The sequence below is a fragment of the Palaemon carinicauda genome, chromosome 23 (genome assembly GCF_036898095.1).
Source record: "Palaemon carinicauda isolate YSFRI2023 chromosome 23, ASM3689809v2, whole genome shotgun sequence".
NCBI lineage: Eukaryota > Metazoa > Arthropoda > Malacostraca > Decapoda > Palaemonidae > Palaemon > Palaemon carinicauda.
Genome location: NC_090747.1, coordinates 60,982,109 through 61,126,287, shown reverse-complemented (window position 1 = coordinate 61,126,287; position 144,179 = coordinate 60,982,109). Strand labels below are relative to the sequence as shown.

Sequence of the window (144,179 nt, the reverse complement as noted above, 5' to 3'; positions counted from 1 at the left end):
ATTTCTATTAAATTGTCATTAGAAATACATGTCAACTGTATTCGCCATTTGTGCAGACAGACGCATTGATATTACAGGTGCGTTTAGATCTCTCGGTCCGTAGGGGATCGTACAATGCAGGCCACAGTCGGTAATGCCGTTTATACTATAGCGACCCTGTAGGAAATTCTGAATAGGGGTGTCATGTTGTCTCTTAGCTCTTGTTTTTGCTATGTCACTAGATTGGTGGATTTCCAGATAATCTGGGGGTCTAGGAAACATTGTTGGATGAATTATAGGGATTGCTATGTCTGTTCTATGGAGCCCAAAGAAGATTTAAATCCTGTGGTTTGTATTTTTGTTCCAGGACGTTCTGGATATTTTGGCTTGTCTTCTCTAGTTGTTGTGTAAAACCTCTCTTTCCATATTCTGCTGGTGTTTATGGTGCTATCTGTTGCACTTGGAGAATGATTGGTAATGTGCTGCCATACTTTTGGAAGATTTTTGTTGATATTTCAAAGAAAAGACTCTCTAGTCCTTCATCTTGGCAAGCTATATGTCAAGAGGAAAACAAAGTTGCCTAGATATAAATTAAGACAAAAGAATAGGTTAGGAAGGCTGATGAAAACAACTAGAAAACTTAACATATTTTGAATATAGAATAAGCGGGTTTGGCAAGTGTTCAGACAAGTTTAGTGCAAATTTTTTTGTACTTTATATAGTGCGTACTTTTTCATATTTTGAATAATTACAACTAATGTAAGTTTGGAGAGAGAAAATAGATAACATAAAATGCATATGCAAGTTGTGCAGTTTCCACATCAAGAATCTTAGTTCTTCGTGACTATTAGTTCACTATTTGGCAATTAGCCTTAGATACATGTCTCTATCCCCAGATACTGTCTTAAGGAAATTTCCACAATAACCATTCTTTCAATAAATTTATTTTGGTGCTGAATGTCCTAAATGGTAAAGGCCAGAATTTTACCGTTCCAGTCAAATCTATTTCATTCCGTGAAATAAACCATGACCATATGTAAAGGTCCTTCTATTTCCTTCCACAGTGTTTGATTCAGTAGGATTTGTCCTTAAGAATATTGGGTAAGCACTGGAACAACGTAGAGTTAGAGCAGTTACTTAGCCAGGTAGGAAGAGGCAAAGACAACTAGAGAAAAAAAGCATAAGGCCTTTCAAAATGGATGGTTTATATTTAACCTTCAAAGAGCCTTAAGTACTGAGAACTATGGAAAAAGAAGTAAGCATCATGTACTCTATTGGAAGACCATCTCTCATATTCCTAGAAGAGCAAATAGTGGTCTTCAATTTTCAGTCCGCTGATCATTTTCAAGTAATGAGCTAATGGACTCTTAAAAACTGACAGATTTTAAATCTAGTTGAAAGGATGTAAACAAAAGTTTATGAAGATGATAATTGCAATATTTGCAACTATGAGTTCTGAAAAGTTTGACGAAATATGTAGGCAAAAATACTTGGAGATTATGCGGACATTTTCTGGAAACTCGTGGGAATGTCATCTCCTGTGGTTAACGTGAATAAGTCTGACTGGATTTTGAGGACTGTTTCTAGATATAAATGAATAAGAAAATAAGGGAGAAATATTAGGACAGTTTCTCTATACTGATAAAATACAAATCCTCTTACTGTACATGCCAAGCTCCAAAATTCCCCAATAATTTGTATGGAAGTTGCTATTTTGAAACATATGTTCTGATGATTCGCATCCAGACTGAGGCAGTTGATCCTAGATTTGGGCCCTGTCGGATTTAGAGTCTGTAACTACTGTTCTGTAAATGATGACCCAGAACAGTTGGTACCATGTTTTTTGAGAGCTCTGAGGAGTTCTTAAACAAACTACAGGAACTCACCAACATGTCACCAAATGATTAGTGAGTACGGGTGTGAACAAGAGAGTCACCAAGAATACGATCTCCTCTTGGATTCGCCAAGTCATACATTGGGTCTTGAATCCAGACCACCCTCCACAGTTCATAGACCCAGAGCTCATGATGTTAGGGGTATAAGTATGTCCCTTTCATTAAAAAAGAACTACTCTGTGGCGTAGGTATTTCAAGCGGTGTTCGGAAGCATCAGACGACCTTCACAGCCCACTACCTGCAAGACGTAACCCACAGGAATTTTCTTAGATTATTGATCGGTGATAAGGATGCTTAGTTTTTCACATAGATTTAATTTTTGAACTGAAGTTATTCTGAATTTTCATACAGGACAAGGATTCAAAATAAGCACAAAGTTTCATGGAGCACACTTTTGATGCTTTCCTTTAAGTTGGGATTTTTCCTTAGCAAAATTACACATCCCATTCTGGGATTAGTTACTGGTTCATGTCCACCATCTCAATCCTCTGTAATGTTTTCCTTGCTTGTTTCTCCTGTTTCCTGTGACGGCCCATCACTAACGATACAAGTGCACCGTGTGGAATTCTCTTCTGGTTTTCCCAAAGAGGTAGAAAGGTCTGTCTCATCTTTCATGGTTAAGTTCCATCAACCGTTCTTTCTTTCTTTTCCTCTTTTGTTGGGGTTGAGCTAGATAAAGCCTTTGAATTTAGTAAAAATATGTTTCTGGTAAAGCCCCAAAAATATTTTTCCTTTCATTCTTTTTTGTCACAAGACCAAATTGCATTTTACAGCAATTTGATTGTTTTTATCTTGAATCCAACTTCATATATCTTGTTGGGAACTGTTGTTGAAACCTGTCAACACAAGAATCGAAGATTTGTGTGTAACTTTTCAAACTGTAAAGAGGAATTAGTCCTGTTGAAAGAGAGAAAGCAAAAATTTTGATCTATTGTGATTCCTTTTTACAATCGCTTGAGAAAAGCTAAAAAGTTCTTCCTCTGCGATTTCAAAAAGATTTCCGAGAAGCTCATTGGTCATCTTTGAGAAAGGAAGTAAATTAAACATACATCTTAAGGTGACTGAATATGACATGAGCATCTCTCTCTCTCTCTCTCTCTCTCTCTCTCTCTCTCTCTCTCTCTCTCTCTCTCTCTCTCTCTCTCTCTCTCTCTCGTTATCAACATAGCAATAGTATGTTGCAAGTGTTGAATCAGTCTTTAGTGTTTAAACAAGTCACTATGTAACTGATGTTGATAAGCTATTGCTTATCAACTAAACCTCTCTATTATTACCTGAACATTGTTTTCAAGGACCTAAGAATAGAAAGAGGTGACCACCTACCTTCTAGTTACATTTTAAATTTAAAGATCTGCAAAATTGTGTACCCTTGTAAGTACAAAAAATCCTGATCATAACTAGACATTCCTTTCTTGGAACAAACTATAAAAGGTCTTAAAATTAGTGGACAAACTTTCCAGAGATTACATACCTGTTTGTTGGAAAAAAATGCAAAAACATTGAATATAAAAAATCCAGAGGAACCAACCAACCAACAAATAGAAATGAACTGTTGATTTTGAAATGTAACTATAAACTCAGAGGAAAAACAATGTAGTTCTTTGTGAATAAATTCTACTTAACAATTTAATTACATGTATTTGAAGGCATCTTCTCATGCTACAATACTACCACACAGTCTGTAATATAGATTTATTTTGCAAGCTTCTCATGAAAGCTTCCTAAGGTCCGTTATTTTCAGAAAAGTTTTCCCCGCCCTGTCTGACATATTCAAAGAAATCATCTTAAGATTTGCCATACCACCAATCATTTTCTTTTTTATAGTACAGGTTTCAAGTTTAAGAAATCTTGAACAAGTACTTTGAGCTAGACTTTTTCCAGTCAGCTTTGAAAAATGCTTCATAGTTAAAGCTAAGCCTAAAATGCTGAAAGTGTTCTTTCCTAAGAAAATTTTGCTCCTCTATTTTTGTGAAGAATCTATTATGATCCATTTTGTGTTATGGTGTGCTACTGGAAACATTCCCGCCTGGGGATCACCCGACTGGGGTTCGAGTCCCACTTAAGCTCATTAGTTTCTTGTAATGTTTGTAACCTCACCATCCTTGTGAGCTAAGGATACCGTAGGTTATTTAGGGGAGCTTATAGGTCTCCCCCCTGCTGATTCATAAGCAGCCATTGCTGAGCACTCCCTGGTTCTAGCTTGCGTGGAGATGGGGCTTGGGCCTTGGTCATATGTATATATGGTCAGTCTCTAGGGCATTGTCACTGTCCCTTGTCTCTGCCATACATGAGTAGCCTTTAAACTAAGGATATCCAACATTATTCCTTTAGCAGCTATGTATCCATTTGAATAAGGTTAAAAACTACATACATTTTATATTGATATTCACAGGTGGTTTTCTGCCTTGATGCTAATTTGAAATAGAATTAAGTGATGATCATCTTCCTATTTCACTATTTCAAGTTTGTTTTCTGAACAGATCTTGTCTGCCTTGTTTAGTTGAAGTTGATTATAAAGGCCTTCCGTTTGACCATTACTGTATTGCTATTGTAAAATAGTTGGTTTGACTCTCAAGTTAGATCCACGCTTTCTGTAAGAGAGAAAAGATTAGACATCAGATCGTCATGTGCGAGTAGAGCAAAAATTGAAAGTAAAATAGAAACTCATTTATTGAGGAAATTTTACTCGACTGTTTGAGTTGCTCTGTTCTTTGTAGGGAATTCTTGGTACTTTTGGAAATGGATTCTACTGATAGGTGCAGCTTTTTATGTTGCATTTTAGACAATATCTTTATTGTCATCTTCCTTTAGAAATGAAATTTTAGTCTCATTTCTTGCTTTTCTTAAATGGTCACAAACAATGATGCTGGTTATGGTGTTGTTGAAAGAATTATGTCTCTGTAGGTCTTGTTGGTCCTAAAGTAAATGTCAGTTGTCTTCCACTTAAATGAAACCTTGCTGAAGGTCCATCCATCTACCAAGGCACTTCCCCCAATTTTGGGGGGTAGCCGACATCCAAAAAAACGACAAAAGGGGACATTTCCTCTCTTAGCTCCTCCAAGCTGAAGGTGAATTTGAAAAACCAGATATCGTTGGTCATCATCTGACCTAAATCTGTATTGAAATCTTAAATATGGATGAGGTCAACCACATCCTTCAGAAATCTTTGATGGTCACATGTCCCTTTGCTATACACCCGAAGCTTTAAGAAAGCCAAATGCTACATAGGTCATAAACTGGATAATTTTGGTGGTATATTTTGAGTCCATTTAGTTTGTGGTAATCTATCAAGGTGATAGAGGGGACATTTATCTTTTCATGTTGGTGGAGTCATTTTCATGAGGGGAAGATGTGTTCAACTTCATCATCATTTCAATTACCTAATTTAGATTTTTCTTTAGTATTTATAAAACGGGAGATTCTTAGCATCCCGTTACGCCTGGGATTTGGGGCCATTCGGTCATCTTCTCTTTCCGTGACTGACTAAATCCATTGAGGATTCATTTGCTAGATACATCAAAGGATAGCCAGTTCCTTGTGATGCGCAGTGCCTCTCTAACTGAGGCAAGTGACCCCTTCCGGTCCATACTGCTTTTTATTGAAGTTCAACTTGAATTGTAGTGGAAAACATTTATAGGTCCTTTCTGGCTTTGGGTTAACCTGAGCCATAGATTCAATTCTATGGCATATTTAGCCAAGTAGATTGTGTTTTGACCTACTGTAGGCAAAGAAAAAAAAACTTTCATTTTGTTTTGGTGTTTAAGAAATGAATAATTGTTCTTCTTTTGCAGTACTTGGCAGTTCTTCTTATAGTGATTTCTTAATATATGTTCAGGAGGTGAATTTTTATGGTCATTTGTTGAATTATGGCACCAAGAAAGTGTTACCTTTTCATACTGTTTCAAGTTTCATCTTGCGGGTTAATTCAAGTGACTCCTCTATCTCACATTGAGAAACCTCATTAGTACTGTATTGTTATTTATCTTCCTTTGGGATGTTGCTCTCTTCTTTGGGATCCAACTCGAGCCTCTGTTTCTTGATTGTGAAATTACAGATATTCAAAACAGGACCCTCGTTGTATGTAGTGCAATCTCATTATTAATATTGCTACATAATAAACTTTCTTTTATTTCTGTGAAGACTTATTTCCAACATAGCATCAAGTTCCTATAGTGAACATATGATCTACTGTACTTTACTTTAATTTTATGATGATTTCTATTACAGTATCAAGTTCATATCCTGAACACTTGATGTGTAGCCAGTTCATTGCAACCTAGATATGGCCATAGTGTATAGAAGTTTGTGGTTTGATCCCATGTTTTCCATTAAAATTATTGGAAGATCACCTGTGGTAGCCCTTTGGAAACGTCCTTGCCTGACGATCTGTTGGACAGGGTTCGAGACTTGCTAAACCTCAATAGTTTCTTGTAGTGTCAGCAACCTAATCATCCTTGTGAACTAAGGATGTGGAGTGTTTTGGGAAGCCTAGAGTTCTACTTGCTGAATCATTAGAAGCCATTGCCTGGAGAGGGGGCTTTGGGCACTGATCTTATTGTACTGCATATATGGTCAGCCTCTATGGCTTTGTCACTCTCTTGCCTCTGCCATTCATTAGTGACCATTAAATCAAAGAAATTTGATTTGGTTTGTCCTAAATTCAATCAAATCTTTAACTGAAACTATAGCTTGTCGACTTCTGAGCTGGAATTTATATGTCCTTCCTCATTTAAATGGTATGATTATCACAAACAACTATAACAGTGACCAAGCATCATAGTCTCCTTATCCTAAAAAAAAATATTTTGTCTGGGGCTTGAGTTATAAATCAACTGCTATATCTCCGATATATTACTTTCATGGGGACTATCTGATCTTAAGTTTTAGACTTTAACGTTTTCTTGTAGCCTCTATTGATTCTTGAGGCTATTTTTGTTTTTGTGAAATTGGGAAGTCTTATTTTTTATACTTCTCTGCGAGTTTCTAATTTAGGTATTTTATGGATCTGTACCTTACAAGTTGTGTGCATTGCTGTACAGTTACTGTTTCTCTAATGGGAGTCGATGTCAGGATAACAGAAAACTCAAAATCAATCAATCAATTCCCAGTGGGAGGTTGATGTTCTGATGGTGGTGCATTTAGCTGAAGATCAAAAGCAAATTTGAGTTATTTGTCACGAGTTAGTTTGGTGCATTGATACTCATAAGTGTTTTTATGGTTGGTTTAGATACAAGGCATTGGTTCTATTCAGGTAACTCTGATGTAATGGTTCTTTGCCTACAGTATTCCATATTCAGTCAATAATGTTTTTCCTTGCATAACACTGACAAGTGCTTTGGGATACCATGGTTCTTCTATTCAGGATTTGTTACAAGTCTAGTGTAAGAGGTTCGCATAGGATTCGGTTAATTACAGGCTGTGGGTTTCATTGGAAAATTGTCTTGGCTCAAGAGATGGAAGCGTGTGACCTATGAGGTATTATGTGTCTTTGTCTGCACACTTTGGTGGCTATGGTTTTCATGCACTTTTTAATGTAATTTATTTAGAAATATTTCCGCAATTATTGCAAATGCAAGTGATTTAAGGATCTTTTGATACCATTTTATATAATGACTTTTCTTTGCATTTGACTGGAATGATATTTTAAATATAAATTTGTGTATCTTGTCTCTTCTGATTATATTGTGCCATTTTAAGAGCCAAAGAAATTTTTGTGACTAAAGTACAATTAGTGAATTTAAAAAATGTAATTTGTAGAGTTCAAAAGTTTCTTAAAAGTTGATCAACCAGAGACATTTGAGGTTAGAATGTAAGCAGTAAAATTAGTATTTTTTATCTTTTTATTTTAGGTAAATTTGTACATGAAAATAAAACGAAAAAATAAAAAAAGATGAAAAGAGAAAATGAAAACATTCAAGGACCTAGTAACATCTGTTTTAAATATAAAAACTGCTTTAATCATTCGTTACTAGGTGGGACTTGGGGAGGGCCTTGGTTGGGGTTTCATTTTCTCTTTTCATTATAAAATAATCTTGCTCAGTTATGGAGATAGTGCATTTACGTTCCTTCGTGAAGCAAGGATGAATTTCAATATTTTCTTATCCACTTAAAGTCAAAAGTGTTATTTTCTCATACAAATATATATCCAATAATGTGTCAAGTGTTTCAGTAACCATTATTTCTATATCTGCCATTGAACAAAATACAGGAAGACTATCACAGTTTAAAGCTTACGAAATAATCATTTGGAAACTTATCTACTAAATTAAGTGGATCAAAATAACCTATTTGAGAAACTGGTGGATGATTTCTAAGAAATGCAATGTTTATTTCACCCTCATTTTCATTTATGAAGAACATGACAAAAGTCCTTTTTAGAGGTAAAGCCACTAAACCTACTGGCTCGACCTATTCAAGGGTCACTCTCAAACACCATGTTCTAACTACCCAATTCAACAGTCTAACGAGGCAATGCAGAGGGTCATTATATTCCAGACCAAAAGTTACAAAACTGAATATCTGTATGAAACTGGCTGGGACAGAGGCTTGAGGAAGTGATACTATGGGGAAAGAATTTGGGGGACTTTGTTACCAAAGAAAATGGTTAGGGAGAGAGAGAGCAGGGAGGGGGGGAGTGGAAAAGAAGTGTCTGGGATCTCATACCTCCTCCCCATCAACTCTTCCTCTTTTTTTACTTTTCCTTCTCTTCAGGTTGGTGGCAGACTGCAATTACTGCCTCATGCAACCCTTATAGGGGGCCATTACATAATTTTGTTTTTAAACTTTGTATTGCAATTTTGGTTAATAAAATGAAGTTATATTACTGTCCTTTTTATTGTATTCTCCTTATATAATTTAAATATATTCTCATACAATTCAAATAGTCTTGAAGTACTCTATTTCTGACTTTCCTTTAAGTATATGGACTTGCAAAGCTTTTGTACAAATGTATTTACCTACACGTCATTTAGTAATAGTCATGCTTTCTCTTAAAATTAACAGGCCCTCCAAAAAAATTACATTAAAGGTTATGCATTTCTATAAACTCCTTCAATAAGCCAGATGAGAGTTTTACACTTTCTCATATAAATAAACTCCTTTATTAAGCTATATTACATTACCCTTGCAGTTTTAACTTTCTCATAAATCACTTGTACAGTATAACATCATTATGATCAAACAAATAAGTCAATTCTAGTCCAATTAATATGATTCACACAAGAGGCTATATGCAACGTTGGTCCACGCACCAAAATGGTGAAGCCAAATTTGACCTAATCTTAAAATGTGAAGAAAATTTAGTAATACCTACAAGAAGCATTAATGTGGAAATTCATATCACTATTTGATATACACAATTTGTGCAACATGGCATAGCAAGAAAGAAATAATTTCTGAGCAAACGGGGGGAATCCTCCACTTTCCAAATAGGACAAGTTGATGAATTGCACAAGGCATCTCAATTCCTGGACAATGAATCAAAGATAGGGTAAATAAATAAAAGAAACACTTTCAAAAGTCCAGTGCAACACAAAGCACAATTCCAACACCTCCCTACTGGATCAAGTCGAGTGGGAACAGGAGTACTAAAGACCACTTCGGCAATGCCTAAAACAACAAAGCCTTACGTTGTGAAAAGTGGTTGGAGAGAGTACATCTGGAACCTTATATAATGCCACTATAGAATTCTATGTTAATGGGATGTTTAAGTTGTGAAATACCAACTAAAGGAGGCCAAAATCAACTACAACTTCAGACATCTTTGAAAGCCAACATGGTGCTACTTTAATTTCTCAAAAGTGCTTTAGTTGTACGAAATAAAGTTAGCTGATGTTGAAGTGCAGGATGGAATAAAAATGTAATGAAATTGAAGCCAAGTACCAAAAGAACATTTTATGAGATAGTCTACATATAGAGAATTAAACTATTCAAAATACACCATGCCTTGAAAGGGACCAAACCAGGATAAATCACAAATGTCATTTGGTTCTCAATCATATCTGCCTGTTGATAATAAAACCTTACAGATTTTTGGGGACATCAGGCATAAGTGAGGGAGGCCAATTGCACTATAAAGATTGGACAGAAAGTAGGAATGACTCATTTAGACAAGCAGAAGGCAGCAGTAGTATAGCAAGGAGCAACCATGGGAGGTCTAGCCGACCTACCAAAGATGGAATATCTAGGCCTTCTTAGTTTTGAGATTAATCTAATTTAAACCAGGAAGTAATGCATGTATGACAACACTGCAGCGATTACCACGGGGCAATTAAATAAAATGATGGACTTCGGGATATAATCCCTTAAAGAAAGCCATGTGGAATATCGAAACTCAGCCAGCACCTCGGTCAAAGGAAAGACATGCCCTTAAAGTCACCACGGCCCCAGGAAAAATATATGCTCTTAAAAACAAAGCCAGAAAGAGACAGTTCTACCAGTAGTAAGGAAGAGACGGTGACATTCTGCCACGAGATGTAAAGTCCTCTCCAGATATTACAATAGCATCTCTTCAATAACCACCCACTCACTTAGAGTAAAAATCCCAGGACTTCAAAATCATCAGCATGGGTCAATACAGTAACTTTCCTCCTCTCCTTGCCAATGTCAAGACTCAGACAATGGTGTGTGTCTGATGACCTTCCCAAAGGCTCATATGGGGACAATAACAGCCTTGAGAACATGGGGTCAACACAAACTCTTCCACAATGAGGTCTCGGGGTATGAAAAACTCATTTGAAGCTCCTCACTAGCATAAACAAAACCCGAGGGAAAGTTTAGGCTATTTAGTAAGAAGACTGTACTTAAGGCTGAGTGGCCAGCTTCTTGAAGCTTAAGTTGCCAGCATTTAACCTTTTCTTTGACACCAATTGCAGATACCCACTTGCATGGTAGACATCCACGGTCAAAAGTAGGAACAGTGAAGGAGAGTGCCCGTGCTCTTCCATTACACGGCTGGCAGAAGGTGGCATAAGCCATGCACTCCCCCCAGCAGAACCATGGCAAAGTCCCAGCCTTGTCCATGCCAGGGGTGCATGATACCGAGGACAACAGTACTGAGGACAACAGGTGTCGTTCACCTCCCCTTGAAAGAGTTGGGCTCCTGTCAAGAGCCCTTTTCTGGCTGCTACAACTGGACTCATAACAAAGCCAGATTACAATGAAGATGAAGAGGACTATGAAGAATAGTTGATAGTAAGGAGAACGAACTAGTTTTTTTTGCTAAACTTTATTCCTGGCCTCTGCAAGCGAAGTAAGAGGTCCACGAAACAATTGAAGATGAAGTTCCTCAAAGTGGAAAAAATACACAGGTGGACACCACCAGGAAAGACAAGGGAAGCAGAAAATGTATTCATTGACTCTAACACAGAGCCAGAAATTAATGGAGCCATAGGCTGAAGGGAATGGCACTTTAGCTAATTAAGAGATGAGCACTGAAAACTTGCATAAAGGTTTACCACTCACAAATCCTTTGGCCCTTCTGGTCTCAACACTTTCTTCGACAGGGGGTGGAAACAGCTTGAGCCCCACTGCAGAGATCAGACAGATAAAAGTAGCTTCAGCGAACAGCAACCTCAGACATCGAAGGCCTACCTGCTGTGATCAGTGGTCAGGAGGGAAGAACTTCCAACATGTACTGCAGTGCACCAATTACCTTACATACCACCAACCCTGAAATACTTTCCTGATGTAGATAATTTTCCTGCTCATGAACCATACACTCTGAAGCAATCCTAGGGCATATACAGTACCAAGCGGAATTACCGTAAGGATAGAGTGCAAACAGCTAAAAAGCATGCTGTAAACGATGTTGTTGAAAACTTAGCCTTCCTGCTCCTCTAAGGAAATGCCCACCTAGTGGGAGGCCACAATCTACTGTAGAAAGGGATATTTGCAAATAATTATGACCCTAGTCACAGGGAGAGTGATTCTATTGCAGATTTAGTCAGAATCCAATGCATTGTCTAATAAACTCGCAGTCCCGCTTTGTTTCATTATCAACACGAAGGCGAAATCAACCACTCATACTGAAAAGTTTGAGATAAATATGAAACAGTCATGGGATGTGAAAGTACTTGTTGCAGGCGAATACCAAAGTGGGACGTCTACAACAGGAGAGAGGGCAGGGCTACAGACCTGCACTCATCCCGCTGTCACTATTTAAATACCGTAAAAGCTCAGCTGAAGACGTTCCCTAATTCTAAAGGATAAAAGGTTTGTATACACGTAGGAACAAATAGATTGTTGTTTAAAGTTATAAGGTATAGTATATATATAAAAAGCCTTCCGACACATTTTTGTATATTGGAGTTTTCCTTCCTAAAGATGATTAAAGGCAAATTTTTTTATAAATAAGCCTCACTTCTGCTATGTGAATATGCTAACAAACATTTCTAGACAAAACACAAATTATTTCAGAAAACCATGAAATAATACCTACATAACTCAAAAGCTGACAAATTTAATAAACTGAATTGCCTCTCAACAGTTTTCTAGTGCACAAGGATGGAAAATGCCCTATCAATACACTGCTAATGAACTTACAAAAATGTTTACAAAACAGTTACTTTTGATCCCCCACACTAAGAGGTACTATACTATATTTTAACTAACGTTGCTTTTGGGCTAAAAGATGTGTCGGCCCTGTAATGATGATTAAGGGAAATCAATTATGAAGCTATAATTTTCCAAGCCAGAAATATCTGTTTGTGAGAAAAATTTGAACACTTGTGAGAAGGTAAAGGAAAACAGGGGGATAAAGATCTGGTATCTACACGAGTTCATGAAGATGAAATGCAAGTTTATAATGATAAAATATATTAAAGCCAATTCCTGAATCTGGGAAATACACTGGAGTTTGTGGTTATTCAGTGTGCAAGGACAACTGGGAAAGTACTGTACAATGCAATTATTGCACTGCGCAGTAAAAGTTTAAGAGGTTGGACAGCAAGATGGAAGAAAGCAAGCAGGAACATAAAAAATAGAATACTAACAAATCAGAAAAGAGGTATTAGTACATGAAAACATCTTGGTTATAATTTTCAAGCCTCATATGGATTATCAATACATGTAGTTGGAAGATACTGGAAAGAGCTGGACCAATGATAATGAGTATTGAATTAAAACGCAATCATAAATATCATGATACACTCATCGACAAAAATGCAATACAACGTACAAACAGAGTGAAAATTTTGCAAGTGTAATTGCATGAGTATTGGGAAGATTACATTAAAAAGGGGAGTCCCCCAAAGATAAATATGGTTTGAACCCATAAGAATAGAGAGGTGATAGTCTGACAAAGATTAATAGGAAAACCCTGAAAATCATGATAATAAAGTTTAGAAGAATAAGTCAGGAACTACTTTGTGGAAATCATTTATGCAATCAGTTGTGCCACAAAGGACCTTGCAGGAGATGTGATGAAGTTGACATGAAATGAGAAGAGATGAACAGTATATTGGGAGGAGGGTGATGGAAATGGTGGTACAGGGAACGAGAAGGAGAGGGAGACCAAAGCGAAGGTGGATGGACTGTATCAAGGATGACCTTCGATCAAAGATATTAACCGGTGATCAAGTGTGGGACAGAGGTAGATGGAGAAAGCTGGTCAGAAACATCTACCCCACATAAAAGTGGGAAAAGATGCAGACAATGCAGAAGAAAGTTTATTAGAATAAACAAACCAAATGGGTATGAAAACAAGACCACCCGTTTCACATAACCCACCTACGACCAGACAAGGAAACCTACCAAATCAAGGAATATGATGAATAGCACTCAATATATCAAATGACAGCTCATGTTATACTTTTCTAGTCTGGTGAAATTTCTGAGAAAATGGCTGCTTGCAATATTCTTAAATATAATTTATATACTATACAGTAGAGTATTCCAATTTATAACTTTGGCAAGAAATGTAGAGAATAATTTTGCAATTAATTTTTCTAATATAAACTAAATACTTTAATCAAAGACTGAAAAAAACAAATCAGACTATGGCTAGGTCAATTAAAATTTGGAAACCAAGTTGCCTGAAATTACATAGAAAAATCCAGCTATATATAAATTTAGTGGGATCAGTGTTACTATATGGACACGAGTCATGGTATGACAATGAAACAGTCTCCAACAGATTATGTAGATTTGAGAACAAACCCCTTGGGATAATATTGCAAGTTAAATGGCAGGACAGGATTAGAAATGAAACTATAAGAGAGATTACATGAGTGCCATATGTGAATGAGATCATGGTGAGAGGCTAGATGGAGATGGTTTGGGCATGCTCTTCACGTTCAAGAGAGATTAGTTCACCAAATGTTTAACTGGGCTCCACAAGGCACTAGAAGAGTTGGAAGACCCAGGACTACATGGCTGAGGACTATAAGAGGTGAAGTAGACAATGAATGCAGAAGTATTTAATTAAAAGTTCAAGACAGAGATGACTGGTAAAATCTAACCGAGGCTCTTTGTGTCAACAGGCGGAGGAGGAGATGATGATGATGAAACTAGATATGAAACAAAAATTGTAAAAAAAATCTATCTAAAATCTGGGGTTTCTATGAGAAATTTTAAAATAACACTATCATTAGATATTCATTTAACAAAGTTTACACAAAACAAACTTATTTTGTAAAGAAAAAAAAAAGAAAAATTTTTGCCTACAATGTATTTCAATTTAACAGATACTTTTCATGGCCCACAAGATTAAGACATTCAGAATTTAATCCTACAAGTTCTACATACCTATAACCTAACAATAAAAATTTGTACATTCAAGTAAACATGAATCAGAAACAGACTCATTCCTGCCAATAAAAAAAAAAAATATGCACAACAGAGGTTAATGAATATAAGAACCAACTTTTATTTACATCAAAAGCACAGTACTGTATGATTTAGCTTCATATATTTTCCTATACAAATATGTGAGAAATGCTAACAAAATTCTAGGCATTACAAATGTTATAAGTCCTTTTAAAATCATTTAATAAAGTATTTTTACGGAAAACTCATTTTCGTTGTATGGGATTCCGTTCTGGACTTTTACAAGGAAGTCCTTGGATGCCATATAGCACATCAAAATCCCTAAAAAAAACTTTGATTACTCTAAAACTTTAATACTGTATGTGAATATCAGCTGAATTTTAGGTTCAGGTAAAGTGGCTGGTCTAATTAAACTGTTCTAACAACAATAATTGTTTAAATATAAACCAAGTTTTGTTTGAAGATGTCAACTTTTTTAAGTTTCAGATTTTATCAACCTTGCATTTCTTTTAATATTGAAAGTGTTTTTAAGTTTTTCATTATATTACAGAACAGTATACGAGTTTGAGCTTGACCAAATCTCCGTTCTTTCGTGAAGATTGGCCAATCTATCAAAAAAACCATAACCGAGGTTTTAGATAATGTAAATGAATATCAGCTGATTTTCTAAGTTCTTTTGAAGATGTAACAGCCAGTTTTATTTTTAGTTTAGGATTTTATTAACCTTTATACTATATTATTATTATTATTATTATTACTTACTAAGCTACAACCCTAGTTGGAAAAGCAGTATGCTATAAGCCCAGGGGCTCCAACAGGGAAAATAGCTCAGTGCGGAAAGGAAAAAGGGAAAATAAAATATTCTAAGAAGAGTAACAACAATAAATATCTCCTATATAAACTATAAAAACTTTAACAAAACAAGAGGAAGAGAAATAAGATAGGAGAGTGTGCTCGAGTGTACCCTCAAGCAAGAGAACTCTAACCCAAGACAGTGAAAGGCCATGGTACAGAGGCTATGGCACTACCCAAGACTAGAGAACAGTGGTTTGATTTTGGAGTGTCCTTCTCCTAGAAGAGCTGCTTACCATAGCTAAAGAGTCTCTTCTACCCTTACCAAGAGGAAAGTGGCACTGAACAATTACAGTGCAGTAACCCCTTGGGTGATGAAGAATTGTTTGGTAATCTGTGTTGTCAGGTGTATGAGGATAGAGGAGAATATGTAAAGAATATGCCAGACTATTCAGTGTGTATGTAGGCAAAGGGAAAATGAACCGTAACCAGAGAGGAGGATCCAATGTAGTACTGTCTGGCCAGTCAAAAGACCCCATAACTCTCTAGCGGTAGTATCTCAACGTTATCTTAATTAACAAAGTGTTTAGAGAACACTTTCTAATTATTAATCATATTATACGAGTGCTTCACCAGACCCAACTTTTCGTGAAGATTGCAGAATTTGTTTCCAAAAGATAAGACATCTGGGAAAAGCTGAGAAAGTGGTTTAAAATAAGAAGGAAATTAATTCCGCTGTTTAGTACCTAAATATACTTCTGCAAAAAATCTCGACTTAAAATATCTAAAATTTTCACTGAAAATAAACAATTGCCGATAAAATTACTCGACGAGATTAAACAATTAAAATTAAATCTTCTTTGGCAAACCTTTGAAATTTGTAAAAACTCAATTGACAAATATAAAGTAAAATAGAAAATCAACTACTGAACAATATTCCAATGCAGTTGAATAGTTTCTTTCAAAAAAAAAAAAAGGAAAAAATCTTTTTATATAATTTGTATTTTTTTGAAACTATATCAACTGGAGTTCCTTAATAGAAGTATACTTTCTGCTTGGCTAGAACTCAACTGTTAAAACTTATGACACATCGGTAGTTACTATCGAGTGGCGGGGAAGCCTTGGCCCACAGCACGTTCACTGAGTAGCAACTCTGACCTTTTTCACCTAGGGCTCACAGGGTGGATGAGGCAGGAAGTGAAACTAACTATAGTTAGGAAAATATACGAATTACTTAAAATTTGTGATTTGTTCCTACATTAGTAGGAAAGTTTGTCCTTTAATAGGAACCTATTCTCAGGCAGAAGGAAGCACCTATAACCATAATGCATGGTTTAATATCCGCAGATGTCAAGGAAGATACTTTCCTTAACTAACGTGTATAAAGTTACTTGATATGAAAAATAACCAGCATCGCCGTTCGATCTAGCAAATGACGGAACGACCATTGCACGCCAAGGTAAAGAGGAAAAGGGTCAGACACTCCACCTCTTATCCTAGACTAATTGCGACTTATCTTACTTGAGGTGCTTCTTATACCATAAGGTTTTAAGGCTACTCATGAATGGCAGAGGCAAGGGACAGTGACAATATCCTAGAAACTGATTTTGATGTCAATAGAGAAGTCGAAGGGAATAACGTTCGCTGCCACATTTAGCTGTCGATCTATTACCATTGCCTCAGTGTCACTCGAGATAACTAAGTTTGGTTTAAGGAGCCCCGTTTACGGAGCCCATGTATGGTTGATATGTGCGGTTCATTCAACATCATTTAACCTGATTCTGTTGCCTTCTTTTTCATGAAGCATTTATTATTATTATACCTCTTTATCCTCCATGGCTGTACGGATGGGCAGTTCTGCAAGATGTGGTGCAGGGTTCCTGGGGTATTGCAGCCAAAATTGCATTGGCTGTTCAGTGGTCTGCCTCTCACACTTTGAGCCGGTATTGTTAATAGTCAAAATTTAAGTTTGACAGCATTAAAATTGGTTCCTCCTTTCATCATACGAGTCCCAGCGTCCAGCAATCTCAGCCGAAGGTCGAAGGGCGTCTCCCTCGGATCGCAGCCGTCTAGTGTTAAATACAGAAGAGATTCCCAGTGAATGTTGGCGGGTGCCCAATGTTGTTGAGCCAATCTAGCAGCTATTCCTGCCACCAGAGGGTTCGGAGATCTGGCCAGTCGTCCGTAACATTTATGCATGGCTCTAGGTATACCCTTGGTAAACTTGAAAATACCAAGCCCACCCGTTGCCATCCCCACATAGAATGCTACTAGGGGATTATCGCCATGCAGGTGTAGACGACACCTGATAAACTTCCTTACTCCATTATCTATACCTTTGAGGTGATATTTCTTTAAGTTTTCATATATGGCTACATGCTTCAGCTGTGGTACCAGAAAATTCTTGAGACCAAAACTTCTACTGGGCTTCAACAGCACTACTTAAAGAGTTTCCCCAGTTCCATCTTGGCCTTTGCAATTAATTTAGCCATGTTCATGTTGGTCACATGCCCAACATCAACCCAAAGATATTCATAAAATCTGAGGGGACTTATGGCTGGGATATTGTCCACTCTGTAAGTGAAGGGGCAGGTATCAACATACCAGGTCTTCCTGCTTCGATCACCAAAGGCCCCGGGTGTAGCAAACTTCCGGAGGCCAGGTTCGAGGCGAGAGAATAAGCAGCAACAAAAATGCTGCTAAACAGGAACAGATAAAAGTATATACTGTACAGTATTGGCGTGCTACACAGAGGACTGTCAGTCAGCTACAGATACTTAGATTAAAAACTTTCTTCATTCCTGATTTCCATCACACAATGAAGTAATATTGAATTTAAAATTTAGGCCTTAGGCCAAGCACTGGGGTATCAAAGGCAATTCAGAGCTGTGCAATGCAAATTAACCAACCATACCTGTACTCTCACAACCTTTGCTATCATTTTAACTTTTAAAACCTTCATACAATATCTAATTGCAATATAAAGAGGGACTAAAAGAAAATAAATTAATAAAATCAATAAAAGCTTATGATATATAAACCAAATAGTTAACCTTCTCTACACACACACACACACACACACAATCAAAATCCTTTCCGGCAGCTGAAAACCAAGTGGCTACTCAGTCTACTGGCTGAATAGTGGGGCTTCCTCGCCACCCGCCAGGAACTAGCAACACCTAGTTATATATTAAATTATAAACTTTGAAAGCAGAGTTATAGCCAAGCACATTCCTATTATAAACCGAGGATTTTCCATGTACGAACAACTACTTACTCTCTTACACCTCATGAGATTTGAATGAAGTCCAATATTACCAGACAATTATTCAAAGTATTAATTTTTACTATACAACTGCTCATATTTAGTACTGTACATTTATATTTACATCACATATTATTAAAAATAGTTTCTCCAGGATTGGATTCATGGTTTTAGGCTACGTGGCCTAGTACTGGGGTCTGTTAGAACATCCAATGCATTTCTCCGATAATTTCATTTGACCAAAATTTTTAAAAAAAAATTAAAACATATAGCATTGTACTACAAACTACTATGCATATCAGACCCTATGACATACTGTTTTTCGCAAATATCTTTGAAACGAAAACTCGGATCAGCATGGTGCTTTGGCAAAGATTGTTTCACACACTCCGCTAATTTTTGACACTACTGTGCATTGTCAAATGCTGCTAATTATGGCGTTTACTCTTGACCGTGAAGTCAAAAATCTGCGTGAGCCATTTACACATTCGAACAGGTGAGGCGTGACGTAGTAGTGACGTCCATTCATCCACTAACTCCGCCCCAGCCTTTCCCCTACTACCACCATCCCTCCTTCCTACCCTACTCCTACTCCCTATTCCCGCCCTCTTTCACCTCCATACCTCCCTTTCTTCTCCCTCAATCCCCCTTCTCTCTCTCTCTCTCTCTCTCTCTCTCTCTCTCTCTCTCTCTCTCTCTCTCTCTCTCTCTCTCTCTCTCTCTCTCTCTTGCACACGAAGAAATGAAGCTATGCACACATATGACTTATTTATAATGGCGGATAACTCGAATGTATATATGTTAAGTATGGTAGGGTGTTTTATGTATGACCCTGATTCCTGTTCCAGCGCAACTTGTTGTTGCTTAATTATTGTATGAGGTTTGTTTGACAATTATACAACCATTGAAACTTATACGAGTATGCGACCCTAATACCCATAGGTTATGTTGAACGTATGATGGGATGAAGGTTGTAGCTGACGCTTGGTCATTTATAAGAAATTGTGTAAGAGATGGAAAGGAAAAGGGTGGAACTGAAGTAGGAATCCGATGCAGAGTAAAAACTTAAAACGAAATTGAAGTGATAAATATATGAATAATTTATTCTAATATTAGGAAAAGGCTGCCATATGTTAAGAAGTCATTGCAGACATAAATAGACAGCGAGTATATGATGGCTGGATTAACACTATAAATAACTGACCACATATTTTACTTTTAATATTCATCACTCTCGACAAACAGGTCATCTTCCTCATCACTGTTACCTTCTGCACTTACCAAATACGGTATAACCGTCAAAGAAGCAAGAACATCGATTACGATTGTTTGCATAAACGATCAAACTTTACTCGGCATATAATTTTTATTAATCTGTCATTAATTCGTCATACTAGTGTCTGGCTTCATATACCATGTAGCCGAGAGAGAGAGAGAGAGAGAGAGAGAGAGAGAGAGAGAGAGAGAGAAGCAGCCATTCCCTTATGAGAGAGAGAGAGAGAGGTAACAGCCATTCCCTTATGAGAGAGAGAGAGAGAGAGAGAGAGAGAGAGAGAGATGGGGGATGAGAGAGAGAGAGAGAGTGAGAGGAAGGGGTAAGGGAGGTATGGGAGGGGGATAAGGAGGGGGTTAAGAGGGGAGGAAAGGGAGTAGGGGAAGCCAGGAGTGGAGGTAGTGGGTGGATAGACGTCACAAATACGTCACGCCTCACCTGTTCGAATGTGTAGTAGCTCACGCAGGTTTTTGACTTCACAGTCAAGAGTAAACGCCATAATTAACCACATTTAACAGTGTACAACAGTGTTAAAAATTAGCGGGGTGTGTGAAACACTCTGTGCTAAAGCATCATGTTGATCCGAGTCTTCGTTTCAAAGATATTTGCGAAAAACAGTATGTCATAGGGTCTGATATGCATAGTAGATATTTACATATCAAATAAAATGGCTCAACTGAAACCTAGATACTGTATCTATAATAAAATAAATTAAAATTACTTCATATTTTAATCCCTCACTAATATCTTAGTCCTTTCTAAAAGAAAAATAAGTGGATGAAGACCAAAAGACTAATAGAGAGAGAGAGATGGCTTGGTATGCGAAGCGGATTCTGACCACGAAATATTTGCAAATCTTCCAATTGTGCTGGGGACATAACATGATTTCTTGAGGCAGCTGACAGGGAAGAAATTGTACCTGAAAGAAATAGAAAAATTATTACAATTGTACAAAGTAAATGATTTTACATATTAACAATGACAGCATTATGATACAAAAGTCCCTGTGATACTAGTTTTCAAAATGTGCATAACATATGACATTGTTGTTATTGTTATCATTATTTTTAATAGCTAGGATACAACCATAGTTGAAAAAGCAAGATGCTATAAGCCCAAGGGCTCCAAAAGGGAAAATAGCCCAATGAGGAAAAACAAGAAAACAAAAGATAGTGTACCCGAGTGTACCATAGAGCAAGAGAATTCTAACCCAAGATAGTGGAAGACCATGGTAAGAGGCTATGGCACTACCCAAGAGTAGAAAACAATGGTTTGATTTAGGAGTGTCCTTCTAGAAGAGCAGCTACAATCTTTTCTACCCTTACCAAGAAGAAATTAGCCAATGAACAATTAAAGAAGAGTAATTATCCCCTTGAGTGAAGACTTGTGTAGTTAGCTTAGTGTTGTCAGGTGTATAATGAAAGAGGAGAATGCATAAAGAATAGGCCACACTAATTGGTGTACGTGTAGGTAAAGGAAAAATTATTTGTAACCACAGATAGGGATCCAATAGAGTACTTTCTGGCCAGTCAAAGAACACAACTACTCTCTGGAGGTAGTATCTCAATGGGTGGCTGGTGCAGTGGCCAACCTACTACCTTTAACTGGTGTTGGGTTACTTCTTGCCCAATAAGATTTTACCTTAATGAGCCGCGAAAACAAAAGCAATGTAAAGGATATGGACAGATCAGGAGGAGATATCAAATTATACAGATGAAAATCTCTTTACTTTACAAAAAAACCATATAAGTAAAAATGCATTCAGCTTGATTTTGTCTTACACTTGAAGTTCCAATGCATTTTCATATATAATACAGTATGTCTAGAACAGAGACCAGCCATGCTAATAATTTCTCTCATGCAGGTAAACTTTGTAAAGTACACAAGTCTATATATATAAGAGAGAGAGAGAGAGAGAGAGAGAGAGAGAGAGAGAGAGAGAGAGAGAGAGAGAGAGAGAGAGAGAGAGATAAAATATTTTAGAACTTTTGGCATACAAACACATACCAAACAAGAAAAGAGTAATCAGATCACCCACATACTGTACCACTTGACAAAGGAAACAAAACTGCATCAGTGGCTGTACCTTTCTAATGTGCTAATTTTACGCCCGTAAAATTAGCACATTAAAAAGGCACAACTACTGATGCAAACAGTTAAAATTTTGCAATATGTAGAATTCTGCATTATTACCATTCTTCTTCAGGTGTGTGTTAGTGTATAAATAGGATGAGATGATAAAGGGAACAGAAAATATTTTATTTTCAATAGTTGATCAATTTTCAAGAGGGAATACTTTAGAAATCTGAACAATGTCTCTATGAAATTTAAAATTTCCTTGAAATATTTATTCATCTTGGTCTTCTACTGATAGAAATTAAGCTCCTATAGCCTTTTCTACTCAATAGAAAACTCTCTTAAAGAATCTAAAACCTTCATGTACTCAAGTTCGTACATTTGAAAATTATCAAGTCAAATGTTACTTTAAGGAGACTCGCTGTGTCATAGTGGTAGGAGAGAAATTTCTATAATTATAACCAATGCTTTTCATAGCAATTTGTATATAGATCTTTCTGTTATCAACCAAGGTTGAAGAACAAGACTCCATTGGTTGAAATTTTGGATCAAGCTTATCAAAGGAACACCTATAAAATCATCAAAAGGATTTGAGATTCAAAGTCCCTAGAGATAATCCAATTACTGTACATGGTGTCTGGGTGTATAATGCTTCTTAAGAAATCCAGCTTCTAACCCTTGATACAAACTGATATGCTAAAAATCAGTCAAAACATTACAACTAATATGGGATTTTGACGAAGGGAAAATCTATTTCTGGGGAGAGACCTGTGACGCCCGGTGAAAAGGGTCCTTCTTTACACTTTTCTAATATAAATCTTCCAAATATACTAGAGAAAGATAAAAGCAGGGAATGCAGAGGTTACAACCCTCGCGCGAACACCTTGTTGGTGTCGTGTATTTAACAAGGGCGTGTGTAAACCACTATTCACAGGCTGTCTTCCATTTAGATACTGTAATCCCTTCATCAAAGGGGAGGGCCGTGACAGGCCCTAGAGAATACAGTTGGACTACCCCACCGACACCTACTACTCGCGCTCTCCAGGTCATCCTTCTGTTTTGGACTTGCCCGCTAAGTCGTTATTTATTTTGTTAGGTGTGTTTCGTACTTTTTCTTAATTACATAAACCTTGAGGTCTTTATTAAGGTATATTTGTCCATCTTGCTTGAAAAATAGCCATAAAACTTTAAATGAGGTATAACAACCCACTGCTAGTTACTAAGACTTAGACCAGCTATCCCGCTCATACATTCACCTATTGTATCACGCCACTTTCTCATTGCAGCCAGGACTTACAGGGGGACAAGAGCTTGCAGGGAAAGTATGAGTAAAAAGCTCAAGGTTTGCATAGCTAGGAAAAATACAAATTACTTTTAAATTTGTCATTTGTTCCAACACAAATACAAACCCTTTTGCTCTTTACTAGGAGACACCCTTAGGTGGGTGGAAGTGCTAACCCAACTGGCTGGGAGTTTGACCTGACATACAACTCCGAGCTCAGGCGAACATGAGAGGGGTACCCTTGATGCCTCGCAAACAATCGGTCTGATAAGGTAGAGCCCCGACAGCCTGGGTAATCACGGTGAATGAGTGAAAACTAGTCTTGCCCATATAAGAATATTGGATTGAAAGCACTCCTATTAACCTGGGTAGATAATAACGAAAAACTTTAATAAGAGTAAGTCATGAACTGAGGACTGATTAGCGGTATGAAAAGTGCTCCTTTACAGGAGCATAGTACAAGAACTACTCTCTGAGGAGGTACCTAACTTCTAACTGGGGGCCAGTAAGCTCAACACTGTATCAAGAGAACTCCATCGAGGAGGAAATGTTAACACTGTTCAATCTAAAGACAAGGCTCAAGGCCGAGCGGTAGCCTTTCCGTGTCGAGACTGAGCAGGGTCTTCCCTCCCTGAGGTACAGAGCTTCACTGTCCCGGGGAAAGGGATATTGAGATCAAGTGAAAGGCCAACTCCCATCTGAGAGCCAGAGGGCGCCGAGAGGTTGCTCAACGGCAAATCTTGCCAGTTAATCGCTGTCATGTGATCTGTTGCAACCAACTGTTTCTGGAAGGGGAGGATGAAACGATAGGGTCCAACTGCACTAGCTAGGATGAGAGTTGTTTGCGAATGTCGGCCCACGGACTGGTAACCACAGGAGTAACCAGCTATCTCTAACGAATATCAGTATTAAAGCAAACCTCCTTAGCTGATGGCTGTCGCGCAGACGTTCTGTTGCAAGCAACTTCTTCCAAAAGACAAGGCTGAAACGTATCTTTATTCACATTTGTCAGAAAGTCAGTTGTGTGTGCAAGTCCGGTCACAGATCAATAAACATAAGACAGAAAAATCTACTTCTGAAGATGGTATGTGCTCCAGCGTTCAAGAAAACTGTCCGTGACGCAAGTGATCACGGGCAGACCAAGTCCCATGAACTTGCTTCACTCAACTTTGATGGCCGCTTTTCCGGTCCCCGCTCTCTACAAGACCTCCACTGTCGTTTTACCTTGTTCGTTCAGAGTATTTAATGTTTCCTATTGCGTATTGTTCATTTACTGTTAACTCGTCACTGTCAAAGGACCCATGAAATAAGAAAGTCTTCAGTTTCCTCTTGAAAACCTTAATGTCTTCAATCATTCAAATGTTTCATGGGAGCTTGTTACATAGTCTCGGGGCCGCATATTTAAAGGTTCTAGAGCCTAAAGTAGACATAAATCTAGGTTCAAACAGTTTGAAGCCATCTGTAACTATTCTTGTATCGACACGATTTCTATATATTCAAAGCTTGTTACACTAATTCTTTTCAATGTTTCGGGATTTGAGTAACTTTTATAAAGAAAGTCAATTTCAGAAGCCCAGTCTTACGGTAGGGATGCCCTGTGATGGGTCCTCTGGGGCACACCAATCTAGGTGCAGTACTAAAATAAAGAGACAAATTATGTACTGATTTGCGGACAATGACCAGACGTAGCACGCAGACTGCCTAGTGTCCAAATGCCGACCACACCCCAACTTTTCATTACAGCACTAATAGTTTGTTACGCCTGAACTCGCTCGGTGAACATCGATAAATGTTCGTGAACAAGACCACCTCCTTCCTGGAGACAAGTATCTCTTAGATAATAGGCGAGTACCATCTCAGATCTCTCCGTTCTTGACTGGATTAACTGGGATAAACTCCAATTGTTCCCCAGACTTGCTTGGCAAATATCAGAGTCCAAGTACCTTTGATATAGTACTTATAAGTATAATCCAAAAATTTTAGGGAAGATCTGAGGGATGAAGGTGATCACTTGAGGGAAGACCTTCTATGTCGGGGATCTACAGGGAGGTAATGGCTCTCTGGAGAACTAGGTTTCCCCCAAGTGATACGACCATCAGCTGAGAAAGAGCCACTGATGCATTGGTACATGGTTCAAACTTGCCTGATTATTATTATTATTAATTGCTAAGCTACAACCCCAATTGGAAAAGCAGGATGCTATAAGCCCAAGGGCTCCAACAGGGAAAATAGCCCAGTGAGGGAAGGAAAAAAGGAGAATAAAATATTCTAAAAAGAGTAACATTAAAATAAATATCTCCTATATAAATTATAAAAACTTTAACCAAACAAGAGGAAAAGAAATAAAAATGATATTTTAATTATAAAATAAATTTTTGAATATACTTACCCGGTGAATATATAATAGCTGCTGCTCAGCGGCTCGACAGAAAACACACACAAAAACTCGCGAGCGATCGCTATGAAGGTTGCGGGTGTGCCCACCAGCGCCAACTATCGGCCAGATACCACACATGCATGTAAACAAGCCTTCAATTCTTCTCGTCCCGCTGCGTCTCTATTGGGGAGGAAGGGAGGGCCTTTAATTTATATATTCACCGGGTAAGTATATTCAAAAATTTATTTTATAATTAAAATATCATTTTTAAATATTTAACTTAGCCGGTGAATATATAATAGCTGATTCACACCCAAGGCGGTGGGTAGAGACCAGAGTTAATTAAGTTTACAGCGTATATGCTTAGAGTTTTTGACAGTTATCAATATAACAAAACCCAAATATATAGGTACCTGGTAAGGAAGTTGACTTAGACGATTACTCTGCCTTGTAAGTCTGTCTTCCTCACGAAGCCCAGCGATCCCATACCAACAGGACCTCATCAAACCCCTAATCTGGGCGCTCTCAAGAAATGACTTTGACCACCCGCCAAATCAACCAGGATGCGAAAGGCTTCTTAGCTTTCCGTACAACCCAAAAAAACAATATTAAAAAACATTTCAAGAGACAGATTAAAAAGGATATTGGAATTAGGGAAGTGTAGTGGTAGAACCCTCACCCACTACTGCACTCGCTGCAACGAATGGACCCAGTGTGTAGCAGTCCTCGTAAAGAGTCTGGACATCTTTTAAGTAAAATGACGCGAACACTGACTTGCTTCTCCAAAAAGTCGCGTCCATAATACTTTGCAGAGATCTATTATGCTTGAAGGCCACGGAGGCTGCTATAGCTCTAACTTCGTACGTCTTAACCTTAAGCAAACATCGGTCTTTCTCATTCAAGTGGGAATGAGCTTCTCGTATTAAAAATCTGATAAAATATGACAAAGCATTCTTTGACATAGGCAATGATGGTTTCTTAACTGAGCACCATAACGCCTCAGATTTACCTCGTAATGACTTAGTACGAGCTAAATAGAACTTAAGAGCTCTAACAGGACATAATCCTCTTTCCAGTTCGTTGCCTACGATCTCTGATAAGCAAGGAATATCAAAAGATTTAGGCCAAGGACGAGAAGGCAGTTCATTTTTGGCCAGGAAACCAAGTTGAAGAGAACAAGTGGCTTTTTCTGTATAAAAGCCGATGTTCTTACTGAAGGCATGAAGTTCACCGACTCTTTTAGCCGAGGCCAAGCACACTAGGAAAAGTGTCTTGAGAGTGAGATCCTTCAGGGAGGCTGAATGTAATGGCTCAAACCTGTCTGACATGAGGAACCTTAGGACCACGTCTAAGTTCCATCCAGGAGTTGCCAAACGACGTTCCTTAGAGGTTTCAAAAGACTTAAGAAGATCTTGTAGATCTTTATTGTTGGAAAGATCTAAGCCTCTATGCCGAAAGACCGAAGCCAACATGCTCCTGTAGCCCTTGATCGTGGTAGCTGAAAGGGAGCGAACCTTTCTCAGATGTAAGAGAAAATCAGCGATTTGGGCTACAGAGGTACTGGACGAGGACACAGATGCTGACTTGCACCAGTCTCGAAAGACTTCCCACTTCGACTGGTATACTCTAATGGTAGAAGCTCTCCTCGCTCTTGCAATCGCACTGGCTGCCTCCTTCGAAAAGCCTCGAGCTCTAGAGAGTCTTTCGATAGTCTGAAGGAAGTCAGACGAAGAGCGGGGAGGCTTTGGTGTACATTCTTTACGTGGGGCTGACGTAACAGATCTACCCTTAGAGGAAGACTCCTTGGAAAGTCTACCAGCCATCGAAGTACCTCGGTGAACCATTCTCTCGCGGGCCAGAGGGGAGCAACCAACGTCAACCTTGTCCCTTCGTGAGAGGCGAACTTCTGCAGTACCTTGTTGACAATCTTGAATGGTGGGAATGCATATAGGTCCAGATGAGACCAATCTAGTAGAAATGCGTCTATGTGTATTGCTGCTGGGTCTGGGACTGGAGAGCAATAGATTGGAAGTCTCTTGGTCATCGAGGTTGCAAAGAGGTCTATGGTGGGTTGACCCCAAGTCGCCCAAAGACTCTTGCACACGTCCTTGTGGAGGGTCCATTCCGTAGGAATTACTTGACCCCTCCGACTGAGGCAGTCTGCTAAGACGTTCAAGTCGCCCTGGATAAACCTCGTTAACAGGGCGATGCCTCGATCTCTTGACCAAATGAGCAGGTCCATTGCGATCTCGTACAGCGTGAGGGAGTGGGTGCCTCCTTGCTTGGAAATGTATGCCAAGGCTGTGGTATTGTCGGAGTTGATCTCTACCACTTTGTTTCGAAGGAGAGACTCGAATTTCATCAAGGCCAGGTGGACTGCCAAAAGCTCCTTGCCGTTGATGTGCATGCTCCTCTGACTTGAGGTCCACAGACCTGAGCATTCCCGACCGTCCAGGGTCGCAACCCAACCCAAATCCGACGCGTCTGAGAATAGTACGTGGTTTGGGTTCTGAACTGCTAGGGAAAGTCCCTCTCTCAGACTGATATTGTCGTTCCACCAATTCAGGCATGCCTTTACTGGTTCGGAGACCGGGATTGAGACCGTCTCTAATGTCTTGTCCTTTTTCCAGTGAAAGGCTAGATGGAACTGGAGAGGTCGAAGGTGTAGCCTTCCTAGCGAGACAAACTGCTCCAGGGATGATAGAGTTCCTACTAGACTCATCCAATTCCTGACTGAGCACCGTTCTCTCTTCAACATCAGTTGGACTTTGAGCAGGGCTTGCTCTATTCGGGTGGCAGACGGAAAAGCCCGAAAAACTGGACTGCGAATCTCCATCCCTAAATACAGTATAGTTTGGGATGGAATCAGCTGGGACTTTTCTAGGTTGACCAAAAGTCCCAATTCCTTGGTCAGATCCAATGTCCAATGAAGATCCTGCAGACAGCGATGACTGGACGAGGCTCTGAGAAGCCAGTCGTCCAAGTACAGGGAGGCTCGGATTCCCGATAAATGGAGGAATTTTGCTATATTCCTCATAAGCCTCGTAAACACGAGAGGAGCAGGACTTAGGCCAAAGGACAGGGCCCGAAACTGGTATACCACATTGTTGAAAACAAACCTCAGAAAAGGTTGGGAATCTGGGTGTATGGGGATGTGGAAGTACGCGTCTTAGGTCGAGAGAGACCATCCAGTCTCCCTTTCTGACCGCTGCTAAGACTGATTTCGTGGTCTCCATGGTGAACTTTGTCTTCGTAACAAAGACGTTGAGTGCACTGACTTCTAGCACCGGTCTCTAACCTCCTGTCTTCTTCGGTACTAGGAAGAGACGGTTGTAAAACCCCGGTGATTGAAGGTCCGAGAATTTCACCACCGCTCCCTTCTCTAGCAATAGAGACACTTCTAGGTTTAGGGCTTGTCTCTTACTCCTCTCGGTACCTGGGAGAGAGGTCGATGGGGGAAGTCGCTAGAGGAGGTTTGCGTACAAATGGAATTTTGTACCCCTCTCTGAGCAACCGAACAGATTGTTGGTCTGCGCCCCTCTTCTCCCAGGCCTGCCAGAAGTTCTTCAATCTGGCTCCTACTGCTGTCTGAGGCTGTGGGCAGTCAGACTCTGCCACGTGAGGACTTGGCTCCTCTCTTTCCCTCGGCACGAGTACTTCCCCTGCTGGGAGCTCTGCCACGAAAGGGCGGAATAAATCTGGACGCCGGAGTGTCGATCCTAGGTCTAGCAGAAAAGGATGTACAAGGAGTCCCTTTGCGAGCAGAGGACGCCACCAAGTCATGGGTGTCCTTCTGCACGAGTGAAGAAGCTATGTCCTTAACCAATTGTTGCGGGAACAAAAACTTTGATAAGGGAGCAAAGAGCAGTTCAGATCTCTGACAGGGAGTAACTCCTGCCGAAAGAAAAGAGCAAAGGGACTCTCGCTTCTTTAAGACTCCCGACGTAAAAGAGGAGGAGAGCTCATTGGAACCATCGCGGATGGCTTTATCCATACAGGACATAATTAGTAAGGAGACAACTCTATCAGCCGATGAGATTTTCCTACTTAAGGCTCCCAAAGACCAGTCAAGGAAGTTGAAAACTTCAAAGGCTCTGTATATGCCTTTCAGCAGATGGTCAAGGTCCGAGGAGGACCAACTAATCTTCGAGCGTCTCATGGCTAGGCGGCGGGGAGAGTCTACGAGGCTTGAGAAGTCACCCTGGGCAGAGGCAAGGACTCCCAAGCCGAGAACTTCTCCCGTAGCATACCAGACGCTCGATCTAGACGAGAGCTTTGACGGAGGGAAGGCAAAGGCCATCTTCCCCAAACTCCTCTTGGTTTCCAACCAGTCGCCTAAAAGTCGTAAAGCTCTCTTGGAAGAGCGAGAGAGCACAAGCTTTGTAAAGGCTGACATGTTAGCAGGTAAGCCTAGAGCAAACTCAGACGGTGGCGAACGAGGAGCAACAGCGACGAAGTGATCGGGAAAAAGCTCCTTGAAAATTAACATGACTTTCTTAAAGTCCATTGATGGAGGAACTGTTCTAGGTTCGTCTACATCCGAAGGATGATCATCATGATGAGGGTCAGCAATGTCCTCATCTGAAGGATCCTCATCTGACAACTGCTGAGTAACAAGCAAAGGGGTTGGCAATGCTTGACACGCAGAGTCCACACGCACTGGTGCATTAGTAGCAGTCCAGGACGCAACGTCATGTAACTGCTTAACAGCCTGTGAACTGTCAACAACAACAGGAGCGGGAGGACGCTCGACGTCAACTCGAGACTGTTTTGACTGCCTAGACTGAGCAGTCAAAACAACTCTAGACTGCGGTGGTTGACGCTCAGCGTCAAAACAAGTCAACTCCGCTGGTTGGCGAACGTCCTGAACGTCAACACGTGACTGTATCGAGTGAGGCTCTACATAGCGTGACTGACGTGACTTAGCTACGCCAACGTCAACAGGACGAGCAAAGGCTCGTTTGGACGGCTGAAGGCCAGGATCTCGATGAGATAAACGGCGAAGATCAACGTGAACCTTATCGGCAGAATAGTCTTCCATAAGGGAGGCGAGCTTAGTCTGCATGTCTTGCAGTATAACCCATTTAGGATCAACGGGAATGGGTGCGGTAAACGACGGGGTTAACGTCTGAGACGGCACAACCTTGCCTACACCAAGACTCTCTGAGCCTGTGTAACGTTGTTGCTTAGGCGGCGAGCAGTCTTCCGATGACTGCAACGGGTCAGAGCTGTCCCAATGACTACAGCCAGGACGCTGGACCTGTCCTGAAGGGACCGACTTTCGCTTAAGGGGCCTAGAAACCTTGCTCCATGGTTTCTTATGCGAAAAGCCTTCGGATGACGAGGAGAAAATGGGCTCTCTCGTCTTATGGTAGGGGCGATCTTGGTGAGACACGCCTGATACCATAGAGGGAACGTCTGTTCGCTGATCAAGGCCTCTCAAACCCATAAGTCGTACGACATTACTTCTCCCCTGGGCTTGGGAGCTTGCAAGAGGTCTCGGACTAGGTGAACGACAGGCACGAACAGACGAACCCTCGGTCGCAACACTGTTCACAACACTTTGCGCACTAATCATTTTCCCACTATTTTCCGCTGTGGCACTCTGACACTTAAGCTCTTTAACGTCAGCCATGAGTTGATTACGATCAGTTGCTAACGCTTCAACTCTTTCACCCAAGGCATGAATGGCACGTAACATGTCTTGCATTGATGGTTCCTGAGTGCCAGAAGGGGGGTTAGGCACAACCACTACAGGGGAAGGATTAGGATCAGGGGCATGTGGAGAGGAAAAATCTACTGACCTAGAGGAACTCCTCCTTACCCTATCTCTCTCTAGCTTACGAGAATACTTGTCGTATTCGAGCCAATCGAATTCCGAAAGGCCCACGCATTCCTCACACCGATCTCCTAATTGACAGGTTTTACCCCGACAATTAGAACACACAGTATGTGGGTCGAGAGAGGCCTTTGGAAGACGCCTATTACATTCCCTAGCATTACACTTACGAAATCTAGGGGCTTGTGAAGCGTCAGCCATTTTGAATTAGTCAAAGAAAGTCCAAAAAACAATCCAAGTCATCAACAATTAAATCTGTCCAATAAAGAGTTCAAGAGTTTAAGTTGAGGAAAAACACCTGCACTGCGAAAGCTCAAACCAAAATGAAGTACTTCACCAAATATGATGAGAAAACTCCAGGTTATACAGCGAGTATTGATACGTCTTGTCGTCAAGGTCGACAGAGAAGAATTGAAGGCTTGTTTACATGCATGTGTGGTATCTGGCCGATAGTTGGCGCTGGTGGGCACACCCGCAACCTTCATAGCGATCGCTCGCGAGTTTTTGTGTGTGTTTTCTGTCGAGCCGCTGAGCAGCAGCTATTATATATTCACCGGCTAAGTTAAATATTTAAAATAGAATAGTGTGCTTGATCATACCCTCAAGCAAGAGAACTCTAACCCAAGGCAGTCGAAAACCATGGTACAAAGGCTATGTCACTACCCAAGACTAGAGAACAATGGTTTGATTTTGGAGTGTCCTTCTCCTAGAAGAGTTGCTTACCAAAGCTAAATTCTCTCTTCTACCCTCACTAAGAGACAAGTAGCCACTCAACAATTAAAGTGCAGTAGTTAACCCCTTGAGTGAAGAAAAATTGTTTGGTAATCTGTGTTGTCAGGTGTATGAGGACAGAGGAGAGTATGTAAAGAATAGGCCAGACTATTCAGTGTGTATATGCAGGCAAAAGGGAGAATGAACTGTAACCAGAGAGAAGGATCCAATGTAGTACTGTCTGGCCAGTCAAAAAAAAACTAACTCTCTAGTGGTAATATCTCATCAGGTGGCTGGTGCCTTGGCTAACCTACTACCCGCAGACCTATATCTGAAAACTATGGGAGGTATTGGCTCTCTGGAGAACATGGTTTCCCCAAGTGATACGACCCTCAGCTGAGAAAGAGCCACTGATGCATTGGCACACAGTTCAAAACTTGCCTGATTCCCGGCTTCAATTGGCTGAATCCAAGTGTGTCCGCAAGTGTGTCCTTCGCAACAGAATGGACGTTAGTAACTTTTGTATGGAGGCAACTATCCCTTGCTGCTCCACATGAGTGTGGGTGCACCTGCATGGTAGTGCATTGGAATAAATAATGGTTTGTTTCTAAGAAAGCTTTATGGTTTGTGTATAAAATTTTTTTTTCTTTATTTTGTATATCCCTCTGTGCCAGCGCCCCCCCCCCCCCCAAAAAAAAGAAAAAAAAATTCCTTAATCCATTATTATTTTTTTTAACAGGTACTGACAGCAGCCCCCTAAACTTAGTAGGGAGAGAAGCTTAGGCTATAGGAAAGTTAAATGTTGATCATTGCCTGTTACCATTGTGTTAGTGGTCTATGATGCTGTTCTGTATTCATATTATCTAGCCTTTTAACTGGAAGTACGTTACTTTGTTGTTAGACTGAATAACACAAAAACCAGTGTTTATTTTTATTTTGGATAAGTAATAAACAGTTCGTGGGACAGGATGTAAACAAATGCATCATAAGGCCGTTGTCTACAGATCGTGTTCGGCAGTCAACACCGTAAAGTTGATCAATATTTTGTTTCGGTGTGCGAAGTAACGAGGAAGAATCTAGTTATATGAGATTGAGTCACAAACATTAATAGTTCACAGGAGCTATTGAAATGGCATATCTGGTTGTGGGCCCCAGGAAGTGAATTCAGATGTTAGGAGGAGAGGGACTGTGTTAGAGTTTAGTCTGGTCGTTCCAGAATTATCAAAACCCCTTCCCAGAATGAGAGATTTGGCACTATTGTTGTTGGTCAGAAAAGTTTCGATGAAAACGAAACCTTATCACAGTGCAGGATTACAATTTGAGATTTTCTAGACATTGCTATCATGAGCCCACAGGTATCTGCAGTGTCGTATGCGGCCACATTATTCCGAAGCTAAGAATTTTTCAGTAATTTTGCAGCCTAATGGTAGACTGGATATTGATAAGGACAGTACTGTATTACTTTAGGGGAAACTATCGCAGTACAGTATTTTCACAGTTTTTATATTTTCATTGTAGACGGTTGATTTGATATTGTTTAGGGAACCGAGAAGTGTGTCCATCATGTGAATAGTTTTTTTTTTTTTTTTGTTATTCAAAATTTGTTTATGTTGTTTTTGTGAGGCTGGAGTGTAAAGGGGTACCATTTTTTCCTTTAATTGCTTACTGGAGTTAGACAAAACAATGTTAAAGTAATCCTAACAGTTTTTTTCCCTTTTCAAATAAATATTTTTCTTGTTTTTACGAAGACAGAATTTCATTCCAGTACCTTTCACCATTGTGTTCCCTTCTCAGCCACTGTTTTTTTTTCTCAGGATCATAAATTTTTTCTCTCCCACACTGTGTCCTGTTAATAGTACAAACAATTTGTCCCTTTCACCTAATATTCTGATATTTTACTTATATTCAGCAAGCTCAAGGCAAGGGAAGATAAGAAGGAAGTACGGGTCCTGCTGGGTCCCCTTGCCCCGTATAAAATATAAAGGGGTGGTGCCTAGTGCCCAGTTCATCCTTGATTGTTTGCCTCTTACCCAGATTTTTGGGTATTCCACCCGTATATTTTTTTTGGTGTAGTGAACGTTGGGATGTGGGTCAGCATTTGGACACTAGGCAGTTTGGGTGCTATCTTTGGCCACAGTTTGCAAACCACTACAACATGCAATTAGCAGAGAAAACTGCCTTCGTCAGCAGAAGGACCTCCCCCCCAGTGGAAGACCATGGTACACAGGCTATGACACTACCCAAGACTAGAGAACAATGGTTTGATTTTGGAGTGTCCTTCTCCTAAAAGAGCTGCTTACCATAGCTAAAGTGTCTCTTCTACCCTTAGCAAGAGCAAAGTGGTCACTGAACAATTGCAGTGCAGTAACCCCTCTTGGGTGAAGAACAATTGTTTGGTAATCTCAGTGTTGTCAGGTGTATAAGGATAGAGGAGAATATGTAAAGAATAGGCCAGACTATTCAGTTTAAGTGTAGGCAAAGATAAAATGAACCGTAAACGGAGAGAAGGATCCAATATAATACTGTCTGGCCAGTCAAAGGACCCCATAACTCTCTAGTGGTAGTATCTCAATGGGTGGCTGGTGCCCTGGCCAACCTACTATCAATTAAGTTTTGTAACTTGAGGACAATTTATACAGTATATAGTTAGCAGATATACCGTACACTAGGGGGACACCCAATAGGAACTGTGGGTTTTGGAAGGGGGGAAATTTATTGGGGAATCGATAAATAATGGTTAAACAAACCTTTTCTTCTCTAAACACAACTCTCTTGGATACAATAAATACATTATCAATATAGATAATATATTGCTTAGAATTTCTTTTATTCACAGGTTTTACCCAACAAAAAATGTCACTTATAACAAAACCACTGGGTGGGATTCTAACATAATATCACCCAAGTATTCTACCTAGATTCATGCTATTAATTCCACTTCAAGTTTTTGAGGCCTTTGCTTTGTCAAAGTAGTCAGTCCTTTAGCAACATTAGTTCCCATTATTATTTCATTATTCTTTAAAATTGTCGATGTCTCTTGACTTAGCCGTAGAGTATTTGGGAGCAAGATCCGAATCATGCATTCCGTGTTCATGCTTTTTCAATTATTTCCTTTATCAGTTCAGTAGTATTTTGCACTGGTTCCCTTTACAACTTCCCTAATATTTTTCTTTGGACCCATGCTTAAGTGCTAATAAATCAAAACAGATAAAAAAAAGAGGCCAAACAAAGATACAGAGCACAGTGTAACACAAAAATGAGGCAGATCGTATCCAAAACCATGACCAACATGCTTAACTAGTAGCATTTGGCTTGGCAGGCTTTTACTCGCATTGGTCGAGTACCAAATATTTCGGAAAAAGGGTATTCTCCACTCAACCTTTTTTGGTTGAAAACAGATCTGTCCGAATTTGAGGCGTTCGAATACCGAGGTTCTACTGTACAGTTAGTAAGAAATGAGACGATAACTGCGTCTCTGAACCCAATTCATCCAAAGCCGGCATTTCCTGTACGTAGTAGGGTGGTCATGAGCAAAACCGCGCAAAATGACTAAAACACGACCTGCTTACCCATTTAAACTTGTCAGGATGAGACATATTTGTGTGTATGTATGACAAAGCAAAGGTCTCAAAAACTTGAAGTGCTGTAGTTATTTACTTTTACAAGTGCGAAATAGTTACGAGGTGATAGCATTAGCGAGGCATTCATTTGATACTTGAACAAATCAAACCATCCTTATAGAGAGAACTATGGTCGAATACAGAGGTACTACTGTACAGTATAGGAAAACTGGGCAAATTTGGCCAAGTTTTCCTTGTCTGTTATGACTTGGACATTATGGTATGACGTAGCCCCAGGATGGCCTACAGATACTTTGTTGTTCTCTGGCATATCCGTTCTGTCCGTTATGGATAGTTCCGTACCCAGTTACAATAGATACTCTTATTATGTGTAAAGTCTATGGAACAGTATCGTGGTGACGATGATCCCCATCCTTCCACGTCTCAAACATACAGCTAGACATTTTTTTCAAATTACGTTTAGATTTTAACAAAACATCCCGAAAAAAGCCACGGCAGAGCAAAATTCATAGAAGCTTGAATATCCCCGAAATAGTGACCGCTGGGTTCACGAGTGCAGCTCAACCATGAACCGCTTGCCCGAAAATAGGAGCAATGATGTAATCTAAATTTTACGAGGTGCTAGAGCTACGGCAGAGCAAAACCATCATGAGGTCGTGCAGTGAATCGTAAATAATCAGTTTGGGAAATAATTTGCTTACAGAATTGATTTTTCATACATTTAGTATTGAGTATTCAATGAATTTAAACTTTTTTCAGTCATAAATAAGTACGTTTATTGTTTTTTTTTCCACCTGTGTCCGTCGGGAATTGATGGAGGAACATAAACCCAGCTTTCTTGGAATGGATATGTCAATTTCGTTGAATGTACATCATTTACTTTGCGAAAAACTTTTTCTATAAGAAAATGTTGTCCTGACTGGAACTATAATTTAACCTTCCTATGTACATGACGGAATGATAGAGCCCGCATTTCAATTTTATCAAAATCTGTAAACTTTCTTAAAAAATGTTTCCGCCAGTAATATATGGGATAAAAAAAGATGTATTTGCAGAGATCTTTCCAATTACGCAAATTTCAATGCCCTATCTAATATTGCACTCTTCTATAATTAAACTCTTACACTAACAGCTCTTAGTATTATGCTATTTTGAGGCAGTTCACTTACAATTAATATTACGTATTGGATAAAACCTCTTAGATTTCCAAAATATAATGCACAATTAAAGACATAAATAAGGACAAATATAACTACAACAGGAGACAAGTAACCAGCCAGGTACCAGCTTGGGACAAAATGGCAGTCTCACTCTCTCCCTCCTACATTTTGCAATTATATGCTGCATTGGCACATATTTTCCTCTAGTGTTGTCATTGAAAATCACTAATTAACTTTTAGAATGTATAGACACCTTAATGAGTTAATTAAGACATACATACCTAATTTACTATAACACTAATATTAATTCTTGGAGCAAATACAGTAGGAAACAAGCAGGAGACCACGAGGGAGAGTCCATGCATGGATGGCGTGACAATGATAGTTCCAATAATGTCGAGAGAGACTATAATATACAAAGATATTATAATATATAATTTAATATAATTTCTTATTGAGTTTGATATACATTAGGGAATTTATTGAAATATATGAATAAACCATGGAATATTTTTATACCATATACTGTATCTATAGTGTTAAAAACTTATAATAAATCATGGATTCCAAGTTAGTAGTTTACTGAAAACCCCCATTCTTATTCATAGAGAATAACTTAAATAGATGATATAAAATTTTTAAACTATGAATGCTAAGGTGCCATTCATAGACAAAAATGCTGAGATGCTGCACCTAACTTGCAATGCTAAGGCATTACACATAGCTGACAATTAAGGTGCCACACCTAGCTGGCAATGCTAAGGTGACACACCTAGCTGATAATGCTAAGGTGCCACACCTAGCTGATAATGCTAAGGTGCCACACCTAGCTGATAATGCTAAGGTGCCACACCTAGCTGGCAATGCTAAGGTGCCACACCTAGCTGATAATGCTAAGGTGCCACACCTAGCTGGCAATGCTAAGGTGCCACACCTAACTGATAATACTAAGGTGCCACACCTAGCTGGCAATGCTAAGTTGTTGCACCCAGCTGGCAATGCTAAGGTGCCACACCAAGCTGGCAATGCTAAGGTGACACACCTAGCTGATAATGCTAAGGTGCCACACCTAGCTGATAATGCTAAGGTGCCACACCTAGCTGGCAATGCTAAGGTGCCACACCTAACTGATAATACTAAGGTGCCACACCTAGCTGGCAATGCTAAGGTGCCACACCTTGCTGATAATGCTAAGGTACCACACCTAGCTGGCAATGCTAAGGTGCCACACCTTGCTGATAATGCTAAGGTGCCACACCTAGCTGATAATGCTAAGGTGCCACACCTAGCTGGCAATGCTAAGGTGCCACACCTAACTCATAATGCTAAGGTGCCACACCTAGCTGATAATGCTAAGGTGCCACACCTAGCTGGCAATGCTAAGGTGCCACACCTAACTGATAATACTAAGGTGCCACACCTAGCTGGCAATGCTAAGGTGCCACACCTTGCTGATAATGCTAAGGTGCCACACCTAGCTGATAATGCTAAGGTGCCACATCTAGCTGGCAATGCTGAGGTGCCAAACCTAGCTGGCAATGCTGAGGTGCCACACCTAGCTGGCAATGCTAAGGTGCCACACCTAGCTGGCAATGCTAAGGTGCCACACCTAGCTGGCAATGCTAAGGTGCCACACCTAGCTGGCAATGCTATGGTGCCACACCTAGCTGATAATGCTAAGGTGCCACACCTAGCTGATAATGCTAAGGTGCCACACCTAGCTGGCAATGCTAAGGTGCCACACCTAGCTGGCAATGCTAAGGTGCCACACCTAGCTGATAATGCTGAGGTGCCACACCTAGGCTGGCAATGCTAAGGTGCCACACCTAGCTGATAATACTAAGGTACCACATCTAGCTAATAATACTAAGGTGCCACACCTAGCTGATAATGCTGAGGTGTCACACCTAGCTGATAATGCTAATGTGCTTAAAAATAATTAAAATTATATAGTTTTGATTTAAATTACTAATCATAGGAGCAATATTCTTTATTATAAACAAACTGCTTGATATAAGTATTATGTTTTGTCACTTAAAGAAAACGGGCTTATGATACTTAAAGAAAACGTTTATGGTAGACTTCGATAAATCTTAATTTTTTCAATGCTTGATTTCAGCTCATCAATTAATTACGCTGCACAAATATGTGACATCAGTTTAGTGGATTATAATTTTGTCATAATTTTATTTATTATTGAAATAACCTGGTTGGTTTTCATTTTTTGTAATATATGATAAAAATATATACACGAAATATTATCGCTGTATTTCGACTGTATCTAGCGAAAAGTACCAATGATAACTTTATTTGAAGTTATTTTCAATGCTTTTTACCAGAGTTTGTAATACTGTAAGTACCAAACAATGTTGGATATAGCGACTTTTCTTCTTTCAAGATTGAGTAACAAAATTATCTTTTAAATGATAAATAATTACATATATACACACATATTAGGAAGAAATCAGGTCAAAATTATATTAACCATTCAACCAGCCTTTAAAGGCACGATTTTTATCTATACCAGTTTTTATTTACACCAGTTTATACAAATTGTTAAGTAAAATATGACTTCTATAAGCCCTACTAATACTTACACTAGCATATTACTAACAATAATAGCAATGATTGAAAAAAATGCCATACTATTTCCATATCAAAATAATTCATCAACACATATATAACTACTTCTACGAAGCCAATAGTCAACTAATGGTGTTAAAAACAATAATTATATTCCTTCAACCTTCTTTAGATAGTCCAGTCCTGCCTGGCTACCAGACTATGTGATTTCTAGACTATCTGTTCAGAAGTAAATATGAACTTTATCAAGACTATACTGTATACACTATTATTAATTATTATTACTTGCTAAGCTACAACTCTAGTTGGAAAAGCAGGATGCTATAAGCCCAAGGGCTCCAACAGGGAAAATAGCCCAGTGAAGAAAGGAAATAAGGAAAAACTACAAGAAGTTTAAGAACAATAACAACATTAAAATAAATATTTCCTATATAAACTATAAAAACTTGAAAATAACAAGAGGAATAGAAACAAGATAGAATAGTGTGCCTGAGTGTACACTCAAGCTAGAGAACTCTAACCCAGAACAGTGGAAGACTATGGTATAGAGGCTATTACACTACCCAAGACTAGAGAACAATGGTTTGATTTTGGAGTGTCCTTCTCCTAGAAGAGCTGCTTATCGTAGCTAAAGAGTCTCCTCTACCCTTACCAAGAGGAAAGTAGCCGCTGAACAATTATAGTGCTGTAATTAAATGTTTGAGAGAAGAAGAATTGTTTGAAAATTTCAGTGTTGCAAAGTGTATGAGGAAAGAATAGGCCAGACTATTCTGTGTATGCGTAGGCAAAGATGAAATAAGCCGTAACAAGAGAGAGGGATCCAATATAGTGCTTTCTGGCCAGTCAAAGGACTCGATAACTCTCCTAGCGGTAGTATCTGAACGGGTAGCTGGTGCCTTGGCCATACTACTAATATATATATTATTCAAGTCACAGATCACACGGATTAGGGGGTGAGACAATTGTTACATTGTCCATAAGCAATGGTGATAACGATATCATTATTACTGAGATAGTAGCACCGATTAGGGAAACGTAAGCTTAGATAAGAATATTATGATGTTTGAAAAGTTTGAATGTTAAGGAAGAAAATAAATTGACATGATAAAGGCTTAAGGTAGAATATAGAGAGAGGCATTATAGAAGATTTTCAGAAAGTATAGTATAGATGATAACGATTTTAGTAATAATCATTATTCCATATGAGTTAATTATCCTTATGGACACTAGATGGAATGAGAAACTAAATTGTGAACTGAATGTGGAATTATTTATGATTTTAAATGATACTGAGCTGATTTGGGGCATTGGAAGAGGAGATGAAGGAACTGGTAAAAGAATATGAAAGTGTTTTCTAGGGGCATTTGTTAGACTGAGTGATATTAAGATGAAAAAGGAAATAATTAAATGAATAGCAAAAGGAAGATAGGTTTGGCAATTAACTTGAGTTTCTCATAGAAGTTAAAATAGGAGATATTAAATAGAATGCTGAATCAACTCTTCTAATTGTATATAAAATGAAAATATCGAAAGGGAAGAAGAGAAAAGGTTAAGGCTTGTGAAAGCAAAGCATAGTATAAAAGGAAAATTGCAGAGAGTCATACGAGAAATGGTAAAAAAAAAAAAAAAAAAAAAAAAAAAAAAAAAAAAAAAACATGAAAAATGAAGATGAAGGGATGATCAGAGTATTTTGAGGTGGTGTGATCATGTGGAAAGAATGGATGACATTAGGGATACAAGAGCAAACTAAAGTAGTGGACATTCTAACAATATGTAAAAATAAATTAATGGACATAGGCTGGACATGTAATGAGAATGGCAGGCAATATATAGATATTAAGAATAACAGAATAGGTCCATACAGGTTGTATAAGAAGCAGGGAAAGGAAGAGAAGATGATGGGTTGACGAACTAAGAAAGTTTTTAGGTGTGGATTGGCATAGAAAGACCATGAATAGACGCGAGTGGAAGGACATGTCTGAGGCCTTTGTTTTCCATTGGACTAGTAACGTCTGATGATGGCATACATATATATACACGCATACGTACATACACACACACAGGCTTACCTTACATCACAATTTCTTAGGAAACAGATTTGAAACAGGACACTACCATTGCTTCAAGTAACATTACAAATTCGTAAAATAAATAGTTTTTCCTTAATATCAACTTTATCACACCTGCATTAATGTTCTTTCAGATCCATCCTCTTGTAAATTTCGAACAATGATAAAGAACACAAAATTGATAAAACATTCGCACAGAATCTGTCAGGGTCTTAAACTGGCTATTATATCGATACACTTCTGCTATAACGGGAGACAACCTCTTCCTTCGAAGGCCTTGGCAACACTGACGAAGTGACTAGTGAGTAGTGAGTGACGTAGTGACGTGTTTATGAATGGGCGTCTGTTGGATGACGTCACTCTCGCCAAAGCATTTATTACCCGAGGAAATGTCAGCCTTTGCATTACTACAAGATGACCTGGGGCTATGTAAACAAACCTCCTACCCTCTACTCTTCTTCTATCAAACTCTGTGATTAAAATTCTTTTAATATTGAGGTTTGTGAAGTGTATTCATTATTATTCTGGCTTGCTTTAGTATGCTATTATAGGTATTTTCTCATGTTTGTCCAAAATTCTCCCTCCAACCGGTGCCATAGGAGTCTATAATGGGATCCTGCCCTAAGCCCATGGTTAGCTGTCACAGATTGTATTTCCTTTCTTGGGTAATTGTATAATGTCCAGAGGGCCACACTAGGCCCCTTTCCATTTATGACCTTAGATGTATTACCAGCTGGTCCATGCAGTAAAGATATACCTGTATCATGACGGACTAATTGAGGTATACCGTCCCAGACTATTTCATCATTATCTCCTACTGACACAAAGGGCCTCGGTTATATTTTGCTTGCCATCTCTATCTTGCGCTATTAAATCAGTACTTCCCCATTCATCATCATCTACTTCACATTTCATAGTTGTTAGCCATGTAGGGCTGGGTTTTCCAACTTGTGCCTTGTGGAGCCAAGCTGAACGTTTGGTGAACTAATCTCTTGGACTACTTAGGGTTGTTAAATTTAAATTGGCTACTTATACCACGGCTCAGTGTCCTTAGTCGACTTCTTACCGATATCTATCTATATATTTACCAAGGCACTTCCCCCGACATGGGGGGTGGGTAGACATAAAAAAAGGAATCAAAGGGGAATTTTCGTCTCTTCGCTTCTCCTAGCGTGACGAGCGATTCAGCAGAGTTTGATTTGTACAGCTGGGTTGGCACCGCCCACCTTCACCCGTTATCCACCACAAACTAAGTTTCATACACTGAATCCCTTACTGCTGCTACCTCAACGGTCACCAAGGCGATCAAAGGAAACAGCAGGGCCTACCGGGACTGCGTCACATTCCCTCGCCACCTAATCCCATTTCTAACATGCTTCCTTGCCCCTCTCACATCTATCCTCCTATCACCCAGAGTTTTCTTCACTCCATCCATCCACCCAAACCTTGGCTTTCCTCTTGTACTTCTCCCATCAACTCCTGTACTCATCACCTTCAGCAGACACCCATTTTCCATTCTCTCTAAATGGCAAAACCACCTCAACACATTCATATCCACTCTAGCTGCTAAATCCTTTCTTACACCCGTTCTCACCATCACTACTTCGTTCCTAACCCTATCTAATAGAGATACACAAGCCATACTCCTCTGATACTTCATCTGGAATATATTCAAATTCTGTCTGTCACTTTCATTCCCTGCAGTTCTGATCCATTCATCACAGTTAGTACAATAACTTTCTCAAGCAGAACTCTATAAATTAATTCCTAACCTTCTATTCTTTACCAATCCCTTCACAGCCCCTAACACCTTACATCCTTCTTTCACTCTCTGTGTACATCTGCTTCCACTCCACCATTTCCTGCAACAACAGACCCCAACTACTAAAACTGACCTACTTCAAGCAAGTCTCCATTCAACATGACATTCAACCTAGCACCACCCTTCCATCTCATAAGCTTACTCTCACCCACATTATCTTTTAACTTCCTTCTCTCACATATCCTTCCAAACTCCCATTATTAATCGACCAAACTTCTCATTGTCTGCATCCAGTATAGTATCACCTGCAAACAACAACTGATTTACCTCCCAATCGTGGTCACTCTCGTCTATCTGTTTCAATCCGCGACCAAGCACTCGAGCATTCACCTCTCCCAACTACAACAAACACATTGAACAACGATGGCAACAACACATATCCCTGTCCCTGAATCAGACTTCATACTTACCCTCAACTACTGTGGCCTAACTTAGGTCTTCAAAGCCGGTTGTATCTCCAGGAGCAGCCCAATCTTAACCTCATGTTAGGTAAATTACATCATCATTTAGTGTTTTGTGGTTTTGCAATATGTTTTAGGTTTAGTACTTACAGAAGCATTACTAAATCCATAGGTATCCTTTGAATCAAAGTTAAGGAACAGTTTCTTTTCAACCGTGAGTAACTACATCTAGACCTTTCTTAGTTGAGTAACTTCCCTCGACCTGATTAATGTTTTTCTATTAATTAGCCTTTGAGCCTCTACTACTGTACTTTATTGCTTTGGCAACATGCCTTGTCAAGTTTGAGAGAGAGCAATTGCTGTACAAAATAATCATGGTTACCTTGACGACTTATCACCACGACTTATATTTTTTTAATACATGTAATGGAGCAGTTGCTTAAAAGACTAATAAACAACAACGCAACTGCCAATATGAAGGGTTGGAGAACCACAATGAAATGCACGTATGATGACCTGGATTAAATGTGCATTCAGATGGTCAGTGTTGAGAGAAAACAGATTTTTTCATCTAAGCAGTGCAATGATTATTGGTCAGTAAAAAACCACCAGTAAAGATTTAAATGTAACAATTACCTGGCATCAGTTATGAAATTTTAATCTTTAGCCCCATAATGGTATTCAAGATATATAAATTTATTTTAGAATACAGAACTGAGAGAAATACTCAATGTTTCCAAGCACTTCCAAGTATTATCCACACAAATGTGTCTACCTATACCACAAGGTCTCAGTACTGTACGTTCACTAAATAAGTGTACAATAAACTTAATTTGGTATCATTGTCACGAATATAATTTTAAACCGCCTTTTATTTGTATTTTGGTCAAAATCAAAAGGTTGTTTTGTTAGATTCTTAGAACCAGTTATCGATTTCTAAAAAGTTAAACTAAACAAACTGGATTGTTATTGGTAGACAAACATTAATAAAGTTGTTTGGTATTAAGAAATAAAAATGCCAGTTATGATTTATAAATAATTTCAGAGTTCTATTATTAGTTTCCAAAAATTATTTCATACAAAATATAAGAATTTTCATAGAGAGCTTCAAAGACATTCTTCCAAAAATTTGAGACAATACTGCCATTGTAGTAACATGAATTGGAAAACACTACTACAGTCATTATTAATATTGAGAGATTTTAATCAAATTTCTATGCTTGAGATTTTTTACTTTGTCAATATACAAATAAGCTGTACACTACGTAGTTTACAATTTCTCTTGCTGTACATAAAGCCCATGATTGTGGTCAGGAAATTCGTGTGATTGGCCATAACTTTAGTGCTGTCTTTGACCATATTAACTATAAGGTCCTTTTTTTTTTTCTTTAAACTTAAGACAGTTGGGAATAGGGGTGTCTTTTCTTAGCATCGTTATTGGACTTTCAAGTAATAGACTGGAAATAGCCGTTGTCGATAGGAACCGTATCGACTTAATTTAATATCTGGTATTCCTCAGGGTAGTGTTTTTGGCCCATTACTTTTCATAACAGTTTGGGCTATAAAGCACCGAGGGAATCTAGGAAATGGGGTTTACAGAATTAAATTGTGACTTCTTTTACGATGTACACTCTAAAGACCATTTGTTCTGGTACCTATACAGTATACTTTAATAAAAATATTTAGTTAAAAAGAAAGTCAAAATTTCCTAATAAATTTACATATAAAAGATTTTAGTCTTGTGAACATTATGAAGTTTAGATTTAATCTCAAACAGTACAGTACCAATGTTTTGTTGGTTTTAGATAATTTGCGAGGAATTTAGAGGGAAACTAACTTCCTTGCATGCAATGTTCCTTGATAAGGATCTTCTGCAAGTTTTTAATAGAGCGAACAAATACAGTCATTTAGACTTATTTTTTCAGACCGACCTTCTGGTCGTTTCATTGAAATAATCCAGAGAACCAGTTTTGCAAGCGTTCCATTGAGTTTCAGTAGACATGAAAATGCACATTGCATTGGTAAACTCAATTCACATCAAATGAAGATTGGCTAGTTTAGGTTTAGTTCCATGTTTTCCTCGGCATGTCTTTTATAGCTTTTCAGCATATTCCAATTTTTTTTTTTTTTTTTTTTTGCTTAAAATTTTTTTTCTTAAGCAGAGCATTGGCGAACCTAGGAGTACATTCATGAAAATTCCTTAAGAGGCCTAATTATATACTGAAAAAGAAACAGTCGGGTATAAAATGTACTTCAGGTTTAAGTCCATAAAAAAGAGCTGAAGTCTTAGCAATAAATAAATGGGTTTACAGCTGAACTATACTTTCCGAGTTGAATCCAATCTGGTTGCATGCTGCCATACTGTTAGAGCCATTTTCGTTTACTAGTTTTGATGGGAAATTATTTGATTTTCCTAATTAACACTACTCTAGTAACATTATGGGTAAAGTTCCTTCATAACCTTAAATTTTTTTTAGTTTTCTTCAAGTAGACTGTAGTGTTTTCATCCTCTTCGTTTTGGCAAAGTTAAGTATTCATCATGTTTGAAAATTTTCCACCAAAACTACAGTACCAAATTTGACCAAACTTTGTAGTCATATTGGGTATGCCCCAAAGATTAATCTAACTCTTAGGATAAAGTACATCCAAGTACTATACAGAAAGTCCTCACCTTGCATAATTTAATTTTTTCTTAGAAGCTGTAAGTTAAATTTTAGACAACTGTAGGCCTTACCCGAATCCCATGCCTACGATTCCCAGCTACAAAAGTAGACAAATAATTTGGTTTCATATGAAATAGGTATCAGGTTTAACAAATGTTTTGTTTATGGTATAAGTTGCGTAATCTTATTTTATTACAGCATTTCTTTATATCTTATTTTCAGTTTGATTTGAGTTTGTATCTCAGTGTTTGAAAGTCTGTTTGCAAGTAGAAGACCTTCTCTATAGCCCAATGCTGGAACCTTTTAGACCACTTATCAAATTGTAAGAGGGTGGCTGCAATTACTCACTAGTTTCTCTCCACTGATAATAAAAATTCAATAGAATAACAAATTTTATTAATCTTGAGAATAAATATTAAAAACTTAAATACAACTATATCAACGATAAATCTTTAGTGCTAAAACAATATATACTATTTTATATTATATAAACTTATAAACTTCTTAATAAATATAATAGAGATATCACAGGAACTGGTTTCAATTATTTCAGCGGATTATAGGGAGAAAGCACCCACTCCTTTCTCTCCTCTTGTAGGTAATTCGGCCTGTTGGAAAGTTAAAAGATTAAAGTCAAATCAACATCCTGTTAAAAATGCTAAGATATTTAAGTCCGATCAACAGCCTGTTAAAATTTAAAAAAAAATATTAAAAGTCAGATCAATGGCCTGTTGAAATTTTAAAAAATGTCCTATTCAGATAAAAGACCTGTTAAAATGTTAAATATTCATATCAGATCAACAGCCTGTTGAAATGTTAAAAATGATCAAAATCTGATAAATGGCCTGTTAAAATGTTATACAATATTCAAATAGGATCAATGGCTTATTACAATGTTAAAAATTTTTCAAATCAGTCCAATGGCCTGTTAAAATTTAAAAATAAATCCAATCAACAGCCTGTTAAAATGTTAAATTAATATTTAAATCAGATCAAGACAAATTTGGAAGCAACTTTTTCCTAACTTACAAACCTTCAGCTATACAGTATTATGGGGATCATAATTTCATCTTTGCCGAACGGATAATCCGTATCAAATAGCGTTGGGTTTGTTAGTGATGGAACAAAGATATGATTCAAGACAACATTTAAAACAACATATAAACATTAAATCCATGCTTGAATTCTAACATTAATAAAGATGGTAGCTTGCTTCCTTATAGGATTTTAGGACACCACAGCATTACAAAACTAATATAAATATTCATAAGCAAAATTGTTAACTTTTAAGACAAAAGAACAGTAATTTTTAAGACTAAAACAAGTAGATTCTGGGAGAAACTACAAGGACTTTGGCATGCCCAGGTACTGGGGTTTGGTTGATGGAATTTAGTTAACGAAGGTTTAGAGGTTGAACTGCAATATCTAAAAAAAGGGAGCGAGAACAGAAGTTAACTAGAGGAGCATTCAAGAGTGTAGACTTCTGTCGCGGCAGCTTATTTCTCGACCTTTGACCTTATTTATTAATTGGCTATTATCATGCACTCAAATATGAACCAAGTTTGAAGTCTGTGACAAGGATGTCCAAACTTATGGCCGATTACGAGAATTGAAAATTTTGCTTAACCCTGCCCTCTACCTTCCAAAATTTAATAATTTCCATCTTTTTACAAGACTTTATCCCAGCAAGTTTCATCACTAATTAAAGTTGTGAACAGGATGCTGTTCACAAGCACACAAACGGGAGAAAATAACCTCCCTCCAACTTTGTTGGCGAAGGTAATAAGAGATACGAGGAGGGTGCAACGGGATACTAGATACAAAACTCTTGGGGTAGATTAGGGTACACTGACATTCTATTTTTTTCTCTTCCTTGTTTTTTTTATAAGCTTTAATAGTTTAAAAGTTTCAAAATTATTTTGAAGTTACTGTCCATAAACTTCACTTTTTAGTATATTTCCTATCCTCACCGAGCTATTTTCCCTGTTGGGGCCCTTGGGCTTATGGCATCCTGCTTTTCCAACTAGGGTTGTAGATTGCAATAATAATTATAATAATGGTGGCACATTCTTGCAGCCTTTTTTTTTGGGGGGGGGGAGAGGAGTTCATGGGAAATTTTAATACTTGGTAAAAAGAAAAAACTGCATCTCTTCATACTTTAAAACTTTCAAGATTTTCCAAGTCTAACTTCCTTAAATTAGAGTATAGTTCAATTATGTCTAGGTTTATCTGATCACCCACAAATAAAACTTCTTGGGCCGAACCATAGGTCAAGAGTTCAGAATAAAAAAAAAAATTGCATAAAACTTACATCAACAATGTTTACTGTAAACTTGGTCAAAAGATATCTTTGAAATTTGTTATATGGTAGGCACACACAACATGAATTAATAAGGCTTATTATATATTATATGTAAACACTGATATAGTATTTATTCTCATCACTAATACCCAAGAAAAACTTCATAAACCATTTCTTAGCTCTCAAGACCTCGCAAAACTAGCAGAGAAGAAAACCAGAATTCTAGCAAGAAGAAAGGGGACCTGCAAAAACAGGTTCAGATTCCCCGAGGAAAACAGGTCAGACTATTCTAGATGGCTCTATAGGGATGGGAAAACTTCAAACTGGTCTGGGAGGTTATCCAGACAATTTAACTATGGGGATAGCCTCGTGTTGCACTACAAGTTAAGACTGGATGGCAGAAATTAAGTAGGAATCATTATTATTATTACTAGCTAAGCAGATACAGATGGTTTGGTAATGCTCTCTGCACTCCAAGAGAAATTAGTTCACTAAACTCGACTGGGCTCCAGAAAGCCCTAGAAGAGTTGGAAGACTCCAGCCTAAATGGCTTGACTATGAAGCATGAAGTAGATAAAATGGTGAAGTATCAATTTAAAGGCTCAAAAATAGCCCAGGGAGGAAAGGAAATAAACAGAAATAATGAAGTCTCAATAAAATAATTTAAGAACTATCAAAACATTTCATAAGTCGTCAAACAGATCAACAAAAAAAAAAAAAAAGTTGGCAGATTTGCAACTAAGGGCTAAAGAAATCCAGCACGAGACCTTTCAAGTAAAAACCAAGGTTCATCCCTTGATTTTTAGGGGACAACACTCTCCCCCCCCATTCAGCAAATTCAAAATTATAGTATTAAACTAAAGATTACACTATTCTATAGACTTCCATAAAGAGTGGCTTACACAGTATTACTAGATCAGAAAAATTTATCCTATTTAGATCAAACAGATTAAAAAGTATAGTAGAATTTGATAAATCCACATCTACTAATTACAGTAATTGATACAAAATTAGATTTAGTTTTCAGTTAGAAATTTACCTTGGAAAATTAAACTTTTGACTACTGAGAGTGTCGTCAATTTGTCGATCCAGTTACAAAAGATTCTTCAAAATAGCATTACCTATATACAGCATAAAGAAAAATGGTAACAAGCCATTTTAACGAGGTTTGTGCCTTTGAGCGGATACAAGACATGATGGCCTCTGTGGGGGAACCAAGAAAATTAGAATGACAGTTTTCCTACCAGAGACTTTTCGAACTTCTCCTTTAGAGTCAAGAATTTTGCTTATATGGTACAATACTGATGCTCGGAAGCCCATCATTGCACTATTAAAATATTTAACTATTATTATTACTAGTTGGAAAACCAGGATGCTAGAAGCCCAAACAGTGAAAATAGCCCACTGAGGAAATTAAACAAGTCAACTAAAGTGTGCCCAAGTGTACCCTCAAGAGCACTACCAAGACAGTGAGTGGAAGACTATAGTACAGAGGTTATGACACTACCCAAGACTAAGAGAACAATGGTTTGATTTTGTAGTGTCCTAGATGAGTTGCTTCCCACTACAGTCACTTCTTCCCTTACCAAGAGGAATTTAGCCACTGAACAATTCCAGCGCAGTAGTTAACCCTACAAGGAAAAGGAATTTTTTCAGTTAACCAAGTGTTGTCAGGTGTATGAATAAAGGAGAATGCGTAAAGAATAAGCCAGACTACTTGTTGTATGTGTAGGCAAAGGAAAGAGGAGCCATAGCCAAGAGAGATCCAATGCAGTGTCACCTGGCCAGTTTAATGGACCCAATAACTATCACTAAACTGAAATCAAAGTGATATTGTTACACATCTGAAAACTTTGGCGTTTTAAAGGTCCAATAACAATTTTGGTTAAGAGCAAACAGATTAATCTTTTCTACATACGGAGGAATTGGAGATTCGAGGTCGACCTTGTTGAACGCTGCATTGTAAGACGTCGAATCTGTGCCGCTGACGACGGCAGAGTCCAAACTAGTGTTTATCTGAGGAGAGGAAATCTTTGTTACGAAGTTTTACTAGACTTAAATTTAGTGTATTTAAAGAAATTGCAATTTCCAACATTTTTTAAGGTTATAAATTGTCCCTCTCTAAACATACTACAAATTACCCATAAAAATAAATATTGAAATTGGCAGAATAAGGACTACCGTTAAAGTCTGCTTCAAATTTACCTTAATATAAAAATACCAGAGTATATACTGTAATTTTATCTTTCATTTTACTAACCTGGGAAACTTCCACTACAGAAAAGGGATTTTCACAGCTGCTGCCGTCACCGTCTTGAGGACCGGTGATCAAGTGGAATGGAGGATTGGTGCCCTGTGAGGCACAGCTGCTCGGCACAGGACTCTTCGAAGACACTATCCGAGTGTCTGCCATTACTCCAAATGCTGGATTGGAAAATCTGTAAGTCTGATTTGACCTGGAAAACAAACATTGTACATGTAGTAAAAATTACTGAAGATTTAGCACAAACTGCTTTTGCTTCGAACATTGTGCATGGAAAAAATTATAACAGATTTAGCATAAACTGCAATACAGGATACTTCCCAGTCCACGAGCTAAGAGGGTATACCCTTTATCTGAAAGTACTCTACATTATCCAAGGAGAGGAAATTTGGCCCCATTGTCCTGAAGTAGGCTTGAGGAGGTGCAAGAAAACTACTAATGTCAAGTTTAGGGTAACCCATTCAAAAAATGGGCAACTACAAGGTGGGCCGACACAGTCACCAATTTCGTTGTATGGGAGACTTAAGAGTGTAAAAGACTTAAGACTAGGAAACGTGCAAACCATCGAAGTGTCAGTTATTGAGGCACTGGATAGGTGCCTGAATATAGTCAGATGCAACTAACTGCACTCTACCTGGTGTCTGGCCCATGTCATACATTTAGCTGCCTGTGCCTAATTACTGCCTTGGAATGATCTGGTAACAGTGTTTCAAAGCTAAAGAATTATGGGTAAATTGGAGTGCCCACCCTGCATTTGCCCTTGGTGAGGAAGGGCTACAAGAGTGGTTGGAGAGCAAAATTTAAGGAATGAAGGTAAGGTGGTCTGATTAAACAAGCGATGTAGCAAATTGACAGGACAAGACTGGTAACACTCAAAGGGAAGCCCAAAGTGACAGGGATACTGTACTTCCCAGCAGACTAACATTGAATCTTGTCGAGACAACATTAACACATTAAATCTTAAAGCCATAACATTAAGGCCATACAGAAATTCCTTAACTAGCCAACTTGATAAGTTCCAAGGAGCTGTTTGCAAGATAATCTCCAAATTTTGGACTAGGATAGGCTCACCACAATTCGCTTGCCTACGATTTTCAATTGCAAAGGCAACAGAGTCACGCTTTGTATTGCAAATCTCTTCTAGCTTACTGCAATAAATTAGTTATATTGCAGTATTTCATTAAGAGCTACATGTACAATATCAGATTTATAATTTGTTGGATTTGATGTTTAATGTTCTGTAAGTTGAGGACCTGAATTTGCATTAGATTTGGAATTCTATCGGCACTGGCGACTATGAAGCTATTGAAGTACCATCAGCCCAATAAGCAGGCTTTAAACTTTAGGTAATTATCTTAGTTTGAGGTAATTTTCTTTGTTTCAAGGAAAATCTAAGGTAATTTTGGTTTTACAAACTTAAAATCTAAGGAAATTTTAAAAACTTTTAAGGTAATCTAAGGTAAAAAGCAGCAGCATATGCTCAAGTTTAAACTGCCAAAACTTATTATATTACGACTTACATCCTCCTCTTGGACATCCAAAATAGGAACGGCTGGCGTCTGTACCACAACACCCCAGCAACCAACGCCACCAGTATCACCACTATCAGCACAACGGCAACGGCCGTGCCGACGTTGCTAGACTGCTTGAGGGGGTCTTGGCTCACCTCGCAGAGCATGCCACTAAATCCGCTGGGGCATCTGTTTGGGCATTTTAATAATGTACGCAAGACTGTATGCTTATCTGTCCCTTAATTGTATTTAAAGAGGTAACTCAAGAAAAAAAAATGTGGGGACAAAAAGTACGAGAACTAAAGTTGGGTACGGGAGAAAATAGTGTTGAGGGAGAGGTAATAAAAACATGGTAGGCAAACAGAAGAATAAAAGAGGTTACTAATAAAAAAATATTGGGGGACAAACGTTATACAGACAAGGCCCAGAGAAACAAAGAAAATATATAAAAAAAAAATACAAAATTTAAATAAAATTTATTTATGCAAGCATATGCTCAAATTTATTACTCTAATATAAAGGTAATTGGAATTTCAAAGGATTTCAAAATAACACTAAATTACAGTAATTTCAACAATTTTCCTTTTTAAGTCATGAAATTGTATTACTTCCTTTCTAAAATAATTTTATGGGTTTTCTAGGATTTTAAAAAGTAAAGCAATAATCATAGCAGCACTATCAACTCCGAATTCTTTGTCGGGAACTAACATTGCAAGTTGTTCTTTGAGGAAATAGTTTTCACAAATGCTAAATAAACTTACCTGCACACAAACCTCTTGCTGGAAATCATTTCGCAAGTGCCAACGGCACACGGGTTGCCGGGACAGGTGTCCGCCTGTGGAAAAGACAATATGATAAACTAACGGCAACAAACTTTCCCCCAGAGATGTCCCATGAGTTAAGGCCAGGTTATCTTCATAAAGAATTTGAAAACCTTACCCTTATACAAGCTGTTGGGTCCTGTTGCGATACTTTGAAACCATTTTCGCATAAACATTTTCCCTCTCCTTTGTCTTTTACGCACAGATGGGAACAGTTTTTATCCAAGCAGGGGTCCTTAACTGAAATTTTATAAAGTCAAACACTTGTTGATCAACAACACAATTTTGGAATATGCACTAATGGACATTTTCCAAAATTTTAAAGATTCTAAAATTCAGCCTTCCTATACCATATACATGTTTAAAAATAAATACTGGACAATTTGAAGTCTGTCAAGACTAAATTAAGAGCTTACTGTATATTGTAGCATACCATGGACAAGAAAATGTCAAGTCTATAGACTACCTATATTGAAAGAAACTTACCATTCAACGGTGGGCCTACGGCAATCAACGCTCTGCCTTCAAACTTTTTATTCTTATCCCCGGAGTCCAGCAATTTCCCTTTGTACGAGCCGTAATACTTGTGGCATTGTCCCAATTTTCCGCCCTTGTTAGACCACGTCAGTTTCTCTCCCAGGAGCATCAAGGCAACAGGATTATGAACCTAGGAGAAAATGATAGCGAAACCTCTTTATACGAACGTTACCGAACAGAAGATTTTCACGATACGAAGAGATTTGCTTGCCAGGCCAAGGACAAATAATTTTCGTGATACGAAGAGATTCGCTTGCCAGGCTAAGAATAAATATTTGCTGTTAAAAATGCGAGTCGGTTGAAGAAAATGGGTTTATACACATAGAAAATGTACCTCTATAGTAAGGGTAACTAATACTAGTCCAGTACATATGGTACTGAATATTTTATTATGTACATTATTGTCCTGTGTATTTTATTTTCCATTTATTATTGCATTATGTTGTACTGTAATAACTTTAATTTACGGGTATTGACAGTTAGGCAAGATATATTGAATGATTAAAGTGTATTTGGCTGCATTAAAAATAGGTTATAGTTTTATCATAAAATTTAACCCTTTTACCCCCAAAGGACGTACTGGTACGTTTCACAAAACATCCCTTTACCCCCATGGACGTACAGGTACGTCCTTGCAATAAACAGCTATTTAAAATTTGTTTTTTTATTTCTTTGATAATTTTTTGAGAAATTTCAGGCATTTTCCAAGAGAATGAGACCAACCTGACCTCTCTATGACGAAAATTAAGGCTGTTAGAGCAATTTGAAAAATATATACTGCAAAATGTTCTTGAATAAAAAAATAAATAACGCCTGGGGCTTAAGGGTTGGAAAATTCCAAATAGCCTGGGGGTAAAAGGGTTAATGTGGGTTTTTTGTGGGGTGTGGAATGAATTAAGACAATTTACATAAACTTTAGACATGAAACTTTTACAAAACTAAAGCCACTCCAGAAGGAATTAATTTCGTATCTTGAGGCATAACTGTATCTAAAGAATCCAGAGATATAAGATTGCTTTTGAATAGGCTTTAAATGGACTGCTTTTTTGCTAACAAATAAAAAAAATAGAAGTACAAAGAATTTATCTTTTAATAACAGCAACAAATACTGCCATTTCTAGTTTACTACATGATAAAGGCCTCAGCCATTTCAATGAATTTTGGCTAGTTTTCATCACCACAATGGCCAGTGCCGATTGGGGACGCGGGATTTACGTCATGGCTCTTAGCAAGCCAAGCTAGTATGGGTGGCCCTGACTAGTACAGAATTGTTATGGCAATATGCAAAACTTTCCACTATTTTGGTATCCCTACTAAAAAATACTATTCTCAAGGTGAAAATCAAAAGTGGAGGACCTACAGAATCTTATGAACCAAGTTTTATTAATAAAAAAACTTACACCCAAAAGTAAATTGACATGAAAACTGCATGTGCAACTTACCCCTTCCTCTATAACCAAACGGTAGCCGTCTCCATTCCAAGACACACTTTGTATACTATTGAGGACAGTGTCCGTCCAGTAGATCCTTTTCTTTGGCAAGTCCAAAGCTAGAGCGCCACACTGCACCACCTGCATTAATTCCAGTTTAAAGTCTCGTTTCAGATTCTACACATTTCTAAGATATAAGTTTATAATTAGAATAATTTGAATGAACTTCAATAAATTAAATTATCAAAAAGTATATTGTAGAAAGTTTAAACTTGCAAATGTTATGTTGAACAAACAGACAGTCAATGATTTATATATGAAATATCTGTTGTAAGGTTATTTTCTTAATATTTTTTTATTTTCCTTTTTTTCCAGTGAGTATTTCCTTTCCTGTTGGAGCCCGAGGGATTATAGCATCCTACTTTTCTAAGTAGGGTTGTAGCTTGGCTAATAATAATAATAATAATAATAATAATCCAAACTCTGCACTGGATGAAAATTATGTTTATTGGTCCTTAAATTAATGAGGATCGAGACTGTCTGGGCATGTTGCGAGATGGGTCGAAGAACATTTAGATATATCTAAGGACTACGTAGCCCTTTGGGTTTCGAGGAAAATCATTGGAAAACATTGAAATCACAAATGGGGAAAACTGGATGAGAAGAATAAAGTTTAAATCTAATCCTCATGGCATGGGATACAAGGTCTTCGAGCCAAGCGATACCCCATTGGGAATGTCTGTCGGATGGGGCTTCCAGATAGTCTCAAGCTCTACGGTTTCTCATGTCTGCAAAGTTACCTTGTGAACTAGGTACGGGGGTTTGAGGCGGCTTATAGATCTACCTGCCGAGTTATTATATGCCATTGCCTGGCTCTCCCTGGTCCTAAGCTTCGAGTGGAGAGCGGGCTTGGGCACTGATCATATATATGGTCAGTCTATAGGACAGTGCTTTCCCTTCCCCCTGCCACTCACGAGGGACCTTTAAAACCCTTAGAAGGAAGGCTATGCCGATGATTAAAGTTTGACTTGTCTATAAAAGGTGTCAAGTGCTGCTTTACCCGTCCAGCCGCTAATTAAAATAAACCACAACACTATTCCAAGTTCTCTTCCTTGGGTGTCTAAGATTTTACAGTATATATACTGTCCATGAAATGATTAACTTTAATGTTAGTCAAGTATTTAATTTGATAGTTAATAGTTTATTCAATTTCCTTTCTTCACTGTGATTTGTTTATATACGAAAGATTTAACTTTACTGTAATAGTTTGTAAATATTTTATTTTAATAGCTACTTTTTTATATTTCACTATTCCCTTTCCTCACTGTGCTTTATTTCTGTTGGAGGCTTTAGGCATCCTATTTTTCCAGCCAAGGATGTAGTTTAGCTAGTAAGAATAAGAACCAAAATCTACCTTTTCTTGATGCAAGACTCGCGGCGACGTCCCATCCAGTTTTGAGGCCATGATTTGTCCCTGGTTCTCACCGCTTTGATGGTTGATGCAGAAGAAGAAATTCTCTTCCACAGGAGCCACTTTGGTCGATGGGACTTTTACGTTGAAGGCTTCGTATACCCGAGTGCACCTTCTGTTTTTCAAAGAGCACATCTATCGGGATAAAAGAAGATATAATTGAAATTCCACGAATATACACTGTCCTCAACTTAAAAACACTTGGACTTTACTATCATTCGGCGATACAAAAAATACAATTTAAAATAAAATACTATATATTAAGGTCATTTAATACACTAAGCGAAACTCTTACCCTAATATCTCTTTCATATGAAATATGACTAATAGAAAGTTTTGTAGCTGGAAATCGTAAGCATGAAATTCAGGTTAGGGCTACCGTAGGACAAAATTTAAACTTTGCCTTCCAAACTGCTTCTTGGAACCAATCAAGATTTAAGTTGAAGACTTTCTGTAAAAGGTACAAGTTCCCTCATTCCCAAAGACAGTTTAATTCCTTACACTAATGATTGAATAAACATCTTCCATTTCCACCATGCTTCTCTTGGACTTGTCCTCAGCCTTGGCCTTTGTCTCTATTGACGGCGGGTTCACAAAGTACTCCGAGAAATATAGGTTGGAGGCGATCGCGTCGACGGCGATGCCCTGCGGGTTGCTGCTCCTCCAAACGGTTTCTATGGCTCCAGGAAAAGGGTCAGCTTTAGCAGCCATCTGGACTATGAAACCCTTATCTGAAATTTTTATTTAAAGTCTTTGTAACAACTCCATCCATCAAGGTACATCAAGGTAATTATATTCACAAGTGTCGAACACACTAGATCCTTCCGATACACGAGAAGGAAAATTTCTTTTCCTCCATGGGCTATTATCTCTTATGGAATCCTTGGGCTTATAGCATCCTGCTTTTCCAATTAGGGTTGTGGCTTTGCAAGTAATAATAACTAGAACACTGCAAGAACTGGATTAAGGTAACTGACATAAGTAAACTAATGATAGATCAAATATCTTAAAACTTCAATGAACCACCAACAATCTATACTTACCATCAGCATAGATAAATGAATCACTGGAAGGATCAAAGTCGAAAGAATTCAGAGACACGTCGTCTTCTAGAGGTATCCTCGACATTACTTGCAGTTGGGTGGTCATGTTTAATATTCCTTCCGATCCAGCCACAAGGGCCCATTCCTTGTCCTCTGTCGAGATGAAAGGATGACAATTAAATTACAATATAGTAATTTAACAAGTCTGTGGTACTTGACAAGGTACCTTTAAAAAATTCAACTAAGCAAATCAAGTTAGGTTTCATTCCCTTTTCACTTTTCCCTTTTGAGAGTAACTCCTGCATAACTCTTTCCCACTGTTATTCTTACATTAAGGGGTCTGTTGCCTCATGTGCTCTCTTTAATGCCTTCAATCAAAGGCAGCATCCTCTGACTAACTTCATCTCTCCATCATTGTTTACTTTAACTTCCGATCCAATTCTCTGCCTCCCTCTTGATCTCATACTTTCAGGTTCCTCCAAAGCCCTCTTCACTCCCTACCCACCATCAAAACGCAACACGTGCCTACATCTCCGTCCTGACTTTCTCCCCAATCTTTACTATGGCTGCCATACTAATTTCATCATCTTCCATTATTTCAAGTGGTGATCACCATAATCTCTGCATTATTGTCTGTTCCCTCAAGCTCTGTTTCACTTTTGTTTACCTTGGAGCCCTCCTGTTATTCATGGCAAAACACCTGGAGAAACCCTTTCAAGAGTACAGCAGCAGAGAGACTGGAGTCCAAACGAAGGTAGGAAACGAAATATTAAAGTGTGGAAATAGAGGAAATTAAATAAGTGGGGAAAGTGATTCGATGCAAACGTCTGGCAGTCCAGCATTTGCTCAAATATCGGGACAAAGACTGAAGATACGAAATTGAATCTTGAGAAAATAATTTGGAAGCAATGAGCAAATCCACCTTATGCGAAGGGCTGACTAATATAAACTACCTCCTAAAGCTTTTAACGCAACACTGATTTCATAACCTTTCAAGGTTTAATAACCAGGTTGTGGAGTTACCAAGTCTCGCCAAGCCATCTTCTGCAGTTTCGCTTAAGAATTTAAAATCTTTATCTTAAGACTTCACAAAGTTCAAAGAATAAGGGGATAGAGTCGCTAATTCTGCTTCAAGAATTGGGAGACATAATGGGTACTTTAAGAAATACAGCCTAAATAATGTAAACAACAATCACTACAAAAAAATTTCATTAAATTTATTCACCCTCTTTGAATCTGTCAATCTTAAAACTTTTCATTGAAACTAATGTACGTACAAGTCACAAGAAATTGTTACTCCATTGAATCTTAAATCTCCAAACCCTGGCAATATATTCCCATGTGTCATAAATTCTCCTCCCAAAAAACACCCAAAGTGGTGTGCTCAATTTCTTTTTGGGATTAACAAAACCCTGGTAGAGGCTTAATTTATGTTAATAGTAGCTGTACTTTAATCTTGATTGGGCGAGATTTCTCTCAGGAATATTAACGCACCTACATCTGGCAAAGAGCATTTGGTCTTCTCAGACCCAGAAATACTAAACAGGTTTAAAAGTTTCGTCAAGATTAACAATAACATGTGGGTTGTTTAAGTTTTATGTCGAGAATCACAATGTTATTTAAATATTATGCCCAGAATAACATGCTATTTAAATATTATGCCCAGAATAACATGCTATTTAAATATTATGCCCAGAATAACATGCTATTTAAATATTATGCCCAGAATAACATGCTATTTAAATGTTATGCCCAGAATACCACAAATTTTATTTAACTGTTATGTTGAGAATTCCACAAATGTTATCTAAATGTTATGTCCAGAATTGCATGAATAGATTTCAAATGTTGTGCCAAGTAACAAGGTTTAAATGTTGTGCCAAGTAACAAGGTTTAAATGTTGTGCCAAGTAACAAGGTTTAAATGTTGTGCCAAGTAACAAGGTTTAAATGTTGTGCCAAGTAACAAGGTTTAAATGTTGTGCCAAGTAACAAGGTTTAAATGTTGTGCCAAGTAACAAGGTTTAAATGTTGTGCCAAGTAACAAGGTTTAAATGTTGTGCCAAGTAACAATGTTTAAATGTTATGTCTACAATACCAAGCAAGTTATTTACAAGTCACTTAATTTATTTTAAAAATCAAATCTCATTAGCAGCATTTGTTAAGATGGTTTTACAGTATATGCAGAACTAGTTTACAAGTGTCTTCTAATAGCACTAATCCGGTTGGGTCCCCCCATACCATCCATGTCCGCAATTTGGAAAAAGGCCCGTCTAGGGTTAAAACCACTTACTTGTCAACTTGCAAGTCCTTCGATCAGGTTCCAGGGTATAGCCCTCCATACAGGAACACATGTAAGATCCCTTCATCTCTATGCAGAGGTGCGCACAAGTTTCCTCTACGTCGCACTCCTCGTCATCCTGAAATACACAAAAAGATCGTAGCAACCCAAGCTATAATGAACTTCGGGGCAGTAAGACAGAGCCAAACTTAAACTAGGAATAACTAGTTTTATTAACCGGCTGCCATTATTTTTTTTTTGTGTATAATTTTTTTTCTATGAAATGTTGAAACAAATAGATTGAAAAAAAATTAACCTAAAAATTACAAATAGAAATCAATAGCCTTAATATTTGAAGATCAAATTGTGTATGCATATGGAGAGAGCAAGAGCATGAGAGAATCCGCGCGAGAAAAAAACCCCTAATTTGCCAATGCTAAATAAGCCAGGCTTATGAAAGTTTTCTAGAAGCTATTCGCTCCTACCCTTACACAACCGTAACACTGATTAAAAATTTAAATTGGTATTCTATTCTAAACTAAAAAAATCTTGTTATTTCTGTGTCCAAGTTTTTAATTTAATTACTTAATTGCTTTTAATGTAAATTAAGTTTGGAAATTTATTATCAGACTATTTCTCCATGATCAAAACATACCCCTAATTGTACTTTTTGCACTTCCTGTATATATTTAATAAAATTTATTTTGCCCAACAAGCTTTTAATTCACAAGATTAAATTTTCTTTCTTTTATATCTATAAAAAAGGGATTATGACATGAAAATTCTATTTTTGGGCTCGAGCCATGTCATCCTGATGGAAGTTCTCCCCAGCAACTTTCTACTGAATAATATTTCCGAGATTGATATTATAAGAATTAACGTCTGGTATCACAGGGTTCTAACCCCCGGAACGACGATACGAAGATTTCGTGTTTTATCTAGGACGTATTTTAAGATAAACGGATATCTGCACCCTGAATAGACCTTTCTGCATCTAATCCTCTAAGGGGTAGGACAAGTGAGGAGCCGTTACACATCCTATCACCTTCGAGTGCCCCTAAACGTTCCTGCTTCTCCTTCCTTCGAACGCAGATGCTAGCTACAGTTCGGTTGATTTTTGGAGGCGCTTTTTTTGCAAACTGAAGATTACTTTTGTGAATTGTCTTCATCTTTCGCTAAAGTTGAGTATCTACCTCTCTTTGACTGTTTATGCTAATTTTTGATTTTAGCATTCGGTCAGAGGCAGCTCGAGTGCATAGTGTCCTGCTAGCATGACGTTGGGCTTAGTGCCTGATGGCCTCTGTCGTGTTTGCTTGAATTTTTGGGCAAGTTTCACGTTAACTAGTTTTGGTTTAGCATCACAATGCTAAGGACTAATTTTATATATAAATTCATTAAAATTTATTTTAGTCTTCTTGTGAGTTCTTATCAGTTTTGGTTAGCCTAACCTACAGTCCATAAAAAGAATGTTTAATTAGATGGTCCAGCCACTATCAAGAAAGAATGATTAGAATAACAGACAATTAAGCAAACTAATGTAGAGGATATTATAAAACAAATGTAGAGGATTTTATAAAACATTTAAGAAAAGGAAATTAACATAGGAAGGACATAAAATGAGTCACAGATAATAGATGGACATCAAGAAAAATAATTGATACTAAGATTGTAAGAGCAGCAGAGAAAGGAGAGAAGGGATGGATTGACAAATTAAGAAAGTTCGCAGTTATAGACTACCATAAAAAAAAAAAAAAAAAAAAAAAAAAAAAAAAAAAAAAAACCATAAACAGTTGCAAGAGGGATATGTCCGAGGCCTTTGTCCAGCAGCGAATTTGCAGTCATAGACTGCCATAGAAAGACTATAAAAACACCTTGTCAACATAATCGAGGCCTTGTCTAGCAGTGAAGTAGTAACGGCAGATTATACCTTGATAGCTTATTGTCAAGAAGTATCGTAGCCTATTGTGTTCATGTCTTGCCTTAAGCAGTAGTGATATTTTGAGAGACTGGGCCATGGAGGTCATTCACCAAAGCCCTGCACATTCACTTTTGAGCACTCAAACAGTGCACTATGTGAAAGCCATGAGTACTAGGACCCCAAACCCCCTAATGGGGTACAAGATATAGAAAACAATGACTGGCAGTTTTATAATAGAAAATTTACCAAAGAACTTACATTACGAAAAATTAGAACATTAAAACTTCATTAAACTAACGCTATCTTAAATAAATATCATAACTTCATTCTTAAAACATTGGCAAATACAGTATATATATATACAATCTGAAGTTAGTGTCTCTCCTAAATGCTTCTGAAAAGAAATCTAAGTTTTCTTATAAAAAAATGTATTCAGCTAAAACTTTCATATATCAATCTATAAATACTCTCACGGATGGAGTAAAATATACTGTACTACAAGACCAAAAATATGACTTTGGTTCAACAAACTTTAGATGGGTGGGGAGGCATATGCAATTTGGGTTAGATATAGGTCCTCATCTAAAACTCAATAGGTTTCAAGAAGCTGTTCAACTCTCATGCCAAAGTTTTCCAGCTGCAAAAGTCAACAGCCCAGTTTCATATCTAATACGTTACTGCAAGTCTAATTTGCTTACTAAATTAGAATTTATAATTTTTAATTAAATCATTCATTATCCATTGATAGTATTTTTGTCGACTACACGACCAAAATTCTGAGGAGTGCCATGGTAGATATGGATAGATTTTGAAGGTTTGTAAGCAATAACAATTGATAGGAGGATATATGTGAGAGGCAAGAGTGTGTGCTAGAAATAGGAATGAATGGAGAGCGATTGCGACTGTTCCGGTAGGCCTTGCTACTTCCTCCGGTGCCTTAAACCGCGGAGGTAGCAGCAGTAGGGGATTCAGCATTATGAAGCTTCATCTGTGGTGGATAATGTGGGAGGTTGGGCTGTGGCACCCTAGCAGTACCAGCTGAACTCTGTTGAGTCCCTTGTCAGGCTGGGAGGAACGTAGAGAGTAGAGGTCCCCTTTTTGTTTTGTTCATTTGTTGATGTTGGCTACCCCCCAAAATTGGGGGAAGTGCCTTGGTATATGAATGTATGTAAGTAATAATCCTTACACAGAACCATCCACAATTAATCCTGCAGAGGATGTTTTCAAAAAAACTCCTAAGGATAGTTACCAAACATGATTTGCCGTCGCTGTCGAGATGATATCCCCTGTGGCAAGAACAGTAAACTGCATCCACTGTGCTGCGGCATTCGTGCTGACAACCGCCGTTGTATTTCTGACAATTGGTGACTGGAAGATAACAATCGGAGTATAACTTCAATTAAACTAAATTACACTTATGGTTATCAAATATGGGAGCTTTAAAAATAAAAATCAAGAAATCAATTCAAAGTTCAAATCTTGTGTCGTAGAATTAAGCAGCAATATGTAGGTACACGTTTGAAACCTCATTTGGGATTTTTAAAGTGTGCAACCTTGTAAAACTCTACCACTTAACTGTTTAGATAGAGATGTTATCATTACTACTACTAGCTAAGCAACAACCCTAGTTGGAAAAGTAAAATGTTATAAGCACTAGGGCTCCAAGAGGAAAAATAGCCCAGTGAGGAAAGGAAATAAGGAAACTAAGAAGAAATCAATAGTTTTAAGAACAGTAACATTAAAAATCTCAAATTAAATATATAATTTAAAAAAAATAGAGGAAGAGAAATAACAGAATGGTATTCCAGAGTGTACCTCCGGGCAAGAGAGAACTACCCGAAGACCGTGAAAGACCATGGTAGAGAGGCTATTGGCAGTACCTATGTTAAGTTAGCATTTGCATAGCATTATATTAGGAAATAAAAAGAAACAAGACTACTAACAAGTAAAACTACAGAGTTATATTCCAGCACACACTTTGAACATTTAGTTTTTTCGCCACCCAACCCACAAAAAAAGTTAAGTCAGTCTCCCTCACTCACAGCAGTGATCCCATTCGTCCGAGCCATCGTTGCAGTCAGACGAGCCGTCGCACAACATCGAGCTCTTTATGCACTGTCCGTTTTTGCAGGGATGTTCCCCTGGTTGACATAGCCCTGAAACAATTGCACCAATGACTTAACCAATTAAAACTACTGTATAGCCATTTCATTATGAATATTTATAGTATTTTTCAAAAGTAAAACTTGGCCTACTTAGCGTCCCAAGATCTCGCGGGTAATTTTATTTTCTCTTAGATTGCTTACGTAACCCTTCTGACAGGACAGACATGTGGGGTGGGAATTTGCAGCCTGTAACATTTTTTTTCAATAGAACGTGTCCATTTGATTAATGGTGTTCAGTTCTTGATTAATTCCCAAAATTAGGATTAAAAATGGACAGCAGTAGACAACCGATAATAACAATTTTAGATAAGTTTTAGAATCTATGTATACCTTAATCATTAAGACAGTTCAATGAAAACTATTCCAAACCCAAACCATACCTTGAATTCTAAATACCTTAAAAATTAACGTCAAATTTTGAAGAGATTGGGCTGTACGTGAATATGGGTCCAAGATGCCAAGATCATCGTTAAACGACTACGTCCAACTTAATGGGGGGGGGGGGGGTTACAACCTGCAGTTACTGCATTATTCTAAAGTCAAAGGAGGTTGGACAAAGATTAAGAAAGGAAATGGGGGACAGGACAAAGTTTAATGTTAAACTGCAAGTGCAACGTCAGGAAAAATACATGGCAATTAAGTTTTGAAGTGTGCTGATGGCTTTAACCCCAAAAAGAGACCCTCTATTCATGAATTTGGAGAGTACTGCACAGCCCAACCAGGGTCCAAGCCAGATGAAAGACAAGACTAGGTGCGAGACAATACAGACGCAAACCCCAAAGGTTTTGGCAGAGGGGACATTGCAAGAACACTAAAACATTATCAATATTACTAGCCAAACTGCAACCCTAGTTGGAAAAGCGAGATACTAAAAGCCCAAGGGCTCCAGTGAAAAACAGGCCCAGTGTGGAAAGTTAACAGAAAAAAATTAATAAAATATTTTAAAAACAGTATCATCAAAACGGATATGTCTAAACCATAAGACTTATGTCAGCCTGTTTAACAAACATTTGCTGTAAGTTCGAACGTTTGAAGTTCTACCGTTTCAAATACCCAATTAGGAAGATCCTTCCACAACTTTGTCACAGCTGGAATCAAACTTCTAGATTACTGTGTAGTACTGGGCCTCATGATGGAGAAGGCCTGACTATTAGAATTAACTGGATACCTAGTATTACGAACAGGGGGGAACTGTCCGGCAGGACCCGAATGTAAAGCATTGTCAGAATTACGTAAAATCTTATACAACATGCATAATAAATTAATTGAAATACTGTGCCAAATATCAAATGATCTGTCTTAGCAAATAACCGAAATAAATTTAAAGGCTGCAAAACTACGTGTGTTTTAGGGAAGCGCCTTTCCACATCTCAAGTAAATATCAAAACTACCATACAACCTAACACTTACATCCACTGGTAGTCGTCGTCTCCGAGTCTGGTACAATTGTGGTCGTAGCGTTCAAAGAGCAGTCTTCGTCCGATCCATCCTTACAGTCTTTTATTTGGTTGCAAACCCAACTGTAACATAGGAAGTTAATCAGACAATAATACTTTCATTGGGTTACAAACAACTGTAACATAGGAAGAAGTTAATCAGACAATATAATAATTTCATTTGGTTGCAAACCCAACTGTAACATAGGAAATTAATCAGACAATATAATACTTTCATTTCATATTTCAAAACTGAAATCATGGTTATGTTTATTGCAAAAATAGCAATGTACTACAGTATAGGATTTCAAACAAATTAGTATTATCACAATTACAACCCTAGTTGGAAAAGTGGTATGTGCTATAAGCCCAAGGGCTCCAACAAGGAAAAATGGTCCCGTGAGGAACATTAAAATAAGGAAATAAGCAAACTGGGACAAAATGAACAATCAAAATATTTAAAACACTAACAGATCTTTCATATATAAACTATAAAAACAAACTCGTGAGTTAGAGAAATAAGATAGAATCCAAGAAAAAAGGTAAATTCACCTTTTATTTTACATTGTCTGACATTAAGATAATCCATAAGAACCTATTCAAGACTTAGGAAGGTGGGACAGTTGCATGCAAGTTAAAACTGGATGCCAAGAAGGAAGAAGTGGATTTGAAAGGAAAGTGTAAGGTCAAAACGTGGGTCAAGCTCAAGCCCTTAAGCTGTAAAGAGTTATGCAAATGTTTGCAGTGACCCTGACATATTTATGACTACACTGGGGGACACTGTTCAGCACAGACCAACACGGAGGGAGCATTCCAAAGCTGCCCCGCGGAACATGCCGAAGATGCCTTGCGGGGGAACTAGGCAAAAACGGAGCGAGATTAAAAAGGTTTCGGCTATCATGAGCTGTTTGTTATTCTAAAGTAGAATATTAAAATGAGCTGTTTATGTTACTCTAAATTTAAGTGGAAAATTAAGACTAGCTGAACCTTCAGCATCCACACTTTCAAAAATTTTGAGTTTTGCAATTGCAGATATATCTTCAAATTGCTATGCAAGACAAGATTTTCCATATTACTCACCGTCTGGGAATACACCTGTCAGTGTACAAGCACTTGAATTGGTCATCTGCACACAGGCAGTCCTTTTCGTCATCCCCATACGGACATTGTTCTGTTCCGTCACACCTAGAAATTGGAATTTAAGAGTGAATAAATTTGTCTATCGAGAGAGAAGGTATGGGGAGTCAAGTTCTTACTAAACCAGTTGTCCTTGGTACAGTATGTAAATCAGCAAAAATTTTTACCAGGAGCAATTTAAAATAATTCAGTATAGCCAATTTTCAATAACAGGACTAGTTTTTATCTAAAATTCACTCAAAAAGCTTTCTACAAATGGCTTTTGTGATCATCTCCTACGCCTATTGATGCAAAGGGCCTCTTTTAGTAAAATTTCTGCAGTTTATCTTGAGCTTTTAATTCAATATTTCTCCATTCACTGTCTACTTCTCGCTTTATAGTCCTCAGCCATGTAGGCCCGAGTCTACTCTTCTAGTACCTTGTGGAGCCCAGTTAAATGTTTGGTTAACTACTCTCTTGCGGAGTGGAAAGAGCATACCCAAACCATCTCCATCTACCCCTCAACATGATCATCAACATATAGTACTCTAGGAAACTTTGTAGCAGCATATTTTTACACTAATATTACTGTACTGCATTTGTAGCTTAATGGCATTTATCTTTCATCGTGTGGATTGGTTTCTACAAAGACTAAGTTACCTACTAAAGTCTTGGGACTTCTTTGTATTCTGCTTTTATAAAGTACTGTAATTTTTCAATGATGCAATCCCCAGTACTTAGATTAATATCTAGTTATGTCCTTTAAGAATTAGTTTAGCATAATTTATTCATAAAAAAATGGCCAGTTAACACTTCAAGATTCTACTACAATTAAATTTGTTCTGGAACAAAGTTGGGTTTACTAAAGAACATACAATACTGAGTGACTGTCCACCAAAAGATTGCTGCTTCTTTAAACCATGATTGCAATAAATGAAATTAGGCTTTTTTAAACTATTAAATTGTGGATAGAATTAAGATTACTAGATTAGTGAAATTTCAGTTTAACCTTAATTTCCGAACAAAAATTAATAACCACAGTTCGGTCATTGCTTGTCTGTTATAGCTAACATCACTCGCCATTGGTTCATCGCTGTATACAATACATTAAGTTGTAGGAAGAGGGAACTCAGGATTTAAAAGAATCACTGAATACTAATATTTTCTTATATACAGTACTATTATAGTATTTAGTTTAAGTCCTTAGAAAGTTATTATGGTTATTAGTAGCTAAGCTACAACCCCTCCTGGAAAAACAGGATGCTATAAGCCAAAGGGGTCAAACAGGGAAAATGACCCATTGATGAAACTCAAAACTATAAGTACAGAACAATTAAAAGCATCTAGGTCAGTAACCTAAGAATAGATCTTTTTTAAATATACTAGAGAGAAACTAGAGACTTCTGTCAGCCTGTTCAATATAAAAAATATTCAGAGTTAAATTTACAAGTTCCACCAATTCAATCCACAACTATAGGCTTAATCTAAATTCCTTTAGTGTTAAGAGTAAGGTGAAACTTTCCACTGTATTTCAGGAACAAAACTATTCCACAACTATCTTGGGCAGGTTCGACAGAAGTGTTTATAGCGATATTCGAACGGTGAACGGGCATTTGATTGTTAAACAAGTTCGTCCAACAATGAAGAGTGTGTGTTCGCGCTTGACTTAAGGGCGGGGCTTCATTGTCCACAAACCTTGTGCATTTGTGGCCGACTGAACCTCTTCGTAACGTCAGACACGCAGTTTCGACAAACTGTTTGACAGTAAACCCCGCTTTAGACAAGCCACCACTTTTTGACATCTTGCATGGTGTGAATTTTACCAGGCAAATGTGGCTTCATAAAAAAATTATAACGACTTACCTGCTGCTTTCTTCAACGCAAACTGGGTCATCACCATCTAGTACTTCGCAGGTTATTTTATCATCATCGCACGTCCATTTTTTACTGCTGTCCGTCAAACCAGACACTGTGGTAGTCGTTACTTTGCCTGGAACACACAGTTAAAATTATAGAGGGGCAGAGTGCAGACCTCTGCTGTGGCAGCTTATTTCATGACCTTAACATTTACATTTATTAATTGGCATGGATTTTCATACAAATATGAACCAAGTTTGAAGTCTGTGACAACGATGACCAAACTTATGGCTGATTACGTGAATTGGTCATTTTGCAAGACCGTGACCTTGACCTTGGACACTGACCTTCCAAATTTGATAATTTCCAACCTTTTTACACAAGTTAAATCTTGCAAGTTTCATCACTCCACGATTAAAATTGTGGGAGAAAAAAAAAAAAACTGGTGAAAAAAACTATTGGACGAGGTAAAGTCAATTTACTATTTTTCAGGTCACAGACTAATTCTAAGATCTTTAAATATTTATATAAATCTTAAAGAGAGACTTCATAGTTTGATTATACAGCACTAAAATTGGTCTTTAGCTAAAGTGATTTCTTTTGGGTCAGATGCTAGAAGGTCTTCTCTTAAAACCTAAATAAGTTAAGATCACAAGGCTTCTGTTCAGCAAAATTAGGGTTTCATATATACCACAAAGAATATTGAAAAAAATTAGAATATCTAATTCCAGAGTAGAAAAAATAAATGTCAATTTTTTTAAGAATTTAAAATCTCAATCTTAAGTATAGAGAGAAAAGTGTGCAATTATATGAACTTTGTTTTAAATAAGGTCAAAGTTACTTTTCCCATGTTGGCAACTAGAATTGTCTATCTAATATAAATTTCAGGTACCTCCTAAGAGAGAAGTTAGAGGAAAGTCTCTGTTGGAACAAATTAAAAATTAAGACTTAGTTTGACTTTAAATAAAGGATAATACTTATTGCATTGGCATTACAGAACTATACAAAGAATGCCTCGCTCTTATAGATCTTGAAATTTGAGCCAATTGACTTCACTGTAACCAGGTGGCAATTGGGGAACAAAGTCGGGATACTTCCCAGGCCTCGTTTGTCCAATTAAGATCTACCTTGGAAACGGACAGGGAAATTCATAAAACTTCTTTCCCGCCGTTATCACAAAATTAAGGGATCTGACGTGCCCTCTCCAATGCCTTCTATCAAAGGCCGCCTCTTCCATCAAACTTCTCTCCATATCATCCTTCACCTTACTCGTTAATTCTCTGCCTTCCTCAATCTCCTCCCCTTGACAGGTTCCACCTAAGCTCTCCTCACTCCTCCCCACCATCCATCTTCAACACATGACCACACATGTCAAGACGTATAACTTCTAACCTTTACTAGACCTGCCATTCTTTACTACACCTGCCATTATTCTCATGTCAATTTTCCAATCTTTCAAACAGTAATATTCCCAAAATCCACCTCGGCATTCTTACCTGTTCTCTTTAAGTCTGACACACATTCCCAATCCATACGTTAACTCTGGTCTTATTAATGAGCTATAGATGTTTACTTTTAGTCTATTTGCATTCATCACATACTATTGATACCTCCGCTCCAGTCCACACCAAATTCATAACCTGCACAAAGTTATAGAGATACAAAGGGACTTTCCTACAACAGTACTTTAAGTTTACTTTACCTGTGCAGTTCCACTCGTCGCTGCCATCCCTGCAGTCCTCCCCATTGTCACAGTGCCACACATCTGGGATACATGACCCTGTGGAGAGAAAGCAGGGCTAATAAAAATCATCAACATACACATGCACGCACACTGCAATACCTCGTTACTGCGAATGTTAAGGGGTTACAGCATCTTACGTGGATCAATATTGGGAACCTTCGTAGTTAATTGATTTTCAAAAGTTACGATTGAAAAAACCCTTTGGGAAAAAAATAAAAAATAACAAGAACCACCATCTAACCTAGGAGCCATATCCTTTTTGGAATTCCCTTAAGACTGCCATATCCTTAGCTTACCCTAAGGAATTATCAAGCCTATTTTTGTTTCCCAATCTACTTCATTCCTGGCAAGGTTACACCAAATCATTCATCTTAATTCATAATACTAGCTTCATATTTTATATCAGGCTTTAAAGGTTTACATGTCTCGTGAATGGCAGAGGCAAGGGACAGTGACATTGCCCTAGCAATTAGGATAATGCCCTAGAGACTGACCATATATTACATGATCAGCGCCCAAGCCTCTTCTCCATCCAAGCTAGGACCAGGTAGGGCCAGGCAGTGGCTGCCGATGACTCTGCAGATAGACCTATAGGCTCCCCCAAACCCCCCAACCTTAGCTTACAAGGATGGTCAAGTTGCAGACATTAATGGCACTAACGAGTCTGAGCGGGACTCGAACCCCCGACTGGCAAACACCAGGCAGAGACATTACCAATCAGGCCATCAGACCAAAATAAACAATCTTCCCAATAAAGAATACCATTTAAATAATAATAAAGTTTATGCCTGGCCAAACGAACTACTGAAAGTTCCCCAGTTCCAAACTTTGTATCAATCCTACAAACTAAGACTCCTTACCATCATTGCAAGTGAATTTGTGTTCTCCGCAATTCTCTGGGCAGTCATCCTCGTCTGAACCGTCTTCGCATTCTTTGAAGCCGTCACATCTCCACATCCCCGGGACGCACTGCCCGCTCTTGCAGGCATAATAGTCTGAAATTACACATACAAATTTACAGATTTCATAAAAAATCGAACACCAATTAGCATTTAGTTCTATATTCTAGAAAGAATATAAATCTAACAGATTAGGATTTAATTTATTTTCTAAAAAATATTCTAATTATCCTATAAATTATTCTTTTTGCATAATCCAGAAATGAAACTTCACTTGTACTTGAAATCTTACTCCAATCTTGTCAAGGCCTCGACACTTTGTCCCAGTATTCTCCCATATTCCAGAAAATTTCCTTACTATATACATACGAACTCAGCAGTAGTCAGAACTTTTAAGTCAGAACTTGCCTAGAGAATACGGACTAATAAAACCTAATCGCTGAATACAGCACATTGATTTTCCAGTAAAAAGTAATTAAACTTTTTCCATTGGGAAAACAGAATAAAAACACACTAATTAAAACAATCAGTATGGAGGACTCATTGAAAAGCGTTAACGAAACGAGATAGAAGGGAGCCGAGCGCCATTAAAGTCGTGAAAAATAAAACAGTTATAATACAAGCAAAAAGGGCAAGGCCCCATCCAAAATCTCAAAACTCAGATCTGGTACTTAATTTAGATGGAGTGACAGTGGAGTCAGACATCTTGTGGTAAATCCGGAAAAAATCAGCGAAATTCACACACTATGGCAAAATAAGGCTAAAAAAGCGCGCTATAAAAAGGAGTGACGTCACTGGTGTGGGATTACTAGTAGTAGTAGGATGTTGAATGGCACCTCGCTGTTCGGGGATATTGAAAGGAGATATCTAAAGGTTGCGAGGCCTCAGGTTGTGATTAATTCACGCCCCAGTAGTATACAGACACCTTATTAAGGTGAGCGAGCTGGGTTCAACCTAGCATTCCTACACAAATTTTTCTCTGGTAAATTTATAGCAGTTTTTACCTGAGAAATGATGTAAAAGGAGCTATTTCACTGGGCGGCACGGGTCTGAGCCCAGAAAAACTTTTTCCATTGGGAAAACAGATAAAAAACCACTAGTTAGCCACTACATAACTTCACTAAAACTAACACTACTTTGGCTATCTAGAAATCCTAGAGAAAAAGGTCATCATAGATTTTAAATAACTCTTGGCAACTTACTTGCTCGGCAAGTCTTGTTCTGACAGTCTGGCAGTTTCTCGTCCGATCCATCGAAGCAGTCGTTGTTGCCGTCGCAAACCCAGGCTTTGCTGATGCAGTTTCCGGAGGAGCAACGGAACTGATCCGAACTGCAGGGCTTCTGCTGTTGCGTGCAGTTTAGCTCGTCCGATCTGTCGCTGCAATCGGGAGTGCCGTCACACCTGTTTAGTTTTCGATCGTAAAAAAAATTATCCTTCGTTATAGTCATACAGATTCAGTTTTGGATCAAAGTTAATTTAACAGCATTTATTATTATCACACTGGTTCAGTTTTGGATCATGAAATTCCTTTATCAGCATTTATTATTATCACACTGGTTCAGTTTTGGATCATGAAATTCCTTTATCAGCATTTATTATCACACTGGTTCAGTTTGGGATCATGAAAATCCTTTATCAGCATTTATTATTATCACACTGGTTCAGTTTTGGATCATTAAATTTGATTGGCCTTGACCCTTATCAAATGCTGCAGGTGCCAGGAGTCAAGATTGGGCAGCTGATTATTATTATTATTACTTACTAAGCTACAAACTTAGTTGGAAAAGCAGGCGGCTATAAGCCCAGGTCCCGCAACAGGGAAAATAGCCTAGCAAAGAAAGGAAACAGTAAATATGAATTATTAACCCTTTTACCCGCAGGGTATTTGGAAATTTCCAACCCTTAACCCCCAGGGGTTATTTTTATTTCAAGCACATTTTGCAGTATATATATTTTTTTAAATTGCTCTAACAGCCTTAATTTTTGTCATAGAGAAGTCAAGTTGGTCTCATCTCTTAGAAAATGCCTCAAAAAATCAAAATTATGCAAAAAAAATTTTAAATAGCATTTTTTTGCAAGGACATACCAGTACGTCCATCGGGGGTAAAGGGATGAGTTTTGTGAAACGTACCAGTACATGCTTTGGGGGTAAAAGGGTTAAAGACCAGAAACAAAAAAATTGCCTATACAAATTATAAAAACTATCCACAGAGTGGAAGAGAAATGAGAGTAGTGTGCACAAGTGCACCCTCATGCAAGAGAACTAACCCAAGAGAGTGGAAGACCATGGTACAGAGGCTATGGCACTACCCTAGACTAGAGAAAAATGGTTTAAGTTTGGAGTGTCCTTCTCCTAGAAGAGTGGATTACCATAGCTAAAGTGTCTCTTCTACCTTTACCAAGAGGAAAGTGGCCACTGAACAATTTCAGTGCAGTAGTTAACCCCTTGGGTTAAGAAGAATTGTTTGGTTATCTAAGTGTTGTCAGATGTACGAGGACAGGAGAATATGTAAAGAATAGGCCAGATTATTCGGTGTATGTGTAGGCAAGGAGAAAATGAACCGTAACTGGAGAGAAGGATCCAGCACTATCTGGCCAGTCAAAGGACCCCATAACACTTAGTATTATCATCGGGACCCATAACACTATTAGTATTATCATCGGGTGGCTGGTGCTATGACCATCCTACCACCTGTAGTTGATAGAATAGTGCAAACTGCGGGGGCAAGAGCAGAGTAATATTTAGTAATTATTACAGTTCATAATGAGAGCTGCAATTATTATATTGCCCCTCTACCAGGAAGTTTCATGAAAAACTACAATTAATCAGGATTTACAAAACTGATAAACAAATTTCTCTGGTTAACAACAAAAAATGCCCCATCACTTCCAGGAACCGTTTAACATACTTTTTCAAGAGCCAGAAAGGAGATTATTTGCTAAGCTACAACCCTAGTTGGAAAAACAATGCGCTTTAAGACCAAGGGCTCAAAGCTAAATACCCAGCGAGGAAAGGAAATAAACTACAAGAGACTAAATTAACAAATGAAATATTCTAAGAAGAGTAACATTAAAATACATCTTTTAAATATAAACTATACAAACTTTAAAAACAAGAGGAAGAGAAATTAAGATAAAACAGCATGCTCCAGTGTACCCCCCAGACAAGAGACCTTTACCCAAAGACAGTGAAAGACCATAAGAGAGGCTATGGCACAACCCAAGACTTGAGAACAATGTTACAATTTACAGTGCAGTAGTTAACCCTTTGAGCAAGAAGGATTTTTTGTAATCTCAAGTGTTGTCAGGTGTAAGCAACAGGAAAGTGAACCATAACCAAGAGAAGGATCCAATATCCTGTACTACTGTCTGGCCAGTCAAAGGACCCAATAACTCTAGTGGTATCAAAACAGGGGGCTGGTGCCCTGGCTAACCTACTTCCTACAATCTCACAAATAAATCTTTTCCAGACACCACCTTAAGAATGTGTCCATAGAGTCTATGCGGCTAAAGAAAGTGCTTACTCACTTCCAGCTACTCAACACACACTCCCCGGTAGTGTGGCAGGAGAAGAAGTTCTTTGGACAATCTAGAGTGCTACAGAGCTTGCCATCTGGCATCAGCTGGTAACCGAGGCTGCACGAGCATACCTGGAAGTTCAAGTTGCAAATTAATCCCTGGACAGGATACATACAATGAGAAATTAGAATTTATTAAGAAATTGTTAACATTTCAACAATAATATTTAAAAATAGTTACAAACTATCCACCATTTTCTAAATCTAATTTGAAACTAGTCATTAGATGGATAAAATTGTAGAGATGTCTTATCACTAGACAAAGTTGTAGAGACAAAGGGGGAAAAACAATCAAGGCAAAAGACAGACAAAGGAAGATAAAGATAAAGGGAGACTTATTATAAAGATTACCCATCGAAAATCTTAAAAAAAGACTTTCCTGCGTGTGAGTGTTGTTCCCGAGACAAAGATGGCTGCATCCACCGTTCCCTTGTTGGCAGAAAGCAAGGCTGACATTCACCGGGACCTCCCAACCTACGTCCGCCAGCTTCAGCACCCGCACGCCATAATCGGCTGTATCCAGTTCTAAAAAAATGAAAGTAGTCAAAACGCCAAAAAATAATTTACACATCCACCATGAAATGATAGTTTCTCAAGTACTGATATAGTGATGACAACGACAACAGTAATGCCAATATAGATTAAGTGGAGCTTACAAATAACCCAATATATCAGATCAGATTAAGACAAAGCTTTTTTGCTCCTTTTGAATAACCCTTTACTGTATATCAAAAGATATGCTCAGTGCTCCTTGTAGAGCACAACAATAAAACCTGAACTTAATCAACCAATTCCAAAACTTTCTTAGGCTATCATATGACACACTGGCACATCTGTGCTGTATGCAAAGTCCTTTTACAAGCTATGCATTCATTAGGAATATAAAATATTTATAGAATATAATAGATGCCCCCTTCAATTAAAGGGCTAAATTATATCCAATAAATTTGGTATAAAAAATGGTAAAATCTATAACTAGGAGCAGTGTCTGGCTATATAAACACACAATTTATATTAACTGTCATTTTGCAGCATTTCCATATGACATGTCTCCCTGTCCCTTGAGTGGAAGAGGGAGTAGTCTTACCCAGGCGAGTGGTACCCAAAGAGGCAAGCCAAACCACAACCTCGTACATATTGCCAGAACTGTATATGGTTTAGTTAGGAAAGGGGGAGGGGGTTGGCAGGGTTAAATCTTTGCTGTACGTGCATGCATATCCTACTTTAATATTTAGCCATGATTTGCAGTAGCTCAGGTGTCTAGTACAATAAAAATCAATGATCAATACACAAAGATTAACTTTACCACAGCCCCACCTTCTGCAATTACTCATGATAGGTCCAATGCCAGTAGCATTTCAGATTCTTTCCAAAACCATATTGGCTGCATTATCACAAGCCTACAGAGAAATCTATCTCGATATCGAAGATAAAAGTACAATGGGAAAAGGCCAAATAGAGGATGCAGATGGGATGCCGTCTAAAGTGCACGAGCTGAGGTGTCTGTTGGCATTACTCAACTCTAGGCAAACAAGCAGTTTAATCAATTACTTTAGGCAAGGCTAAACTTGGAGTCTCCACAGCCCGCCAAAACATAGCGCACAGCTATCTCTGGAAGTACAGTATGTAGAGAAATCCATTACTAATTTACAATAAAAACTTAAAACTCGAAGCAAGTCTAAGCCACACCAAGCATGTTTATTTTGTCCTCAACTCCACAGTATATTAGATTTATAACTTCAAAATCTAATAGATTTGAGTTTTAGTCATACACCAAATGTCCAAGTTTAGTTAAAATTGGTTCTGTAGTTTTTGGCTTACTGTTCACAAAGAAAAAAAAAATTGCCATTTACTCAACCTATTATTTTCAAAGTACTGCAGCATACTTTTAACCTTTATGTACTTTATCAAAAGTGTTACAGATTCATCCTTGGATCATGCCCAACATGACTATCTTTTACACTAGTTTTAGTGAAATTTCACAAACTATGCCAAAGGTAAACACACCCATTGCAAAGTCTTCAATTTTTCTGAAGGCAATAACCACCTAAACCGACTAATGTTCAGAAAATAGATTTAAAAGTTACGTGCAGATTTATAGATTTAAGTAATATTAATGATCACTGAAAATTTGTAGATTTAAGAAATAAGGGAGAAGAGGGGTGAATTATATTTGACGGATGTGTGGCTAGAAGACCCACCGGTGAGGTCCATAGCTTTATGTATCTATATAAAATGGAGTGAAGGAAGCTCTGGGTGATAGGAGGATAGATGTGAGAGGCAAGAGAGCGTGCTAGAAATAGGAATGAAGGGCAAGCGATTGTGACGCAGTTCCGGTAGGCCCTGCTGCTGCCTCCGATGCCTTGGATGACCGCGGAGATAGCAGCAGTAGGGGATTAAGCATTATGAAGATTCCTCTGTGGTGGATAATGTGGGAGGGTGGGCTGTGGCACTCTAGCAGTACCAACTGAACTCTGAGTCCCTTGTTAGGCTGGAGGAATGTAGAGAGTGGGCTGTGGCACTCTAGCAGTACCAACTGAACTCTGAGTCCCTTGTTAGGCTGGAGGAATGTAGAGAGTAGAGGTCCCCTTTTTTGTTTTGTTTCTTTTGTTGGTGTCGGCTACCCCCCAAAATTGGGGGAAGTGCCTTGGTATATGTATGTATGTATAAAATGTGTAAATCAAAAAGGGCACCTAAATTATTCAAATATTTCAGGTGAGATTAAGTTTTTTTTGACAGTTGTGGCACATGTCTATTGAATCCTATATAAATTACCTCAGTGATAGGATATTCTTATTTTGTACTGTAAATGATTTTAGAATCTTAAGACTTTGTAGTTGTTTATGACACTAGAATAATTGAGAGACCAAGTACTGTTTAAGCACTCAGCTTGCCAGCACTGTTTTTAGCCCTTTTTGAATAGATAACTTATTAGATAATAGACAAAAATCAAGCTAATGGCCATCCTATAGTCAAACAATTTCCAAATGATACTTTTAAGTTATGACTAATTACCTTTGGTTATATAGAATTTAAATTGCTTCCACACAAATCCTAACATACCGTATGCATAGCATACAGCAAGAACATTAATAGGTAATGGTGACTGGAGTGTGAATTCAGCTGGCGGGGGGAAGGAAACAGCAAGGAGCTTCTAGTCCACGCTACGCTGCAAGAGGTGCAGTCTCTGCGGTGCAGTCTCTTGCGGTGCAGCTGGCCCCAACTATTGTATTATAGTACTTTAGTAGAAGTTCCTCGACGTACAAACAGACTTACTATCATTAGGATATAAACAAATCCAACAGACATTAACCCTGAGATTGTACGAAAAGTTTGTGTACTATAATAGGATAAAGAAATACTGTAATTAAAGTCGTGATATATAACCTAATACAGCAAACTACGTTTATTTTTCCCGCTGGAATTGGCTTGATAGTCAGCGTAAGCCTACCCTACAGCAAAATTTAAGAAACTGAAATGCATAAAGCTTCTAGGAACCTAACGAGTTTAAGATGAGGAACTTCTGTACCAGAAGTGTCAAAAATTACACAAATATTCAAGTGCACACAGATTAGACTTTCTCCACAACTCCTTTCCCAACTACAATCCAGCAATTAGCCAATTTGCGGAAGATAGTGGTTTCCACGTGCAAGTGTCAGGGTACCCCCTTTCACCGGGGTATGACTACAATCTTTACCCCCTACCCGAGGTACAGGGAGATGCCACTCGGGTTATAAGTTTGGCAATGCTGCCATGCAAGACAGGTAAAACATACATTTACATATATAACTAGACATTTGAATTATATAGGGAATATACACTCTGCCATAAGTTTTAATACGTTGGTTATCGAACACCGATCTATTATAATTACTAAATCTTAAAACTCACTCAAGCTAAAAGCCCTGGTGTCGTTGGTCTTCTTCGACGCGATGTACAGATTATCTCTGGCTTCCAGCGTCCACATCAGGTAGTCCTTTGACACCATGATGGAAATTGGAGAGTGCAAGCGAGACTGGAGGAGCGCCCGCCTCGTACCGTCCGTGGCAGCAGTTTCAATGACTCCCATCTCCGTGTCACACCAGTAGATCCTCTCTGTTAAAAGAAATTTAGTTCATATAGTCATACTAGAGTGGTCTCTCATCGCATATGTCCTAATCCTTGTATGCAAACTTTTATATAGAGCGCTTTAAGAACTCCAAAGAGTACTAAGAGTGTCAAACTGGAGGGCGTGATCACTGAACTGTTATAAGTGAGGTTTCCCTAGAATCATAAGATTGTGTGTGACAGTATTTCCATCATAGTGGATGAATTCCACAAAACCTAACAATTCAGCAAGTTGATAGAGCAAGATTGCATCTTCCTTGCAGAGGGTTGGTCTGTACCATTCGAGCGATCATTAGATAAGGTACTCGCCCGAGAGTATCTGCTGTACACATTGTATTCACGAACCTTCTAGTAATTAAGTGAAAAAAAACCTATGTTCCGATGTCTCATTATCCACATAGCATAACCGAACTATCTATATAGAGTTAAACCAAGTGTAAAAGTTATGTCTGGTGAAAAACAAAACTACCTAAAAATTTAATGGAAATAAAGATACCAACAAGGTTCAAAATACCGACAGACTTAAATAGATGGAAGTTATAGTCTACATGGGGTCTTTAAGGGTAAATTAGACAGTGTCATAAGGAAAGATTCAACAGGGTATCACCGCAAATAAAACAAACCATTTACATTTTTCCATAAAGTCTTCAAAGGTCACTTACAACTTCCTTCGTAATTGTAAAGGGGAGAAGTAAAATTAAGATTTTGTTACTTCAAACACTTTATCATGGAAGTCTTTGAATGTCTTAAGGAAGCACTCTTTATAGACAAAAAAAAAATAATGCCCCCTGAGAAACAATGAAATTCTAACAAACAGAGTCAACTGCTCAACCGAGACAAATCGGGCCGAAAACTAAGATACTCACGCATTTCTGGGTCCTTGTCCATTACTATTGAAGATGGCCTGTATAGATTCTCCGTTACGACATTCTTGCAGTTCATGCCCTCCAAGCCACACCTTTGTATGAAAGGCACCAATCCTGCATCAGTCACAAAGAAGAACCTGTAGGTAAGGAAGACTTGCAGTTATTGAAGTCCTTTGTAACTGTAGCAAAACTACTAACTTGTCAATTTATGGAGCGGTACTTGGATGACCGCAACTAGAGGTTGTGGTCGCCTATGGTCTATTGGCAATCCCCCCCGATAGGGTACATTTTCTGCATTGTCTCTAAGCTAACCCTCCTTGCGAGCTATGTGGGGGCCTACAGGTCAACTTGCCGAGACATTTTCAGCCATTGCCTGGCCTTCCCTGGACTTTTTTCGATTTGAGTGCATATTATGGTCAGTCTCTAGGGCATTGACACTGTCTCTTGCCTCTGCCAATCATGAGCAGACTAAGATTGAATGCAGAGATTCCAATTCAAATACTATATAGCAGTAGAGCATTACAGAATATTTAAAACTAGGTGGTCAGACAGCAATGCAAAGAACATTTGGAAAATGACAAGCACTTCACTTAATACCCAGGTCACAGTTTCTCATTTTTGACAATTTCAGCTATGTATACAGCTTTGTACCACCCAGTGTAGAACACCAAAAGTCCATTATATATTAAACATATTAGCAAGGAATGAATCTAGAGTAGTTTTGTCCAGCATTTTTACAAACCCTATGGGAAAAAAAGGATTATCTGGTTAGATACAAATACCACAGCAGCTTGCTTCCAAGTATGAAATCTAATGCCTTTTCTCAAAATGATTATCTTTAAAAGTAATATAGTTCTGATATTCCTGTTACCGGAAGGAGCAACTTCATTTAGACTTATCTTCTACAGAAATATTTCTAGCAGTTTACTATGCCATAAAAAATTTCCTTTTTTGTTTTTGTGGCCTCTAACATCTCAACCTATCAGTAACTAGAGTGTCACTTTGTATTGAACAAGCCTTTGCCACACCAAGCCATCTTATAGTTTCTTTACTGCGCTGTGTACTTTGATATATTTTCATTAAAATCTACGGGATTTGTCCTTGGGTCATAAGTTGTGTCCAACAGGTTTCTCGAAATGGGTTCTGTAGTTTTTGCATTACAGTACATTGTTCACAAAAAATTAACAAATTTTGAATTTACTAAACATTATGATAGAGTATGCAGCAGCACTTAAAGAAATTAACTTAGATTTACTCCATTCAAAAAGTTACACATTACAATTTTTGGTTAAAATTTGAACAGTAGCTTGTGTGAAGTTGCCCACAAACAAAAACAAATTAAAGACAGGTGGGTGGTTAAAAAACACACCCTCTGCAAAATGTATTCTAACAAAGGCAACACAACTATTAAAATAATTCTTCAGATTTAATCCTAAAACATTAACTTCACAAGTAATCTCTTGCAACAAAATGGCTCTAATTTCCTCGGAACAGTTAAATGATTGGATCAATGAATTTGGGTCACAAGGCTTGGGACCTGCAAGGTAATATTGTACAAACTAGTTACTTTTTGAAAGCCTGGTAATCTTAACCATTTTACCCCCAAGCTATTTGGAAATTTCCAACCCTTAACCCCCAGGGGGTTATTTTTTTCCCAGCACATTATGCAGTATAATTTTTCTAAATTGCTCTAAAAGCCTTAATTTTTGTCAGAGGTCAGATTGGTCTCATTCTCTTGGAAAATGCCTGAATTTTCTCAAAAATTTGTCAAAAATATGAACAAAAAAATTTTATAGCATTTTTTTTTTGCAAGAATGTACCGGTACGTCCATGGGGGTAAAGGGATGGCTTTTGTGAAACGTACCAGTACGTCCCTTGGGGGTAAAAGGGTTAATTTTACAAGATATGAGGTTGGACCGCAAGATGCAATAATTAAAGCTGGAATAGAGCGGCACCATAAAACAGTCTAAAAGAGCAGTTAGGGGAAAGGAACTGCAACAACAAAAACCAATTAAGATTAAAATCAGATAATTTAAAGATTAGAGCGCACACTACTTCATGTTATAGGTTAAAAAGCCAAAAGATTCATTGTACACCCAATTCTCTGGCTCTTGGCCAGTAAAGATCTCCAACAAGAAAAATATCTCCACGACCGAATGCGTGTCTGGTTTTACGCGCAATAAAGTGCGACAACCAGCACCCCTCCAAGATTTCACCTCCAACCTCCCTCCTGGTCAGTAAACGTTAGAGTTTCAGGTTGCATTCCACTCAAATCATCCTGCTAGTCTGCCTCCCTGTGGCACTCCAGCATGCTTTTTATCCCTTCCAAGAATAATTTTCACTCACTTATGGGAATGATTACAACCCAGTCCTAGAAGGGCTGGCAATGCAAGCACCCAAGTCCCACCCATGTTTAACAGCAGCTTATAAATGGCAGAGGCAAGGGACAGAAAGCCATAGAGACTGACTATACACAACTTTTACTCACAGATGGGAATGATCACATCCCAGTCTTAGAAGGGCAGCCAATGCACGAGCCGTGTGCCCCACCTAAGTTAAAAAGCCGCTCACAAACAGAGGCAAGGGACAGTGACTATGTCCCAGAGATTGACCACGTCATCAATGTCAAAGCCCCCTCTCCATCTAAGCTAGGAACAGGAGGGTCAGACAACGGCTGCTGAAGACACTGTAGGTATCTATGGGCTTCCCCAAACCAGTCATTAGCTCACAAGGATGGGGAAGTTGCAGACAATACAAGATATGATTGAGCTTGGGAGGTTCTTGAACATGTGTATAGCATATCACCATGCAGGGCAGTTTCAAATAGGTGACAACAACATGTATGGAGAAATCTTGACATTAAAGCTGCCCCAGTAACTCACCCTTGTAACGGCGCAACCGTAATATCTGTAGGGTTATGATACCCGCTTGCGAGTACGTTGCGGTGATACCCTGCACCGGAAATGACCTCTACAACCTTCTTCTCCCCATCGACCCAATACACGTTGTTGCGTAGCCAGTCTGTGGGAAAAATATTAAAATTCATTACAAACTTTAGTTCTGAAAATGGTAACTTAGTGAACGTCCTTGACTAGTACAATACATATCTCTGAACCAGAGTGTAATTATACCAAAAAGACTTCACTGTACTGTAATGTGCTTAAAGAACGCATCAAGGATTTAGCATAAACCATTCCATACTGAACCTATGCAGGCTTAATTAACTTAAGATTACCTAAGTAATTTTACAGTATTACAATTCTTTCTGCAAGCTTGAACTTTTAACATTGATAAAAAATCAAATTGAAATCCAATATAGTTCATACATATTCATCAAACTAAATTACATGTCACGCTTTGAAATTGTCAATTTAAAAATGGAACAAAATAGCAAAGGTAGATCCAAATATATGCAAGATTCATCAAAAATTTAAAACATGATAATTATATATATAGGATAATTCATTTCTAATCGCAGTTGCTTCAAACTAGTCTACCTTAACTCAAACATCCATTTAACCCCCTTATGTCCAAACCATCTACTTGTGAAGCTTTAATATTTCTCTTAACCTCTTGGCACAACATCCCAGAAGTTGGATTAACGTAACCCTTGTGTAATTTCGGCGTTTTGTCAAGGCTGTGAGACCCAGTCACAACTTTACGAGAGTTCTTTAGAGATCTAATATAGTCATTGGATAATATCCACCCAATTTTCAGGGCCTCGCACTTTTCTTGAACCTGTGAGCAAGATACTCAAATTTCCCATTGCCTTATTTGTTCAAGACCAATTATGGCAGCCCACTAAGGGCGGCACGGAGAGGCGGGGGGAAGGGGCGGCACGGAGAGGCGGGGGGAAGGGGCGGCACGGAGAGGCGGGGGGAAGGGGCGGCACGGAGAGGCGGGGGGAAGGGGCGGCATGGAGAGGTGGGGGGAAGGGGCGGCACGGAGAGGCGGGGGGAAGGGGCGGCACGGAGAGGCGGGGGGAAGGGGCGGCACGGAGAGGCGGGGGGAAGGGGCGGCACGGAGAGGCGGGGGGAAGGGGCGGCACGGAGAGGCGGGGGGAAGGGGCGGCACGGAGAGGCGGGGGGAAGGGGCGGCACGGAGAGGCGGGGGAAGGGGCGGCACGGAGAGGCGGGGGAAGGGGCGGCACGGAGAGGCGGGGGGAAGGGGCGGCACGGAGAGGCGGGGGGAAGGGCGACATGAAGGATGCCCTTGAAGTCATTGGAGAGGGCGCATCGGGGAAAGACTCATTTGTGTCGGGATAGAGGTGGGGAAGAAGAATTATGATGGATGACCACTTCTTGTTTGGCCTCCAGACTTAAACCTAACACATGCCAAATACAGTAAACCTTCTGGGGGTCAGTAGTCTTACATACTATAGTATAAAAAGCACTTTCAATCCAGTTCTTCCAATTCCCACTTTCAGCGAGTTTGACATCTTTTGGCAAAAATTAGAAATATTTGGCAAAAAAAGTGTACACTTTCTTCATTACATTGTGTCCCTATGTATATATGGTATGTATGTTTGTTCAACTTTATTTTAAGTTTTAATTATATTTGTTTTTAATATTTCAGACGTCTTCACCATTCTTTGAAAGGCTTTTTTATCCAGAACAAGAATAGGGATTAAAGCAAAGTGTATTTTTAATGCTCATCTTTGCAATACTCATCCATGCAAGCCAGGTTCAACCTAGACCTTATCACGCCTAAATACGTTGGCGACACTAACCCTATCCAGGTTACAGGTCCTTCTCCAAGAAGCTTTAAGTCAGATTTTGATATAATTTTGCCCAAGATTAAGCCTAACCTGATTACCATGCCTATGATTTTCAGCTACAAAGTCAACAAATCATTTTCATACTAAATTGAAATCAGGTTATTACAAATTTAGTTTTGCTTACTGTATTTGATAAAAGTTTCACGACAGTGATTCTTTACCTTATCTTTCTTATTCTTAGATGGATTTGGGTTGGTCTCCCCGAATGTTTGTAAACCGAGAACCTTGACGGAATGCAGTTTCCAAAGTTGATATCTACATCTCTTAAGAAATCTTCAAAAATAAGGAGCTATATAGCCAGTTCTACTTAACACTCACCAAACGAGACTCCGACGGCAACCACGTTATCCATGATGTGATGCACACGGCCGCTCTCCAAGGGGACTCTCAGCAAATTCTTCTTGAAGACGTCGCTTACGATCACAGACCCTGTTTGTATATAACCGTGGGATTATATAAATTAAGTTCTCTAGTACTGTTAACGTATTAGATGGGTCATACCCATAACTCAGGAATTTCCATTATCAAATTCTACAATTACGTACTTCACACCAAAACTCTTAAAGTTATTAATTAAAACTACCTGTATCACTTTTTAAACTAGATTAAAACTACCTGAATAATAAGCAGTTAAAGTTTTTAAATATTGGGTTAAAATTTCCCTTCGCAATCAAAGGCAGAATCTCTTCATTTCAATGCTATCAAAATCATATTTAACATTCATTTTGAAATCTTCCAAATATTTATGAATAGAAGAGTTAACACTACCATACCCGAGAGTATCTAGCTTCCACTTCTTGCCATCTCGAAATACCCTAGTTGAAAAACGTGAAAACGCAACCTTACTCACTCTGCCTCGGGTCGTACACAAAATCGCCAACCCTCTCGACCCTCAGGTGCGACAGTTCCCTCTCTATCCTCATCGTTCCCATCTCAGGGTTAAACAGCATGTAAAATTTGTCTCCGTCCGATACGAATGGGAATGCCACGTGAGCTTTGGCTGGAATAAAAAAAAAAAAGTTATAGTAAGGTTTTGCTGTTATGGCAAGCTTTTATTGTAGAGTTAAAGTGCACTTAAGTTCTATGTGATAACTTTTCCTTGATATGCACCTTACACCATAGTTCGTTATGCATGTTACAAGATTTTTCATAATTTATCAACCTTCACATTCAGATCTTCCCAGACAGTTCCATCCTGTTCGTAAAATTAGGCATGCAGTCTATTCTAATAAGGTCCGCTCCATCATGAGGCTCAATACTACCTGTATTCTAGAAGTTTTATTCCAGCTGTGAATGTTGTGGAATGATCTTGCTAATTGGTTACTAAGAGAATAAATCAGTACTTCAAAAGTTTAAACATTTGAATGTTTTATAATTAACAGGCTGAAAAGAATCTTAAATATAAAATAGGTTTTGATGTTGCAGTTTAAATTATTTTAATTCTTAATATTTCTCACTGTTTATTTTCTTCCCACACTAGGCTAGATTTCACTGTGAGCTCTTTGGCTTATAGCATCTTGCTTTTCAAACTAGGATTGTAGTTTAGCTAGTAATAAAAATACCCAACATAGATTATAAAGAGCCTAGATTATGATCCTTGTCGTTACTTACAATAAAGACATGGGAAATAAATTTTTATTGAATATCTATGTTCATATTGTATATGGAAAATGTTCTTTTATATTACATTGCGTTAAGTGGAAATGTGCAGGTTTCTGTACAAATGAAGGTTTTGTTTATATTTAATTGTAATAAGCATTGTTACCAAGGAATATTGTCTTGTGAAGAGTTGTATAAGTGGTTAACAATGCGATGTAGGTTGTTTGAATAGTTTTGTTCGGTTTGCGTTGAATAGTTGGTTTCGTTAGTTTGTTGTTTTCCTTTGTCGTGAGCGAATGAAGCGGAAGTCATGACTTTGGGAGAGAGAACAAACGCATTATGTTTACGACGAAGGCAACAGAGTTAAAGGCGGACAGTTGCTGCCTGTCACTTGTCAACGCTTGTAGTGTGTTCTTCAGTGGACTTAATCAGGATGAAGAGAATTTCATTTGATTAACAAAGCCGTTCCTTCCCAGCATTTAATGAAGTGGATGAATTGATCAACCGAAGTTTGGATGAGTATCATAATATTTAGTTACCTTGGAAGGGATAATTCGCTAGGGACATGCATATCTGTGCGTGGGATTCCGTGACTGGGTAAAATCAAATATTTATATGTGGTATCGTGGTTCACCCGTGCCTAGCAATCTGAACTCTGCAAGAACTTCATATGAAACCAAGTAATTAATAATTGGGGCAAAAGCTCAACAGAATATAGTATGACCATTTATCTTTGTAACACAACACAATGAATTCCTAATGTAGAGAAAGGGTCTTGAGTTCTCTTGAAGAATCTGGTAATTAGTAATTTTGTGAATGACTGAAGTCATTATATGTTGTTGCTTGTTTGACCCTAATAAGTAACTATAATCCTTATTTGGGCATTCTATCACAATTACCGATACTTTGGAGAAACTGTACAATGTTCATTTATACCAGATAGATTTATCCTATAGCAAGTTTTGTGCGCTGTACAGTACTGTATTCTAATATGGTTGGCTTTTAAAATCAGCCCAAAATAGGAGCTCCTTGAGTGGGAAGGCAATAAATGACTTTCTATCAAGGGGAAAATATTTAGTGTTTTAATGACTTTCTGAACACTAAGTTAAATCTCAAAGAAGTACCACTGTACAGTGTAAATCTCTAATAATGCATTCAAGGGGCACATGCTGGACTACATACTGAATTACTACAACTATAAAGCACAAATATACCTTTGGTTTGGAGAAAGATTTATGCATCTCTTCCAGCACCCAGCGTAATCAAGATAGTTCAAACTAAAACTGGATAGCTTAATTCTATAAATTTGGTACATGGCCAAACACTACACCTACAGGAAAAACTTTAAAGTTACATGAATAAGGTTAAAAGGTCTCTCCTGAATGGCAGAGGCAAGGGACAACAAGAATGACCATGTATACAAAATCTGCCCAATGGCTGCTATTGCCTCGGGAGGCAAGACCAAGCTCCCCACAAACACCGCACCCCTTGCTCGCAAGGATGGAGAAGTTACATACACTACTATAGTCAATTCTTTTTAGCGAGGCAGGTTTGCACAGACTGGCAGGGGTGCCCTTTTCGCTCTGAAAAGTTTCCTGATCGCTGATTGGTTGAACAAGATCATTCTAACCAATCAGATAGCAGGACACTTTTCAGAGCTAAAAGAGCACCGCTGCGAGTTGGTGCAAATAGGCCTCATTAAAAAAAATTGTGTAGAAACTATGAAGCTAGAGTCTAAGCCCTGTCCCACAGATTGCCAGGCAGTTTCCAAAAAGCTAAACAATTCTTACAAGTTAGGACTGCAAAATGTCTGCAAGGAAGCCAAATCTAAGTCTAGGGCAGCGAGTGCTTGTGGTGTTGTCGCCAGTGATTTTTTAGCCTTCTGGAAGCATTGTAAACTAAGCCAAGGCTGTCTAGGAATCAACTGCCAGTAATTTGAAGGAGCAGCATGAGAGGTACACTATCTGCATTTAATGTACCCCCTAAAACAGTTATTCTACCAATTTTCTGGGCTCCGACCTGCGCCGCCCAGTGAAATGCTCCTTTAAAATCATTTCTAAGGTAATAACTGCTATGAATTTTACCAGAGAAAAAATTGTATAGGAATGCTAGGTTGAACCCAGCTCGCTTACTTATCAAGGTGTCGGTATAAATAACTGGGGCGTGATTAATCACAACCAGAGGTCTTGCACCATTGAGATATCTCCTGTCAATATCCCCTAACAGCGAGGTGCCGTTCAACATCCTAGCTCTGAAACGCTACTACGAACTATCACACCCATGCTAGTGACGTCACTCCTTTTTCATAGCACCAGCTTACATACGTTATCTTTTTTCCGGTGCGTGTTTTCCTTGAATTACCCAGGATTTATCTCAGGATGAGAGGTACACTATCTGCATTTAATGTACCCCCTAAAACTGTTATTCTACCAATTTTATATTTGAGAGAAAGTTTGTTTTCATTCATTCTCTTCCAACAGGAAGGTGGTGGGTAGGCATGGCCAGCAGGAGTGGAGATTGTACAAAAAATTTGCCAAAAGCATTATTACTAAATCAATTCTCATCTAAATAGAATTTATGCAATCACAATGACACCAAACTAAATTCAGTTTGAAGTTCAAACTACATATACACGCCCAAGGAGATTAGTGACAGTGCCCAATTTTACGCAGACTGGCGCACAAAATAGAACATTTAATATTTGTAAATTTTCTTTCAATGATTCAGTCAAGATAAAAATCAGTTTATTTTAGTTATTGGAAATTTCTTCATTTACAACTGGATGGAGAAAGTTAGGTTCTTATATTTTCAATTAATTAGTAGCAAAGTTCCTACCCCTCGCATGCTCTTGGGATTCAGACGAAAGGTTTAAACTATTATTATTACTTTAGCTACAACTCTAGTTGGAAAAGCAGGACGCTGCTAGCTTTAGTTGGAAAAGCAGGACGCTGCTAGCTTTAGTTGGAAAAGCAGGACGCTGCTAGCTTTAGTTGGAAAAGCAGGACGCTGCTAGCTTTAGTTGGAAAAGCAGGACGCTGCTAGCTTTAGTTGGAAAAGCAGGACGCTGCTAGCTTTAGTTGGAAAAGCAGGACGCTGCTAGCTTTAGTTGGAAAAGCAGGACGCTGCTAGCTTTAGTTGGAAAAGCAGGACGCTGCTAGCTTTAGTTGGAAAAGCAGGACGCTGCTAGCTTTAGTTGGAAAAGCAGGATGCTATAAGCCCAGGGGCTCCAACAGTGAAAATAGCCCTGTGAGGAAAGGAAATAAGGAGATAAGGGAAATAATGAACATACAGCATATTAAGAATATTAACGTTAAAAGGTCTACTATTTATGAACTATAAAAATTTAAAAATGCAAGTGGAAGAGAAATAAGACTAAAGTGTACCAGACTGTACTCTCAAGCAAGAGAACTACCTTAAGAGTGAAAGATCATGGTACAGAGGCTATGGCACTATCAAATATAAGAGAAAGGTTTGATTTTGGAGTGTTCTAGAAGAGCTGCCTACCATAGATAAAAGTGTCTTCTACCATTACCAAGAGGAAAGTAGCCACTGAACTATAATGCAGTAGTTAACCTCTTGATTAAAGAAAATGTAGAGTGTACGAGGACAGGAGAATGTGGAAGGAATAGGCCTGACTAATATGTGAATGTGTAGGCAAAGACATAAGCCTTAACCAGAGAGAGGGATCCAATGTAGTACTCCCAGGCCCAGACAAAAGACACAGTAACTAGCAGTGGTACCTCAACGGCTGGTTGGTGCCCTAGCCAACCTACTACCCACCACGAGGAATAGTCAGTCCGAGTCAAGGGATTAATATTTCAAGTTTGTCTGTCATCAGCTTCATGTTATGTATATAATTTCTACCAAAAATTTCAAACTGGATCAAACATCTGCCGATGCACTATCTAGCAAAATTTGAGAAGGACAGTCAGTATGGAGTGGTAGAATCATGGCAGCACTTCGAGAAAGCTGGTCAAGAGAATTAAGTTATGAATGCTGAACAGTTGTCTGTATGGAAATTAAATGAGTTGTGGAATGATCTTCCTAATCGGGTAGTTTAATCAGACGGCAAATGTTAATGTGCGATTCGTGCCTAGTTTATATTTTTAATGTTTTTCTTGAAATATTTCAAATTGTTCATTACTTTAAAGATATGAAACTTTAAATACTCTGAACAAACAAGGTAAAACTACAGTGGAGGTCCTCTTGAGTGGGGTTCCCCTGCTGTATGGGACCAGAAAAGCAGCCATCAAAGTAAAGTATAACAGAAATAGACTTCCCCTCAGTTACAAAATTCCTTCTTAATAAATATTTCTGCCCAGCCAAGGATTTGAACCTACGGCAGAGATAGAAATAAGTACTGTACGTTCAATTCATATTCGAACCTACGGCCGATAAAAATAAGTAAATTTTGACAATATGCAGTTAACTAAAGAGAAAGCAGAAGAGGTTACTGTAGTATTAAAATAAAGTCATTATTCTACAAAACTACTAGTAAGTTACAAAAATTTCCTTAACATATCTTGATAAAGTTAAGGTCTTAAGACTATAATAAAATCAGCCACAAAGGACAAAAGTGTTAGAATTTAATTATCTAAAGGAAGAATGCAGAGTAGTTTAAAGCCTGCATAGCTCACCTTTGCAGGAGTGCATGTCCGTAGATATCTCCATTTCTGCCGGGCAGGCACATTTGTAGCCAGCCGTACTGCCTGGCGAAAGCAAGCACAGGTGACTGCACAGTCTCTCTCTGCACGGATTATTGCCCTGCGGAAGGTGTAATAAGAGAATTAAAATTTAATGGAGTTTTAGATGTCAACTTTTATAATTACAGACTACTGTACAAAAAACTGCATTTGCTAATCTATAAAAATCAACTAGATGGGCACTTAGTGCAGACCTCCGCCACAGCAGCTTATTTCTCAAACATTTTGCTCGTCCTTTGCCTTTATCGTGTATTAATTGCGCAGATTTTCATTCACAACTGCGAACAAAGATTTAAGTCTACGACAACGATGTCTACTTATGGCTGATTACATGATTTGGAAATTTTGCTTGACCGTGATAATCACTTTTGACCTCTACCTTCTAAAATTGATTAATTTCCAGCTTTTTAAACAACATTTCATCCTTCAAGTTTATTTCCCCTATGATTAAAATTGCAGCCAGGAAGCTGTTCACAATTAAACGCACAAACAAATAGGGGGTAAAACAACCTCTTTCCAACTTAGTTGACAAAGGTTATGTGATTAAAGTAAAGAGGATGGACAGAGTTTGTAACAAGTTTAAAAAATGTGGATGTATCCTTCATTAACCCTTTTACCCCCTGGGGTATTTGGAAATTTCAAACCCTTAACCCCAAAGGAGTTATTTTTTTCCCAGCACATTTTGCAGTATATTTCTTTTTAATTGCTCTAACAGCCTTAATTTTTGTCATAGAGAGGTCAGGTTTATCTCATTCTCTTGGAAAATGCCTGAATTTTTTCAAAAAAATTATCAAAAAATATGAAAAACTAATTTTTATAGCATTTTTTTGCAAGGACGTACCGGTACGTCCATGGGGGTAAAGGGATGGCTTCTGTGAAACGTACCAGTACGTCCTTTGGGGGTAAAAGGGTTAATGCCAGAGAAAGTAGAGAGTGCATGACTAGACTTGCCCCATAAAACCAGTTCGATGCATTTCGATACAAATTACGGCAACTTACGAAAATAAAAAATTTGTATTTTTCCTAACATACTTACCTAGAACTACTTTCTTAGGAGTTACAGGTAACTCTTCCCAACCGACCAGAATTTTGTGTAGTTTACCCTATTCCCATTTTCTATGGGTGACCTCAGGCGGAGTGATACGCGCCCTGAGGCGACCCGGGGTCAGAGAGCGTGCTAGATTAGGTCGTGCTCCTCGGCAAGTTTCTGGTCGCGACGTGATTCACATCCCGCCGCGCTCTCTTACCCAGTGCGACCCTTGGTGTCCCCGACCCTTGGTGTCCCCGACCCTTGGTGTCCCCGACCCTTGGTGTCCCCGACCCTTGGTGTCCCCGACCCTTGGTGTCCCCGACCCTTGGTGTCCCCGACCCTTGGTGTCCCCGACCCTTGGTGTCCCCGACCCTTGGTGTCCCCGACCCTTGGTGTCCCCGACCCTTGGTGTCCCCGACCCTTGGTGTCCCCGACCCTTGGTGTCCCCGACCCTTGGTGTCCCCGACGTGGTTCCTGTGCCCGTATCCTTACCCCCCCAAAAAAGCAGAGTTCTCATTCCCTTCACTGGTGCTACATTGCAATGTTGACAGATTTGTCCATTGCTGTTGAAATTTATATACAGATCCACGAGGCCAACTTATTACCACAACAAATAGAGATAAAAGTATTGCTATAATAAAAAATATAATCACAAATCACTAGCCACTTCAAGAATTTGAATATCAAAACGGTTCAAATATAAAGATGACTAGCAGCAACTTGGGATGGATATTGTTTACAAGATCAGCATTGTCCCTCTGTCTAACAGTTTACTATACGTATATTGCTACATTTAACAGCGTAATATTTAAGGGTACATGATGGAGTCTTTTCAATTTTAGATATTAACATGAAATTTGGCAGGAAAAGAAACTAACTTCACTCACTGAAATTTTCATTTGGATGTAAATCATCCTAGAACAATTTACTCCACCGCCAAAAATAACTATTCAACCCATGCTGAAGTAAATGTTACTGTGGCTTTTCTATGGCAGATACAAATATGGCAGATACAAATATGAAAATGTTAAAGGTAAAATAAAATATTCAACCCATAAATCCCTGAAAATTTAATTGAGATATGTGAAGTATTACAAGAGTGATTTACGGCCCTGTCAAAAATATGTCTCGTGTGGGAGGTCTAAAAAGGGCTACTGTGACTTTTCTACAACAGGTATAAATAATAATTGGTATGAATACAGTTCACAAGATACCCATCAAACTCTGCGAAAAATTATTTGGACATCTGTAAAACACTAGGATTAATTTGCGGTTCCTTTCTGATCTTTCGGCTAAAAGTAGTCACTTACGAAAAAAAATATAGTTCCCAGGGCACGCACATAGCATGCATGAACATGAAAAATGGCAGAAAAAAAGCTTGCGTATATCAAAATAATCCCTTAAAATTTAATCTGAATTTATTTAAAGGTAGAGGAGTTCTTGACCCCACCGCCAAAAATATCAGCAGCTCCCCCTCCCACACCTGGCGAGGATAATGAAAGGACTGGGCTATATTCTGTCCGAGATAAGTATTGCATAAAAATTATGGCATTTCATACGAGATCACTCTTCGTCCGGGACAAATATTGTTTCCTACCAATGTTGGTAAAGATTTGGACAAGAAAAGTATTTTAGTCAACCAAATTTTCTTATTTAAAGACTGGTAAAATTCACATACACAAGAACTAAATTTGTTTGAAGAAGGGAGTCCTAAGTTAAAACCTGGCAATTCATAGTTATCTGTATCCAGTTCGTGACCCATCGCACCTCGTAATTCCAATATCTCCAAGTTTCCCTTTATGCTAAAGACCAAGCTAAATTCCTACATACCTTAAGTATCAAGCATTCCTATATCTAATTTTACACAAAGGGCATCTAAAAGTAATTATTATTCAGTTCAGCATTATCGCTAGCAATTTATTGCCTACAGGTTCTCTTAATTTGTTGAAAGTTTCTACATCTAGGACTGACATTCTCTTCCTAATCTTTAACCAAAACGGCTTTTTAGAAAATTCCCTTCCAAAAACTTAAAGTCTCAAACCTTACCTGATCAAACATGGTAGTATGGTAGAGGGTCAGTCCGTAGAAATCGTTTCTGGAAGTTCCTTTCAAAACCATCTGGACGCTCTTGCCGTTTGTCTTGAGGCACGACCGGACGTGTTCGTGATCGAGGTCGCTCCAGTAGAGCCGGCTCTCCCAAACGTCCATGGAGAATGGATGGCTCACTGCTCCGTATGGGAGATTCTGGGGGAATCAAGAGTATCTTTAGAAATATCATCTTTCCTAGGGGAAGGACTGTACCCTACAGGGAGATTGAGGAGGACTCGTTCACAGTAATAATTATAGGAGTTGGGGGGGGGGGGTGAGAAGAGAAGGGGCCAAGAGCCGGCAGAGAGAAATTAATGTACTCTCTCCTATTAGGATTTACCAACAAATTTCCTTGAAATTAGTACTTCTTGTCCTGACCTATTATTGTACTATTCCTAAAGTTAAAACAAATTATAGTCATTGTCTTATCTATTCCAGGTAACTTTAATATAACATTGTACAATACCTTTTAAGTCTTGACTGTATCATCCTAACTGACACGGGCAATTAGTTTTATCTAAACAGTTTACACAAGGGTCGTCTTGAAAAATGTCATGATTACAACAAAGAAACTCAAAGTGTTTAGCTCTGGGAAAAAGTCTGTAGTACAGTACAATGTAATCTGTATTCTATAAAATGGATTTTGTCATAGGAAAAATCTTTTTTTGGGCTCGAGCCATGTCATCCTGATTAAAGTTCCTGTAGACAGCTTTCTACTCAATTCCTGTTGCGAGTGATACAACTGAGAATTTTACCGAAGTAGTATCACACTGTTCTATCCCCTTGAGCAAATATACCGAGATTTGCCTCAGACCAGTTCTACTCAATTTTTTGGCAAAGCAAGGTAAATCCAATATTTGTAATGGAAATAATAATAAAACAAGGGGCCCACCTTATAAGTCATTATCAAAGCTACAACCCTAGTTGGAAAAGCAGAAGTCCAAGGGTTCCAACAGGGGAAATAGCCTAACGAGGAAAGGAAATAAGGAAATAAAGTATTGAACACTCGAAATTTTTTAGAGAATAGTAACATTAAAACTGATCTTTCATGAGGTATAAAGGCTTTCTGAAAGTTCCAACAAGTTCCAGACCAACTACCTGATTAGGATCATTCTACAATCTGGTTATAGGTAGAATAAAACTAGAGTACAGTATAGTATCGAGCTTTAAGATAGAGAAAGCAAGACTACTAGAATTAACTACAAACTTACGCTTTAGAGAAATATAGACCCTTATTACCTAAATGTATTTTTATTACGCAATGTAAAATATCTAAACCCAGTCCTTTTTTCCTTATAGGGTCTTTAGGGTCTTTTTAAGGAATACCATTCAAGGTTTCCTTGAAAAGCATCCTTCAATGTTGCTAACATAAGAAAATATTAAATCCCTTAAAGTCTTGTCTTTTAAAGGAATACCATTAAAGGTTTCCTTGAAAAGCATCCTTCAATGTTGCTGACTAAAGAAATTAAATATGAGATTACCTATGAAGCATAACTAGGTAATTTTTAACCCTTTTACCCCCAAGGTGTTATTTTCTCCCCACCACATTTTGCAGTATATTTTTTCTAAATTGCTCTAACAGCCTTAATTTTTGTCAGAGAGAGGTCAGGTTGGTCTCATTCTCTTGGAAAATGCCTGAATTTTCTCAAAAAATAATCAAAAATATGAAAAAAAAATTTTATAGAATTTTTTGCAAGGACGTACCAGTATGTCCTTTGGGGGTAAAAGGGTTAAAAGATTTAGTTATTAAGCATACTTTGTAACTATCCAACTAAAGGTAGACAAAAATAGTAGGCTTCATCACCAGCAACAATACAAAAGCAGACTATAAAAACTCCCTACCTTTCTGTCCGTGCCATCGTACAAGACATGTTCGATTCTAGAGTGCCCAGCATCCATCCAGTAGACCCGTCTAGCAGGGGGATCAAGAGCCAGCCCGTTGGGGATCTTTATGCCATCGGAAATCAACGAGACTGGCTTTGATCCGTCCATCCCGGCTTTCATTATGACTTGACGTTTTGTGTCCGTCCAGAACAAGAGCCTGGGGAAAAAAAAAAAAAAAAATAGTAAACCTTTATAGCAAACCAAATAGTGCCGGACTTAATCGTGAGAAATTATCCCATGGTCATGTTGGTAACTGTTAGTGAGTTAAGTATAAAATACATAAGATATAACTCATTACTATACGAAATGTGCATATAAAAGGAAAAGATGGTGAGAGAGAGAGAGAGAGAGAGAGAGAGAGAGAGAGAGAGAGAGAGAGAGAGAGAGAGATCGTAATATAAATTAAGACATTTGGAAAAAAAAAAATTAAGTCATGCCAAAGATTAGATTTAGAATGCACATGGGGAAAACTTTATATATTCTGAAGGGAATATATGTGATATACCAGACGGAAAATAAAAATCTACGCAAGATAAAAACAGATTCGATCCTATCAAGACATGCATATGCAGTTAAAATTATTCTATCTCATTTGGATCAATGTTTTAAAGAACAAAATTTAAAGAAAAATATCTGATTTAAGGGAAAAATCTTACTCCATCTATATCTAAAAGAAATTATTATTAGTATTAATACAGGCTAAGCTACAAGCCTAGTTGGAAACCAATATGATAAGCCCAAAGGCTCCAACTGGGGAAAAATAGCCCAATAGGCAAAGGAAATTAAAAAACATTAGGAGTAATGAGCAAATAAAATTTAATACAAAAATACTAACATTTTCATAAACTTATGTCAGCCTGTTCAACATTGAAACCATTTGCCACAAGGTATAGTTCTACCAATTCAACTAGCCAATAACGAAAGTCATTCCACAACTTAGTGGCAGCTGGAATAAAACCAAGAAAAAGAGAACCAAACAACTATTCCCTACCGGTTTTTAATATCCAGTCTCAGCGTCCTTGGGTTCACATTATCCAGGAGAACCTGGCAATTCAAGCCATTTAAAGCGCACACTATTATCTTCTGAATGCCAGAGTCCGCTACGTACAAGTTCCGGCCGTACCAGTCGACAGCCAGGGACTCTACCCTTCGAATACCTGTAATAAATCATAAATTCCACTATTATTATAATTACTCTAATTTAGAAACCTAATTGAAAAAGTAGGATGCTATAAGCCTACGAGATACAACTGGGAAAATTAGCCAAGTTATTATAATTGCTATCATTATTACTAAGTTGCAACCTTAATTGGAAAAGTAGGATGCTTTAAGCCTAAGGGTTTCAACCAGGAAAAATACCCCAGTGAGGAAAGAAAAAATAACAAGAGCAGCAATTGAAACAATTTAAACTATTTTAAGAACAGTAAAATTTATAAATTTTTTATATACTATAAATCCACGACAAAATTGAGAAAAAAAAGATAGATCGTGCCAGAGCCTCCTCAAGCAAGATCTTAAGCAACTTTTAAAGCTATAGCATTCATGGTTCAAGCCATATTACAAACTTTTTCAAAAGTAAAATGGCAATAGAATTATTTTAAAAGTTTATTACAGTATTCAAATTAAGTCTTCCTTTCAATCAGATTCCACCATTAAAGCTATTAACTTAAAGAATAAATATTTGAACCGGTACTTTTTCAGGGAAATCTATCATAATTATGAAAAATTACCTATGTCCTTTACCTCCAGCCAAGGAGGACATCCACTAAAGTTTGATGGCAAGATTGAACTAAAGACTGAATAGAAGAGGAAGGAGAAAACTCCTAAGACAAAGATGGGAATCAAAATGATGCACAGATATAACCTTCAAAGCAGCACAACTTAAAACTTAAAGAAAGCCCAACATACCTTTCTAGAAATTAATGACAGGAAAATAGGGGTTAAGATAAAAGGTAAAGTACACAGGACCATTATGAGACCGGCAATGATGTACGGAGCGGAGGGCAATAAAGAAGACTGAAGAGAAGAAACTGGATGTGGCAGAGATGAGAATGTCGAGATGGATGTGTGCGATGACAAGAAGAGATAAGATACAGAATGAATTAATTATGGGTACCAGAGTTAGAAAGCTATCAGATAAGATCCAAGAAAGTAGACTGAGGAGGTATGGTCATATCATGAGAATGGATGAAGAGTATATTGGGAGGAGGGCGATTGAAATGAAGATACAGGGAACGAGAAGGAGACCAAAGCGAAGGTGGATGGACTGCATCAAGGATGACCTTTGATCGAAGGTATTAACCGGTGATGAAGTGGGGGGCAGAGGTAGATGGAGAAAGCTGGTCAGAAACATTGACCCTACATAAAAGTGTGAAAAGATGCAGACAAAGAAGAAGAATACAGATAAGATATGCTGGTCTTTACATCCCCAGGTTAATTCAAACTGACACTGCATTGTCCAAGGATATTTTCGTTGTGATTCCTAAAAAAAAAGTTACTTCCTTTCAATCTTCATGCCCTGTTAAATTATATCTCAGAGCTAAAGTAAATTAACTTTCCTAGGATCCCACCAACACACTCACTTATTGCACTGTCTTAGAATTTTTCACTTCCAGAAGGCTAAAAACTCTGGTTGTAGAACCACTAGCAATTACTTCTTATCCTCTACAATGTTTACAAGGCTTCCAGAAAGCTAAATTCACTGACTGCATCACCACTTGCTATTTAGTGACCCGATGCACCAGGGGGCCAAACCGGAGAGGGGGGCCAAACCGGAGAGGGGGGCCAAACCGGAGAGGGGGGCCAAACCGGAGAGGGGGGCCAAACCGGAGAGGGGGGCCAAACCGGAGAGAGGGGCCAAACCGGAGAGAGGGGCCAAACCGGAGAGAGCCACTTCATCCAGGATCCAAAAGGGACGCAGCACCGAAGACATCTTTGTAATGCTCTACCACAGTGGAAAAAGTACCTTTATTCACAATTGCCTCCGGCTGCTCTGATGTCATCCGCCCTTTCCTCAGGATGGCGATCGAATTGCTCCAGTAGACCTTGTCTTCGACGGGGTCGTAGGCCACACACTGAATCTGCAATTTAAAAAGAGGAACTTTAATAGTCACTTGAGTAAGTCCAAGACCAACAAAGGCAATTGAAACTACACAAAAAATTATGTTTGGTCTTTGCTTCCATCATGTGTAGCAAAACCTAACAAATCTATAAAATATGACAATGCTGAATTCTATAACCAAGCGCCATATATTTAACCATAGGCAACCAATAAATATTCCCACACTCGAGATTTGCAAAATTAGCGGAATTACTCTAGTTTTGATACAAAAAAACTTTATAATTTCCTCTAATAACAGAATGACACCATTATATTACCTGAATTCTTAAACTGAAACTTAAAACTTCTCATTTTGATATAAATACTATTTAGTCGTTTGATCATAACCCTTTTACCCCCAAAGGACGTACTGGTACGTTTCACAAACCCCATCCCTTTACCCCCATGGACATACCGGTACGTCATTGCAAAAAAATGCTATAAAAATTTTTCATATTTTTGATAATTTTTTGAAAAAATCCAAGCATTTTTCAAGAGAATGAGACCAACCTGACCTCTCAATGACAAAAATTAAGGCTGTTAGAGCAATTTAAAAAAAATATACTGCAAAATGTGCTGGGAAAAAAATAACCCCTTGGGGGTTAAGGGTTGGAAATTTCCAAAGAGCTTGGGGGTAAAAGGGTTAAGTTATGCGGATTATAAAAAAGAATGCAAGCTCTAAGGGAGAGATCCATTTTCATGTTTATATATTTTATACAGGGCCTCGACTTAGCAGTTAATTGATTCCAAGAAGCTAAGTCTAATTGGTAGTTTTGGCCTAGGGTAGACCTAACCTGAATGTCACGCCTACGATTTCCAGCAAAAAAAAAAAAAAAAAAAAAAAAAATTTCGGCAAATAGGCTTCATATGACATGGATATCAAGGCATTTCAAATTAAATATATAAGTATAGAATAATTTTCAGTTTGATTTGTGTTTGCATCTGATTGTTTGCAAGTCTAATGCAAGTCTAGGACCTATATATTGAAAACTAATCAAACTAGTGGATTTATAGACTGGTATCTTTGGGGGCCACACATTTATTCACTTCCATAATAAGATTGTTTGAATATTTTACTTTAATTTACATTATGTATAGTCAACTGTTAGATATTTAATCTTTAATCAATTTGCTTTTTGGGACTTGGCTGTGATCCCATGGCTTCTTGGTAAAAGCTAGAACAGCGAATCAAAGTTCTATCTCGGGGGGGGAAAAAGCTAGAATGTTACGCTTGCCATGCATTTGTTAGCAAGTCAGAAATATGCCAGTCTCATCATGTTCCCAGTTGCAAGAAAAACTACTGCTGAAATTCCTATCCTTATACTGTCTCCCAACTTCAGCAAATCTTACAAATTGTCAGAGATAAACCTAAATTGACTGGAAATAAAAATTCTGTAATTAACCCTTTTACCCCCAATGGACGTACTGGTAAGTTTCAGAAAACTCATCCCTGTAAGTCTCACAAAACTCTTCCCTTTACCCCCATGGATTTCCCGGTACGTCCTTGCAAAAATCTGCTACGGTATTTACATTTTTTAGCATATTTTTGATAACTTTATGAGAAACTTCAAGCATTTTCCAAAATAATTAGACCAACCTGACCTCTCTATGACCAAAATTAAAGCTGTTAACAAAATCTAAAAAAAATATATTGCAAAATGTGCTTGAAAAAGAAAATGCCTGGGGGTTAAGGGTTAGGAAGTTCCAAATAGCTTGGGGGTAAAAGGGTTAAATTATTATACCATTTAATACAGTAAGCAAGAAGTCATTTTTAATAACTTTATATCAATTTCACATGGAACTTTACAATGTTGACTTTTGAGGCTGAATAGAGGTATGGGATTCAGATTAGGTCTCCCCTAGGCCAGTGTATAACAAATTCAACTAGCAAACAGCTTTGAACCAATTAAGGGATTTTGACGAAGGAAAAATATATTTTTGAGAAGAGGCATGTGACTCCCAGTGAAAAGGGTCCTTTACACTTCTCTAATATAAATCTTCCAAATATACTAGAGAAAGATAAAAGCATGGAATGCAGAGGTTACAACCCTCGCGCGATCACCTTGTAGGTGTCGTGTATTTAACAAGTGCGTGTGAAAACCACTATTCACAGGCTGTTCTCAAGTCCATTTACTCTAGTCTCTGCAATAGAATTTTTTCAAAGGAAATTGTATCCTATTATAAACAGAAGTTTGACATACAGACATGCAAATTAAGGGAAATTTATTGCCTACAAACTGGAAAGTCTTTAATATCTAAACTTCATTTGATAGTCGCTAATTAAAGTCTACATTGGTAACAAAAATTCTAATATCAAAACTACCTTTAAGATTTTTTTCCATATAAACCATCTGTTAAATGCTCTTAAATAAAAGAAATGAAGCAAAGAAACTAAAAAGTACAGAGTAAGTAATCTCAAAATGACAAAGCACAGTCATACCAAGTTCAGGCTTCAAGATGACAAATCTTAACAGCTATGTATTAAATGCTCTAAAATCAAAAGTAGATCTGTGTACGCGCTAATTTCTTTACAGTAATGAAAAGAATGAAATTATATATAGAAATATAAAATCCTTGCCAGAAGATAGAGTTTCATAGCTTGAATAAAACTAAAAAAAATAACTTAAAATTACTGTACTCCTTTAGAGATTGAGAGCCAAGTCATCAATGAATAAGAGTAACCGATTGATGAAAACCTAGATATAAATGGCACTTTAAAAAACTAGGAACCATACCAGATCCTGTCCCGAGAACACGCTGTTGTACGAAATGGCGTTCAGGTAGATCTCCCTTATCTCGCGGTTCATGGCCACTATGATGAATCCATAGCCGAATCCTGCGATGGAGAAAACATTATCAAAGTCATTTTTAAACTACAGAATATGTAGCCATATCTACAGTAGATCAGTAGAGTATAATCCTCTGTTAAATGATTTTTCTTTAGACAAATCTGTAAAACATTCTGGATAACTAATAAAGTTCAGCTTACTGGATGGCAAGATCCTAGCAGTTATTCAGATTGTCATAACTAACCTACAAGTACACCTACACGTACAAAAAGGCGTACACCTCCAAGTAGACGTACATGTGAGCTTGGGCAAATTAATGAAATAATCAAAAATATTTCAACTTCAGAACCTAGCCAATATCCTTTATCACTTTTTAACACCGCAAGAGGCAATGCAGCAAGAGATTACACCAAATTTCCCGAACATAGCACCAAACAAGAAGCCTTTTAGTATTCCAGCCCCAAGGTACTATACTCATTTTATAGAGGCCTTTTCAATGCCTTGGGTGTGCCCTTTTAGCTCTGGAAAGATTCCTAGTAGCTGATTAGTTAGTAGTTTTGTCCAGCCTATCACTTAGTAGGAAACTTTACAAGAGCTAAAAAGGGCACCTCTGCAAATTATTAATTTTGTCCAACCAATCAGCTAGTAGGAAACTTTTTTTAGAGCTAAAAGGGAAAAAAGTCTATTCATAATTTTTTAATTTGTTTTTAATATTAGAAAATTTTTTATTAAGCTTCATCGTCAATAAGTTTTGGATGTTATCCTATTACTCCAACACTTAAATTGCTTTTTGCGAGTTGGGGATTGGAGGCAACCTAAAAGTGGCCAACTTAAATACATGCCATGAATTCCCAAACATTGCTAGACCAGAATCGCCTTTAAAAAAAAATTAAAAAGCTTTGATTCTGAGCCCAACTTCCAACCTTAGTAATTCCAAGACCTTACCCTCATTCACGCAAGTCTTGTTATCCGATTCCAGGTTGTACTTTTCCCCGCAGACACACTTATAGCTGCCGGGGAGGTTCTCGCAGAAGTGGTCGCAAATGCTGACATTCCTCTGGCATTCGTCAATATCTGGGAAGAAAGAGGACGCAGAGCTGTAAGCTACAAATTCTTAGCGAAGTGGCCTAAACTGACATATTTGGAAGTACATACATACATATACCATGGCACTTCCCCCAATTTTGGGGGGTAGCCGACATCAACAAAGAAACAAAAACAAAAAGGGGACCTCTACTCTCTACGTTCCTCCCAGCCTGACAAGGGACTCAGAGTTCAGCTGGTACTGCTAGGGTGTCACAGCCCACCCTCCCACATAATCCACCACAGATGAAGCTTCATAATGCTGAATCCCCTACTGCTGCTACCTCCGCGGACATCCAAGGCATTTTTCCTAACATACAAAACTCGGCCGAGTCCCTCCTCAGGCTGGGAGGAGCCATAGAGAGGAAAGGTTGCCTTTTTTCATTTGTTTGATGTTGGCTAACCCCCAAAATTGGGGGAAGTGCCCTTGGCATATGTGACAAACTTCTGGCTATTTAATAGGGATTATTGTATCACCACAAGGATAATCCTTATGAAATAGATAAGGGTTTGGTAGTGATTGTACAAGTAATCTAAAAACTATCCAGTGAGGGATTTGCCCTGTCAATACCAAGATCATTAATCCTTCAGAGTTTATATACAAAGCCTATACAGGTGGTCTTCAATTTGATAACTTAATTGGTTCCACGAAGATGTTTTAGCGATTGTTGAATCTGGACTTAGGGTATGCTCAATCCCTAATTGAATCCCATGCTTATGATTTCCAGTTACAAAATTAAAAAAATAATTTGGTTCCTTATAAAAGATATAAAGTTATTACAAATAATTTTAATGTATTAAATGATACAGTTTAATGAGTGTCTTTCTTCATCTTATCTGTTATTTTCAGTTTGATTGGAGTTTGAATCTGCAAATGTTTTCAGTTAAATATTTGCAAGTTAGGAGACAAGATTTATCTTATCAGTTAGCTTTGGAGTCTTTAGTATACATTAGTTACTAAAACATTACATGAACATTTCAATGCACAATACATACAACAGCAGGATACCACAAAGTTCATATTTAATAGGTAATTACAGTCTTCTGTACCTCCATAATTAAATCAATAGTTTAATAAAGATGGTTTGACTGGGATATAATCGGCAGTAAACAATATTACAGTAGTTCTTATCTTTCAATAATACATTAGCAAAAATTTCACAATCTTATGTCCACGCAATGACATATTGCAGAAATAATACATTATGAGAAAGAATACAAAACTTTCAATGAGATCAGACTTAAAGATTACCAGTGCTTGGAGAAACTGAATACACTCTCCAATATAGTTACTAAATTGACACCAGCAACCATTGTACTACAAGGAACACTACATTTTAAATAGATAAATCGTAGTCTTGAAGTTTTAAATACAGTTTTATTCAACGGATATAGAAAGAGTAAGAAATTAATACTATATACGGTAGCCCTTCAGGCCAAATTCAGACAAAACTTGGAGATTCCTTCGACTAAAGGCAATTAATCTTCTACTCACCCGCGCAATCTTTGTCCGACAGTGGACGGTAACCCTGAGAACACATGCAGTGCGGTCCACCAGGCGTGCTGTAACACAGATGAGAGCAGTCTCCTACTTTACACTGCCTCGCTGCAAAAATATAAAATTAGCATTAATAGTTACTTTGAGCAGTCTTAAACACTTATGTCAAAGTATGGGGGTTTTGTGGTAATGACAGGGCTAAGTTGACATTAATAAAATCCTAAGTAACATTGTAATACTGTATTTAGATCAAAGTTGTTTACACTACTTTTGTACATAGTTATGTTTCCCAAAAGCAGAAAAGGTGATTTATTGATGATTTGTTGATGGGAAGCTTAAACATTAGCAAGTCTTAAGAGTTGCCACGCATTTGCATGCATTCTCCAAGATAGTCTCTATGCTACGAATAAATCCGATATAACATTAAATCAAAGTTTCTAAGTACCAAATAGTTGTACTTAAAAATTACAGCCATATTTTTTCGCTGCTCAGCCCGTAATGATAAAACAATCTAAGTTTTCATTCAAATATTTTGCCATTTAGAACATCACTGTACAAAAAATGTAAAGTGTCCAAGCTCATAGGAATGACAATAACACTTAGTCAAGAGGACGGGAATAAGGAATAAAGTCCAAAGGCACGATGGACAGTCCGTAGAGGAAGCCAGAAGGCCTAGATTTTAAAACTGACGAAGAAAGAAGAGATCAGTTAAATCTGATGGCTAGGAGGAGTCTAGCCAAAAGCTAAAAGGGGACTGCCTAGACCTCATTGTTGTCCACTGTGCATAGCTTAAAGATGATTTTAGGAATGAAACTAAAACAGATTACTAAAAGGCCATAGATATGGGCTAAATGCTGCCAAGACTTCAATATATCCAGTACTCCAAATCCTGTCCACAGTCATCGCTACTTCCATGTAGAATAAAAAAAACTACTGCGCACTTCTAAAAGGAGCAAGGCATTTCCTAAACAAGTACAGAGCAAGAAACATTCCTGGAATTTGAGTGGAAGGAAAACTATTCCAAGCCTTGCCAATCTCATTATGAATTTCTTAAGTATGCCAAGCCAACAAACCACTCTAGAAACTCACAGCAGAGGCCTCCTTCATCACTGCCGTCGCTGCAGTCCCTTCGTCCATCGCACACTTTGTCCGGCTGGAGGCAAGTCCCATCCTTGCACTGATAGTGGTTGTAGTTTTCCTTGCATCGTGAGATCTCTGAAATTTATATTGTTTAGGAAAATATTGAGTGCACAGTTTTTAGAGCAATCAAAGCAAGCAAATATTATACTGTAATTAGCCTTTAAATTTCCTATTAGTTTGTAGTTTTGTAGAAATAAGGATAGGTAAATTTTATAGCAAATTCAAAGTATTTACAGCAACCAAGATGAGACTAATGTAGTCTTTGCATTCAGTGAAAGATCTTCCAAGACTCCACAAAAAATTTACAAGTTTGAAAATATCTAGATACACTAAACTAGAAAGCTTTGTAAAGAAACATAGGGGCACTCAGACAGCAGACCTCCACCAAGGAAGCTTTTGGCTCAACCTTGATCTTTGATCTTACATATGCCAAGGCACTTCCCCCAATTTTGGGGGGTAGCCGACATCAGACAACAACAATTGTAACAAAACAAAGTGGGGACCTCTACTCTCTACGTTCCTCCCAGCCTGACAAGGGACTCAACCGAGTTCAGCTAGTACTGCTAGGGTGCCACAGCCCACCCTCCCACATTATCCACCACAGATGAAGCTTCATAACGCTGAATCCCCTACTGCTGCTACCTCTGCGGTCATCTAAGGCACCGGAAGGAGCAGCAGGGCCTACCGGAACCGAGTCTCAATCGCTCGCCTTTCATTCCTATTTCTAGCACGCTCTCTTGCCTCTCACATCTATCCTCCTATCACCCAGAGCTTTCTTAACTCCATCCATCCACCCAAACCTTGGCCTTCCTCTTTTACTTCTCCCATCAACTCCTGCATTCATCACCTTCTTTAGCAGAGCCATTTTCCATTCTCTCAACATGGCCAAAGCACCTCAACACATTCATATCCACTCTAGCTGCTAACTCATTTCTTACACCCGTTCTCACCCTCACCACTTCGTTCCTAACCCCATCTACTCTAGATACACCAGCCATACTCCTTAGACACTTCATCTCACACACATTCAATTTCTGTCCCTCCGTCACTTTCATTCCCCACAACTCCAATCCATACATCACAGTTGGTACAATCACTTTCTCATATAGAACTCTTTACATTCATGCCCAACCCTCTATTTCTTGCTACTCCCTTAACTGCCCCCAACACTTTGCATCCTTCATTCACTCTCTGACGTACATCTGCTTCCACTCCACCATTTGCTGTGATAACAGACCCCAAGTACTTAAACTGGTCCACCTCCTCAAGTAACACTCCATTCAAAATGACATTCAACCTCGCACCACCTTCCCTTCTCGTACATCTCATAACCTTACTCTTACCCACATTAACTCTAAACTTCCTTATCTCTCACACTCTTCCAAATTCTGTCACAAATCCGTCTAGCTTCCCTTCTGTGTCTGCAACCAGTACAGTATCATCCGCAAACAACAACTGATTTACCTCCCATTCATGGTCATTCTCGTCTACCAGTTTTAATCCTCGTCCAAGCACTCTAGCATTCACCTCTCTCACCACTCCATCAACATAAAAGTTAAACCACGGCGACATGACATCCCTGCCTCAGACCCACTCTCACCGGAAACCAATCAGTCACTTAATTTCCTATTCTAACACATGCTTTACTACCTTTGTAGAAACTTTTCACTGCTTGCAACAACCTTCCACCAACTCCATATAACCTCATCACATTCCACATTACTTCCCTATCAACTATCATACGCTTTCTCCAGATCCATAAACGTAACATATACCTCCTTACCTTTTGCTAAATATTTCTCGCATATCTGCCCAACTGTAAAAATCTGATTCATACAACCCCTACCTCTTCTAAAACCCCCCTGTACTTCTAAGATTGCATTCTCAGTTTTATTCTTGATCCTATTAATCATTTCTCTACCATACACTTTTCCAACTACACTCTACAAACTAATACCTCTTGAATTACAACACTCAAGCACATCTCCCTTACCCTTATATAGTGGTACAACAAATGCACAAACCCAATCTACTGGTACCATTGACAACACAAGACACATTAAACAATCTCACCAACCATAAAAGTACAGTCACACCCCCTTCCTTCAACATCTCAGCTCTCACACCATCCATACCAGATGCTTTTCCTACTCTAGTTTCATCTAGTGCTCTCCTCACTTCTTTTGTAATCTCTCATTCAAATCTCCCATCACCGGCACCTCAACACCTGCAACAGCAATTATATCTGCCTCCCTATTATCCTTAACATTCAGTAAACTTTCAAAATATTCTGCCCACCTTTTCCTTGCCTTCTTTCCTTTTAACAACCTTCCATTTCAATCTTTCACTGTCTTTCACTGTCTCTTCAATTCTTGAGCCAGCCTTCCTTACTCTCTTCATTTCTTTCCAAAACTACTAATTATCTTCATATGACTGACCCAATCCCTGACCCCACCTCAGGTCAGCTGCCCTCTTTGCCTCTCGTACCTTGCGCTTTACTTCCACATTTTTCTCTATATTTTTCATACTTCACTATACTATTACTCTGCAGCCATTCTTCAAAAGCCCCCTTTTTCTCTTCCACTTTTACCTTCACTCCTTCATTCCACCATTCACAGCCCTTTCTCATGCTGCCTCCAACAACCTTCTTGCCACACATCACTTGCAATCCCAACAAAATTTTCTTTTACTAACTTCCACTCCACTAAATTACCAGTTTCTCTTGCTCTCACTTCGTCATATGCCATTTTCAACCTTTCCCGATATTTACTTTTTACCCCCGCTTTTATTAGCTCTTCAAACCTCACTAGCTACCTTTTACATCCACCTACTCTATTCCCCCACTCTTTTGCTAAAACTAATTTTTCTTCCACCAAAAAATGATCAGACATACCGTTAGCCATACCCCTAAACACGTGCAAGTCTTTCAATCTTCCAAACATTCATTTAGTTATAAACAATCCATTAACGCCCTTTCTACTACTCTTCCATTTGCCACTCTTACCCATGTATACTTGTTTTTTTTTCTTTCTTTTTGAAAAAGCTAGCACTTATTACCATCTCTTGTTCAACAAACATATCTACCAGTCTCTAATCACTCATTTTCACCTGGTACGCCATACTCCCCAATGACACCTACCTCTCCAGCGCCCACTAGCATTTAAGTCACCCATGACAACTACATAATTCCTTCTACCCAGTCCTTCTACACACCTAGTCAATTCATTCCAGAACTCATTCCACTCTTCTTCACTTTTCTCACTACCTGGCCCATACGCACTGACAAACGCCCAACATTCCCTACCCAACCTAACCCTTACCCACATTAACCTAGATGATATCTCCTTTCATTCCACTACTTTACCTGTCATCTATTCACTCAGCAATAAAGCCACACCCTCTCTCGCTCTTCCCCTTTCAATCCCACACACACTACCAGACATTTCACCAAACATCACTTCACCCTTTCATCTGTCTCACACAAGGCCAATACATCCATCCTTCTATTCATAAACATACTTCCAATCTCGCATCTTTTACTCTCTATCGTACTACATCCACACACATTCAAACACCCCAAAACTACAGAAGAGGGGGTTCCTAACCCCCTCGTCCCATCCCTTTTAGTCGCCTCTTACGACACGCAGGGATAACGGCGCTATTCTAATTGTTTAAATGCCCCGAGGGTTTTCACATTAATATAATCCAAGTTAGACGTCTATGATAATATACAAACTTATGGCCGATTATGTGAATTGGATGCTGCTTGACTGACCTTGACCTGTGACCTTCCAAAATTTAATCATTCCCAGCTTTTTATCGAACAGTTAATCCCAGCAAGTTTCGTTACTTCAAGATCAAAATTGTGGTCAGGAAGCCGGTAAAATTTAATGGGTAAAAAAAACAAGTCCTAATTTGTTGGCGGATGTAATTTAAAAGCCACAAGGGAGTAAATCACTACTTAAATATTTAAACTAACTTACCACAATCAGACTCATCCTCCCCTTCCTTGCAGTCGAATTCTCCGTCGCAGACGTAACCGAGAGAAACGCAGACCCCGTTCTTACACCTGAACTGGTCTTCTCTGCAGGCTGGTTTTGTCTGAGGGAGGCACAAATAGATTAGCTAGGCTAATAGTTTCAGAATACAAAAAGGGATCTTTAATATCTAATGGAGTAATTATTCAAACCATTATGTGACTACAGTCCCCAACTTAAGATTCTAATAACTTATTTGTAAATAATTGACTGTCAAGTTGAATTTTGTTCAAGAACCTATTTGTTTAATTGTCTAGTTGAATTTTGTTCAAGAACCTATTTGTTTAATTGTCTAGTTGAATTTTGTTCAAGAACCTATTTGTTTAATTGTCTAGTTGAATTTTGTTCAAGAACCTATTTGTTTAATCAACTGTCTAGTTAAATTTTGTTAAAGAACCTATTTGTTTAATCAACTGTCTAGTTAAATTTTGTTAAAGAACCTATTTGTTTAATCAACTGTCAAGTTGAATTTTATTCAAGAACCTATTTGTTTAATCAACTGTCTAGTTAAATTTTATTCAAGAACCTATTTGTTTAATCAACTGTCAAGTTGAAATTTATTCAAGAACCCATTTGTTTAATCAACTGTCTAGTTAAATTTTGTTAAAGAACCTATTTGTTTAATCAACTGTCTAGTTAAATTTTGTTAAAGAACCTATTTGTTTAATCAACTGTCTAGTTAAATTTTGTTAAAGAACCTATTTGTTTAATCAACTGTCTAGTTAAATTTTGTTAAAGAACCTATTTGTTTAATCAACAATCAAGTTGAATTTTATTCAAGAACCCATTTGTTTAATCAACTGTCTAGTTAAATTTTGTTAAAGAACCTATTTGTAAGAAATTGACAGTAAAGTTGAATTTTGTTAAAGTTCTGACTAAAGTATGCTTCAATTAACTAGCTTGAATAGGATGCTAATCTGTAAAAGTCGACCTAGTCCCATTTCATATTTAAAAATTCTTATTTACAAAATTGAATTGTGTTTTATTACATCATTTCATTATGAACTTTACATACAATATTAGAGTTTTCTGTTTTTAGCTGTATTTCTTTATCTTCGAATGTTAGGTCAAGGACCTCCTGGTACTGTAATTCCAAACACTAGTTTGAAGTAGAAGAAAGTAGTCCACTATTATTCAATCAGCTATAGTTTCAATATACTCTAATAATTAAACATCTAACTAGGCTCCACAAGGTACTACAAGAGTTGGAAGACCCAAGTTGGAGATTATGAATGGAGAAGTATTTCATTAAAATCTCAAGGTAGAGACTACAGGTGAAATCTAGAAAGTCCCTTTGTGTCGATAGGCATAGGAGATTATTAAGATTATCGATTAAATTTCCCAGAATGCTTCAATACTCACGGGACACTCCTCCTCATCGGAATGGTCCATGCAGTCTGGCGCTCCATCGCAAAGCCACAATTTAGGAATGCACAAATTATTCAGTTTGCATCTGAACTGCTTTAACGGACATGAGCTCTGTTTTGGAGAGAAAGAATTTATAGTATTACAGATCATTCTTTATCCTTTTGCAAACTAAACCACATCCCCTATCACAGCCAATCTTTTGTAGTTTCCCTTTTGACATAAGTATGAGACCAGATTTTTTTTCAAACTTAAAACTCAGGACAGCCCTACAGAAAAACGGGACTCTGGTCCCATTACATATTAACCCTTTTACCCCCAAAGGACGTACTGGTAAGTTTCACAAAACCCATCCCTTTACCCCCATGGACATGGACGTACCAGTACGTCCTTGCAAAAAAATGCTACAAATTTTTTTTTCATATTTGATAATTTTTCAGGCATTTTCCAAGAGAATGAGACCAACCTGACCTCTGACAAAAATTAAGGCTGTTAGAGCAATTTAAAAAAATATACTGCAAAATGTGCTGGGGAAAAAAATAACCCCTTGGGGGTTAAGGGTTGGAAATTTCCAAAGAGCCTGGGGGTAGAAGGGTTAAGGCTATTTCATCAGTATTCTAGTTTATCTTATTATCATGGTGAAGTACTATAGCTACTGTGCTAAAGGTTCTTTTTCCTTTTTGTAACATTCCGAATTACCCATTAGGTTTCAGCTCTCCTCTTAATACAAACATTTATTGCAAACTTGGAACAGGGGGCTTTGGTTCTCTCAAAGAGACCCTAAATTAGATTCTCTCAAAGAGAACCTAAATTAGACCTTTAAATGAAAAAAAAATGAAAATTCCTGGTCATTACATACCAGACCAAGACCTTAATTACTTCTACTTACACATGTATAAATTTAATTTCCTTAAGAGTGAACTAATAGCCTCGAGCCATAAAGACTTCACACTACGTCAAGTTGAATTGGATAAAACCAGAATAGAAAGTAATCTTTGTAGTCTCTGTAAGGACAGACAATTGGAGAGTTAAACGGTCTGTAAATATTTTACATACCGGAAGAACTTAATAACTACACTTAATACCCCAACCAAAGTCTTCAATTGATTCTCAAGTGAGAAACCGCCGTGCCATTTCAGATGTAGGTCCGAGTTTTACCTTTATGTTCCATATACAGTACTGTACACTTAAGTCACTATGACCTAACTTTTCACTAAGTCCAGATTGATACATTTACCAACTTTCTTCTTAAGTACAGTACCGCATAGTACAGCACTTTTTCAAAAAAAAAAGGATAGGGAAAAACTAGATTATTTTTTTTACATCAAATACACGTGGACTCGAGATGAACAGTCAAGAGCTGAAAAATGTTGAATGGATGTAAAGAAGTTTTACTGCAATGTTGAAAACCTACTCTCGAAGTATCATTTAGCCGAGAAATATCAGTATCCGTTACTTACGTATTGTGTAGGATCATATAAAAAAGTATAAATATAAGAGTCTTCCTTTGAGGGTTAATCATTTCAAGCAGACTAAAATTCTGCAGTGAATGTAATTATGACAAATGAAAAGATTAAAATTTGCATTGTGTGACATGTCCTAACTTATGGCCAATATTATGAATAGGACGATCTTAACCCTTTTACCCCCAAAGGACGTACTGGTACGTTTCACAAAACTCATCCCTTTACCCCCATGGACGTACCGGTGCGTCCTTGCCAAAAAATGCTATAAAAAAATTTTTTTTTCACTTTTTTGATAATTTTTTGAGAAAATTAAGGCATTTTCCAAGAGAATGAGACCAACCTGACCTCTCTAACAAAAATTAAAGCTATTAGAGCAATTAAAAAAAAATATACTGCAAAATGTGTTGGGGAAAAAATAACCCCTTGGGGGTTAAGGGTTTGAAATTTCCAAAGAGCCTGGGGGTAAAAGGGTTAACTTCGACCTTCAAAATTTAATAACTTTAGGCTTAAATTTAATAACTTTAGGCTTTTAACATAAAACTTGGTCCCTGCAAGTTCCGCTACTCTACGATTAAAATTGTGGCCAGGAAGCTGTTCACAAACACACAAACAGTGGATAATACATAACCTCCTTCCAACTTGCTTGGCGGAGATAAATAGGATACTCCTGTAGTTTCCAAAACTACAAAAGTACACAGTACACACCTCTTTTTCAATGCAGTCCAATTCGTCCGATTTATCATTGCAATCAATGGTTCCGTCACACTGGAAGAACTTTGGGATGCATTCACCATTCCGACATCTGTAAAACCTCAACTTGTCACAGTCTTCTGTAGAAGAGAATATATCCCGGTTAACCTTCTTCATAGTTAAAAAAAAAAATATGGGTAGGTTCATATAATTCAATTCTGGGATTAGACTAGGTAAAGTCTATTGGGAGTGCAGATATCTACAGTATAGTTATCTTAGGAAACGTCCCTGATTATACATGATATCTTCGGATAGTCGTTCCGGTGGTTAAAACCCTGTGATACCCAATGGTAATTCTTTTAATATCACTAACATGTCTTAATGAATATTTGGTCAGTGCAACTTCTACCTTTCCTAAATCCTGCTAGTTCATCTCGGCTTTTCATCAAACACTCTTCGGTCTCTTAAGAATGAGCATACTTAATATTTTCATGACAACTATGTAAATGTAATACAGTACCTTAAAATCTATTGCAATCAAATTTTTTTTTTGTCATTTTCACCAACACTCCTAACTCTCATTCATCTGGTTCTGCCTCTTCACGCCACATTCTAAAAAATCTTTCAAGTATTGAGAGTCTTCAAAATAACCACCATTTTGTTTTTCAAAAGTCAAACTTGACACTATCTTAACCGCTTGTCTACCAAGCAAAATAATGAGTACACTAACACTTTTCAGGACTTTAAAATTAATGGCAGCATTATTAAACCATTAATCCTATTCCTTGCTACACTGGAAGGACTTTCGTCCATATTGTATTGCATAATTTTGATTTTTTAATGTCAGGACTCATGACTTGGCGTAACTGTGAAGCTAGTGTTAAAATATGCATCGAGAGACTTAGTGTGTCTGGGGACTGGTAAAGAAACTGTTCCAAGTCATGAAACAGTAAAAATTTTCAGATCAATCCGTCCATCTTGAAGTTAAAAGTATAAGGTTCTAGCCAAATCAAATTAGGACAGACCAGAAGAATTTAGTATTGAACAGAACTAAGCTCCTAGAGCATAGTTTGCTCCAAATAGCTCGATCCCCTGTATTGACAAGCAAGGGATTTTGACGAAGGAAAAATCTATTTCTGGGGAGAGACTTGTGACGCCCGGTGAAAAGTCCTTCTATCTACCTTTTCTGATATAAATCTTCCAAATATACCAGAGAAAAATAAAAGCATGGAATGCAGAGGTTACTACCCTCGCGCTAGCACCTGTACTTTGAAATCTGAATAATATCGATGAAAAACACTGAAAATTCCAACATCTGAGAAATATCCCATGTCATAGGGACACCTTCAGCATATAATCTTAAAACTATCTTCTGAAAAATTATATCTCCATTAGGTGTACTTTTAATATCGGGGGATAGCAACCTCCTTTAAGACTCCACAAACACGCCACCTTGTTGACTTTCCTAACCAAGGGAGAAGCCAAATACAGAAACTTGTGCAAATTGAAAGTCAATACAATTAGTTGGGCTAACATTTCTTTAATTTTGAATTAAAACATGTAAATTACTGTATATGCTGCATCTTATTAATGAAGGTATTATAAGGACAAGAAAATTATATTAACTTGGAATTTCACTTTTTAAAGGTGGCTCATGAACGGCAGCCAAGGTACATTACGTCTGCTCAGCACACAAGCCCCCTCTCCACCCAAGCTAGGACCAAGGAAGGTCAATTAATGGCTGCTGATGACTAAACAGATCTATAGGCTCTCCCAAACCTCCCATCCTTAGCTCGCAAGAATGATGCAAGTTGCAGCGACCAAAGGAACCAACTAGTCTGAGCGGGACTAAACCCCGTCTTGAATCGCCAGACAAGACTTAACCACACTGGCAACCACAACCCTTTAGCCTGAACTAGTTATCACCAAGCATTTTTTTCAATAGATCACAGTACAGGTTGATTGAATCAATGAATTTGGGCTATAGGGTTACATACTACAAACGCACAACTAGGGAGATACTGTTGCAATATAATTTATATAAGTCACTGAAGAATAATGAAAAATCTTTGATAAAGTTTAATGAAGTGGGTACATAGCTGAAGTTGCTTGTTCATTTAGTAAAGTCAGCTCTACAGTAAATCTCTCGAGGTTAATGGACAGAACTAACCCCATACATCGGAATTTTTAAAGTTACTTTTCCCCGACGCTCTAAAATCTGAAACATATAGGGGATGGAATACTGAATGGAGTTTGGGAAGTGTACAACTAATAACGTCCAGGTTGGCGATGCCAAGTGCTGTAAGAAATATCTCAAGAATTAAGACAATACAGTAGAAAATATAAAAGATTATTATTAAGACTATAAAAGGTACATACGTACCACAACCAAGTTCGTCCGACATGTCGGAACAGTGCGGGATTCTGTCGCACCTCTGGGATTTATCTATGCACTTGCCGTCTCCCGAACACTTCCACTCCCCCCTGTGGGTAAAAGAATTTTCTTTAATCTTTAATTCATCTCAAAAAAATCTTTCTCTTATGCTAACCACTAGAAGACATAATTTCATCTTGTTCAAATTGCTTCAGATTTAAATCTAATATTTTAAAGTTAGAGTAAATATGACCCAGTCTTGGGTTGGGAAGATCATGCAGACCCATGTTGCGCTATAAAGGTAACAGGCGGTTGGACAACATGAAGGAACAATGGAAAGTATAATGGAGATAAAGTACATAAATAAAAGGTGGGAGGAGTTTAGAACAGAGACGCTACTAGGAATTCTAGAGATACCTACAGAACACTGAAGACGCTATGCTAATGGGATCAGAGACTTTATACAGACATTATAATGGTATCCAAATATAAATTTCTATAATATGCATTCAGAATTTGGAGATCCAGTGTCGAGTGAATGAAAGTGTGAAATTGACCATACAAGTGGGTGTACGTAAGAATAAGTTACGAGAAGCAAGGTTGCATGGGGATTGTACGATACTAGCGGACTGGTGGAGATGGGGAACAGTTAAGACTTTTATTCTAGGCCGCCCTTGTGTATATCTTTTTTCAGAGTCATACATAGATAAGCCATGCGCGACCAGGCACAGTGGCGTCGAGGTGGTTAAGAAACGAAGCGTACTCTGCATATTCTTAGCTCTGATCATCGAGTAAAGAGCCTTTAGTTTGAAATAGTTGATATGGTGCTCAACCTGTCATGAAAAAAAAAAGGAAAAATTTATGGATTGAAACTTATTTAGCATTGGAATTCTTAACACCATATTTATCAAAATGACTTAACCAGAGGGGCACTCTTTAGAGCACAGTCCTCCACCACAGCAGCTTATTTCTAGACCTTTACCTTGACCTTGACATGTATCAATTGGAGTGTATTTTTATAAACAAATATAAACCAAATTTGAAGTCTGACAACGATGTCTAAGCTAACAGCCGATTACTTTAATTTACCTTGACCTTGACATGTATTAATTGGAGTGGATTTTTATAAACAAATATAAACCAAATTTGAAGTCTGTGACAACGATGTCTAAGCTAATGGCCGATTACTTTAATTGGACATTTTGCTTCACAGTAACCTTGACCTTTGAACTTCCAATAATCAATAATTTCCAGCTTTTTACTTCACAGTTAATCCCTGCAAGTTTAATTATCCTACAATTAAGATTGTGGCCAGGAAGTTTTTCACAAACACATAACGGGGGGGGGGACCATAACCTCCTTCCAACTTCGTTGGCAGAGGTAAAAAATACATCAAGGAAGTACTGTACTGACAAAACTCATTTAGATTTTGAAAAAAAAGACTTATAATCTACTAATGCTTGCAATAGTCGCTAATATTGTTCAGCCTGTATCAGTAGAACTTCATTAGTTCAAGCTTGCAGCCAATGTTATTAGGTTGTAAAGGCTGACACAAGTCCTTTTATAGTTTATATATGATATGTCCCTTTTAATGTTTTTAAAATTTTATTCAAAGTGTTCATTCCTACTTACAGGGTTTGTTTATTTCATTATTTCCTTTCCTTACTGGGCTACTTTTCAATGTTTGAGCCCTTGGGCTTATATCTTTTTTCCCAACTAAGATTGAAGCTAAGCTTGCAATAATAATAATAAATGATAACTAATTTCTTGTTTATATAAAGATTTAATTATGTTAAGAGTGATAAGCATTAAAATTAATTCCATTAAAGCTTATAAAAATATTTTAAGTTATTACTTACAAGGAAGATATAAATATTTAATTTAAAGCTAAACTACTATTATCATTACTTGCTAAGATACAACCCTAGTTGGAAAAGCATGCTATAAGCCCAGTGGCTCCAACAGTGAAAATAGCCCAGTGGGGAAATGGAACAGGAAAAAATATAACATTAAATATTTTCTATATACAGTAAAAACTTACAAAACAAGAAATTTTTTACAGAATAGGTGTGCTCGTGTGTACCCTCAAGCAAGAGAACTCTAATCAAAGACAGTGGAAGACCATGGTACAGAGGCTATGGCACACTATCCAAGGTTTGGAGAACAATGGTTTTATATTGGAGTGTCCAACCTAACACTACAAACACCATAGGGAACCTTTAAATCACTTTTAAATATGAAAATCCTTCTTCCCTAGAAGGATATACTTACGAAGTACAGGGGACAGAAGATATAGACTTAGAAGAGGCCCCTTCAGGATGGACTGTGGTGAGGTTAGTGGGGATAGAGTACGGCGACCTGTTATGACGTATACGAGACCCCGCGGCGCTGTACGTGGTGGCCCAAGCTGTTGGATTAAAGATATTTCTTAATTAACTGGTACATAAAGATCTTAACTCTTATCTATATATTAATACGATGGCGTGTGTGTTATTTTATGTCACGCTTTAAATAATCACGCTTTAAAGAAAACGTGAGATAATTTAATGGTTTACTCTTACAAATTCACTCTTTTTAAAGAAAACTGAAATAATTTCATGGTATACTCTTACAAATTCACAGACTGATTACTTAACCAAGGCACATCTTATATAGTTTTCCCAATTTTGTCTGTAACACCTGACACCTTAAATATTAAGACAGAAAATTGAGTATCATTTTCCAGAACCTAAATTATAAAATTAATCTCAGGACATTTTATTCGAACATGTATAGGTTAGGAACAATATAATTAGTATTGAAAACATATGTAATTTACACAGGTTCCGCTAGTAATTATTATCACTAGGTAAGTTACCCAACTCTAGGAGATTAGTTCTAACTTTCAACTGGGCTCCATAAGGCACTATGGAAGAGTTGGAAGACCCAGGTCTACATGGCTGAGGACTATGAAGTGTGAAGTAGATGATGAGCGGGGCATTATTGAATTAAAAGCTAAACTATACTTAATTTAATGAGGTGCATTTGCACTGCCTCGCAGAGGTGTCATTTTAGCTCTGAGTTTCCTGCTAGCCGGTTGGTTGGACAAGATCATTCTAACCTATCAGCTAGTAGGAAACATTTCAGAGCTAAAAGGGCAACACTGCGAGGCAGTGCAAATGCGCCTCTTAAAAATATATTTAGTATAACAGAGGCACTTTACGTCAATACGCGTCAGAGATTACGATTATGATGATTATGATACACAGATACACACGTGTGACCTATTTAAAGATTATACTGCAGGAATATTTTCATGATGCAAAATAAAGAAGGGATCTTTTGGCATATGAAAGATTAATGAAAAATTAAGAATTTCATTAATTTAGTTGCGGTACAGGTAAATGTACTTAATTACAATAAGTTTAAGCTTAGAAGCTTTGCACCTATGTATAAAACAATAGAGTGGCCGCAATTTTGCATTGAGAGAGAGAGAGAGAGAGAGAGAGAGAGAGAGAGAGAGAGAGAGAGAGAGAGAGAGATTTTGGGTTTACAATTAATGATCGTATACTATATAACAGCATGCGGTGTAATACCCCATAGAAAAATCTTACCAATACTTTTTACACAATTTTGTCCAAAAAACGTGCTTGCTGTGTGAAACACTATAGGTTGGTTTGCTATAAACAATCAGAAGTCTCCCATCATCACCAATCTACACTCGCCAGCGTGATTATGAAAACTGGCAAAACCCACGACAATAATAAGGACATGCCTGAGGCCTTTGTCCTGCAAAATCGGTCCAGTAGTTTTTAAGGAGAGTTGATCACAAACAAGTTAAACAGACTGAGGTTTATATATCCGAATTATTAATTTGGACAGAAATTATTGAAGCCCAGGATCGACTTTACACAATCATCCCTTAATACAAAGTTACAAGCATAGTTTGAAAACCAGGATGCTATAAGCCCAATGGCCACAACAGTGAAAAAATAACCCAGTGAGGAAAGGAAATAAAGAAATGATCTTTTAGTTTTAATGTTTCAAGAGATGTAAAGTAAGAATAATTCACTAAATTAAGATTAAATTGATATTTATCCCTCTTGTAACCTCTGGAAATTTAAAGTAAAAGCCATTAACTTGATAATTGGCCCAAAGCATCCTGTCCTAACTCGGGAACACAGCATCCTTATTGTACAAAATGTAATGTAATTAACTACCCAGTGATCAATACAGAAATGCTATTATTACAGAAAATTTCAAACCGACACTTAAATGGTAAGAATCGTTAAATAACTAGTAAAGCATTTTAGATTTAATGTAAAAATTTAGTAGAAAAATTAACAAGTTTGTCAATAGCTATATTTAAATTCAAATTTCCTTTTAAATCTAAGAAATATATTGTGTTCAGCCAAAAGTCTATTAAATATATACTCATAGACCATGGTCTAATTTAGACCAAATAGCCTGTACACTTAAAAATGCTATTTTGACCATTAGCTAATTTACATAAACTTTACCTCCTGTAGACCAGTCTAAAATATACATGTCTGAGCCCTGCAGCCCATATTTTAGAATTAGACCCTGTACATTGTGGTCTAATCCTCTTAGAACTGCCCTGTAGACTTATTTACCTTATGCCCTGTAAACTGTAAAGTCTGGTCTAAATATTTTGAGCAGTTTAAAACATGGCAAAGCATGTAGAGTAGACTATGGATTGTAGACTGTTTAACCTTGTCTAATTTATATTAAAAACCTAGGCTACCTATAGATTATTGTCCAATAATTAATTATACATATATATGGAACAAGATTAGACCGAGGTCTACCCGAGCAGCATAACAACTAGACCGAGCAGTTTAACAATTAGACCGAGGTCTACCCGAGCAGTATAACAATTAGACCGAGGTCTACATAAACAGTAACAATTGGACAAAGTCTACCTACGCACTATAACAATAATTAGACCAAGTCTACCTACGCACTATAACAATTAGACCAAGTCTACCCACGCACTATAACAATTAGACCGAGGCCTACCTACGCACTATAACAATTAGACCGAGGTCTACCTACGCAGTATAACAATTAAACAAAGGGCTACATAAACAGTAACAATTGGACAAAGTCTACCTACGCACCATAACAATTAGACCAAGTCTACCTACGCACCATAACAATTAGACCAAGTCCACCTACGCATTATAAAAATTAGACCAAGTCTACCTATGCACTATAACAATTAGACCGGGGTCTACCTACGCAGTATAACAATTAAACAAAGGGCTACATAAGCAGTACAACAATTAGACCAAGGTCTACCTACGCAGTATAACAATTAGACCATGGTACAATTCTAAGTTACCACCACGTAGGTAGATCATTGTCTAATATGGTTTTGTCGCTTAAGTAGACCATGATCCAGCAATTCTTAAAGAGAGAGAGAGAGAGAGAGAGAGAGAGAGAGAGAGAGAGAGAGAGAGAGAGAGAGAGAGAGAGAGAGATTGCCCTCTTAATACATTTTTAGGTCATCGGGACATGACTTAAAATTTATTATGACGTCATTAAATATAATACATCAAAAGTCGTGACGTCATTAAATTTATTATGACGTCATTAAATATAATACATAAAGTCATGACGTCATTGATGGCTAAAATTACTTATCAATCGTATGGGCGTTTTCTCTTAGGTCTAAATAAAAATTTAATTTGCAAAAATATAAAAAATATATTTGTTTTATCCACGGAAATATTCGGTACAAAAATGACTGAAATATTTATAAAAAATTCCTATTTTTTAAAAATTTTAACAGAAAACTTTTATATTTAAAACTTTAAAGAACCAGGTTTTATAGATAAAATAAATCCAAATAAGTTTATAATGTAAGATTTTAAACGGAAATTTAATAATCAATTAAATTTTTCTTCTGCATTTAATCATGAAAATTTATATTTAATACTATCAATTAAGGTTATAAGGTCAGTTCCAATTCTAAATTAGACAATACTTATTGTAATTAGCAGAAATCAACTACTGAAGACAACGTAATTTATAGAGGAAATAGAAGTTTTAGTTGAAAAGGTAAGTACTAACAAGCAATCGGTAATTCAACCTATGTAATTTACATTTAACATTGTCAATGCGTTATTTGTATAATAACATAACTAAATATAATAAATATCCAAATTAAAACAAATATAAAATAATACATCACAATTAAACTCACCATCTCCGAAATATAACGAAAACACGAAGGACACTACAAGAAAAGACATCTTGACACCACGGAGTCAACCTCACCACTGATGTAAACAAACTTTCGCCCTCAAATTTTCACTTCTGTCCGTCGTGAATTCTGAAAACTATATTCTGAAATTGAAAATTGGCCAATGATATTCGAGTTTCAAATGAAGGCCTGGAAATGCTGCGTTTTGATTGGCTCCAGTTCGAGTACCATCGCAGTTAAGAGATACGATGTTTTCGAAGAAATGTTGTTTTCGGGGAAATTCACTGACCAATCACACGCCTTTGGTATGACGTCACATTTCAATACCGGCTTCTGATTGGTTATTTGTCATGACGTCACTTACCAATACCGGATTTTGATTGGTTTGCTGTCTCTATTTGTGAAGCAAAGTGCGCGTCGTAAACAATGTAACAGTTATAACTCAAATAGTTAAATACTGTTAAAACTACTTTTTGGTAATTTAACTTAACTAATTTCGATAATAAATAGAATGCAGTCATTGTTTATTAATTAATTTCATATTTTGGAAAGTTGTAAATGTATTATGGAGCATTAAGTAGGTTATATATATTTATATATATATATATATATATATATATATATATATATATATATATATATATATATATATATATATATATATATATATATATATATATATATAAAGATGTACTTTCGCCCATTAGGCCTATCTATATTCGAGCTCCTTTTGTTTGCCCATTTTTAGGCTTATCGATAGTTCGAGTGTACGGACATTTACATAGGCTTATTTTCTGTGTACTCTAATTGGCCATGGTTAAAATTAGACGAGAGAGAGAGAGAGAGAGAGAGAGAGAGAGAGAGAGAGAGAGAGAGAGAGAGAGAGAGAGAGAGAGAGAGAGAGAGTTTAATCTCTGAAGCTGTTGTTCACTTGATACTTTATACATTTCGCATCAATTTTTTTTTCATAATTCTAACCGTCCTTTGCATTCAGATCTTCCCAGATTGTACCAGCCTGTACATAGTAGTTTACTATACACCCAGATCTTCCCAGATTGTACCAGCCTGTACATATTAGCCTACTAGGCATGCAGATCTTCCCAGACTGTACCAGCCTGTACATATTAGCCTACTAGGCATGCAGATCTTCCCAGACTGTACCAGCCTGTACATATTAGCCTACTAGGCATGCAGATCTTCCCAGACTGTACCAGCCTGTACATATTAGCCTACTAAGTATGCAGGTCTTCCCAGACTGTACCAGCCTGTACCCAGTAGTCTACTAAGTATACAGATCTTCCCAGACTGTACCAGCCTGTACCCAGTAGTCTACTAAGTATACAGATCTTCCCAGACTGTACCAGCCTGTACCCAGTAGTCTACTAAGTATACAGATCTTCCCAGACTGTACCAGCCTGCACATAGTAGTCTACTTGGTATGCAGATCTTCCCAGACTGTACCAGCCTGTACCCAGTAGTCTACTAAGTATACAGATCTTCCCATACTGTACCAGCCTGTACATAGTAGTCTACTTGGTATGCAGATCTTCCCAGACTGTACCTAGTAGTCTACTAAGTATACAGATCTTCCCAGACTGTACCAGCCTGTACTTCCCAGACTGTACCAGCCTGTACATAGTAGACTACTTGGTATGCAGATCTTCCCAGACTGTACCAGCCTGTAACTAGTAGTCTACTAAATACACAGATCTTCCCAGTCTGTACCAGCCTGTACGCAGTAGCCTACAAGCATCCAAATCTTCCCAGACTGTACCATCCTGTTCCTAGTTGTATACTAAGTATACAGATCTTCCCAGACTGTACCAGCCTGTATGTAGTAGCCTACTAAGTATACAGATCTTCCCAGACTGTACCAGCCTGTACCTAGTAGCCTACTAAGCATGCAGATCTTCCCAGAGTGTACCAGCCTGTACGTAGTAGTCTACTAAGTATACAGATCTTCCCAGACTGTACCAGCCTGCACATAGTAGTCTACTTGGTACGCAGATCTTCCCAGACTGTACCAGCCTGTACCAAGTAGTCTACTAAGTATACAGATCTTCCCAGAGTGTACCAGCCTGTACCTAGTAGCCTACTAAGCATGCAGATCTTCCCAGAGTGTACCAGCCTGTACCTAGTAGTCTACTAAGTATACAGATATTCCCAGAGTGTACCAGCCTGTACATAGTAGTCTACTAAGTACTGTATACAGATCTTCCCAAACTGTATATCAATTACCCTTGGGTGAACAAAATCTGTGAAAAATTATTACACAGTTGATTCTAATCTTTCTTTATTAAATGAATAGGATTGTGGTGGCCTATGGGGTAACATCTCTCTGACTGGTAATAACCAGACTGGAGTTCGAGTCCTGCTCAAACTCGTTAGTTCCTTTGGACACTGGAGCCTCGCAACCCTTGTGAGCTAAGGATGGGTGATTTGGGGGGAGCCTATAGGTCTACTTGCTGAGTCCTGAGCAGCCATTGCCTGGCCCTCCTTGGTTTTAAGTTGAGTGCAGAAGAGGCTTGGGCACTGATCATATGTATATAAAAGGCAATATCACTGTCCCTTGCCTCTGCCATTCATGAGTGACACTTAAACCTGACAGAAGTCTTTTTCATAGTTTATATATAAAAGATCTATTTTGATGTTATTGTTCTTAAAATATTTTATTTTGATTCATCATTACTTCTCTTGTAGTTTATTTCCTTATTTCCTTTCCTCACTGGGCTATTTTTCCTGGTTGGAGCCCTTGGGCTCATAGCATATTCTGCTTTTCCAACTAGGGTTGTAGCTTAGATGATGATAATAATAACAATAATAATAATAATTGTAAAATCTTTTGTAATATAAATATTTTGTCCAATAAACTATTATTATTATTGTTGTTGTTGGTGTTGTTATTATTATTACATATACTGCACTTTTACTTGCCACATATACCAGTATGCAATTATTCCTATGTATGCAACATATGCTGTAGTCCATGCAAGCATGTTGGTGCGTGTAAAGAGCATATGTGTGTCAGTATACTATTTCCGGTACAAGCATTTCAAGGTTTTTATTGTAGTGCTTGCTTAAGTGACCTACTGACACTTAACATACATTTATAAGTGGAAAATTTATGGGAGGTCACCCACTGCCTTAGGGGTACACTCGGGCACACTATTCTATCTTATTTCTGTTTGTTTTTTATAGTTTATAGATAAAATATCTATTTTAATACTGTTACTGTTCTTGAAATATTTTATTTTAATTGTTCATTGCTTCTTTTATAGTTTATTTCCTTATTTCCTTTCCTCACTGGGCTATTTTTTCCTTATTGGTGCCCCTGGGCTTATAGAATCCTGCTTTTCCAACTAGGGCTGTAGCTTGGCTTGTAATAATAATAATAATAATAATAATAATAATAATAATACCGCCATAAAACTAGCCAAACCCCACACATGAATAAGAACACGACTGAGGCTTTTGTCCTGCAATTGTTGACGTAGATAAGGAAGTCAATTTTGAAAATTTTAAAATTACGAAAGAAGAAAGTCACAGAGAATATAAGAAATAGATAAAAAATATAGAGAATAAAGCCGTTGATAAGGATGGAACAATTTGATGATAAAGCAGAGGAGATAGAGAAAAAAAATAAGAATTAAACGAAATGTAGAAGGGAAGATAAAGAGATAGAGAGAGGCAGATTGGATGAACGATAAAAAACTGAGAAATAACATGAGGAGAAAGTAGGTAAAATTCGTAGGCCTACTTGAACAGGGGGAAGAAAAGGGAAAGGGATACATCAAGTAGATAAAAAGGGTAGGCCTACGTATTAAGGGACGAAAAAAGAAGAAAATGAAATAAATAAACTAAAAACAGACACAGCGCAGATTAAGATAAAGGAAGAAGTATGGAAACATGGAGAGAGAGACACTTTAGAGGAGTAGGCCTAGCTAAGATATTTAGAAATTATAAATTTAAAGAAAAGAAGGAAATGAAGAAGATATGCAAAATCTTATAATGAAAATGGATAATATATTAAAAATGAAAGCAAATAGAAAGAAATATAATAATAAGAAATAGTAAAGAAATTTCATAAGAAAAATGGAAAATAAAAAAGGAAATAGGGACCAGATTTATTAAGAATAAAGAAATATTAGAAAATACTAATTAAAAAAACGTACGAAATAAGATAGAGAAGTACAATGAAAGGAAAAATAAAAAATAAGGTATTATTATCATTATTATTATTATCATTAGCTAAGCTACAATCCTAGTTGGAAAAGCAGGATGCTACAAGCCCAAGGGCTCCAACATAGAAAATAGCTCAGTAAGGAAAGAAATAAGGAAGCAAACAGAATAGTGTGCCTCAGTGTATCCTTAAGCAAGAGAACTCTATCTCAAGACAGTGGATGATCATGGTATAGAGGCTATGGTACTACCCAAGAGTAGAGAACAATGGCAGTATCTATTACCAGACGATCAATCCTTTTGTATTGAACAAAATATCCTTGGTCATTGGGGGGGGGGGTTAAGAAATCCTATTCAGAATAGGCAAATTGGCAACTATTTGTTTACATCTTAATATGGACGATGATACCATCACATTGGCCACAGATTTTCTGACATCATCATCGTGATAATAATGATAAAATGAAAATGGCGGTGATTCCATATTTAATACAAAAACTCATCATTGTTGTAGATGTAAAACTGAAAGAAAGTAAAGAATGTAAGGATAGTATTTCGAATGAAGAAAACATGTACAAAGTTGATGATTGCGGAGAATATTTTTCATTTAAATGTTTTGAGTGGGAGGATAAGGAGCACTTACACTCAGGGCACAAACACCCTGCTAATAACCTTAGTGACGTAGTTCCCTAACCATCTTAAATGAAAAAAAAGGGGGAAATTTTACTCTGTCCAGAGACCTAGAAACTCCACACGTGGAATAAAACGGATTTTGAGCGAAGCGAAAAATCTATTTTTGGGTGAGATAGCCATGTTGTCCTGATGGAAGGTTCCTAATAGTAGCTTCCAAGGGATATAATGAATTACAGTGATATTCCCAGAGAATTTACCTTTAGGTCTCCAGAATTCTATCTCCTGGCACGAATATCCTTAAATTTCTCAGAAGGATATCGCATAAATCCGGGGACGTATATCTCAATACGAACCATAGCGATCTTCACCCCGAATAGCGTTTTCGCCTCGAGGGGAAAGAGTGGCAAATTTGGAAGGGGAGCCGTATCAAGGTTACCCTATTTCCCACACTACTATTGAGTATCAAGATGGCGCCATATTCAAGATGGCGCCATATTCAAGATGGCGCCATATTCAAGATGGCGGTTATTCCTAATTTTGTAGCGAATTCGCACGGTGGTGTTCCTTGTTGATCTAACCTTTTCGATCGATTCTGCGAGGATTATTATGCAATCTCCAGCTTCTTTCGCTTCTGGAAAGTTGAGTATTGATTCTTTACAATGTATATAATTTCAGAAATTAATGGCCTACTCTAGCTTTGTCAGGTCTATAGTCATCTGCACTCTAAGGCTCTGTTTTGGCTCCGTCCCAGTGACCCCATTGAGATGCTGGACAGGAATCTTATGTTAAGTAATTAGAGACAATAAAAAAAATGGGAGCAGTGATGTAAAGTAAAGTATAAAGTTTAAAGATATGGATCTTTACCTTCGAAGCAGATAGATTAATACAAAGTTCCTTGCTGATTCACTTATGACTTACTTAGGCTTAATCCTTTCAAATATCGGGTATACTGTCCCATGATCAACTAATCATAATAGACACATTGAAATAAACGAGGGAATAAAAAATACAACAAGGTTCAAGGTTTAATTAACCTAATTTTGATTTAATATACAAATTTACATTAAAATAAATGGACATCTGAACAACACAAAACGTAACAGAAAGAAATGCAAATTAATGAAAATTGTGGTTGAATAGACTCGCGGTCTTCTGCAATAATTGATAATTGAAATTGGGTTGGACACATGGCCCATGTGACCCAGAGACTGTGCTAGTCTCGAAAGCAAAAATGATATCCAAGAAAAATATACACACAATCCAACCGCACACAGTCCGAAATATATAATAGCCAGTTAACCAAATCAAGTTAAAAGTTAATCTAAACTAAAAAATGGGAGAAAACTAAGTGGCCACAAATTGGTAGCTGCACTCCTTGGAATATCGTCCTTGTCCTCAAATGGCTGTTGACCGTGTCTTGCAGAATGCACTTTGCGCCCTTAACTGGCCCACCCCTTTAATCCTCACTCGTGGTAGAAGTGTCTCCCAGGCTTGTACCGTGTCTATCTCCCGCCGCAGGTCCTCGTGTGAGTACTGAGTCGAGGTTTGGGAAAATGGGGGGGAGGGCCAGAGGTGCAGATTCACTCACTGGCCAGTCAGCCAAGTAGGTCAGACGGCCACAACTGCTTCCGGACGAATGGGGCTGAGGTTGAGGTTGAGAGGGCTCACCTGGCTTCACCTTTCAAGACAAGTGACGGCCACGATGCGCAGGGTAACCCAGCGGAGGTGATCTCGGGACTTTAGGACAGGGCAATATATTGTTGCAAGGAGTGCATAGGATGCAGGATTTTGCATAAAATACTCTAGAGAAATCTTGCTGCTCTAAGGGAGTTTACATATACAATAATCCTACCTATTCTGGCTTGCTAAAAATTAAGTGTTTGAATAATAAATTAGCAATGGGCTGGTGCGATGGGCATACATCTTGAAATTGACAAACCTTCATTGGTACTGAGAAATAAAAGCTGCTTTCAGGTCAGCAGTATTAGAATTACTGTATATTCAAATCATTTTAATATTTATCTCGACCCAAGTACTTTGAGGAAAGAACCAACATACGCCGGGGTAAGGCCTTTGCTTGTGCGTATCTACGCTGTGACGTCACGAGCCTGGCGCACGCTACTGTCAACAAGTTTAGTTGATTTTAAATAGGTCTCTCGATGTTTCGGTAAAGAAAACTTGATGTAGGAGAGAACGTTTAAGGGGTAGATACAGTATTATTAGGAGAGAGCCAAAAATACAAAAGGAAGAAGTGAAGAAAATTCTTCACACCTTACAAATATACTAAATACATTTAAATCAGACTTCCTACTTAGCCTCAATTACTGCGGCCCACCTTAGTCCTTTTTTTATAACACTTACGTGTAAAGGAGCAGTTAGTTAAAAGACCAATACATTTGCAAGTACATTAACAACGTACGTACCAGTATGAAGGCTCAGAGAACCACATCAAAATGCACATACGAGGACCTGGACTGAATGTGCACAAATAGTCATTGACGAAAGAAAACTTTTTTTTTTCATTTAACCAGATTAATAAATATAGGTTGTTAAAAAATCAAGTGACATTTTAAATGTAATACAACTGACATCGATTATGAAGATTGCGACATGATGCAATAAAATAGCGAAAACTGGGAAAGAACACTCTGTCAGGAATGCTAGAGAAACAGGAATGAAGCGCGCAGATGTGACGTAAACCAAGATTGCGGACAGCTATGGCGGCCGTTTGTTTACATCGCTAGGTACCGTAACAGTAACGCAGGAGGAGAGTATTGTAACGGCTCCTGCTAAAACTTGCCACACTTCCCCCTCGAAGCGTAAACGCTATGTGGCGTGTCAAGCATACGTCCCGTTATTATACGATCTCCTAAAGGGAAACCTTTAGGGTACTCGCGCCATTAGTTAGAATTCTGTGAAACCTTTAGTTTAATTCTCTGGGAATATCTACTGTAGTCATATATACCCTCAGGAAGCTACTGAAGGAACCTTCCATCAGGACGTCATGGCTATCCCACCCAAAAATAGATTTTTTGCTTCGCACAAAATCCGTTTTATATTCCCCCTCTTATTAAATGGAAATAATCATAGGTGGCTTAGAATATTGGGAAAGAGTTTAAGCAAAGAATCTACATAGTCAGCAGGTCTTTGGTCAATTTATGATGTAAACCTTGATTTTAGAATATAAAACCAACTAAAAAAAATTCTCAACTTATTCATAAGCATTTCTTCTGAGATTTTCTAAGTATTACTTACTTAAATGTTGTCTTAATCTATACCCCAAGGGGGTCAAGTACTGTAGGGGCACAAAGTACTTGTACAATACACTGTACATGTATTTCATTTGGTATTATTGTCACAGATATAATTTCAAAGTCTTTCGTTTGTATTTTGGTAAAAAATGGAAGGGTTATTTATTACTTGTTAGATGCTTAAAACCAGTTCTTGTTGTCTAAAAAGTTACAGGCCTAAGCAAACTAGATTGTTATTTTTGGGCTCAAGCCATGTTGTCTTGATGGAAGGTTCCTTCAGTAGCTTCCTAAGGGTATATATGACAACCTTCCATCGGGACGACATGGCTATCTCACCCATAAATAGATTTTTTGCTTCGCTCAAAATCCGTTTTGTAAACAAACCATCAATGAAGTTAATGTATTAAGAAATAAAAAACGGATTTTGAGCGAAGCAAAAATCTATTTTTGGGTGAGATAGCCATGGCGTCCTGATGGAAGGTTCCTTTTTGGTAGCTTCCTTGGGTATATAACTACTAAATATTCCCAGAGAATTTAACCACAGGTTATCACAGAATTCTAACTTCTGGAGCGAGTATCCTAAAGGTTTCCCTTTAAGACATCGTATATCAACAGGGGATGCATGTATTAACGCGCCACATAGCTATCTACACCCTACATAGAGTTAACACTTCGAAGTGTAGGGGCGGAGAATAGCTGGGGAGCCGTTCCACAGCTAATCTCGTTCGTGGCTACTTTTGGTACTCGAGACGTAAACAAACGGGCGCCATTGCTAAATGACGTCACGTCCGTCCTCATCCTGAAGCCAGTTGCTTGCCGATCACCATGATACAGCAGAGCAGGGTGGGACCTGAAAAACTGGACGAAGTAGCAGGGAGGGTCCATCAGGACGCCATGGCTATCTCACCCAAAAATAGATTTTTCGCTTCGCTCAAAATCCGTTTTTTGGGCTCAAGCCATGGCGTCCTGATGGAAGAATACCAGAGAATCAATGTATCGTGGTAGATTTTCCCCTTTAGAGCAAGTGCCGAGGGCTTTGAACAGGTTAGCATAGTAATCTTAATAGAAGAACCGTAGGGAAGAGAACTTCCTGCCCCCCTAGCAGTGAAGTCCCCACGGGCCATGCCGAGATCAAAGTGGTCATCGAAGGGCTACTCACCTTGCTGGGAGAACCTGAAGAACTTGGAGACAAGACTGAATGGTTGGCATTCATATAGGAACATTCTCAAGGGCACACAAGTGGTGGTTAGGCACTGTATGTTAATGGAGAATTGTCTGGTCTCTAAGATATGAAGTAAGTAAGTATTCGTGTAGGAATATTACATTGCACAGGTGAGTATATAATAAGGGTTGAAACCTTAGTAATCTTCATCAACCATAAGAGGAAGGGGATAATAAAACTATGACAGACGTGTATTTCATAGTATAAGGAGGAGCGGATTGAGACGCACAAGTAATAAAATAGAAATTTTATTTCACAATTGCAGAGTATATTAATGAAATGCAATAAATATGTAAAAGTAATTTACAACAAATTATAATGTACATAGTAATGAAAGACGTGCTCTTGAATCTGAAAGAGAATTTCAAAATTATTAGTAGGCACTCGTTCCAGAGGAACGTCAGTCTTTAAAAGTAAAACACATCATGCTCTAGGCATGCGGCACTCGTGTGACAACTATGACATTTCACCTGGGATAAGAACAGTATATGAAAAACACTAAGTGTTTTTGAAATCACTACGTATCACTCGAGGGTCAACATAGGCACCCGTAGAGTTAGAGTCCCAAGTAACTCACTGTTCTATGCAGAGTTAGGTGCAGGTTTCATAACACTACCTGCGGCTACCACAAAATGTTTGACTTCGTGCACTTGTTTCGCATAATGTTTGAAGAAAACGCGCAAAGATTTCCAGCCTGTGAAACTCTTAAGGCTTTCGAAATCCATACTCTGAAAGAAATTCAGAGACGATGCAACTTTTCTAGGATCATGACCGGCGGGTGTACTGTCAGGATCCGCTCTGCGAATGAAGTAGGTGATTTTTGCTCTTAGTTGTTTCAGTGACAGGTCGCTGCCCGATGTTTCTCCTTTGAAGAGTTGGCCTCCACCAAAGTCCGAAGTTCTGCGAAGATAGACCTTGAGGCTCTCTACTGGACATAGAGAGGCATCTTCTTTCAGGGGGCATATTTTCCAAGGGCCCCATCTTTTGGTGGGTAATTCGTTTTTGGCGAGAAACATCGGATCCGGGAAGAGGGTAAGGTCTCCTGAGTCAGTAAACAGGATATGACCCTCTTCCCTTGATAATGCCACTATTTCGCTGACTCGGGCTCCTGAGGCAAGAGCAAAAAGAAATATAACTTTTTGAGTCAGATCCTTGAGAGGGCATGAATCATTGTCCAAGTTGGAGGCAAAATGGAGCACCTTGTCCAGAGACCAGGAGATCGGTTTTGGTGGGGGTGCTGGGCGTAGACGAGCGCATGCTTTCGGCAGTTTATTGAAGATGTCGTTGGACAGATCAATCTGGAAGGCATACATCAGTGGTCTAGTCAAGGCCGATTTGCAAGTAGAAATCGTGTTGGCTGCCAAGCCCTGTCCATGAAGGTGAATAAAGAAGGACATGCAAAAATCAATGGTGATTTCCGTAGGATTTTTTGCCTTGACGAATGAGACCCATTTTCTCCAGGATGATTCGTATTGCCGTCTTGTGGATTCGGTCTTGTATTCCTCGAGGAAGTCTAGACTTTTCTTCGAGATCCCAAACCTTTTCTTCGCGGCTAGGGAGAGAAAATCATGAGATGAAGGTCCTTGATTTTCGATGATGAAGCGAAGACAGTCGACTTCTGTACTTGCTGGGAGAGAACTGGGCCCGGGAGAGGGATCAGCGTGGGCTGCAGCTCCAGGACCAGGGGGTACCAATTGCTCCGGGGCCACTTGGGAGCCACTAGGGCCGCTGTCCCTTTGAAGGTTCTCAGCTTGGAGAGGACTTTCAGCAGAAGGTTGGTGGGAGGGAACAGGTAGATCTTGGACCATCTGTTCCAGTCCAGTGACATGGCGTCCACTGCCTCTGCCTTGGGGTCCTCGTACGGGGCCACATATCGAGGAAGTTGATTGTTGTCGCTCGTTGCGAAGAGATCGATCTGAAGTTCTGGGACTTGGTGAGAGATGAAGGAGAATGATCTTGCGTCTAGAGACCATTCCGACTCTATCGGGTTTGTCCGGGATAGAGCGTCCGCCGTCACGTTGCGGAATCCTTGTAGGTGAACTGCAGACAGGTGCCACTTCTTCTTCTCTGCCAGACGGAAGATTGTTAGAAGCACCTGATTTATCTGGGGCGATCTTGAGCCTTGGCGATTGAGACATCGAACTACCACCGAGTTGTCTAGGGTTAGACGAATATGGATCGAGGGAGGCGGGGAGAGTTTCTTCAGTGTTAGAAGGACCGCCATGGCCTCCAAGATGTTGATGTGAAACGTCTTGAATAGGGGAGACCATGTGCCTTGAGCCTGTTTTTGGTGGGAGTGACCTCCCCAACCCTCCAGTGAAGCGTCCGTGTGGATGTTGAGTGATGGAGGTGGGTGTTGAAGAGGGATGGACCTTTTCAGGGCCGTTGCTTCCGACCACGGCTTGAGGAGAAGCCGAAGTCTGTTTGGGAGCCGTCTCTTGAGGTCTCTTCGAGCGATGGATGCAGAACATCTCCAGACTCCCGCGGCATCCTTTAGCTGTGCACGAAGCACTGGGTTTGTCACTGAGGCGAACTGTAGAGAGCCTAGAACTCGTTCCTGCTGACGTCTTGAGATCCGTTTGGATTTCAGCAATCGCTTGACAGACCCTGCTATTTCCTTCCTTTTCTTCTGGGGAATGGAAAGGCGGTGTGACTGAAGGTTCCACTGGATTCCTAACCATTGGAACTTCTGAGCTGGAGAGAGGCGAGATTTCTTCGCGTTTATCTTGAATCCCAGGTGTTCTAGGAACTGGGTGACTTTGCTGCAGGATCTTAAACAATCCTCGGGCGATGGAGCCCAGACTAGCCAGTCGTCGAGGTAGGCCATCACCTGGATGTCTTGGAGGCAGAGCTGTTGTACTATGGCGTCCGCCAGCTTTGTGAAGATCCGAGGGGCCACGTTGAGGTCGAAGGGCATGGCCCTGAAGACGTAGCTTTTCCTTTGGAGTCGAAATCCTAGGTAGGAGGAAGCGTGGTGGTTCATTGGAACGTGCCAGTAGGCATCCGCCAGGTATATGGAGACAGTGTAAGAACCTCGAGGCAGAAGGGTCCTTATCTGTTGAAGAGTCAGCATCTTGAACTTGTTGTTTGCTATGAACTTGTTGAGGGGGGATAAGTCTAGAATGACTCTGAGCTTGTCAGAGTGCTTCTTGGGGACGCAAAACAGTCTCCCTTGGAACCTGGTTGACTTTACCCTCCTTATCACCTTCTTGTTCAAGAAATCTAGGACATATTCTTCCAGAAGGGGGGTTGATTGTTGGAAGAATTGCTGGAAGGTTGGGGGTGGTTAAGTCCAACTCCAGCCTAGACCCTTCTTGACGATGCTGTGTGCCCAGGGATCGAAGGTCCAACGATCCTGGAATTGGCGGAGTCTTCCTCCCACCGGAAGCACTTCATTGCTTCTGGTGTCCCGAGGGTTTACTGCCTCGGCCGCTAGCTCCCCTTCCTCCTCTGCCTCTGGAGGGACGGCGAGATGCGTCTCTGCCTGCACCTCTGCTTGAGCCTCTACCTTTGGGACGAAAGGTAGTCGTCCGTTGCTCAAAGGCAGGGGTGAAAACTGGTGACTGGGACAAGACTGGTTGGGTGACCAGTTGAAAGGTCTGCTGTGGCTGAGCAGCCACTTGGGGAGTAGCGGGTCCCGGAAACTGCCGTCTCTGTTGACGTTGCTGGGGTTTTGGCTTGGAAGATTTCCTCTTAGGTTGAGGGCCATCGTCCTGAGAGGATTTCCTCTTCTTCGACATGCCCCACTTGTGGAGAAGGTTCCTGTTCTCAGTGACGGCCTTGTCGATAATCTCTTTCACAGATCAGAGGGAAAGAGGTGTTTACCCCAGATGTTGGAGGAAATCAGCCTCCGGGGTTCGTGTCTCACTGTGGCACTTGAGAACACGAATTCACGACAGGCTCTCCGAGCCTTCATGAAGCTGTACAGGTCCTTGACCAGAGTCGCCATATGCGTCTTGGCGAGCACCATGTAGTGGTCGGGGACTCTAGTGTCACCAGCCATGACGTCAAGCTGTACTTGGAGGGACATGGATGCGGCGAGCCTTTCCTTCGTGTCTTGTTCCCGACGAAGGAGATGGTCATTAAGTTTCGGGAGGTCTTCATTAAACTGACGTCCAGCAACGTCAGGATCTAGTTTTCCCACCACGAAGGTATGCTGGATATCCTTCCAGTGTCGAACATCGGGGGGAGTCACCAGGGAGTAGGGTCTGCACTCCTCCAGTGCAGGGCAAGGTTTCCCTTCTTCCACTGCCTTGTGAACCGCAGCGAAGGCCTTTTCCATAAAGGGGAGGATCGCATCATCAGGTGCGACGTAGGTAGGGTGCTTCTTGCTCAGTGCCGGAAGCTTTGAGCAGGTAAAACCCCTACTTTTAAAAGCGTTGGCCAGCATAGCCTGGGCCTTCGGGAGATCGAACACTATCACCTCCTTAGGTTCGGTCTCTTCTTTAGAGGCAGGTTCGGATCGAAGCCGGACGTAACAGTCCGGATAAGCCTCAAAGCTCGGGAAGAACTCCATTTCTTCCAGGGCAACCGAGCCGACCTTCTCGCTGATGAAGATTCTGCCCGTTGCGATGGGCATATGCTCGGCATACCTCCAGGGGTTGGCGTGCGAGCATGCCGGGAGGTCCTTAACCGAAATCCTTTTCGGCTCCTTGGAACTTCCCATGGTCCTGATGTACTCGTGTGTCTCACAGAGTTTCTATTCCATAAGTGCTTCAAGCATATGGAACATCTCCTGGGCGGTTGGGATGGGGTCCGGGGTGGCGGAGGTAGACGGGAGAGATACTTCCGTCGGTGTAGGAGTTGGGGCGGTGGTGGAAGGCGGAGCGACCTCCTGCTCCGATTCGGTGTACTCCACTTGGTCCTCCTCATAGTCCAACTCTTCGGCCATGAGGTTCCTCTCCGTTGTCTCCGAAACCTCTGACATACGCTCCGCGTTGTCGGTATCCAGGCGACACTCGTGCATGGACTGGGCCATGATAATATCGGGTTCCACCGTGATCTGGACGGTGGGGATCTGATCCTTGGGGACCACAGAGTCTGGGGATGCCTTTGGGAACAGTAAGGCCCTCAAGTCTTCAGTGGCAAGGTACGGTCCAGTGGCGTTCTTCTGGAAGCCACGCACCCATCTGCGTAGCTTCTCCCGAGAAGCGTCCCTAACCTCCGCGGAAGGAGGGTTATTGAACGCATCGACCAGGCGTTCCTGGCAGACCGTACAGTTCTGCGGGTCCCAGAACTTCAGATCACCTTTCTTGTTTGCACAAGGGGCGTGGGTCCTACACGCCGTGTGCCCATAAAAGTGCGGGCGCTTCACTGCACAGAAGCCGTGGTCGCACTTCAGTTGCTCCTCCTGTAAGAGAAAGAGAACATGAGTATGGGGGAGTCATAAGGATGACTTCTATTCTAAAGTTAAATATTAAATGATTAATCTTTAACTTAAAATTAAGTGTGATAATCAGAGAATGGGCGGAAAAGAAGGAAATAGACACATACTCCGTGTAACCCGCCCGGCTGGTTACCGTGACATTATCCATAGACAATTTGTTGTGACCGAAGGCACAGGACAGAATTCGACATGGAATGCCAGGAAGGCAGTGGGAATTCTATTGGGAATTGTCAAGGATATAAAACTGGGACTGAGGCCACTCAGACCCTAGAATTGGGAACGTAGAAGATCCCATAGGGTAACGGTTTCCGGCAACCAGCCGTGCTAAGATACACACAGCATGCTGGAAATCTGTGATATACAAGAAGACAGCATGGTTACTAATAGAGCGGTAAGATAATACCTATCCATTTACGTAATCAAACCATCTGGTTGCGATGTAGGGCTATCAACATGAGATGATAGCTAGTAGAAGGGGTGCAAGTCGCCTTGACGCCTCCGGAAGGCACCGGCAGACCGACGGCACGCCAGAGGCCGCTCCAGCAGAGTTTCTGGCATTTGGGAAGACAAATATAAAAGTCAGAGGTAATACCAGGGTGGCGGCCGCGGGCACGGTGGCGGCCGCCGGCACAGCGGCGGCACGCCGGCGGGGAGCGGCGGCTCCGGCAGCCGAAGGTTGCCGGCTTGGTGACAGGGACAAGGATGGTTATAGCAGAACCGGACTGCCGGCAGTGGATGCCGGCACTCCGGGGGCCGGACCGGTGGACGGACGACCGAAGCTATGAGGTAAGAGGGAAGGTCATCGGCTGGACGCCGGCGGGAGGCGGCAGTCCCCCGGCACGCGGAGGACTGGCGGCCCAGAGGGCAAGGGATAAGTCACCAAGGTAGAAGGTGGGTATCACCGACAGGGGAGGCGGCAAGGGACCGGCACCAGGATAGTGAAAGAGACAGAGGGAGGGATGTAGGGGTACGGCCACGGACCCCAAGACATCCCACCTGAGTGGGTGTACCCATGATAGAGGCTAGCCCTATCACCCAGAACCAGGGGCCGCGGAGGACCAGGAGCCAAGGTAGCCCAAGGGAGGGCTAGGGAACACCCAAGAGGGGGGGGGGGGGGAGAACCCCTGCGGACAAAACGCATCCAGTGGCTAACCCCATAGGACACTATGAAGGGTATATGTACCAGAGCAGACTGCCACAGGAGCTCAAGGTAGCCCTATCACTCCACCCTAAGGAGGAGTTGTAGGACAGGGGACAGATGGGTATAGACTAACCTAAGTATAGGCTAGGCCATACAAGAGATAGGTGGGGAGGGGAGAAGAGAAGAGTCTTCTATGGAGGAGGCTCTGTACCAAAGCGGCCACCAAGGAAGGGAGGACGCTCCCTAGCCTAAGGTAAGGCAGCCTGTCTGAGAACGTTGCATGGGTATCGTTTCAGCAAGGCACAGAACTGACTCCCCCAAAACCTAACCTAGAGCAGGGATGTTACGCCCTGAACTAGGAAGGATGGAAGACGTATCGCTATTGCAGGAAAGGTCGGAGACCTAGCCCCAGCAATAGAGGAAGGACTAGCCGTTCCTCATTCTCTGACGCAACCCTAAGGGGGAATCATTCCCTTAGGGAGGACAGAGAAGCGATATATACTCTGATATGAGTTTGATCCCCTTACGTGGTGGGGGAGCAAGGCTACACAGAGGGGATGCCCTAAGGCAGGGGATGAAGGAAGCATATAGGGGTCCTACTTGTAGGTTAGGTTAGAAAGGCACACTATCTAACCTGTCCCCCATATGGTCCCTGAAGGCGAAAACACTTGCATCACAGTCAATAGTATTGTAAAATAATGCCACTATCTTCATAATTAAACCTAGGATCACTGAAATATATCATGCATGAACACTGATGTAGGCGCTCTGGCCTAGGGGCTAGACTAGCTAACTGGTATGGGGTCAGATGATGACCGATAACAAGGCGTCAAAACACGATATATAAAGTTCTTAGCTATGAAGACTAAATAACTAATAGTATCGATTAGTTAATGAGGCCGGAAAACGCTGTTGAGGCTATCTAAATAAGGCATGCAAAACAACAGCGACGCCATAAAATGGCGGGTCCGGTCGAGGCACAGCTCTGCCACAAAACATCAAATATCTCGAAAAGTAAAATGTTATTTTCATTAGTAAAATAAATTTTTGAATATACTTACCCGGTGATCATATAAGCTGTCAGCTCTGCTGCCCGACAGAAAAACCTAAGGACAAAATACGCCAGCGATCGCTATACAGGTAGGGGTGTACATCAACAGCGCCATCTGTCTAGCAGGTACTCAAGTACTCCATGTAAACACAGAACCAATTTTCTCCTCGGCCCACTGGGTCTCTATTGGGGAGGAAGGGAGGGTCCTTTAATATATGATCACCGGGTAAGTATATTCAAAAATTTATTTTACTAATGAAAATAACATTTTTCAATATTAAACTTAGCCGGTGATCATATAAGCTGATTCACACCCAGGGGGGTGGGTAGAGACCAGCATTACATGTTTACATTATTAAGAGCTAAGTATTTTGTATTTCATTTTAGCAGTTATTCAAAATAACAAACATAAAATAAATAAGTACCTGGTAAGGAAGTCGACTTGAACAATTACTCTGCCTTTTTAAGTACGTCTTCCTTACTGAGCCTCGCGATCCTCATAGAATGCTGAGCGACTCCTAGGTGCTGAAGTATCAAGGGTTGCAACCCATACTAAAGGACCTCATCAAAACCTCTAATCTAGGCGCTTCTCAAGAAAAGAATTTGACCACCCGCCAAATCAACCAGGATGCGAAAGGCTTCTTAGCCTTCCGGACAACCCAAAAACAACCATAAAAAACATTTCAAGAGAAAGATTAAAAAAGGTTATGGAATTAGGGGAATGTAGTGGTTGAGCCCTCACCCACTACTGCACTCGCTGCTACGAATGGTCCCCGGGTGTAGCAGTTCTCGTAAAGGGACTGGACATCTTTAAGATAAAAAGACGCGAACACTGACTTGCTTCTCCAATAGGTTGCGTCCATTATACTCTGCAGAGATCTGTTTTGTTTGAAGGCCACTGAAGTTGCGACAGCTCTAACTTCATGTGTCCTTACCTTCAGCAAAGCATGGTCTTCCTCATTCAGATGGGAATGAGCTTCTCGTATCAACAGTCTAATATAATAGGAAACTGCATTCTTCGACATAGGTAAAGAAGGTTTCTTAATAGCACACCATAAAGCTTCTGACTGTCCTCGTAAAGGTTTAGTTCGTTTCAAATAGAACTTAAGAGCTCTAACAGGGCACAAGACTCTTTCTAGTTCATTTCCAACCAAGTTAGAAAGGCTTGGAATATCGAACGATTTCGGCCAAGGACGAGAAGGTAGTTCGTTTTTGGCTAGAAAACCAAGCTGCAAAGAACATGTAGCCGTTTCAGATGTAAATCCGATGTTCCTGCTGAAGGCGTGTATCTCACTGACTCTTTTAGCTGTAGCTAAGCAGACGAGGAAAAGAATCTTTAAAGTGAGATCTTTAAAGGAGGCTGATTGTAGTGGCTCGAACCTTTCTGACATAAGGAATCTTAGTACCACGTCTAAATTCCAACCTGGTGTGGCCAAACGACGCTCCTTCGAGGTCTCAAAAGACTTAAGGAGGTCCTGTAGATCTTTGTTGTTGGAAAGATCTAAGCCTCTGTGACGGAAGACTGCTGCCAACATGCTTCTGTAACCCTTGATCGTGGGAGCTGAAAGAGATCTTTCCTTCCTCAGGTATAAAAGGAAGTCAGCTATTTGAGCTACAGAGGTACTGGTTGAGGATACTGATACCGACTTGCACCAGCTTCGGAAGACTTCCCACTTCGACTGGTAGACTCTAAGAGTGGATGTCCTCCTTGCTCTAGCAATCGCCCTGGCTGCCTCCTTCGAAAAGCCTCTAGCTCTCGAGAGTCTTTCGATAGTCTGAAGGCAGTCAGACGAAGAGCGTGGAGGCTTGGGTGTACCTTCTTTACGTGTGGCTGACGTAGAAGGTCCACTCTTAGTGGAAGAGTTCTGGGAACGTCCACTAGCCATTGCAGTACCTCGGTGAACCATTCTCTCGCGGGCCAGAGGGGAGCAACCAACGTCAACCTTGTCCCTTCGTGAGAGGCGAACTTCTGCAGTACCTTGTTGACAATCTTGAACGGGGGGAATGCATAAAGGTCTAGATGGGACCAATCCAGTAGAAAGGCATCTATATGAACTGCTGCTGGGTCCGGGATCGGTGAGCAATAATTTGGGAGCCTCTTGGTCATTGAGGTTGCAAATAGATCTATGGTAGGTTGGCCCCATGTGGCCCAAAGTCTCTTGCATACATTCTTGTGAAGGGTCCATTCTGTTGGGATGATTTGACCCTTCCGACTGAGGCGGTCCGCCATGACATTCATGTTGCCTTGAATAAACCTCGTTACTAGAGACAGGTTTAGATCTCTTGACCAGGTGAGGAGGTCCCTTGCGATCTCGTACAACTTCATAGAATGGGTCCCTCCTTGCTTGGAGATGTACGCCAAGGCCGTGGTGTTGTCGGAGTTCACCTCCACCACCTTGCCTAGAAGGAGGGACTTGAAGCTTTCCAAGGCCAGATGAACTGCCAGTAGCTCCTTGCAGTTGATATGTAACGCTCTTTGCTCCGAGTTCCAGGTGCCCGAGCATTCCCGACCGTCTAATGTCGCACCCCAGCCCGTATCCGATGCGTCCGAGAAGAGAATGTGGTTGGGGGTCTGAACAGTCAGGGGAAGACCCTCTCTGAGGTTGATGTTGTGCTTCCACCAGGTCAGTGATGACTTCATCTTCTCGGAAATAGGGATCGAGACCGCTTCTAGCGTCTTGTCCTTTCTCCAGTGAACAGCCAGGTGAAATTGAAGGGGACGGAGGTGCAGTCTCCCTAACGCAATGAACTGGTCCAGTGATGAAAGCGTCCCTATCAGACTCATCCACTGTCTGACTGAACATCGGTCCTTCATTAGCATGTTCTGGATGCATCCTTGGGCTTGACTTATTCTGGGGGCCGACGGAAAAGCCCGAAAAGCTTGACTGTGAATCTCCATCCCTAGGTACACTATAGTTTGGGATGGGACCAGTTGGGACTTTTCCATATTGACCAGGAGACCCAATTCCTTGGTCAGATCTAACGTCCACTTTAGATTCTCCAGACAGCGACGACTGGACGAAGCTCTTAAAAGCCAGTCGTCCAAATAGAGGGAGGCTCTGATGTCTGCTAAAAGCAGGAATTTGGCAATATTCCTCATCAGTTTCATAAAGACAAGAGGCGCCGTGCTTAGGCCAAAGCACAGGGCTTGAAATTGGTAGACAACCTTCCCGAAAACGAACCTTAGAAAAGGTTGGGAATCTGGGTGGATGGGGACGTGAAAGTAAGCGTCCTTGAGGTCTAAAGAGACCATCCAGTCTTCCTTCCTGACCGCTGCTAGAACAGACTTTGTCGTCTCCATGGCGAACGTCTGCTTGGTGACAAAGACATTCAGAGCACTGACGTCTAGCACCGGTCTCCACCCTCCTGTCTTCTTTACCACTAAGAAGAGACGGTTGTAGAAGCCCGGGGATTGATGGTCCCGGACTTTGACTACCGCTCCCTTTTCTAGTAAGAGAGACACCTCTTGCTTCAAAGCTAGTCTCTTGTCCTCCTCTCTGTACCTGGGAGAGAGGTCGATGGGAGTCGTTGCTAGAGGGGGCTTGCGCAAGAATGGGATCCTGTACCCTTCTCTGAGCAACTTCACAGATTGTGCGTCTGCGCCCCTGTTCTCCCAGGACTGCCAGTAGTTCTTGAGTCTGGCTCCCACTGCTGTCTGAAGAAGGAGGCAGTCAGACTCTGCCTCTAAAGGACTTGGTACCTTTCTTCTTGCTCCCACGTATCCTTTCGGCACGAGCACCTCCTCTGCTGGAGGCTCTGCCACGAAAGGGCGGAATGAATCTTGACGCTGGAGTATCCATCCTGGGTCTAGACACGGAAGGTAAAGGGGTGGCTTTACGTGCAGATGACGCAACTAGGTCATGCGTGTCTTTTTGAATCAAGGAGGCAGCAATCTCCTTGATCAACTCCTCTGGGAAAAGGCACTTCGAGAGAGGGGCAAACATAAGCTCCGACCTCTGACATTGTGTAACTCCAGCTGACAAGAAGGAGCAAAGGTGTTCTCGTTTCTTGAGGACCCCGGAAACGAACGAAGCCGCAAGCTCACTGGAACCGTCCCTTATGGCCTTGTCCATGCAGGACATAATGAGCATGGAAGTTTCCTTGTCAGAAGGGGAGGTCTTCCTGCTCAACGCTCCCAAACACCAATCCAAAAAGTTAAACACTTTGAACGCTCTGAACACTCCTTTCATCAGATGATCTAAATCTGAAGGAGTCCAACAAATCTTGGAGCGTCTCATGGCCAGCCTGCGGGGAGAGTCTACAAGACTTGAGAAGTCGCCCTGGGCAGAGGCAGGAACTCCCAAGCCGAGAACTTCTCCCGTGGCATACCAGACGCTCGATCTGGAAGCGAGTTTCGCAGGGGGAAACATGAAAGCTGTCTTCCCCAGGTGTTTCTTGGACTGCATCCAATCTCCCAACACCCTAAAAGCTCTCTTGGACGAGCGGGCGAGGACGAGCTTCGTAAAGGCAGGCGCGGAACACTGCGTGCCTAAAGCGAACTCAGATGGAGGTGAGCGTGGGGCCGCAGAAACAAACTGATCAGGATACATATCCTTGAACAGTGCAAGTACTTTCCTAAAGTCTAAGGAGGGAGGCGTGGTCTTGGGTTCGTCGATGTCCGTGTGCGGGTCGTCAAGGTGTGCAGCGTCGTCATCATCAGAGAGTCCATCGTCTGAATGCTGAAGAGGAAGCGGCAAAGGAGTAGGCATTGGCTGGTCAGCTGAGTCCGGCAGCACGGGTGCATACGTGACTGCACTGGACGCAACGTCATGGAACTGTTGGTCAGTCTGTGAGCTGGCAACAACCATAGCTGCGCGGGGGCGCAAAGCGTCTACTCCCGACTGTCTAATCTGCTGTGGGCGAGTAGGGGTAACCACAGAGGGTTGCGGAGGTTGACGCACCGCGTCAAAACAAAACAACTTAAGTTGTTGTTGTTGTAACTCGCGGACGTCAACGGAGGGTTCCGTGCGTCGGCGAACGTCAACATGCGGCTGGCAGGGTACAGAGCGCATGGGTGGCGGGACTCTCACAGCTGGAGTGCGGGAGAAGGTAGCCTCAGCGTCAACTGGACGCACAACCGTGGTGGGTTGTAGGCTAACGGGTGCAGCGTCAACCTTCTCCGCACGAGAGTTCTGCATTAAAGCTGACAACTGTGTCTGCATGGTCTGCAGCAAAGCCCACTTAGGGTCTAAAGTAGCAGGTGCGGCAACAGACGGAGCTACTGCCTGTTGCGGTACCGCTTTGCCTCTCTTAGGAGGTGTGCAGTCATCGGAAGACTGCAGCGAGTCCGAACTGACCCAGTGGCTACAACTGGGCCGTTGGACTTGCGCGGAAGGGACCTTGCGTTTGAGAGGTCGTGAGACCTTGGTCCATTGTTTCTTCCGAGAAACATCTTCCGCAGACGAGGAATAAATGGGCTCTCTCGTCTTCTTGTGGGTGGGGCGATCTTGGTAAGATACGTCCGAAACCACGGAGGGAACGTCTGTCCGCTGATTAAAGCCTGTCGAACCCTTTGGTCGTACGACATTGCTTCTCCCCTGGGCTTGGGAGCTTGCAAGAGGTCCCGGACTGGGAGGACAACAGGCACGAACAGACGCACCCTCAAGC

The 144,179-nt window shown here is 39.1% G+C and overlaps 1 protein-coding gene across 1 annotated transcript; it reads right to left on the bottom strand.

The window, feature by feature from the left end:
- Positions 1–46,912: 46,912 nt before the first annotated feature.
- On the bottom strand, positions 46,913–121,865 carry yl (Putative vitellogenin receptor yl). Its single transcript, XM_068346970.1, has 42 exons — positions 121,710–121,865; positions 117,773–117,908; positions 115,511–115,611; positions 113,143–113,267; positions 110,969–111,085; positions 109,553–109,670; positions 105,519–105,644; positions 104,427–104,537; positions 102,794–102,922; positions 101,795–101,895; positions 98,925–99,039; positions 96,951–97,116; positions 95,918–96,116; positions 94,034–94,231; positions 90,892–91,018; positions 85,506–85,655; positions 84,974–85,084; positions 82,761–82,899; positions 79,879–80,015; positions 78,797–79,000; positions 75,289–75,430; positions 74,856–74,981; positions 72,529–72,728; positions 71,288–71,422; positions 70,386–70,463; positions 68,690–68,816; positions 66,791–66,895; positions 65,685–65,794; positions 64,152–64,265; positions 63,359–63,477; positions 60,204–60,330; positions 57,912–58,064; positions 57,370–57,599; positions 56,812–57,003; positions 55,410–55,538; positions 53,917–54,097; positions 53,549–53,670; positions 53,371–53,444; positions 52,619–52,798; positions 51,096–51,291; positions 50,754–50,851; positions 46,913–47,141 (listed from the first exon to the last, which is right to left on the bottom strand). Exons 1-42 carry the CDS (start codon positions 121,756–121,758, stop codon positions 47,078–47,080), a joined length of 5,661 nt encoding a protein of 1,886 aa, XP_068203071.1. The 5' UTR covers positions 121,759–121,865; the 3' UTR covers positions 46,913–47,077.
- Between the last annotated feature and the right edge of the window lie 22,314 nt (positions 121,866–144,179).

Coding starts and splice junctions, on each gene's coding strand:
- yl (XM_068346970.1), bottom strand. CDS start 121,758: ATGTCTTTTCTTGTAGTGTCCTTCGTGTTTTCGTTATATTTCGGAGAT. Junction 75,431..78,796: donor CACCAGGGCTTTTAGCTTGA/GTGAGTTTTAAG, acceptor TCATTTTTTTAG/AACTGGATACAGCCGATTAT. Junction 58,065..60,203: donor AAGGACTTGCAAGTTGACAA/GTAAGTGGTTTT, acceptor TCATCTCGACAG/AGGACAAGGAATGGGCCCTT.